This window comes from Hibiscus syriacus, unplaced genomic scaffold (assembly GCF_006381635.1).
Source record: "Hibiscus syriacus cultivar Baekdansim isolate YM2019G1 unplaced genomic scaffold, ASM638163v2 tig00110889_pilon, whole genome shotgun sequence".
In the NCBI taxonomy this organism is placed as follows: domain Eukaryota; kingdom Viridiplantae; phylum Streptophyta; class Magnoliopsida; order Malvales; family Malvaceae; genus Hibiscus; species Hibiscus syriacus.
Window position 1 is genome coordinate 1,115,633 of NW_024062899.1, and position 123,238 is coordinate 1,238,870.

Genomic DNA, 123,238 nt, shown 5'->3' on the forward strand with positions numbered 1-123,238 from the left:
GTCGTTTGAGTTGGACTTTAACCTACTGATTGAGATATAAATAAATTATATTTTAATGATATCTACTAATACTATCATTGTTTTCAAACAATGGCTCAACGACATAATGCTTCAAGCATTGGCTCGATAGCATAATATAAACAGAGAGTCAATCTAAAAAATATAGCTCAAACAATTCAAGGATCAAATTTGATCAAATATCAGTTAATATATTAACGTCTAGTTCAGACAACTGCAGTTCTTTCAACAAAAAAAGAAGAAAATTATAAAATATATGAATAATAAGGTGACTATTTTATAACTTCTAATAATCAGATGACTCAAAAAAGCAAATCCTTATAGTCGAAGGATTATTTTATGCTCCCTCTATCCCACTAAATTTATCGCTTATTTTCTTTTTAAAAGTAAAAAATTTTAAACTTTGACCATAATTATTTTAAATGTTTTAAGCAAATAAATTTTATAAAATATATATTTCGAAACTACTTGATTTAAGATTTTAAAATATATTTTTATATTTTTGTCAATAATAAATTTTAAATAATAAAGAGTCTAAATTGAAAAATTTTGATAAAAAATCAATAAGAGACAATTTTAGAAGGACAGAGAAAATAACTTTCAATGGTTAAAAGACTCACGTTCTATAATCGAATGACTATTTGTGTATATTACCCTTTATGGTTATTACTATTCTCGACTTTACCAATAATAATTGAAACTGAAGGGAACCATCTTGTTGTTTAATAATCGAAGGAGGTATTAAGCATCATAAAAAGCCCAATGTAAAGATTACATTCTCGCAAATTCCAGATTGCAAGGTCCCCCACAATCCACATAAGTTAATTGGTCACCACTTCCTCCAAGTGTTGTGAAGATCAATTACGATGCCAGCTTCAATCAAAGGGAGAAAAAGTCATGGTCAGGAATCGTAGCTAGAAATAATGAAGGCTTTGAGATGGGAGCATGTAGAAGACAAACCGTACGAGCCCCTTTGTAATACCCCAAATTTCGGGTTAATAGTTTTGGGTTTACCTGAGAGGTAAGTGGACCCCGTAAATTTCATGATTTGAGTTGTTGGGTTTAATTGGATTGGTTTTGGGCCCATTAGCCTTAAAAAGTGAATTTTTGAATATAAGATAAAATGTAAAGGACTAAAAATGTAATTAGACCATTGTTGGATTTTGAAGCTAAAATTTGGGGGATTATATGTTTGGACGTGGGTTTCATTTTCCACTTCTCTTCTCTTCATTTCATCTTCCTTCAATTTCTCATGTAGCCATAGCTCCAAGGTAAGGTCTTACACCTTTTTCTTGTTTCATTTTCGTTCTTAATCCCCTTTATAATGTGGTTTTAAAGAATCAATCATTGGTTTAATTCTTAATTAAAGAAAAATGGAGGTTTTCATCCCAATCACCAATGAAAGGATTTTGGCTAAGGAATGAGCTTTATTTCGGGATTCCATCATCAAGATAGTATATTTCTAATCCTTTGGAGCATTAAGTTTTCATAAATCACAAGAAATTACTAAGATTTGTGGAGTTTAGCATTTAGGGTTTTACTTTTGATTTATGCCTTAAATCAAAAATTTGATGTTCAATATGTGTTTTATGATACCTTAAGACCCTAAATAACTGCCCATGACATTGGTGCATGATTTAAAACCAAACTATGGCCTTCATGATGAATTTTGAGTGTTTCCCAAGCCTAAAATATCAATTTCTAAGTTGGAGTATCGATACTGGGATAAATAGTATCGATACTAGTTAAATTAAGGCAAAAATTAGGGTTTTTGGGCTAAAGTATCGATATTATCCCTGTAGTATCGATACTCAGTGTGATAGTACCGATATTGGGACTCCAATTTCGCAACAGAATGCATTTTTGGTATCGATACTTATAGGGGTATTGATACTTGACCCTCGGGTATCGATATTACTCGCTTTGGATGGTCATATTTGACCCGTTTAAGGTCTGTAATAGCTAACGATGATTCGTAATAGTAAGACTTAGTCCATGAGGGACACAAACAACCAAGTATACCTATAAACACTCGCAATAGCATGTTACATCAAGAGTAACCATATTAAGCGTAATACGCCAAAGTATCTTCGAACGAGGACCAATACGAATAGTCAGAACCGAGTATCATTCAAGAGACATCTAATTTGTGGTATGATGATTATGTCAAATTCAATGGTCGCAAAAAGTATGAGCTTCAAGCATATCAGTGAACCCAAGAAAAGTAAGCTGACCGTTTCAGTTCAAGAAGTTCTGAAGGGAATTATGATAAGATCGAATAGAGTATCGCTACTTAGAAATGAACCCAAGTCAGGTATCGGGTTAGCCAGTTCCTTAGATAATAAGTAAGCCTTCTCATAACGTTCTAGGTGAGAGAACGAGATAGTTAACAGCTAGTATGATGTTAAGTTCACCTTAGTAAGTCCAATTATGTCAAGTTGTACCCGGGTTACCTTAATTGCACTAGTGGGCATTACCAGTGCACGAGGCATTTCAAGGGCTAACTAGGGTGCGAGACCCGAACAATCACGAGGAGTGGGTTAACAATGTCAGTATTATGTGGCCTATGGGCCTTAGATCTGCATGGTTAGTTATTTCAATTTTGTTAGGTAAGCTTTTGATGCAAGTAAATTCTAGTTCTTACCTCTAGGCTTTTCTGCATTTAAGGTAGGGTGGGGTGTCGCAGATACACGTAAATTCATCCGACTACACCACCAGACATATCCCATGTTCGTTTATGTCAGTCATGTATGTATAGTATCATCACTTCAATATGTCATATATGTTACAGCTTGGCTTGAAGGCTATGTGAGACCAAGCTAATACTTCAGTTTGTGCGGGAATTGTACCGATGCTATGTGACATCGGGTTCTCCTCAGTGATCTACCTGATGGTCATGTGATGACTAGGAGATCATTCAATATTTTATTGGGAATTACGTCGATGCTATGTGATACTGGGATTCCCTCAATAACTAGTGTCTGAGAGCTATGTGAGACCAAATACTAGTCAGACTGTATGCAGATAATGCATAGTATGTCAGGTTTGCATTCAGATAATGCATAAGGGTATCTGTCATATTTAGATAATGCGTAGCATGTTCAGTCGTTAGGGTTAGAGACATTTTAGAGGCGTACTCATGATGAGGCCCTTAGTAGAGGATTAAGGGAAACGTGAGACCCCTACTTCAGCGATTTAGTAATAAAGCCTAAGTAGGTAGCACTTGATCTAAATCATGCATGTACCTACTGCTTAGTGTCATGTATTCAACATGCTTATGTTTATAAACTTTTTATGATGCTCTAGATTAGCAATTGTACTGCTTGGCTTTGTACAATCAACCTTCAGATGTTTTCCGTTGACAGGTCAGTAGCTTGAGCTATTTGTGGAGCATCATCGCAGCAGGATTTCCAACATCCCCGACAGAATATTGTATTGTAGCTTCAGGAGGAATGTGTATTCATAGAACCTTACTATGTATTTGAGTTATAAACTTGAAATTGTATTATTTTGTTTTAAATTATGTGTCATGGAACACCGATTTTATAAAATGATTTTATATAAATTATTTTTGTTTTATTATGATATCATTCTGTATGTTTAAAAAGGAAAAATCAGATTTTGAAAATCAATGGTTACTTCAGTAGCCCAGTTTGGCACTTTAAGTTCAATCGGATTTAGGAGTTATACCCTTCAGCTTTCGCGACGGAAGCAATGGCTATAAACCATGCCTTATAATTAGCGGTCGAATTAGGGTTTTGAAGGATCATTCTAGAGGGAGATTCTAGATCAGTAATAGAAAAGCTACTATTGATAACACCAGATCAATCGAAAATAAGAACGATCATAACAGAAGTAAAATACCATGTAAGGCAATTTGAAGCATGCACTTTCAGATTCACACCAAAAGGGGGAAACAAAATAGCACACATATTAACCACAGATAGAAGCTTAGGAAACGAAGACACATATTGGGTAGAGGAGTTACTAAATCGAGCGGTAAACTAGGAAGCGGCGGACAAACGAGGGATATAACCACCATAGCCATATTTCAAGGAAGTTAATAGAGCAAACGGAAGGATCTATTCACTATATATTGCTTCGACTTCTCACGGGGGCTCTCACTAAAATATTCAGATAGGGGAGTACGAAGTAAACGTCCAGATTTAGGATTTTAGACCTTTTTTTCCTGATACTCATATACGAAACAAAGAGGAAATGAAGTTAAGTGGGTTTTTTAAAAATTTATTTCACTAAGTTATTAGGAAATAGGCGCATCTTCTTTAATTTCTCTTTATTTTCTTTATTTATTGTACTGCTAGTGGATTGTCTAGACTCCATCTGTTCAAAAGAGGGTAAAGTATAGTAATGGTCAATGAACTTTTCTAAAGCTTTCATTTAGGTCCCTCAACTTTTAAAACGTACAATATAATCCTTCAACATTTAGTCTTTTTGCAATATGGTCCCCAACGTAACCGGCCGTTTGACGCCGTTACACTACCGTTAGTACGTTTGCAATATGGTCACTAAACTTTTCAAGCACTTGTATTTAGGTCCCCCAACTTTTAAAACTTGCAGCACAATCATTAATTTTATTCTAAACCCCAAATTCCTTTTCGATCTTAATTTTTTTTCCGATTCTCTCTTCTCATTTCCAACATAACTTTTCAGTCGAGGATGCATGGGAAATTCTAATCTAACTTTGAATTATATGGACGTGTTGACTTGAATAAGGGTTCATTGAGAGAAAACCCGACCAATAGACTATCGGGACCATTAACGATTCAATATGTAATAATAGAATTGTCTTTCGAATAGATGCTCCAAATATACTACCCTGTTATGATGTCTTTTGAGTTGTGTGCATGCAAAATTGTCTTCTAAAGCTATAATTCAATACAATTCAACTGTAAAATTCCAAAACATATAAAAAATCCAATTCGTTCACTATATATCAGTCCTATAATCAACGTGAACTTATTAAAAAGAATACGAGCTCACATGACATCAAAAACCATAAGTTGGATCAATATAATTCCCAGTAAACTAGTACTAATAGTCTTTCATATTGAGCCTGACAATTTCACTATGTCGATACTCACAACCAATTCCCTGATTTAAAGAAAAATCAAACAAGAAGATAAAAAAATAGCCTAGGACCCTCTTTCTCTTCTATTATGATGGATTGAATATCTTTCATAAGGAGTACTAAAAGTTTTGATTAAGAAGAAAGAAAGAAAATTAGATGGTATTGGTTCAAAACTAACACTGAATATCCAGATCATTGACATGCAGTTCCAGAAACATAAAAATTTCAACAAAAAACACACAATGCGAGCTGAAAATGGGAAAGTGTGAAAGAGGAAAAGCTTACTTCCAGATAGCCCAAAAGAGAAAATAAATATCTTCTTGCAAGTGAGAGGAGAGGCTAAGAAATAAACACAATCGGTGTTGCATTCCAGGAATTTTTCCTCCATTTTTCTTTGTAAATAAAAAGCTGAAAGACATAACACTGCATGGGTTTACAATTTTACATGGCAGAAAATTGAAGAACAAAAACCAAACGAGAGTGCATGTGAGCGAAAGAGACTGAGAGGTGAATACGCTGTTTGGGATTTCATTATATTTGATCATCTATTGGAAAATCTTTAACCACAAGGATTAAATGCATAAATTATTATATGTCATTTATACGAAATGATTTCAGCTTTGTTGGTGACTTTCAACAATGATACTTAGTTCATCTTAGTAGTATTTTTCAACTCTGCATTTCTCACAAGCATTTCATTGAACATCTATGCTTCACCTGAGATGAACTGTATCTAACATTACACCTTGAATCGTTGATGGTCCCAATAGTCCATTGGTCGGGTCTTCTCTTAATGGACCCTTTTTCAAGTCAACTCATCCACATAATTCAAAGTTAGATTAGAATTTCGCATGCATCCCCGACTGAAAAGTATCGCTGGAAATGATAAGAGAGAAGCGAAAAAGGAAATTCGAGATCGAAAATGAATTTGAGGTTTATAATGAAATTGAGGACTATGTTGCAAGTTTTAAAAGTTTGGAGACCTAAATGCAAGCACCTGAAAAGTTCAGTGACCATATTGCAAACGTACTAATGGTAGTGTAACGACGTCAAACGACGTCAAATGTTGAAGGAATGTATTGCAAGTTTTAAAAGTTGGGGGACCTAAATGAAAGCTTTAGAAAAGTTCAATGACAATTATTATACTTTACCCTTCAAAGAATAATATATACATCCGTTTTTGTTAAAAAATACAACTACTTATTTTGTAGTGATGTTGAAGGAAATTTTAGGGATGATAACTTAATTTAACGTTAAAAATATGATTTTAGCGTACAATAAAAAATGTGATAAAAATTATAATATATTTGGTTGGAAACAATAAAAATGTTACATTCTTTATAACATTTTAGATTCAACTAAAAATATTAGAAAAATTATAATATTTTAAGTTGCGTCCAACCTAAAATATAATAATTTTTATCATATTTTCAGTTGCATTCCAAAATCGCTATTTTTCAATTTTATATTAAGTTGCCGCGTAACATAATCATCCAATGCCTTTTTGATGAAATAAATGCCATGATTAGCAAATTTTGGTGGGGAAGAAAAAATAAGAAAAAGATACCCATAACTTTTGAGCTTTTTGACTCTTTATATAAGTATTAAGTATTTTATTAATAAAGTATTAGAATATATTAATTTAGGAAATCGTGAATTTTTTAATTTAATTTTTTTTAAATTGTGTTTAAAGTTTAAACATTAAAACCAATCGGCTTAAATTTAATGAAAAAATTTATCGGTGTAGTAAGACTTATGATGTATAATTATTAAGGGAAAATATATAGTTAACCTCACCTAAACTATTGAGCTAAATAAAACAATGCTTAACCTTTACATAATTTGGCTAAATCTAATATTACCAATAAAAAGGCATCAAATTTAGGTGGCCAACCAAAGTAATTGAAAACAACAATTTGTAGCATGAAATTATGTGTAAGCATGGTCCATTTTTTTAGATGAACATATGTACATTCACAAACCCACAAAAGCCAGACGGGATATATAAATATATAATTGTTTATAAACTTTGGGTGTATCAAAATTCTAATACTATTCATATATATATATATATTATTTTTGTTTGATTAACGACGGTATTAGTATGATGTTGATTGTCGACCGTTTGAATTTTTTATTTTCTTATATTATATATTTGATTTTTTTATTTTAAAAATTATAGTAATTTTACACGATCCAAATTTTCAGTGGTTAAAGGAATGATTGTTATTATTAGAAGTCCCGTGTTCGAGCACCAGCGATTGCAGCAAGAGTGATTGAACGTTCATTATCAAATAGTTGAGAGTATTTTGAACAAATACTACTTTGTAATCACTTTAGCTTAATTAAAATATATATATAGCAATTTTTTCCTTTAAAACATATTTCTCTAACCTTTGGCACATTTTCAATCTTTTTTATTGATTGTTTGTGTTGAATTATGTTTCGATATAACAAATTTAAAGGCAAAATGGTTTTGGACTTGAATTGAATTTATTCAAAGTTTTAAAAAGGTTTCAAAAATAATTCAAAGTCTATTAAATTCGGATTTGAGTAAAAATGCTAAAGGGTGTCAAAGTGTATCCATTCACCCCTGAAGTGCATCCATGCACATGCCACTAGTGCATCGATGCACCATTTAGTGCATCCATGCACTCCATTTCGAATGCAATTAGTGCATCGATGCACCCTATTGTACATCCATGCACCAAGGCTGCAACAGCTAGTAACATCTAGTTTATTTGAATTTAATAAAGGGGTATCGATGCACCTTGATAGTGCACCGATGCACCATGTTATGAGCAGCCTTTTTTAGTAGAAAAATCATCCCCAAACAGCTCCAAAACATCCCCAACGATTATATACGACATCAAACACATTCCAAGCTATAAATACAAGCTAAGGACACTTGAAGAAGTAAGAGAACAACTATTCAAGCAATCAAACACAAGAGATGAGTTTTTCATTCTTATTTCATATTTTTCTTGTAAATATTTTGTTCTTGTGAGCTCAATCTTGTAAACACCTATCTTAGAGAGGTTTTCTTGTTTACGTTTCTTATCCTTTGTAAAGGGGAAAGGTTCTAGCTAAGCTCGTGTAAAAGCTAGGGAAATGTTCTAGTTTAGCCATTGAAAAACTAGGGAGTTGTAAAGGTTATCTCTTTGTCCTTAAAAAGAAAGAACAAATTAATGAATTTGTTGGAAAATCCATGGTGAGGAGCTAAGGTAGTGGATGTAGACATGGTTGAGAAGTCAAACCACTATAAATCGTTGTGCAACTCTCTATATTTCAATCTCCTTATTCCCTAAACACAAAAACTATTCCAACCCCTTTTTTTTAACTGTTTCGGTTGTCAATTTGAGCTTACAAAAGTCCCAACAATTGGCATCAGAGCCTAACTCATTAGAAAGCTTAACCACCTTGAGACGATCCTCGAAGAAGCTCTATCAATTTCTGATGCAACTGACAAAGAAATGACTTTTTCCTCCAGTGCTTATTATCTGGAAGAATATCCTATTATGGATTCACAACCGGTCAACAAGCCACCCTTCTTCAATGGAGCAAATTATGCACATTGGAAGAATAAGATGATGTAGTTTATTCAATCCTACAATCTAGGAGCTTGGAACTCAATCATGGACGGTTACTCCTTTCCACCCGGCAAGTACAACGATTGGAGTAGAGAAGAGCAGAAAAATTTTCAGCTTAATTCTAAGGCTATACATATTCTATTATGTGCTTTAGACCTAAATGAATATAGAAGAATCTCATCTTGTTCCAGTGCCAAAAAGATTTGGGATAAGCTCCAAGTCACTCATTAAGGAACCGACGACGTGAGGGAATCAAAGAAAAGTCTTCTCAACCATAGCTACGAGAACTTCAAGATGAAACCCGATGAAGACATCAAAGCTATGACGGATAGATTTTCCGTGATTGTCTACGGTCTCAAGGGATTTGGAGAAGTAATCTCAAATAAGAAGCTTGTAAGGAAGATGATCTACTATCTTCCAAAGGAGTGGCAATCAAAGAATACAACCATTATCGAAGTAAGAAACCTAAAGTCTCTCACTCTCGATGAGCTAATTGGTTCCCTTCTCACTCATGAGATGATGGTGAATGAAGATGAAGAAAGAGAAGAGAGAAAAACAAGAAGAAAGAGGAGGAAGACATTGCCTTCAAATCCACCAATGAAAACTATCAAGATTAAAGTGATGAGGTGGATGAAGACGATGATGAACAAGAAGAAGAGGTGGTCAAGCTCTTGAAGGAACTCAAGAGATTCATGGTTTCCAAGGAAGTGAAACATGAATCAACCAAGAAGAAGAGTCCCCCAGTATGTTTCAATTGTCAAAGAAAGGGGCATGCCAAGTATGAATGTCCTCTACTAAAGAAAAAGGGGAAGAAGGCATTTATTGCATCTTGGAGTGATGAAGATGATTCCAATGATGAAGATGAAGTAGTCAACCTATGCCTCATGACCACTCAAGAAGAATTCAAGGTATCTTCTAACTCAAATGAATTTAATTCATTTACTTTTGATGAGTTACAAGATGCTTATAATAGGTTGTATTTGGGATTTGAGACCATGAATTCCAAATATACGAAATTAATTTCAAAACTCAAAATTAAAGATAATTTGATTTTGAAAGCAAAAGTTGATTTTGAAAATCAAAATGAAATTTTGAAAAATAATTTAGAGCTTTCAAAAATCAAAATAAATGATTTAGAAAAAGAAAATTTTGAGTTAGGAGTTAAGCTTGAAAGCTTAATAAAAGAAAAAGAATTAATTTCTAAAAAAACCTATTATGTTTAAATATGGAAAAATACTCACATTGCCATTATCATGGTCATATGAAACATACTTGTCCATTGAAGAAAGGAAAACGTTTTAAAATTAGACAAGTATGGGTTCCGAAAGGAACAAGGGGCATTGAAACTAACGTTCAAGGATACAAAGCAATTTGGATACCAAAATCTACTTAAATGTCTCTTGTAGGTGTGTGGGAGAAATGGTGATGAAAATGATGATATTCAAGATGCTCTAGCCACACATGAAAAGGAATGGGTAACCTCTAAGCTTAATGTTTTTAATTTTAGTTATTTGGTTACTCATAGGATTTATGCATGCATTAGTTTTGATTTTAAATGATTATGCATTGTTTTTAATCTCATGTATGATGGTTATGATGAACATTTTAAATTTTTAATGATTTTTTTTATTTTTAGTTCATCATAATAAAATTTTGGTCAAAATTGGTTTTAATGCAAATGATATATATCTAACAATTGATATCATTTTTTCAAAAAACTTTGATTTTACAAATTTTAAATTTTTGACCTAAATTTAAATGTTTATGCATGCGATTTAAATGAAAATGATATCTCTCTAACAATCGATATCAAAATTTTCAAATGCATAACATTTTTGGAAAACTTTATGCATATGCACTTAATTTCAATAATTAATATTGCATAAAGTATTTTAGACTTGGATATATTGAATTTCATGTACTACTAACATGTTTGTAATTCTTTGTTGAAATTCAATTTTGTTTAAGTGTCAAGTTCTTAAAGCTAAATTTTGTTTGGAATGCATTTATTGAGGGGGAGCTTTGATTTTTCAAATAAGTTTTAAAATGTCAAATTTACTACCTACTCTCCAAAGTTATTTTGAACTTCAAAGATTGAATTAGTTTTTATATAACAAAAGGGGGAGAAGTTTGGTTTGAAAAATTCAATTTCTTAATGAAAAGGGGAGCTTACATTTTCATATATTTTCAAACAATTGGTAACAATTGATATCATTTGTTACCAATTGGTATCTTTTTCATTAAACATTTTATTAAGTGGAAGTTTTGCCAAAAACAAATTTTTAAATGTTTTGTTATATCAAAAAGGGGGAGATTGTTGAATTATGTTTCGATATAACAAATTTAAAGGCAAAATGTTTTTGGACTTGAATTGAATTTATTCAAAGTTTTAAAAAGGTTCCAAAAATAATTCAAAGTCCATTAAATTCAGATTTGAGCAAAAATGCTAAAAGGTGTCAAAGTGCATCCATGCACCCCTGCAATGCATCCATGCACCTGCCACTAGTGCATCGATGCACCATGTAGTGCATTCATGCACTCCATTTCGAATGCAATTAGTGCATCGATGCACCCTGCTGTGCATCCATGCACCAAGGTTGCAACGGCTAGTAACAACTAGTTTATTTGAATTTAATGAAGGTGTATCGATGCACCTTGATAGTGCACCGATGCACCATGTTATGAGCAGCCTTTTTGAGTAGAAAAATCATCCCCAAACGGCTCCAAAACATCCTCAACGGTTATATACGACATCAAACACATTCCAAGCTATAAATACAAGCTAAGGACACTTGAAGAAGTAAGAGAACAACTATCCAAGCAATCAAATATAATAGAAGAGTTTTTCATTCTTATTTCATATTTCTCTAGTAAATATTTTGTTCTTGTGAGCTCAATCTTGTAAACACCTATCTTATAGATGTTTTCTTGTTTACGTTTCTTATCCTTTGTAAAGGGGAAAGGTTATAGCTAAGCCCGTGTAAAAGCTAGGGAAAGGTTATAGTTTAGCCATTGAAAAACTAGGGAGTTGTAAAAGTTATCTCTTTGTCCTTAAAAAGAAAGAACAATTTAGTGAATTTGTTGGAAAATCCTTGGTGAGGAGCTAAGGTAGTGGATGTAGACTTGGTTGAGAAGTCGAACCACTATAAATCGCTATGCAACTCTCTATCTTTCAATCTCCTTACTCCCTAAACACAAAAACCGTTCCAACCCCTTTTGCAAACCGTTTCGGTTGTCGATTCGAGCTTCCGAAAGTCCCAACAGTTTGAATATTCTCTTCGTTAAATTTTCTTAGGGTTGTATTTGATATAGTCTCGACTGATCGAATAACACTTATTTGTTATCATGTCGACATTTCTGCTTTGGACACTCTAATTGGATTTGAATACACAGTTTGTGTTCGGATATGGTTTTATCAAGATTCTCGACTCTAATTTATAATTGTCAATAGTCTTTTGGTAGTTTAATATCCTATTGTGATTCATTTGTTGATGCAATCAGATCAATTCATATTTATATTTTATTGGATTTTTTTGAAAATGTTTATAATATTTTCTTTGTGTAGTCATTGTATGATCTCAAGTGACTAATTTATTGTATCAATTAGTTATAGGAAATATTCTAATGATATGTTTAATTCATATACATATTTGTATACGAGTCAAAGATGTCACATCAGTCATACGAAACATTTACTATTTGAAAATCAGTAATTTTTTTTAAAATCTCAAAATGAATTTCTTTATTTTAAAACTAATAATCACACAAAATCATAATTTAATATTTAAGTGTCAAAATTTAAATTCAATTCATATAGTATTTTAGGCAGTTTTGTACTGTAACATATCTTAAAACAAAATTGTCAGAAAGCTGTCTGAATTGAAAATCATTTCTATAATAAATAATTATGATTTAATAATTAATATTCAATTAATAATGTCTTTTGTAAAAGTAAACATTCATAATTTAAACAAAAATATCTTAAACAGACTCGAATCAGAGCAGTTAGAAACTTCTTTAATATATATGCCACTATTAAATAAATTAACAGACAAAATGTCTTTACTTAGTGATTCTGGTGGCAGAATTGGTTCCTCATAAATGATGTTGATGCACTATCTACTTTTCCTTCTATCTTGCACCTATGCGTAAAATACTCACACGCTAAGTTTTCACTTAGTGAGGCAACCAAGTAAAATAAAATAAATAAATATTTAACGTATAAAACATATAATATTGTATAAAACATTAATAAAATAAAACATGTATAAAATTAGTTGTTAACTCGTAATATGAATTTATTATAAAAAATATGTAATTCAGATTGTATTGTGCCATTTTAGACCTGTATTTTTCTATTTCAATTTATATCATTGCAAAACTGTACTTTTCTTTTCAAAATTCGATCATTTCAAATACGTATTTTTCTTATTCATATAATACATTTGCCCACTATATTATCATGAGAATACGCGGTACGAGTGTCAGATAACGAGTGGACGCGCTACATACAAATTTAATGTTAGAATAGATTGCATCGAGTCACTCCACCTCGTGCACCACTAAGGTACATTGAGTCAGACCACGAGTGACCCATCTTGATGCCATATAATGCACTTATAAAGCTAATCAGATGCACGAAATCACTCCACCTCGTGCACCACTAAGGTACATTGAGTCAGACCACGAATGATCCAAACTGGTGCCATATCAGAAACATATTCAGATTCACTCCACCTCATGGCATGCCATTGTACCACTAACCCTCATTTTGATACAATGGGATTTGTTCTAAATTAATTACTAATTTGCATATAAAACCATTCATTCATATAACTGAATATAAAACCATTTATATAAAACTAGATCTGGACAATTCATACAAAAAATATTCACATGCTATGAAATAAAATACCGAATAAAATAATTTGGATTATTCATACCCAAAATGATATAAAAACTATTTGTAAATCAATATAAAGATATTTCATAAAATAATTCAAATTGTTTCAATCGAAAATCTTCGAGGTTAGCTCATTAGATGTTCTTAGTTAGCGTACATGAGTTCATGCAACATATGAGTGCATTATTGGCAGTTTCTAGTTATGATGTTATTCAGCATGGAAATTGCCCTATAATGACCTCTCTTAATATACTAATACTTACGTAACATCTGGGTGCCTTCTTATGGAAAAAGTTGGGTATCATTTTTGTGCTTAAAATAAAGTATTTTTGGGTTTGGATATCAGTACTGGATAAACAACAATGATATTATTTTTCAAATAGCCTAAAACAAGATTTTTGTTACATGTGATATTGATACCCTATTCGTAGCGTATCGATAATATTCGTTGGGTATCAATACCCAAGGGTAAGATATTAATACTATCTTCGGATTATAAATTCTAGTAGTTGTTTTTGATATCGATACTCATGAGAGTATCAATGAAGCTAGGGTATTGATACTCTAAGTAAGGAAAACAAAATTTTGTAACAAATCGATAAAATTAATGATCGAGTTGTTACTTTTAAAACTTTAATGAGGTAAATTTCAAATATTAGTGACTATTTGTGTAGTTTATCCTCTAATTTTTTAACTTTCAGACTTCGTATGCAACATTTTAAAATGACCAAAATTATGAAGTTCTGAAATTGGCCAAGCAATCAGTTTGTAACACCTCGGATGTCAATTTTTTTAACATTTTTGTAACTTAACCAATTCCTTTCTTCCTTTTATGATCAAACCCGGATCGTCTATACTGTTCTTGAATCTTCGATAGGTGGTGAGAATTAAGAAGTGAAAATCATTTTGAGAAGAAAAAAGAAAAGAGAAAAAACAAATATTAAACAAATGCATTACTGGGTTCGAGCTTCTGCTGCTGATTTCTCCGGAACTCTTCCCCAGCCTCGAAGGTAAAGCTAAATCTAAGTGTTTGCAATTTGTTTATGTTATAGAAGATTTATCTGACTATTTTTGCATTGTTTATCAGTGGTCACACCGCTGTTTCCATCGGAAAATCCAAGATCGTCGTGTTTGGTGGCCTTCTCGACAAGAAATTCCTCAATGACATCGCTGTTTACGACATTGGTACTTTGGGTTTTTCCTTCTTTTTATTTTTTTCATTCTTTGTTGTTGTTGTTGTTGTTTTTTTTTAATTTCTTCATGGTCGCTCTGGATTTTCACTGTTTAGTTCATCTGGATTGTAACCCTAATTTTGATTGAGGAATAAGAAAATGCATTGGTTAAGCTCATTTTTAAACTCGTTTGATTTAAGTGATTTCATAGACGAATTTATGTGATTCATGCTTCGTTTTTTTATCCGTATGAAAGGCAATACCTATTTGCATTCAATACAATGCTGAAATGATTGAATGATGTTTTTATTGTTGCTGTACTATGTTGTTTTGGATGATGTAATTAGTAAACCTTGTACATGTGTCAATCCCTTCCATAAATCTCAAAGGGATATCTGCAAGTTTTGACTTGTACTCCCCCCCTTCTTTTTCCCAATTGCTGTAGAGAATAAGCTGTGGTTTCAGCCAGAATGTACTGGAAATGGGTCAGATGGACAAGTTGGTCCCAGCCCACGAGCATTTCATGTTGCCGTTGCAATTGATTGTCATATGTTCATCTTTGGTGGTCGTTCTGGTAACAAAAGGTACATAAGCTTTGAGTGTCCATACAAATCTATTTCTTTTGTTACTCAAATCATTTCTAGACACATGCTATCAATGATGATGTTAATATCCAGGTTAGGCGACTTTTGGGTCCTAGACACTGGTAAGATTCTGTTTCTGTTATCTTGTGGTGTTAGATGTAGAACCTTACTTTTGACCTATTTAACTAATTGAATATATTTATTCCAGATATATGGCAATGGTCAGAGTTAACAAGTTTTGGTGACCTTCCTTCATCACGGGATTTCTCTGCAGCTTCAGCAATTGGAAACCGAAAAATTGTTATGTATGGTATCTTGGATTCTCAACCACTTCAAATGTTTGTTTACGTATAGTATATTTTTTTTCAAGCAATAGTGATTTGAGTGCAGGCATGGTGGTTGGGATGGTAAAAAGTGGTTGTCAGACTTATACATCTTGGACACAAGTAACTTCTTTGCTCTGGGATTTTTTTTTTGCACCCCTTCTTCCTTCATTAAATTACTTATCTATACTTATTAAGATGTCATACTAAGTAACAAGACAATGTACTTGAACAGTATCACTTGAGTGGACGGAGCTGTCAGTTACTGGATCAGTACCACCACCTAGATGCGGCCACACAGCTACTATGGTTGAGAAAAGGTTGCTCGTCTTTGGTGGAAGAGGTGAAGTTCTTATATAGCAGCCCCATTGTTACATTGTTCATAGAGTAATAACTGGAACTTATTGTTTATGTTAGAAGTAAGGTGGCATTTTATATCTTCTTGACTATATATATCTTTTATACTTGTTTACTAGGATCATGCTCAGTTTTGAAAAACGTTCTTTTTTCATTTAATTGAGCTGACATGATGACTTTCTAAACTTTGACAGGTGGAGGTGGGCCAATCATGAGTGATTTATGGGCATTAAAAGGTCTTATTGATGAAGGTTTATATCTGAATTTTCTTTTCCATTTTTAGTTGTGCAAATAAACATGATTTCTTTAATGAAATTATTGAATAGTAATTTCCTCACTGATGCTTATATTATTCTTGAAATTTGTTTTTTAAAATGTAAACAAGTTCCATGCTTAATTCTATCTATATAACTGCTTTGTCTATCCTTTGCTGAGTTACTTAGTTCAATTTGAAAGATATTTGCTTCTTTATGAAATGATTTCTTACTAGTGCTCGTATAGAAGATTAATCTAACTTTGCTAGTGTCTGTCCAAATATTTAAGGGAGCAACAATAACGTATGCTGAAATTGATTCTGTGGATACTTGCAGTTTTCCCTTCCATGTTGATAATAGCATGGATGATAAATTTTTCATATGATTATTTTTTCCTTGGATAATTTTATACAGCAATCTTACTGCATACTTGCTTCATTTTGCATAGACAAAGGCGGGAAATGTATAAATCAAATTATTGCCTTGGACCCAGACTATTGTTAATTATTAATTTTATTTACTAGAGACATCCCACCCTTCTTTTATTTTATATAAACATTTATTTATCTTTAATATATGCAAGCGATGTTTCTTTATTGCATTTAGAATAAACATTATTTCTGATTTTAGATCTCTGTAATGAATCATTCAGTTGACTTATGTTGCCTTTATTGTGGAAGGAAGAGAATGAAACACCTGGATGGACCCAATTGAAACTTCCAGGTCAAGCGCCTTCTCCCCGTTGTGGACATACAGTCACATCCGGAGGGCACTATGTAATGTCATCTCTAAATCCCTCACTGTTTTTCTTATTTAGTTAAATATAAGTTGTGTGTAGGGTTTAAGTCTAGGTCTAGGATTGCAAGTTCTTTTTGTAAACCCTAGTATAAATAAGCTGTAAAATAGATTTACAGCAACCTTATTTTTTCTTTTTAATTAATGGACTTCAGAAACTGGAGGTTTTTATAACCCTACATTTTCAAGAGTTCTAAGTTGCGTTATCCAGAACAAACTCTGAACAACATATTCAAGATGATTTGGTTTATTTGAAGAACATTTACAGATTCTCCCAAGAGAAGTAGTAATTTTTCTGGAGAATTCCTATATCAAGGGGAACTGGAAGACCAAAGAGGACATTAATGAAAACTATGAACTGAACTTTTACTAAGCTTACTGAGGGCCATAATAAGTATCCTTACAGTCCACATATAGTGGGAAAAGATTTAATTTGTTCTTATATACAATTTTGAGATTTTCTTTCCTAATAAGATCACAAACCACTGCTTTGGAATGCTAATCCCCTATCCATGCCATCTTAGTAAATCCCATTTTTAAAAAAGATTTATCTTTAATAATGATAGTATCTGCATGTTTCTTCAAAGTTTTGGGAGAAAAAAATGTAATGATTATTGTTGTCATTGTTATTTGTAGTATCATTATTTGTTACTCTAATTCTATTACCAAAGTTCCCTTTTACACACTGACTAATGTTCTCCCCTTTATTGTAGCTCTTGTTATTTGGAGGACATGGAACTGGCGGTTGGTTGAGTCGCTACGATATTTATTACAATGATTGTATTGTTTTGGACAGATGTAAGTATTTGTTTTTTCGTTTTCTCCTTGCATCATTGTGACTTATGGTGGTGCCATTCTTGCACCTTTGCATGCCTGACCAATTAACAAAACAGAAACAAAATGGAAGTGGGAAAGACAGAAAGATGGAACTCTATAGTTATTAGGTTTAACTACAAAATTGTTGAAGCATGTTGGTCCTTTAGTTTCGACTTTGACCAAATCAAATAATGGGACTTGAATCAGTGATTTGTTAAACTTATAAAATTTTTGGATGTAATATATTGCATGTTGGATGCAAGAATGTTTTTGGTTAATGTCACAGCCTTTTGTGACTTCAGTCTACGAACAAGGTTTGTAGCTTGCATGCTTTATTAGAAGGATGTGTATTTTTTGCTGATACGCTTGACAATTGCCTCTACTGTTTAACTCTGTATTGTTTTACAGATTTTGATCCCTGTCCTTCCTCATGTCTAATGGTTTATGTACTTTATATGGTTCTGACGATTGTTTTAATTGCCCCAAAACTAGTGTCTGCTCAGTGGAAGCGCCTACCTATTGGAAATGAACCCCCTGCTGCTCGAGCATACCATTCTCTGACTAATATAGGTTCTCGCTATCTGTTATTTGGTGGGTTTGATGGCAAATTAACATTTGGGGATATGTGGTGGTTGGTTCCTGAAGGTATTAAATTTACTTTCAGCTATTATAATTTTGTATCGTATGACTGAAGTGACGGGAAGTGCTTGCAACCTGATTCCCGTGAGTGGAAAACTGACTGAGGAAAGAAAATGAGATGGATAGGACATGACTTTCTATGTTACCACATCTGCGGAATGCTCATTTGCATGTTTCTTTAAATTTCATCTAATTTCATTCACAATTTTACCATTTTAAATTTCTTTTGGTTTTGTCTCCTACAGGGGACCCAATTGCAAAGCGGTTTATAGAGTCCCCACAGAAAAATGTTCCTGATAGCAAGGGTATGGCTGTGGAAAATATCCAATCTGCTTTAAAGGTATCTATGCAAATTCATCCAGCAATGCTCCCTTTTTGTATACCTTAAAAAAATGAAATTACCAGTTGGTCTTCTAGTTCATAGCCCTTTCTTAACTTCTTGAAGATTCAATTGGAATAATCTTTTCTTCAAGTTATGCTAAACTCTTTTCCTGTTTAACGTGTATAATAGCTCGAGTTCTGATGAATATTAAGCCATCTTGTGCAGAAAGTAAATATTCACAGATGAATAAAATGATTGTGTAGAATGATGTAGCTGTGTTTAGGAGAAATGAATATAGGAATCACCGTGGGAGTATTGCCAATACATTTCTACTAGGTTTGAAACTTTTTAATTAATTTGTTGGCAATTCAGTTTCTGAAGTCCATGGACTAGTTCAGTGTCCTTTTAAACATGATTTGGTTCAAAGCAGATGTTTTCAGTCGCCCTTGGGGTGATTTCCCGTTGATGTCACTCCCTTAAAGGCTGTTTCAGCCCTATCTGATAATTTTCATTTCTTCCACAGGAAAGCCGGAGAGAAAATGATGCAATCTCAGAATTGCAAAGAACGTTAGGAATTTCAGTTTCACTCTCGGGTCCTGTACTTCAGATACTAGATGAGTCTGAAGACAAAGAATTCATTGAGCTAGGATCGAGGCTAACTGGAGAAAAAGTTTCTAGTGGTGAACAGGGTTTGCTCAATCAGGTATGGCTTAACATGTAAATTTTTTCATTTTGGGTGTTTTCTGATAATAATATTTTTAATAGTGGCATAAACAGACAATTGAGGTACTTCGTGATCATTGGCGGACATCTACACCAAGTTCCATACCACTGAAGGAGCTTGGACCTTTGCTTCGTGATTATCAAAGGCTGATTTCACGTCATCATCTGTAAGACTTTAAGAAATATCTTTTGCTTATTTCTCCAAGTCCTAGTTTAATTTTCAACTCAGCTTGTTTGAAGTTGTAGGCTTTCTTTCTTTCTTTCTTTTTTTCCCTTTTTTTGTGTTGCCTTCTCGAATTTCTTTTATAAAATTATCAGCAGCTCATTATACTGATAATATTCTGCAACTAATCCTGAGGATATCATCAAGTTAACGGTCAGAATATAAGTTCAAATCATAGACAAGAACACCAGCAGAGAACCAAAAAGTTGATGATTATTATGAAAATGTAAAGCATTTGGAAGAGTAGAAGAGCTACATTTCTCTAATGCCATGTCAAACAAAAAATAAGAATAAAAAAATAAGAGTTGGTTGGTTGGTATTGGGGAATACTACGAAATGAAGAGTCTTGGGCTCTTTTTCTGTTCCAGCTGGTTCAGGTCCCCCTGTTTTAGCTGAATTGAAGGCCATCCAAGCTGGTTTAGCTTTGTTTGAGGATTCAGAGTGGTGTGGCAAGGGCAGGCTAATTGTTGAGTCCGATTCAGAGAATGCCGTTAATTGGATTAAGAACCCAGAATTTTTGTGCTTCAGTTTTTTCACAACTAGTTAAGGATATTGTCAATGCTGTTATAGAGCATAGTATCATTTTAAGGTTTGTTAAAAGGTCTGTCAATTGGGAGGCTGACAGCTTGGCTAAGGCGGGTATAGGGTAGTATCTCAGGACATTGAGGATTTACAAAGGTGAGTGCTTGAGTGTGGGGGTGGTGTTTGTAATAGCCGGCTGTCGTATGTAATGTACTCTTTTCTGGAATAGCATTTGAGGCACTCTTTTCCTCATTTCAATGTCTGCTGATGTATTTTTGTACAGCAGTGGTTATGAAGGGGGTTTTTAACGAGGTCTCGCTCTTTATAAAAAAAAAAAGTTGGAGGCTTAGGATGGGTAGACTGAAGAAGATTGGCGTGGAGAAGAAGTTAAACTCGGGTGGCTTGGCGAAATTATTGAATTTTGAAGTCACCAAGAGAATGGTGTATAAAGCCAAGATACTAAGCAGCATCTCGGGCCATCTCTTAGGAAATCTTCCTTGATGTATATATGTATTTTCCTTTTTAGAATGTAAATGTTATAAACATCCAATTTAAATAAACTGGCATTAATCAGTATCTGATCTTAATAATTATTGTGGGAGAAAATGGGATCATGGGGTCAATCATGCGTTCATTTCTCTGATCCCAAAGAAAAACAATCCGAAATTAATTGAAGATTATAGACCTATAAGTCTCGTTGGCAGTCTCTATAAAATCATCTCTAAAGTTTTAGCAAGGAGACTAGTTTCAGTGATTCAAGATATTGTGAGCCCTTCACAGTTTGCATTTATTCCGGGGAGACAGCTTTTAGATTGTGCTTTTCTTGCAAACGAAGGCATAGACTATTGGAGGAAGCAAAGGCTGAAAGGGGCAGTTTTCAAAGCTGATTTTCAGAGGGCGTATGACTCGGTTGAATGGCCAATTATCTTTAGAGTCATGGGCTTTGGGGAGAGATGGGTTTCCTGGATAAAATGTTGCCTCTCCACGGCGTCTATCTCGGTGTTAGTGAATGGCTTTCCTACAGAGGAGTTCTCGATGGCCAAAGGGTTAAGACAAGGTTGTAGTTTGTCTCCTCTCTTGTTTAATTTAGTGGGGGAACTGTTAAATCGAATGTTAATGAAAGCGGCGGATGTGGGACTTTTTCAGGGTTTTGCTTTTGGAAGATCGGTCCCCTTTATTCTAACCCATTTACAGTTTGCTGACGACCTGATTTTGTTTTGCCGAGATTCACCTACCTATATTCTCAATATTAAGAGAGTCTTGAGGATTTTTAGCCTAATGACTGGACTCCGTTTGAATTTGTTGAAGAGTAATCTGTATGGAATTAATGTGGATGACGACGTATTAAATGAATGGGCTAAGGAGGCTGGTTGTGCCGTGGGTGTCTTGCCCACAGTATATTTAGGTTTACCATTAGGTGCAAAAAGAAATTCAGAGGCTCTTTTGGAGCCAGTCATTCAGAGTTTCAACAAAAAATTATCAGGTTGGAAAGCTTCCACACTATCTATGGCGGTCAGGTTGGTGTTGATAAAATCAGTTCTGTCCTCCTTGCCGATTTTCTTCCTCTCTGTTTTCAGAATCCTGAGTAAGGTTTATAGGAAGCTAAATTCTCTTATGGCTAACTTTTTGTGGGGGGAAGGTTCCTCAAAAAGTCGAATTCACTGGGTGAATTGGAAAAGGGTTTGTCAACCCTTCGAGGAGGGAGGTTTGGGAATCTTGGATCTGAATTTCGCTAACAGAGTGCTGCTAGGTAAATGGGTATGGAAGTTCGCAAATGAAAAAGACACTCTTTGGAAGAACATGATTTGTTGTAAACATAATGTGAGTAATCTGTCTTTAGACCTCAAAAAAGTAGTCTCTCCTTCGGATTCTTGGATGTGGAAGGGTATTACAAGAAACTATTTGGCAGATGATGCAATTGGACATGGTTTGCGATCTCACTCGAAGATTCAAGTAGGCAATGGCAAGTCTATTGTATTCTGGCATGATGTTTGGCTAAATGAGGATTCTTTAAAGAATCAATTTCCAAGGATCTATGTTCTTTCTAATAACAAGTGGGGAAAAGTTTCAGAGTTCGGCAGTTTCTTGAGTAATAGATGGATTTGGAGTATTCAAACGAGAAGGAATCTATGTGATTGAGAGCTGGATTACTGGATTCAATTGATGTCATTATTGGAGAATGTTGGTCTGTCTGATTCGGTGGATGATTTTCTGGTGTGGTCGGGGAAGGGAGATGGACTGTTCACCGCTAAAGCATGTAGGTTGACTCTTTCTACCAATTCAGGGGGTAGTTTCAATTGGAAAAGGTTCGTTTGGTCAGGTTTGGCTCCCCCAAGAGTCGAAACTTTTCTGTGGAAGGCCTCTCATCAAAGATTGGCAGTTAGAACGGAGTTGATAAGAAGAGGTGTTACATTGGAGGAGGTCTCTTGTCCGTTTTGTGCTAAGCAGGAAGAAACTGTTCAACACTTGTTCATATCGTGTTTGGTTGCATGGGACCTATGGAGCAGTTTTTGGAGGTTATGGGAAGTCTCGTCAGTCTTACCTAAAGATCCAGTCTCTTTCTGTGTTCTTGGTCGGACATGAGGCCAAATTCTCTAATATGGAGCTTTATACCGGGTGTAGTTCTATGGTCATTATGGAAGGCTAGAAACTCGGTGGTTTTTGATGATTGGAAACTGGACAGCCATACTCTTTTCTTCATTTGTAGATTTAGATTGGCTAAATGGTTCCTGGCTAAGCACCCGGAAGTCATTATTCAGGTAGACTACCTTGTAGGGGACCCTACACTTGCAGACAAGCATCATACTAGGGACCTTAAAAGGATGAAGGTTCAGGGCTGGCTTCCTCCTCCACTTCATTTTTTTAAAGTTAACGTTGATGGGGCAGTCAATGGGGACGGGCTGCTAGGGGGAATTGGGGGCATTTTAAGAGATTCAGAAAGTAAAATTCTTGGGTCTTTCTCGCATGCTGTTGGCCCAGGTCCTCCTCCACTCGCTGAGCTGAAAGCCATTGAGAAAGGCATTGACTTTTTTCTCTCGTCGGACTGGGCGAGGAAGGGAATGTTAATTATAGAGAGTGATTGTAAATCAGTAGTGGATTGGATTTTGCTGCCGACATCTCCTCGTTTTTTTAGTTCGTTGGTTCAAAAAATTGCTTCCCTAATCTTGGAGAGGGAGATCATTATTAGACACATCCCGAGGAGCTGCAATTGTGAGGCTGATACTTTAGCTAAACAGGGGATTGGATGATTAATTAAGGTTGCCTTATAGGTTTTTTAGTAGGGTTGGTGGTCTATTGAGGTTGCTGGGGCTGAGTTAGGTTTGGTGTTGTTTAAGGGTGGTCTGGTCGCATTGGGGGTCTACTTTCTAAGTTCTGTAATTTTTATGGTTTTGGTAGTTTGTCTTCTGGTTGTATTTTATGTACTTTGTCTTTGATTAATAAAATCCTAAGGTACTCTTTTCCTCCTTCCGCTGATTAGGGAGCTTTCCTAAAAGATCCATTAATCAAGAAGGGGGTTTTTAATGAGGCCTGAAATTCTTATCAAAAAAAAAAAAAATAGACTCCTTACCAACCCTATGTAGGATAATGCTAGATTGCTAGTTTATATCTAAGATTTTTGGTAACATCACTTTTCCTTTCTAATCATTATCCATATTGCCCCGACTCTTCATTTCCCCTAAAATACTTGTCTGACACCCGTATCTGATACATGTAGGGACATAAGTATGATGGTATGATTCTTCAAGGCTATGAAAGTACTTGGAAATAAATTTAACATACCTGTATAGGATACATACCCGTATCCTGAATCCGAGCAACATTATAGGTAAAGATTGTTAAATTTAATTGCTATTCTAAGAGACTTATATAGCATGAATAGAGACAACTTATAGAACTCCTTGGATGTATATGTAATAGATTGAACCAAAGCCTATATTGGAGGAAAATCCACGATATATGAAAATTGAATTTGCTCTCTCGCATCTACAACTGTGTATTTCTATAGAGATAATGTCAATATGAAGCAAAATTTTTGACTTTTTTTAGTCCAGAAATTCTCTCCCCATGAGGACATCCTAGCGGTTAAGAACTTGAAACTCCAATCTAAAGTCTCAGATGGGATGGGATTCATGTGATGAGTGTAATTGGAGTACGGGTTATGTGAGGCTATCTCCCATATTGTAAGCGCAATAGCCATGTCTACCTAAAACACTTGATATGAAAATTACAGTTTTATGCTATTAATGAACTTTGTCTATTTGAAATATTGATAGTAACAATTTTCATATTGTGTTCTTATTCCTTGTAGGGTTCAGTTATAAAAATATAATGACTGTCAAAACTGATCCGTTTCAAAAAGGTGACACTGACTGAAACATGAGTTGGAAAGTAGACTACTCAGAACCGAATAACCATGAGAAAATTTGGTCACTTTAGCTGACATCCAACTAAGTCATTGTCCAAGCAAAAAATAAAAAATAAATTAGCATTTCCTTCGGCAAAGGATTGAAAAATAAAGAATGGTTGTAATTGACAAAAAAGATTCAGAAGAAAAGGAAGATTGTAACTCTGGTATTCTTTGAAAGGATACTGAGGCTCGCTCCTTTTTTTTTCTTCTTTTTTTTCATTTTTGAAAGAAAAATTAAAGGAACAATTGAGAAACTAGGACAGGTGAAAATGATGTCGATGACCCATAATGAGAGTTCAGAATGTGTTTGAAGGTAAAAGTCCAGTAATGGAGTAGTGGCAATATAAGGTTTTGTAAAGTAAGTGTAGACCGCATGGAGAAATAGCAAAGAAGAAAGAGTAATGGTGGTAGAGGAATGATTGAGACTGGAGAAAGGGGACTATATGAGAGGTAGCTGCAGTGCAAACATGAGATAGATTGTTCAACATTTGTAAAGGTAGAGAACAGGTTCAAGTCTTAAGCCTTGGGGAAACCAAAAACAAAATTAAAGGAAGAGGAAATTTAGTATCAAAATTTGTGAATGTGATAATGTATTCTTGTTAAAAAAGTAATAACAATATGTTGAATTTTTATCGGTTTCGGTTCCTTAAACCAAACACCGAAAACTGACCAAATAAACTGAAATAACCACCTCTCTAACTGTATTGAACTGAATTTTGTAGTTTCCCCTCCTCCTGCTATCAGCAATTTATGCTAACCCCTAATATCTTATCCTCTGATTTTCTAATCTAAACTTTTTTTATTCGCTCCTCATCCTGTGGGTCAAATGCACCCATGCACATTTCACGTATATGCAATTCAAATTTTGTTTGTTTCCTGGTTTACGAAATTTCAGCTGAGCTGCACAATTATTGTATGAAAGTCTCAAATAGTTGAAGGCTAAACTTAAGAACTGTGTTACATCTTCTGGTTGTTTAATGAATTTGAATGAGAAGTATTACTTTGGAACATCTTCAATGTGAATCAATCTGAGTAATATCTGTAATTAGGAGCCATTACATGGTGGTACAAATGCGATGAAATTTCTGCTTTGGTTTTTCATTTTAATACTTTTTTACTCCTTATAAGTTTGTTTCTTGGTTATTTTCCAATTGTCAAACGGCAGAGCCAATATCGGATCTGATTTTCAGTCTATTGATTTGTGGTTATTGGGAAAAGAAGCCTACCGGTTTTATCACTTAAAAAATGCTTCTCAGGTATGATTAAAATAGATGTTGATCCAGTTTATCATTTCTTGTTTATGTCTGCCTTTCCACTAATTTTTCGGTCTTGTGCATAATAAAGGAAAAGAAAGTGTTTGTTAATAACATAACTTGCTTAGAATTAAACATTTTACCCGCAATGATTACAGTTCGAAATCATCATATGTGGTTTAAAATATGTGAATGGTTGTCAAAAGCATTATATTACTTTTTTTCATTGAAGCATTAATCTATCTCTGAACATGGGTCCTACTGGTTGAGTTGTTTGTAAATATCCAGTTAGCATTCAACTATTCTTCATACAATAATCTATAGAGCGATCTAATGGTGTTCGGTTGCTTGCTTGTGTAATAAATCCTTCGGTACCAGAATTACATTAGACTTAACTGCACTCAGTTCCTGTGTTTTTCGTCTTGCTCTATCTCATAATTATTTACCGCATCACCTGTTATCATTTCTTTCTACCTATTTGTTTTCTTATCTTCAGCTACGGATGGCTGATATTCCGGAACTGCTAGCAGAATACAAAAAGATTCTAGCTGAGCAGAACACATCTGGGCAGGGAGCAGGAATTGAGGAACATTCTGTGTGAATTATATATGAAAAAACAATAAAATAGAAACGGATGGCGTTAGAGTTTCAATCTGTGGGCATTACTTGATAAATTCAGAGTTGGCATTCGTATGTTCTTTATGCAATAATTTGGAGAACTGTATTATGATGTCCGGTTGCATTCAAAGGTAATAACTCCTTTGTTATTGGGATTACTTTGAACTTAACTGCACTTATTTCTCGGACATGCACCCATTTATGTAAATAGTAACTTCCTCTCTCCTTCAAGCTGGACTTGTTACAAAAGTAACTAGTTCAACCTACATTCAAAGAATTACATGCCTTTAACCCAAATTCCTGGACTACCTACTAAATCTACCAAATTTGACTTTGTTTCAGTCTATACAAATATTTTTGAAGTTCATATCATAAACGATTTTCGAAGTTGACATACCTTGCCATATTCCCTTTGAGCAACAAGTCCAAGTGCTTGCTCCATGTTAGAGATGCACAGAAGCCGGATTTCAATCCAATCCGGATCGGATAAAAATCGATCCGGTTTTTTCCCCCAACCCAAAAACCGGATTTTAAAAAAATCGGATCGGATTTTAATCGGTTTGGAGGGCCGGATGGTGTAACCGGTTTCGGTTTGCAAAAAAAACCGGTTTTTTTAAAAAAAAAACCGGTTTTTTAAAAAAAACCAGATTTTTTCGGATAAAAATCCAGTTTTTTTAAAAAACCGGATTTTTTTCGGATAAAATCCGGTTTGAAAAAAAACCGGTTTTTTATCCGGATAAAAAACCGGTTTTTTATCCGGTTTGAAAAAAACCGGTTTTTAATCCGGTAAAAAAACCGGTCGTTCAATTTTTTCCCAAACCGGTTATATTATCCGGTTTTTAAATATCCGATCCGGTTTAAAAAAAACCGGTTTTTTCAAAATCCGGTTTCGGATATTTTTTTTAGACAATCGAATATTCGGATTTTTTGTGCACCTCTACTCCATGTAGACTCTTCTTGGAGATCTCCATGTTGAAACACATTTTTGATATCTAGTTGATGCAGAGGCCACTCACCGTAGAAATGAACATAAGTTCATTTGGTTGACTGAAGGTAATTGGTAGGGGTGAGCAAAACTCGTCTCGATTCAAAAAATTGATTTTTTCTCGACTCGAATTGATTTCGTGTTACAATTTCATAAACTCGACTCAAAAAAATTTTAAATTAAAATTGAGTTATAAAATACAACTCAAATAACTCGAAATTTTTATTAATTAGTAGATTTATTTTCAAGTTTAAGTCAAGTCATTAGACTTTGTATGATATATGCATATTATATATGAAAAAATACGAAGAAACATATTTGTATTGTATATATGTTATAGAAAGTCACTTAAATTGGAACAAAAAATATTATAATATTATAGATATTCACAATTAAATTTAAACAGAAAATCAAAAAATTGACTTGACTCGACTCGAATCGAAAAAATTTCAAGTCAACTTCGAGTTGTAAAATAAGACTCGTCAAATCTTGTAACTTAAATTTTTTTTACTCGACTCGACTTAATCGAATGTTCACCCCTAACCCCTAGTACTTCGTAGTCAACACCATAGGTTTACACATACCCGTTAGCAACTAGAGCTACTGATACATTACAGCTTATTTTAACTGCAAACATCCATTGGTACTTGATAGCACTTTTTCTTGCAAGTACATTTAATAAATCCCAAGTTTCATTAAATATACAGCCACAATCTCTTCTATCAGTGCATCACACCAACCAAGGTTGGCGAGACTTCATGAACAGTTTTAGGGATTGAAACATGATCTTCTGATGCAATAAGAGAGCTGGAAGATGAAGAAAAACAATATTATGGCACAAAAGATGAAATAGGATAAATATACCGACATATAACCTTTCGAAGGGAAACACAAAGATTGAGAATAGAACCAGATTCACTGGAGGCTGGAACTACCAATGTAGAGTTTGGTAGCAGGACATGGGTTTTGAGCTTCTTATCGTCTTCAGTACACATAGATAATAGGTGTCTGAGACTGAGTGTATTTTGATAATCTACCCGTGTTAAAATATCATACATTGAAGATAAAGAAAAGAACAGTATTCTCTAGGAAAGTGGCCCAAGTAGAAACAGAAAAATGTGATGAGAAGAATAACATTCATAACCTTTCTGAAGAAGCGTCATTCATTTTTTTTATTAATACTGAAGATGCTCCATTCATTAAATCCAAGGGCCAAGGGCTTATAATTTGTCAACCTCTGAGAATTTTAAAATGGAAAACCATAACTGCCAAGACATGCTTAACCCTAATTCCAATATACTAGTTGAGCTTCCTTGATGCTAATTCCCAACCTTGAATACATTCTTAAAGGCTAATATTGCCGAATTTGAATGATCATGTTAACTGCTTCTACTAGACATTGCACTTCCAATTCTCTTAATGGATCCATGTGCTCCTGAAATCACCAGTCTCAGTTTTTGAAGGAACATATTTTCACAATCACTAATCGAAGATGAACAGGGCAAGGCCATAGCAGCGATTAAAACAAAATTTTCTCCATTTCCAACATCGATCTCATATAAATAGGGAAAAACCTCCTGAAAATCATGTATCAACGTCTCATAGAACGACTTACTTGGAGGGATTACATTGACAACAAAAATCTCAGATTCACAAAGAATTGATCTAGCAGACAAAAGAACATCCTTCCTAACAAATTACATTGGTGGATCACTAACACCAATTCTCAGATTATCAGAATGCAAATCAACCATAATCACATCAAACTTGGGATCAGTATGACCTACATCTCCATGTGCAAGTTTATCCATAAGTTTCATGCCATCTCCAACACAAACCCGAATTTGATCCCCATCCTCCAACCCAAAGTACTTGTGAGCAACCCTTGACACCTCTTCATCAACCTCAACGCCACTAACCTCATAGTCCAGTTGTGTTTTCACCCAACTAGAGCTCCACCTAACCCAAGACACAAAGCTTTAGGTCTTAACCCAGCTTCAACAAGCTCTTCGATCCGTGATCCAATCAATGCAAGACTAGCTACCATTGGCACCAAAAAAACATGCACTAAAGCCCCCAAATCAGGGCTAAACTCCAAACTATAGCTTCCTATTTCAAGTGAATCCAAGCAAGAAAACCCCTTGGGCACAATTCGAATCTCCGTTTGAACCAAATTAGGCATCCGTTTAAACCTTAATCTCCTCCTAAATTCCCTTCCTTGATCAGCACTCTCTATCTCAACATCTTCAACAAGCATTTCACCAACAAATGACACTGTCCTCATAAAGCAAAAAGGGTAATTCCAAGTTTCCATTTTTTAAGTAAATTTTAGGAGACAAAGCAATTACCAGCGGCTTGAGAGTCATCTCCAGGTTGTTCAGGGATTCAGAATCGATGCAACGGCGGTAAACGGAAGGTGAAGTAGAGCCGTGATGATAGGTAGTTGTTGTCCGATTAATATGAGGCGTTGGATGTTAGGGGAAGCGAGGAGGAGTTGGATGTGACAGGCCTCCGTCGAGAAGAGCCAGTCGGACTCGCGGTGTTTGGGGACGATCGTGGCGACGACACTCGGAATGGGAGGAGATGAGGTGAAGGTGGAGGGGAGAATCGGTGAGTCGAGGTCGGATGGGTGGGGAAGCGAGTGAGGGATTGGGGTTTGGGATGGTGAAGGAGAGGAAGTGGGAGGGATGTATGGTTTCCAAGATAGAAAAGTTTACTGTCATTCGTTAATCTTCTCAGAGCTTTGGGCTTCTGCAATGCCTTCAACAGCTGAGTTGACAAATCCCTCGATTGTACTTGACAAGGCTGGAAGGAGGACATAATATTACCCGTTTCTGGAGCACTAGTTTGTTTGAATAATATTACTCTAAATAATAACAATGATAAATGGAATAAAATTATTTTCTAGAACAAAACAGTGAGAATTAGGAATGATGAAATTATTTAATTCAAAATTTCTTTATTAGATTCAATTATATATAATCAGATTCTTTTAGAAATAGATTTGATTGAAACTAAATTTTGTGGAAAATAAAGTAAACTGAGTTTATCTTTCAAATAAATGTGAGGAAACTTATTTATTTTAAGTTCAACACAAATTTTAATTTTTAAAATTCAAGTCAAATTCGAATATAACTCAACCCATACATATCACTAATTAAGATAACTTCTGTACAGTCTAAAAAAATCTAAGAATTAATGTGAATAAAATCAAATAATTTCATGAACTATGTGAGTTAAAAAATTATTAGTGGTGTAAGAGAAAGACTTACTTGTATATGTATTATATTGGAATTTTAATTTATCAACAATTAATTAATCTAGTGAGGTGGAACATTAATTCATGTAAAGCGGAAATGCATTGGAATTTTAATTTTTGTGGATAGTGCAAGTTATATTGGAAAGATCATCCTCATATTGAGTCTCTACATTATTCTATTTAGATCAGTCAACTAATAGATTGAATATCAGTAATTTTTATAGTATATATACATCTTATGTCAGTTTTAATAATGTTTATCATTTGCCATTAACAATGGCGTCTGTTTACATATATATCATTTGTCTAAATGATTTGATTAAAATGATGTAGAAAGAGTCAAATGAATAGAACAATGGTTAAAAATGACGTTGAAGTTGTAAGACGACAATGGGTTTTAAGGTTTTTTATGTAAAATTCGAGTTCGTTGAATCTGAATGGCTAAGATTAGGTAGTGGTTACTTATAATCCAAGATGCCGTGTCTTGAGGTGTATTCATGTACTATAGTCTTTTAAACTTATTGAAAATACTCTATCTGATTCTAATATAATATGTCAATGTTTATATCTTATATCATGCAGTTATGGTAGCATATGTCTATTTGCTTTAGGTCATAGATTCTGGCATTCTAGTTTTCCGCTTTAACTGGTATGGAAAATAATGATGGACCTAGAAGGCTTCACTTTTGCAGGAAAATAAATGAGAATTATTGTGTTTGATTTCCGCCCTCGGACAAAGCAGGTCAGCTTAGGAATGACAACGGGTCGGGTTTTGTTCCCCCGTCTCCGAATCTGAAATGAATCTCTGTCCCCGATTTCGACCCGATTTTCGACGGATTTTTTATCGGTGCGTCCCGTCGGAGATTTTTTTTATCCCGTCTTCGAACCCGACCCGAAATATTATACCTGAACCCGAACCCAAAAATATTTTATATATAATTAATATAAAATATATAAAATATTATATATATATATAATCGGGGCAGGTCGGGGATACCTTATCCCGAATTCGACCGGAACAAATCCCCGATACCCGACCCAACCCGATATCATTCAACCTGACCCGACCCGAACGTAATCGGATTTTGAGTTTTCCCGTCGAGTTCGGGTCATACTGCCATCCATAGGTCAACTTTAGCAATCTATTCTTTGGTTTCCTCTTATATTGTCAATATATATTTATGTACTTCTATATTCTATTTATTTGCCTAGCAGCTAAGTATTCGCTTAGTTTTGGGTTAGGGATGGTCAAAATAGTCGAACCCGGCGGGTTCTAACCCGACCCTACTTAGGGACGTTTTCTTTTTGAAATTTCATGTTCGGGGTAGGGTGGAACTTGATTTAAGGTGAAAAATCATCGATCCAACCTAACATGCTATAAATTATTAGTCTACCCTTTTATATAATATATTTAAGGTTTTAGGGATTTTTATTTTTATAGTGTTAAAATATATTCTTTAATTGTTAAAAATTTAGTAAATTATTATAAAATATATTATTTTAAACGTATAAAATACAGTAAATGAATATAAATATATTATTATAAAATATATTATTTTAATTATTTGAAAATGTTAATATATTCAGATAGAGTTGAGCCGGGGTCGGGTTTTAATCTAAAAATCGGGCTGGATAAAAGCTAGCAATCATCGGGGGCGGGGTCGGGGAGGCGAAAAACCACCCAGCCTCGTGCCCAACTGCTCATCCCTACTTCTATTTGCATGTATTTCCCTGCTTAAAGAGCTGACTCTACTCCCCAAGTCTAAAATAAGAATAAATAATTATCTGTTTTTTGTTTTCTTTTTTGATAATATATATGTCCATTTTTTATACGAATAAAGACTCGAAAGAGGTTTTATTTTTAGTATTTTCAGAAGAATATAAAAATGAGGTAGGTGCAATTTCTACTACGCGTAGCGCATGGGATTATTTTGGATGCCAGGGGGGAGATGAATCATATAATGATCTCTATGACTACAACACTGCTGATTTTTGTCTCCCTGTGTATTTACCTATTTCAGTCAATTTATAAGGTTTATACTTGGTTGTGTTTTGCTCTTCTTTTCAAGCTGATATAATGCAGTGTCTTGTAATTAACTTTTGATTTTATATTCAATGGAAATAATATGCCAGAATTGCTTAAGTTCATGAAATGTGCAAGTTTCAAGGAAGTTCAAAGTTCCAATTATTATTATTATTTTTACATTGATTTTGAAAAGGATAACACTAAACTATCCTATTCGTTGACCTTACAGATCATATATTTAAGTAATTTATATGAAGGGATTAATGTGGTTGTAATTTTTCTATGTAGAGACGTGTCATATTTGATGCATTACTGAGATGTGGAAAGCCAGCAAGAGTCTGGGATCTTTATGCCTTTACTTGTGTACCATCCGAATTCAGTAATCCAAATTTAAAGGTCCGCTTACTGAATGAATACTTCCGCCTTCTTGAAAAAGGCCATCGTGCATCAGTGGATATGGTTGAAGATGGGTCATTTACATTGCCTAATTATTTATGGAGAATAAGTAATAAAAATTCCAGCTATACAATGTGTCCGAGTTATCCATTTGCATTGATTGTTCCAAAAAGCATCAGGTAAGGCATTGAGATCCCCTTTGAGATAACAAGAGGAAGATGTTAAACAAAACCAGATCCAATCTTTCCTCATTTTCACTTTTGAATCACGTTATAGTGGATGAGGCTGGTTTCATAATTTTTGCTATAGCTAAGGAACTAATTTTTGTTCATGGCTACTAATGCTAGTGACGAAGAAGTGATCCAAGCTTCAACTTTTCGTGCAAGGTGTAGGATACCTGTAGTTTCTTGGTGTCACCCTGGTATGCAACAATTTGTGTCTATGTTGTGTGTGTGCGCGTGAGTTTGTTTCTAAATATATGTCCAAAATTTGTGATGCATTTTTCTATAATAAAATTTGTGATACATGCGTTTAATAACAGGAACTGGAGCAGTTCTTGCCCGTTCATCACAACCTTTCGTTGGTCTTATGATGAATATGAGGAGGTATGCCTAAGTACTTGAGTAACCCTAAAGCCCTTCTGAAGTTTCTTTATAAAATGACACCCCGGATAAAATGACATCTATAACAAAAATATGATTTGGTTTTTATCTAATTTTTTATTTAGTTGGTCTTATGATGAATATGAGGAGGTATTCCTAAGTTCTTGATTAACCCCAAAGCCCTTCAGTGAGAAATAAGCTTGGTATATATTGCAATGCTTGTTTTCCTACTTTAAAATACTCCTGGAATAAGAGGTGCATATCATCCGTCAAATTAAAATGTGTTAATTTATTTTATATTTCACCAAATTTTACAATGACATCATTTTCACGATAATGTGGGAGCTTGCTCATAGAGAAAGATCTTCATGTTTTTAAGGAACCAATTTTTTTAGAATATGCCCTGATAATATTCGTGGTTTTTGAGCTGCAAATGGTTTGATTATGAAAGTAATGTTTGTATAGGAACTGCTGTTGTTACCTTTATTTAGTATGATTTCTTCTGCCAATTTAGGAAGCTATATATTGCTGATGCAAGACCAAGAAAAAATGCATTGGCAAATGGAGCAATGGGAGGGGACTCAGAATCTTCTTCAAATTATTTTCAATCTGAGGTCTGTCTTAAGTTTGAGCTTGGAAGATATGCATCTCCGTGTCAAAAGTTAGTGACCTGAGTTTCTTCTATTCTCCTTATCAGGTAGTTTTTTTTGGGATAGACAACATACATGCAATGAGAGAAAGTTTTGCTCGGCTTAGAGACTATTTAGATACTCACGGTGCTGCTTCATCAGATGGAATGTCATCATTTTTGGTTAGTCCTTCAGTCTTATCTGTATTAAGATCTTGATCTGTTATATTATTGAAGTACATCAACTCACCCTTTTCGGACTGGTGCATTTAGACAGAATCAAGAGGATATTTTGTGCATTAAATTGGTAAAAATTCATGAAGAACTAAGGTGCATAAACCTTCTCGCTAAAGAAATTATAATCTACTTCACTTTTGGTGGACAAAAGGCTAGCTGATAATGCAAAGGGTATACTTATTATGATTTCCCCTTATTGGTAATGGATTGTTTTCAATGATTTGTATGAATTACTTGGTATTGTAGTGACAGTGGTCAGTCAGATTTTTCAGAGCATCTGAGATTGGTATTATCAAGAACATAAGTTGACAAGAATTTCACATGAAGTTGTATATGGTCCTGTCAATTATGTTCATGCATGATAGTATTATAGTGAACATCTAATCTATGGCCATTGTAACTTACAGAGACACGGTGGTTGGACCTGGGGTGGAGGAAATCTGAGCAGTATGTCTGCTTCAGTATCAACCCTTGGTGACAGTGGTTGGTTAGTGCATGTTCAAAGTGTCTTGGCTGGTTCAGCTTGGATTGCTGGACGCATTGCTTTGGAATCAGCATCCGTGCTTGTGCATTGCAGGTCAGTATTATTTTTAGTTCATGCCTTCATCTATTGATATCTTCATCTTCGTTGCATTCAATTACTCTTATCTATTTATTTTGAAGTTGATTTCTGGATAGGAAATCCTCTCTGTTCTCTTTCAGGCATTGTTTCAATGCCATTTACCATAATCTTTGTAACTTAGTGATCAGCATTATTGTTTTCTTTCTGATCTCATAAGTTCAAATTATTCTTGCTTATGTATCATTGTTTAATTGGGAACCTATGTCACTTTGTGAAATGGACTTCACGACTTCGATTGGTGCAATAAGTCATTTTAACTTTTTAATTTGGTTTGACCGAGTTGATTAGGTGGACCAAATCTAAAATTGTTAAAAATGAGAAAAGAAAAGAGAACATATGAAAAACTATGTAATAATTCAACCCTGAGCCCTCTGGAAACCTCAAGGCATAATTCATTGTGATATAAAATGCGAGTCAGATGTCAGGCTTAAACCCAATTTACCTTAGAAAATAGATAAAGGGAAAAAGATTAAAAAAAAATCTACCTTTCTATCCTCATCAGTACACTCTACACCATGAGGTCACTGCCATAAAAATAAAGAAAAATATAAATTCTCTTCTAATCTCCTCAGTCATTCCGTATTCTTGCTTATGTGTCATTGTTTAACGGGGAACCTAGGTCACTTAGTGAAATGGACTTCATGACTTCGATTTGGTGCAATAAATCATTGAACTTTTTAATTTGGTTTGACCAAGCTGGTTAGGTGGCTTAAAATTAAAATTGTTAACAATGAGAAACGAAAAGAGAACATGTTACAATCTAATCAACACTAAGCCCTGTAGAAATCTCAAGGCAAAATTCATTTGTTATATAAAATACAAGTCAGATGTCAGGCCCAAATCCAATTTACCTTCGAAAGTAGATAACAAAAGATAAAAAAAAATTCTACCCCCTCATTAGTACACCCTATGCCCTATGGCATGAGGCCACTGCCAAGCTCATTTTCCCTCCCCCACCCCTTTAATAAATAAATAAATAAAAACACCCTTCTAGTCTCCATAGTCAGCCAACAACTGCATCTACCAGTAAATTATGTGAATAACCTTACATGCATTGTTGTTTACCTTTACTTTTTTTTCATGACATCTAGCTTGTCAGTTTAATTTTCTTTTCTGACTACTATTTAGTGATGGATGGGATAGAACAAGTCAACTGGTTTCACTTGCAAACCTGATGCTAGATCCATATTACCGGACATTCGCAGGTTTTCAGGTATTTTTCTGAGCAATGACATTATCAGCAATTCCCTCCATCCTTTGCATTTCCAATTTTTTTGAATCTGTCTCTCATTTGCAGCACTACAGCTTAAGCCGCATATTATGTACTAAATTTTGCTTGTACCCCTTCCTGTTTACTTCCACTTTGTGAGACTTCATTACATTTTTGGTATTACTTTTGAGAGAAATAATTGTTATGTACCCCCAACAAAAAAATGTTTTGCAGTTTCAATTCCCTTCAGTCACATCCACATGGGATTCTGATAGTTTTTCAGTGTCCCTGAGAACTTGGGACTTGGAATGACAACTTAAATAAATGTCTTGTTCTGGACTATTTTATCTTAATACAGGCACTTGTTGAAAAAGATTGGCTAGCATTTGGTCACCCTTTCGCAGATCGCATCGGATTGCCAAGCATGTCTGGAACTTCTTTTGATTTAACCAGGCAATCTTCTACTGGAAGTATTTCATCATCTCCAGCGCGCCAATCTTCAGGATCATTCACACCTCAAGCTTCTAATTCATCTCATGCGCAGAACAATTATTCCCCCATATTCTTGCAGCTGCACATGCTGAGATTTTTTTTGTTATTCTCTCACTGAAGTTGATTTCTTTGTAGATAATGTTCACATCTAATGGAATTGTGATTTTATAAGGGAAAATTATTATAATTATTTGGTAGAAGATTCCTTCTTTTAACTTTAAACACATTTTATTCTCCCTTAACAAGAAAGTAGAAACAACATGAAAGAACCGTTAAAAGGTTGATGAAATATGCTGAAAATTAGATGTAAAATGGATCTTTTAATTCCATGTTTTTTGTTTAAAGGAGTTTCCCAAACTAGTAGGCCACGCTTGTATTTTCACTAAAATCTTTGGAGGCTTCAATTTCTCATGAATCATGTAAATAATAAATATCATAATTTTTTCTGATTGTTAATTAATCAGTATAATTTTGGTTTAATTTGAGATCTGATTGTGTTGGTTGTTTTGCAGTGGGTTGATTGTTCCCAGTTGTGTTTGCTTTCGAGTTCTCCTCAGTATGCATCTTTCTTTTATGCATGACATTAATTTCTTGTCATATCAAATATAATACATTTTTTGTAACGTTGTCCACTTGTCCTCTGTTTTTTCCCATAGTTATTTTCTTGCTTTGTGGTGGTTTAGGCTTTCCTAGTGGAACTCTTGGACAGTGTTCTTTCCTGTCGTTTTGGAAATTTCTTGTGTAACAGGTAATTTCTCTATCAGTAGCTTTAGCCTGCTGTGTCAGCTTTAGTTGTGCTTTCAGAAGAATAAAATTTGTTTTTTTTTGGGTGGGGTGGGAGGTTCTGGGGAACAATGGTTCAACAAACATATAAGGCATTTAGAGGCGCACAGGTGATAATTGCCCATTCTATATATTTGGTTGTGTTATGAAACACAAATCAATTCCTTTGAACTAACTTCCGTCTTTGTTTCCCATCCTCAGTGATCAATACCTTATATAGCTAAAATTTGTAGGATACTTTTATGTCACATCAAACATATTCTGAACCATTGGCTTTACTTGAGACAGATGCAATTTGCTTCTGTGATTGCATTGGGTTTATTCCATTTGATTGTTTCCATTCAAAATCATACTGACTTTTTGATTTTCATAATTTGGCACTTGTATGAAAAAATAGTGTGTATTTGTCAGTAACACCTATGGGCATCTTGATTCTGGAATTATTATGTTTATTGTTGCAATCTTCTGCATTTCTAAAAGATCAGATGATTTGTAAGCTTGCAGAACGTGGAACAAAGTGTTCTTTCTACCTTCAAGTATGAGTTATACAATTTTTTTCATAAACTTTTGAGGAACCTAAAATTATTTTCTTCACTTGTTAGTTTCCTCCAAACCCCCATCTGATATCTCAAGTAACTTGTTTTTATTTTCAGTGAGGAGTGACAACAATGTGGTTGTGTTATGAAACACAAATCAATTCCTTCGAACTAACTCCCATCTTTTCCCATCCTCAATGATCAATACCTTATAGAACTAAAATTTATAAGATACTTTTATGTCACAGCAAACATAGTCTGAACAATAGCTTTACTTGAGACAGATGCAAACCAGTCATCTATTACCTCTTCATTCAAAATCATACTGCCTTTTTAATTTTCATAATTTGGCACTTGTATGGAAAAATTGTGTATATTTGTAACACCTATGGGCATCTTGATTCTGGAATTATTATTTTTATTGTTGCAAACTTCTGCATTTCAAAAAGATCAGATGATTTGTAAGCTTGCAGAATGTGGAACAAAGTGTATTGTTCTTTCTACCTTCAAGTATGAGTTATACAATTTTTTTCATAAACTTTTGAAGAACCTAAAATTATTTTCTTCACTTGTTATTATTTTCCTCCAAACCCCGTCTGATTTCTCAGGTAACTTTTTTTTTCAGTGAGAAGGAGAGGCAACAATGTGGTGTCTATGAAGCTTGTGGATGCTTGAAGGCCTATTTGGCTGATCTTTGTTTTCAGAGGGGAGTTCACATGCCCATTATAACCTATTCTATGAGCCATTGAAACATGATGGTCCACTTTTCCCCCCAGCTGCTGCTTTGGCCCCAATTCCATCTTCGCTGGTCTTGTCCTTGTGAATCCCAAGCTGATGAGCTCGAGGCTAAATGCAGGAACGTGGCTGTAAAGTTTTCTGAACTGAGAAACGTATTTGAAAACTGGGAATTGAAAGAATTTTTGTAAAAGAGAATAGAAATAAATTCACTTTTATGTTTCTTTGAAAAATTCTAGGCCTACTATATACAAGAAACTAATCTATTCTAATGCTTACAATCTGCGAAGTACTAGAGATTAGATAGCAACAAATCAGGTATTGATATTGAGAAAAATAAAAGTAAAATAATATTCCTAAACTAGCTCCTAGAAATATGGAAATTAATAAATTGATGAACTGAGAAAGGTATTTGAAAAACTGGGAATTGAAAGAATTTCTGTAAAAGAGAACAGAAATAAATTTACTTTTATGTTTCTTTGAAAAATTCTAGGCCTACAATATACAAGAAACTATCCTATTCTAATACTTAGAATCTGTGAAGTACTAGAGATTAGATAGTAACAAGTCAGGTATTGATACTGAGAAAAATAAAAGTAAATAATATTCCTAAACTAACTCCTAGAAATATGGAAATTAATAAATTGATGAACGGTCAATGCTCCCCTTCAAGCTGATGAATAGATGTTCACCATTTCCAGCACTTTAGAAATTGGTCTAGGAAGTCCTTTTCTAAGGACATATGCTATCTATTGTTGTCTAGGAAAAGAAAAGCAATATAATTTTTAATTTTTAGACTTAAAACCATGGGAGAGAGAGTTAGAGAGAGATAAGAAAAGTCAAGTTTCTTAGTCAGAGTTCGAGAGGTTCCCTTTGGAATAACCTGGCCCGTATTCGTTGATAATCTCAGTAGGAGAGTTCACAGGGGAGCTTTATGGGAACGGTTTAAACACCATGGGAAGGTCACCAGGGTATTCATTCCTATTATTAATAAGAGATTGAATTAGAAGGATGTTACGTTTGCTTTTGTTCATTTCGAGTGTAAGGTGGATATGCTTAACGTTGTTGAGAAGATGAACAATGCCATGTTGGATGGGAGGAGAATCAAATTAGGTGTTGAAAAATATGAGAAACCTCGGTTCCAGAGGAGGTCGGGTGGTGCGAATACTGAGGGGTCAAAAAGTGTAGAAGTTGGGGGGTCGAGGACGAGAGGATTGAAATCCCCTATGTAATCTGAGAAAAAGACGACCTTGCTTAACAAGTTTCACGATGGTAGGTCATACAAAGATACAGTGGTTGGGGATAGTAGTCCATCAGTAGGTTCGTAGGATAGAATCATTGGAGGTCTAGAGGCGACGAAAAGACCTTTGAATGTATTTATTTCGGTTGAGGATAGGGAGTAGTTAAATTCATCCTTAACCGACATCTGTAAGTCGGTCTTCGATGTTGAGTTTGTCCAGAAGGCTATTTGGAATGAGGGCTTCAACGCGAAGGTGGTCAAGTGGGGATACACAAGGAATGCGTTCATCATCGTCTTCCCGTCGGAGAAAGAGAAGAAGAAAGCGCTGGAGGAGAAGTTGGAGGAACTGAGCTTCTGGTTCGAGAGGTTGGAGCCAGTCTCGGTGGATGGGAGTGCTCCTTTAGCGTTTTGTGCGGTTTCCATGATCGAAGTTCCCTTAAACTGCTTGAATGAATCATTTCTTTCTAATCTGGCATCTAGATGGGGGTAGTTGGTGAAGATTCAAGAAGAAACTCTCCAAATGGTGGATTGCAGAGTAGATCAATTGCTTCTGAGGATCGAAAACCCCTTTGATGTCCTAACCCATATCACTATCAATACGAACGAGATATCGTATGTGATAAAAATCAAGGTTAAGTTGACTGAGGATTTTTTCCTAAATTATATGTTTTAGATGAAGAGGATGTGTCCATACAAGCCTTGGAGGACTCATCAAAATGTAGTAGGAGGGTTGATCAGGGTGGCCGGATGGGTCAGAAAGTTCAACAGACAGTGTCGACTTCTCAAGAAAGGGTGGAGGCTTGTATACGGGGAGATCGGACAGGTGGCAACATAGGGAACTCTTTCAGGATTAATGATATGGGAGGCTCAAGGTAGATTTCTTCAACAGGTTTGTTGAGGGACGAGTCAATTAAAGGTGTGGACCCCACTCAGTAGGCTATGTTGGGAGAAATTAATGGGGGTAGTGAAAACGGTAAGCGTTTAGATGGAATTTCGAACGGACTTGACTCTCATTTACAGGTTAATGGGTCCAATAGGAGACTGAATATTTTTATTGAGAGTGGGCTAGATAAAGATAAACTTAGTAGGCAGTTAGGAGTTGATGCTAATAGATTTGTTGAGTCGAGTGTCTCACAAGCTGGATCAGCTTCCCCTAATGGGGCCCCTTATTCGGTTCGACGTCCGTAGTCAGGTAGAAGTGCTTCTGTCGGTAGAGCTGAGAGTGGATTCTTCGATTGAGTTTATTCGAGATCAAGAAGGAGGGGAGCTAAGAGCTGCAGTGGTCAAGGAGTATCAATTTTATCTTCGAAAAGACTGGAGCTAGAGATGAAGGCGTTAGAATGCCAGCGAATTGTTGGGCGTCACGTTTAGAGGTGGGAATAAAGCTTTTATGAACAAAGTTGTAACTTTGGCAAATGAGATAGGGAAGCAGGAGGGAAAGTTAATTAGAATGGGTATTTAAGGTATTGGAGTTATCAGTATGGGTAAGTTGTCCTTAGTGTCATGGAATGTCAGAGGTTTGGGTATGAGGGTTAAAGCTAGAGTTGTAAGGCGGTTAACTGACGAGAAGAAACCCACTTTTCTATTTATTAAAGAATCAAAAGTTGAAGTAGTGTGCCCAGTGTTATTACGGAAAATTAGGGGGAAGTTGCTATGTGCTTTGGCGGTGTCTTCTGCAGTTGGCTCTGCTAGTGGTTTTTTTTTATATGGAATGAGAATGAGTTTGTGGCCTAGTCAGAGTACATCCATAGAAGGTTTGTTGCAATCACTGGCAAATTGGAAGGTATATCCAGTATTTGTTGTTTCATAAATGTGTATGGTCCGAGTATTGATTCAGAGAAAGAAGAGTTCTTTGGAGATTTTTAGTCCTTCATAAAGCAACTTGATTGTCCAATGTGTTTGGGCGAAGATTTTAATGCGGTCTTATCGCATGAGGAGAAATTAGGTGGACATGCGAATTCATTTTCCCTGGGTTTATTTAATGATTTTGTTTGCAAGGAGAATATGGTGGATATTCATTTTCTATGTTTTTTTAGCAAAGTCGTGTATTAGGAAATTTTTTGAGATGTCGAGTACTGATGTTATTTGGGACAGGCACGTGTGGTTAGGGATAGCCCTGCCTCGAGTAGAAACATTTGTCTGGCAGGTCGTTCATCAAAGATTGGCGGTGAAAGAGGATTTGCTGATGCGTGGAGTCGCAGTGATCAAGGATACACTTTGTCCGCTGTGTGGCAAGTTCTTGGAGTTTGTTCCTCACTTATTTGTGCATTGTGAGGTGGTTTGGGGCTTATGGTATAGATTCCTACATCTTTGGAATGTTTCCTTTGTTGTTCCAAAGAGTCTGTTTACTCTGATCTTTGGTTGGGCAGATTTAGTTCCGCGATCCATTATTTGGACTTTCATTCCTGGGGCGGTAATGTGGTCGGTTTGGAAGTGTAGGAATGAAATCATTTTTGGAAAAGGTAAGTTGGACTTAACGCTGCTGTTTGTTCTGGTAAGGTATAGGATTACAGCCTGGTTTATAGCTAGATTTTCGGATATGGTTATTCCTTTTGATTCTCTCGTGGGTGATCTAAAAGTAGCAAATTTTGTCGTGAGTACTAAGAAGGATAATTCTTTCTTGGAGCGTTGGGTTCCTCCTCCTTTGGGGTTTTTCAAACTAAATGTGGATGATGCTATGGTAAATGGGTGGTCAAGAGGAGGTATTGGTGGCTTGCTAAGGGATAGTGATGGTGTGATGTTTGGTTCATTCTCAGAGAGCGTTGGTTCTGTGCCTCCTAACCTAGCTAAATTATTGGCAATTAAAAGGGGTCTGCTATTATTTGTGGAGTCCGGTTGTGATTCAAGGGGGCTTATTCTAGAATCGAATTGTTCTACTACTTTGGAGTGGATTAAAAATACGGGTTGCTGCACTCTGTTGTTCGAGTCATTGGTGAAAGACATTGCTACTTTAGTGGTTGACCATGAAGTTATAGTTAGGCATACTTTGAGATCAGCCAATTGGGAGGTGGATGGTTGGCTAAGGCTGGAATAGGATGATATTGTGTTGTAGGTCAGGGTATTTATGTTTAGCTCTAGGTTTTATGGTAGTTGTTGTAGTGTGTGTTTTATGTTTTTGGTTGGGTTATGCATTATGGTGGGTATTGTTTGTATTGTACGAGTTTTGTTATAAGTATTTCATTAATAAATTTTTTAGACACTCTTTTTCTCCTTTCAATGTCCGCCAAGCTACATATGTAGTTTAAAGGTTATGAAGGGGTTTTTTTAACAAGGCCTCCCATATTTTTATCAAAAAAATTGTTGTCTAGGCACATTGGTCAAGCAATTACCCCATCTAATATTTCTTCTTTGATAAGATATCAATCTCTCCTAACATGTTTTGTTTAGTCATGATGAACTGGAATATGTGCACTACTTATGGCTGCTTTAATGTCACTAGATAGCTTCATAGACACTGTATTGGGAACATTCTGTTCTTCCATTAGCCTCAACCAAATCAGCTCACAAGTTCCCCGTGAAGGGTTATAATTCAGACTATGTGCTGCTGCAAGCTACCAATCACTGGCTTCTTATCCAATACGAATTTAATCGCCATCACTATGAACAAGAATGATTTACATAATCTATAGGCAGATCTTACAAATATGTATGATATTGATTAATGTATTGGAAAGTAATGGGCAAAATAATAATGGACTGGATCTCAAACCCTTCTTGTTTCTTCAGGTAACCTGTCATATTCGGAAACTCTTAAATCCATAATCCACTAGCCATTAATTCTGAATTTTCAAACAAGTCAGAGGAACCTTTGGGTTATAGAATAGTTTGATGTTGGAACATGAGTAACAGCATGGCATTCAGCGATTAAAGAACAGAGAAATTGGCTGTTACGTTTCATTAAGGAATTCTGGGTACATTATACAAAGAAGTATCCCTTTTCTAATGCTTAGAATCTGTTAATTATTAGGAATTAAGAAGCATGAAGTTAGAAATGATACGGAGTGATCAATGAAAAACAAACCCTAAACTAACACCTAGAAATCTGGAAATTAATAAATTGATGAGCTGTCAACAGTGTTCTGTTTTGCTGTTTTCGGCCTAATTGTCACCTCTGATTTTTCAGAAACACATGATGTACTGGATAAATTGGGAACATGTAACTGTTCTTGCTAAGCAAAAGTTTTTTTTTTAATATTAATTGGTTGCTGCGATGCTAGCAGGCTAAAGAAGCTGCTGAAATGAAAGCTAAAGAATACGCGTTGGCCATGGAAACATTGAAAGCAGAGTTACTGAATGAGAAACGGCGCAGTAGCTCAGCAATGAACTTGGCCAAAAGAGCCAGCAAGGAAGGTGCTGCCATTAAGCGAGCCATACAGTCACTGGGGTGCAGGGTTAACTTCACAAGTAATGGCAACTGTACTCTTGATGTTGAAATCAATCCAACAGAAACTCAGGAAAAATCTATGCAGTTTTCTCCTCTGAGAGAATCTGACGGTACAGTGCATGATGACAAATCAGATTTATCTGTTTCAATTACAGTTGTGTCAGATGATGTTGTTTCCAGCAGTCCACTTGGTGGAGTATGTGAAACTTTATGTCCTTTGCGTACACAGGATGGCAGCTGCCAGTGGCCAAATGCTGGTTGTGCTCGGCTTGGTAGTCAGTTTGTTGGACTGAAGGCAAATTTGATGCATTTGATCACCTTTCTATTTATGATAGTAATTTTGAGTCTGAATGAAAATTTGAAGTTGTAGTTTCTATATATAATCCAATGTCACAGATCCAATACACGAAACAGGAGATTTTCACTCTTGTCCGAAACTGGCTTGTAGGTAGGCAGCATAAAGGTACTGTCTCTGCTTTTCAGACTAATCTGGCGATACCTTGTTTGGAGAATGTAGAATCATTCGTTATCTATCTAGTTTAGATACGATAGAGGGCAGATACTTGAACTCGTGCATTCAAGAAGCAATGCATTTGATGCTGGTTCAGTTCTCGGTACCCTCTTCAGTATAAGCTTCTATTACATGGCCGTTCTTTTCTTGAATAAGATTAGTTAGGTAAAGATTCCAAAACCTACTCATTTCCCTCACTATCACCCCATAATTAATGTATACTGATTGACTGGCTTCATACAGGTCCACTTGTAAAAGTTCCTTGGCTTGATCTTCATACAGGTTAATGAAGAAGATGACTTCTTGCCTGCTTGAATGAAATTGGAAGCAGATATTAACCTGTAACTAGATTGACTGGCATGAAGCCCAATTCACTTGCTCATAGAATGTCTTTTAGTACATTTAGTATTCCCCTGATTCTAGGAGTCAAATCCTTGTTTGCATGAATATTTGTCCCAGAAGATGAGGATTTTGAAGGCTTTTGGTGTTGTTTGGAAGCTGTCCTTGTTTCCGTGCTTCGAGCAACCGCTCAGTAAACTGGCTCGGCACTTGGAAGCCACCAAGGTAACTAAACAAACCTAACACAATCAATTCTTTTGCTGATGGTTGTTGGTGAAGAAAGGCAAACATTTCAGTTTTCACTCCAGTAATATAGAAGAAGAAAAATAAACCTTACATATACATGAACTCTTAAGTTGATGTATAGTCTGGACAATGTGTATTTTCATTTCAGTTTTCAAAGTTTTTTAATATTTATATAGATTTTGATACTTTTGTGTATTAGTGCGAGTCATATGATCATAGACTGGCGGTGTTTCGTCTTTGTTACCTTATCTTCTAGGGTTAGATCATTAAACTGTTCTAATGATGATAATTTTACAATGTAGAAAATAAGATGAATACGATGTTATTTTTTTATATAAATTTTTGTGTTGAATTATATAAATATATAGTGTTTTGAACATTATTGTGAATAAATATTCAAACATGATATGGAAACATGAATTATCCAAGTGTCAGGTATATGACCTTGCCATCTATGTCAAGTATAATTTTTTTTGATAGGAAGGTAGGCCTTGTTAAAAACTCCCTTCATACTAGAATAGCCCTGATAGCTGATAGCGGGAGGAGGAAAAAAGTGACTCAATGTTTTATTAATCTGATAAGGAGCTTACATAATATTAAAGAAACCAGAATCATCCCTGGCCCTTAGCTATTCCCCATTAACCTAGTGACCTTGCAAAAACAAACATTAACCCTCACCCTGATTCAATTTTAACTCCTAGGTTGAGTCTAGGGGATTACAGTATCCAAAGAGAAAATTAAGGACAATAGTCACTAAAACACTCATACATAAATAAAAATACTAAACTCATATATGCGAAAAAAATGAAACATTCTATTGAGAATGACGTCCATCATCAAAATAACCTAGTAACATTTATAAAATTCATTGTCTCTGTTGGACGATAAGCTTTATAAAGTGATAAAAGAGCGGTAAACGAATCAAACAATTTGGCAGACTGCTTCGCTATACAAATTCTGATTATATCGACAAACAATCTTTTACTAAATAGGATATCTGATAATACATGACCATCGACAAAACCAATCAGAAAGAAAAATGTCGTGGGGATCTTTGTGTGAGTACCAACACGATCACTTATGTATGCAAAAAAGTACCAAAAGCCACAAAGAAAGTGCCACAAGAGTAGAGAAAAACGGGTCACAAGGATAAATATTCTTTTTTAAAATTAAAAAATTCAAGAAAAAAAAGGAAACCAAAAGATAGATATTCTTATAATATGAAAAAGAAACAGAAAAATAATAATCACCGGTGATTAGTAATTAATATTAAAATTTATGTCGTAGTCGGCTAAACAAAAATCAAGGGGAAATAGAAAGACGACACAAAAAAATGTAAGAAACCCTAAAGTATTTTGGTTTTCATTATTGAAGTTTGAAAAATCATATTATGAAAGTGACATTAAGATTGGCATGACATACTAAACTAGGGGTGAGCAAAATTTGACTAAAAAAATTTGATTTTTTCGACTTGATTCGAAAAAATTTCGAGTTCAAATATATTTGTAAAATACAACTCGAATAGTAACTTGAATAATTCAAAATTTTTTGTAATTAGTAGATTGGTTTTCAAGTTTGAGTTGAGTTCCTGGACTCTATCATAAATGTCTATCACATATGAAAAAAAATATGAAGAAATACACTTATATATGGTTATAAAAATTCATTTAAATTGGAATCAAATAATATCATAATATTATAAACATTTATAATTAAATTTAAACAGAAACTCGAAAATTTGACTCGACTCGACTAGAAAAAATTTCCAGTCAACTTGGAGTTGTAAAATTAGACTCGTCAACTCTAATAACTTAAAAATTATTGACTCGACTCGATCGAACACTCACCCTTATAATAAAGCACTTGAAATTTTGTTTTCTTTAATAAATTAACATTTTTCAATAAATGGACATCATGTTGATGTAAAGGAGAATGTAGATTATTAAATTATTGTTAAATTTAATTTCAAAGTTAAATTGTAATAAAAAATAATTATATTTATTTTATAAAATTATATTAGTTATAATATAACTTATAGATTATTATAAAATTATATTTATAACATAAATTAAATATATTAATTGTATAATAAACATTTATAATTTATATTATAAAACTGAAGAATAAGAATAAAATAAACTTAAGAGAGAAATTATTGGCATGTGGGGAGTAAGCCGTATGCCGCTGGTGCTTTAGGAAGTTGTTGAAATTGTGAGAAGGTTTCTAGACTCTTTCGAAATGTCGAAGATCTGAAGAGTATCAAAACTCGTTGGATTTGGATCAAAGTGTGTGGTTCTCTTCTTAAAACTTCTTGGTATAAGATAGTTTGCTTCTCCTTCACATACCTAAGCATGCTTCAATTGTTTGGATGGTTATTTTGGATAGAATTCATACTAAGGATAGACTTTTACGTATGGGAATGAATGTTAATAGTAACTGTGTTCTTTGTCATAATGTTGTTGAGTGTAGAAATCATGTGTTTTTTGAGTGCTCTTATTTGAGGAGAATCTGGGCATCTACGTTACGGTTGGTTGATTGTTTCAGTAGTAAATCTCTCATTGTCCTTATTCTTAAGTTAGCTTGGAATGTTGTTGTTTGCTTTATTTGAGAGGAACACAATTTCAAGTAATTCAAGAATTGTAAGTGTGAATCTCTCGAACGAGGAAACTTGTTTGGATTAGAATTGCAGAGAGGTCCATTGATATAATGGATCCTATTAATGTGAAGTTATGTTTCCAATGAGAGATCCCTGCTTAGTTTATTCTTAAACGTTTGGTTTGTTTATTCTCTGTAGCATATCAGTCTGCTTTCTTGGGTAATAAATTTATTATCCAGAAAAAAAAACGTATAGTTGATAATGTTAATGATCGTAACATAATATTTAAAACTTCAGTGATGAAAACATAAACATGCCAAATTTTAGTGACATTTGGTGTAGTTTATCATAAAAACTCATCTAGGTTTAAGATGCCACCCACTTAGCCGCCTATTTGCAACATTATAGCCCGCAGGTGTACACTGAAAACGAAACGAAGTTTCTGCAAAACAATTTAACCATGTTTCTGTCAAGATTTGTAGGGAGGACAGCTCTATTGGCAGCTGCTAAATCGGAAAGCTCATCCGCCTTCTCCGCCGCCGCCGCATCTAACCCTCTTGAGCAGTTTTTTGAGGCTGATAGAAACCCCGATGATCAAAAGCCTGTCTACGGTACTTTCTATAATTTTTCCGTTTTTCTGAACACGGGTTTCCATTCGTTATTTCTCATTTGCTATAGTAAAGTAAAAGCCACCGGAAATCTTTCAGCTTCTTTGACTTTTCGAATCTGTCGATTACTGGTACCATTTACATGCTAGTTTATGTCATTCACTGCATGCAAATGTTTTGTTTCATTAATGAGACTGTTTCCCAATGTTGGAGTAATATTTCAACTTAAAGAGTCCAAGATATGATACAAATTGCAATTTTAAAGGCTTAATCGAATTTTAGGTGCCATTTATTTGAATAAACAAGTATGACTATTGAGAAATTTGTAATCTGTTGAAAAGATGCAAATAATTCTAGCTAAAAATCAACTCTCTTACATCATCTTATAAGGTACGGTTAATTTCTATGTTAATCAACTTTCAGTCACCTGAAATTTAATCCTGATGCTAGTGATGTCGTAATTAAGAAATATTCAATACACCACAGACATCATTCTTCCTGCCACCTTAGGTGAAAAATCTATTTTATCACTCTGTATTTATAAAGTTATTTACTGCATGTTTAAACTGAGTCATCCATCGTTTCAATAAATTTGGATTTAGAGGTTATCTGTTAGTAGGTGTTGTGGGATAGATTACAACTTTGGAAAGCTGAAGTTCTTTTCATAACTACATCAAATAAGGTTTTCAATCCCTGCCCCTAAAGTGCCGGCTCTAATTCAAGACCCAAACCGACCCATGTTATCTGCATTTTTTAACAGATTACAAGTTTCTCAATCCTTGCTAGTTCAAGTTCAAGGGCTTTTCTGGTTTGTGCAGTTTCTTCTTAAAATCTCGTTTTTGTCAGGTCGAAGTTGGAAAGCTTCTGAACTGCGTCTGAGGTCCTGGGATGATCTCCATAAGCTATGGTATGTTCTGTTGAAAGAGAAAAACATGCTGATGACACAACGACAGATGCTTCAAGCCCAGAATCTACGCTTTTCCAATCCAGAACGCATCCCCAAGGTATAATAACCTTGCTGCTACTGCTTGTCATTTGATCTAATTTGTGATTATTGTTGCTGGAATATCCTCAAGGGTCTGTGTGGATGAGGTATTTTAGAAAGTAAATTAATTTGTTAGGATATGACTTTACATGCTTTAAATCCAATTGCCTACTGGGATTTCTTTTGCTGCTGATGAAATTTAGGTGAGGAAGTCGATGTGCCGTATCAAGCAAGTACTTACAGAAAGAGCAATTGAAGATCCTGATCCGAGGAGGACTGCAGAGATGAAGAGGATGATAAATGCTCTATGATATTGTACTAAACTGCCTATCACTTTTCTTGAAGCCTTCGAATTGTTTTCTTGTGAGATTTGATGTTGCCTTACTGTTCTATGTGTAGGATTGCATCCTTCCATTATTGAATCAAACACAGTAGGTTTTTAGGGACATTACTTGTCTGTCTTTGTCTGTTTTGGATACGAACCACATAATCAAAAGGAATGACCCATTGGTGTGTATTCAATCAATAATTGCAGCTGATCATGAAGAAACACTTTTTAGTCTTTGCCTTCTGCACTACGTTACTTTCTTGAAATGGGGTTGATGTAAGTCTTCAAGGAATCATGAAAAACAGAGTTCTTTAGTTATGCCACATGCAATGGCTTATTAAATTTTATTTTATTTTGTGGTTCTTTTAGATACCATCTGTGCCTAATTAACATTTTTTCCCTTCTTTCTCATTTGCAAGAGAAAAAATGGCATCCTCCCTCTTAAATGCCTTTGTCACTGCTGTTAAAACAAAGGAAATAGATTAATTGGTGGAACAGACTTTGATAGTTCAGAAGCAAGCGAAAATGTATACTTGCAATCCATTTTTCTATTATTTAAGTAGATTAATTAATTGTTGGAATAAACATGTGTTGTGTTAACCAGCATTGAATATGCCTGTGGCGATTTGAGAGTAAAGATGGCAGCTGAAGTTTTCACAAGTAACTATGATGAACCAAGAAGTTCATGTATGTATGTAGGAGGAATTTAACTCCTAGGTGTGCCATAAAGGTCGATTTGCAGAAGGTCTTTGACTCTGTAAGCTGGGAGTTTTTGAAGAATGTTTTGGCTACTTTGGGGCTTCTTGGGGTTTTTAGAAGGTGGATAGAGGCTTGTATTACTGCCTCTAAGTTTTCAGTGATCTTTAATGGCAGTTTGGTGGGGGTATTTTGGTGGGAAAAAGGGTGCGAGACAAGGTGATCCTTTGTCACCTTACTTATTTGTCATGGTGATGAAATGTGCTTTCTTATTTGTTGGATGTTGCAGTTAAAGAGGGAATTTTTAAGTATCATCCTAAGTGTAAGAGGATTTTTCTGACTCACTTATGCTTTGTTAATGATCTGCTCATCTTCTGTAAGGGCTATGTGGATTTTGTGATGGGAATGAAGAGTGTTATTGAGGTGTTCTATAAGATTTTTGCTTGAAGTTGAATGTTGATAAGACTGAAACTTTTGTGTGTGGCTTAGATGAGGGGGTTTTGGATAGTATTAAGGGTGCTATGGGATTCAGTGAGGGCAAACTCCCTGTTAAGTATCTTGGTGTGCCTTTAGTGACTAGAAAGCTTACTGAAAAAGATTGTTTGCCATTGTTGGAGAAAGTTCAGGGTAAGCTTGCAATCTGGTCGCATAGGAAGTTGAGTTATGAGGGGAGGATGTAGCTTATCAAGGTCGTGCTATTTAGTATTTCCAATTTTTGGTGCAAGCAGCTGGCCCTTCCTAAGACTGTGATTAGAAGGATTGAGCAATTATGCATGAGAATCGTGATACTTCGGCTAAGGGAGTGAGAGTGAGTTGGGGGCAGATTTGGTCTTGTAGTTGCTCATTAAAAACATTCTTGCTGATGAGGGCTCTTTGTGGGTGGCTTGGATCAAGACTTATGCTCTAAAAGGTCATGATTATTGGTCGACAGAGTGTAAACTGTTTCATAGTTGGGTTTTGAAGAAATTGATTAAGTCGAGAGAAGAGGTTGCAGGTCTGTTTACTAGAGTGGTGGACTGAAAAAAGGTGAAGTGTAGGTGGATTTGGGAGAGTATTAGAGACAAGAAGTAGAAAGTTAAATGGCATAAGTTAATTTGGTTTTCTTGGCATGTTCCTAAACTTTCTATTGTGTCCCTGATGGCCATTATTGATAGACTTCCTACGAGAGATAGGCTAGCTCGTATGAGCATTGGGATGGACAGAGGATGTGTATTGTGTGGCTTGGATGAGAAATCTCGAAATCATATCTTTGGTGATTGTCCTTATGCTTGTCGAGTGTGGGATGTTGTGTTGCAGGCTTGCAGGCTCCCTTGTAGGCTGCGGGGTTGGGAGGATAACCTCACTTGGTTGATCTGTAACTTAAGAGGTAACTTTCTAATTGTTTGCATCTTGAAGATTGCTTGGACCAACTTCCTGTACTTTATTTGGGAGGAACGTAATTTCATAATTTTTAGGGGAGTTGAGAGATCTTTGGAGGTGGTGTATGGGAAGATCAAGGATATCGTGTGCTCAAGATTGTTTGGCTACTTCTTTAAGCAGGATGGGGTGAATTTACAGCTTTGTGAAGATTGGGGGTTAGTGTAGGGACCTAGGGAGTTGCTTTATTTGGTTGTTTTTCTTAGTTGTGTGTCTTTGTTTGTTTGCCATTGGTTGGCTTGTTCTAATTCTTGGTTTTGTATGAGGTGTTATTGACTGGTTTGTTGTTGCAGTTGTTAATGCATTCTTTAGAATTTGGAACGAAATTTACTTGTAAAAAAAAGAAGAAAAAGTTCATGTATCAACCAAGATTTGTTTATGCTTGAGAAGAAAAATCCAACACCTTACAATTGTATCAGATTATAAAATCACGATATTATTGAAAAAATAATATTTAAACTAAATTGTAATAAAAAATTAATTATATTTATTTTATGAAAACATATTAATTATAATACAAGTTATAAATTATTATAAAATATATTTATAATATAGATTAAGGTTTCTCAAAAAAATAATATAAATTAAAATATATAATAAGTATTTATAGTTTATATTATAAAAATAAAAAATTAATGAAGAATAAGAGTAAAATAATAAAAAATATATATATAATTGATAATGTTCTGTGACCGTTACATAAAATTTAAAACTTGAGTGATGAAAACATAAACATTCCGAACTTAGTGACATTTAATATAGTTTTCCGTAAAAACTCGTATAGGTTTAGGATTCCACCCAGTTGGCCGCCCCGACTAGTTGAAGCATTAGAACCCGTAGGTATACACTGAAAAGTGAAAACGAAGAAAATGATTCAAATGAGCGGCAGCCGAGCCGGCCAAGATGATTACGAGTTAAGTTGAATATTACATTATTTTCTTATCACTCTGGTTTTCAATTTCACTCTGTGTATTTGTTCGAAATTAAAAATTCTGGGTTTTGATAATTGAACCATGTTTTATTATTTCTGCAAAACACTAATCTCTATTAGAGGTGGAATCACAAGGATTTCACCAGCACCCCTCTATCTCAGTTTTATTCAAAACTGTGCAGTAAGTTCGTTATCTGTTAGATTCATTTCAAAGATTCCAAGCAATGAACGCCCATTTACAGTTTCTTACCTTATAAATTCTTGTGGGTTCTCTCCAGAATCCGCGTTATCAGTTTCCAAAAGAATACACTTTGAATCCTCCGAAAGGCCTGACTCGGTTATCTGCTTCTTCAAGAACCATGGCTTTTCACAATCCCAAATCAGAAACCTCATTAGGAGAAGACCCAGATTGCTTTTGGCAAATCCTGATAAAACCTTTGTTCCTAAATTCCAATTCTTTCGCTCTAAAACTATTTCAAGTTCTGAGCTTAACATGATCTTATCTTCAAACCCCCATGCTTTAGAATGTGATTTGGATAACAGAATTGTCCCCGGTTTCAATTTCTTCAAGGATTTAACTCAATGTAGTGATTATAAGGTTTTCCTAGCTTACAAGAACTGTTCAAGCATTCTTACACGCAATTTGTTCATCATGGCTCGGAACATTTCCTTTTTGCGAGAGAAAGGGGTGCCTGAATCGATGCTTGTGAATAAACTTATTGTTCACCCAAGAATCTTTGCTGTGAATCCTGAAAAATTCAGAACAACAGCTGAAGGAGTTGAGAAATTGGGTTTTGATCCTTTAAAGCAATATTTCCTTATAGCACTTCAAGCTTTGATTCAGATTAGCAAATCGACATGGGAAAGGAAATTTAATGTTTTTAAGCAATGGGGATGGTCTGATGAAGATGTTATTTCTGCTTTTGAGAAGTATCCGAGGTGTATGATCTTTTCCGAGCACAAGATCACTGCGAATATGGATTTCTTTGTCAACACAATGGGCTGGAAATCTTCTCGTATTGCAGACCATCCAGTTGTTCTTTCCTATAGCTTGGAGAAGAGAATTATCCCTAGGTGTTTGGTTCTTAAGGCTCTGTTATCCAGAGGTCTGATCGAGGAATACTCTTTTTGTACTTTGTTGGTGAATACTGAAAAACAGTTCCTCCGGAGATTTGTGACCCCTTTTCAGGATCCTTTTCTTTTGAAGTTATATGTGGAGAAACAAGCAATTTCAGATTAGATACCAAGATTGTAGATGCTAAAACCGAACAAATGTGACTGCCCATCGTAAAAACACCGAACAAATGCGACTGTCCATCATGTTTTTATGTAAGTTTTGGTCTTCTTTGTTTAGAATTGTTGTATGATTGGTTAAACTTTTTTCGGCTATTAATCATTCAGTGAATTGATTAACCATCACACGTGCTTTGTAGTTTGTATGCCTTCAAATTTTGATGAACTGAAGTTTTGCATAATGATATGCATCAATGTTCTCTAATCTCTTCATAGTATTAATCTTCTTGCCTTGAATGAGATGTGTTGCTTTTGCTTACTATATTGTTTGGATTTGCATGTCAATATCAGTTATGTGTTTCACTCTTTGAAGACCTTTCAAATACATGAAAAAAAATAAACCTGGATATATATATATATAGGGATAGAATCCAATTACATAGTGTACTAAAAAGTTTTACTACTTCTTAGGATCGTTGGATGAGAAGAAATTAAAGGATGAAATTAACAGTAAGAAATGAGAAGGAAATATGAAGATATTCACTAGAAAAAAACAATGAGTTAATCTCAGCATTTGATTTTTCTTAATCTAATGATCTTAAAAATGTGTAAAACTTTTAGTTTTACAATATATATGGGTTAGGATCCATTTACATCGTATAAAACTCTTTTAGTTTTACACCTTTTTAGGATCGTTAGATTGAGAGAAATTAAATGTTGAGATTAACTCATTTTTTTTCCAATGAATATCTTCTCATTTTTTATTATTAATGTCACTTTTTAATTTCTCTTATCCAATTGTCTTGAAAAAAATGTAAAATTAAAATAGTTTTATACAGTGTAATTGGATTATGTCATTATTCATATCAGACAGTCAATATTGGATTTTAGTAGTATAAAATATTTTTATTTTATTATTATTATTGTTTGGTAAAACAAAATTTTAGGTCAAGGCTGACTCCCTCAGTCAAGGGCCAGGACATACATAAGACTCAATTGGAATTTACATAATAATTTATAAATTGCCCACTAAGAGTGAGGTGATAGGATTCGAACTTGGCCTTACAAGCTTAAATTTCTGAATCTCAACCACTTAAACCACTTGTATCAATACTCATTAGCATAAAACATTTTTAATACACAAATCTATCTATCCCACAATTTATATCTATATGTGCAGGACTAACGAAACTTAGTTTCCTCGTCGCATAGCGTCACCGACGTTCTTTCGATCATCAAAAGCTTTCCTACGGGGCATTCTTCTCCCCGATCGAATTTCCCTATGGATTGGCGTAAACTCTTTGGATGTCAAGCGGGGTAAAATTTATCGTATTTCCCCCCAAAATCAACTGAGAAAGTCCCTATTGTTCAACCCCCTCATGAAGTTTTGGAGGCTGGCTCAGCCGAATGGAAATCTTCCCTCGTTGGTCAGATACTAGGTGCTGCTCCAAATTTCAACCGTCTGCAAGGTATCATCGAGAACCTTTGGAACCAGCCTTCAAAAGGGGTTAGGGTTCAGGTAAGTCTCGTCGGAAATAACATGTACGTTTTCAATTTGAACTCTGTTAATGCTCGTGACTGGGTTCTGGAAAATGGCCCATGGCATGTTCTTAATAAGCCTTTAATTCTTAGAAAATGGGAACCAAACTTGAAGAAACTTGCGTTTGATTTATCTCGTCTACCTATTTGGGTCAACTTGTTTAATGTTCCTTTAGAACTTTTCTCTAAAGAAGGTTTGAGCTACATTGCTAGTGCCTTAGGAATACCATTGACTATGGACTCTTTTACAGCTAATAAAACTAGACTAAATTTTGCTAAAGTCTGTATAGAGGTTGGTCCAAAGGAAGAAATTCCAGAAACAGTAGAAGTTTGCTAATGGCCTTTTCACTACTATTTACGTTGAAGTACCTTGGTACCCTCCTAGATGTGCTAAATGTAAAACCTTTGGACATTCAGAAAAAGGATGTAAAGCCAATCCTTCACTTGATCCTCAAACCTAAAAAATATAGAGAAAAAAAGATTATCTCAAATGAAATCTCTGTTTCTAAAACTACTATAGCAATAGAAGAACCACAGAACACAACGTTTGAACCTTCTTCTTCTAGTGCTAATAATATTACTAATAAACTGGAAACAGTAAAAGATTTAAACCCAATCCCTTCTTCCAATCTGGATCTGTCAAATAACGGTGAGTTTTCTGAGTTTCAAACATCTGTTGGAAATACCAATGATCAAAATTCACCTCCCAGTGATGTTCCTGTTAAAGGTGAAAAATCAACCCTATCTCACATAGCAAATAACGAAGAAAATGGAACTCTTGCTCCTCTTAAACGAGGCAGAGGTAGACCGATTAAAATTAATGCTAAAACTGTGTCGAGAGGCACATCAAACAGATTTGATATCCTAAACACTGTTGATGAGAGCTCTTCCTTAAACGAGGTTCAAATAAAAAACAAAGACTTGCTGCTACTGGAGTTGCAAAACTGATCAAAGAATTAAAATAAAAAAAGAGCAAATCTCCAAGTTTTCTAGTGCCTCAAATTTAGTTTTAGAGAACCAAACTGTTCCCATTCCACAATGATTATCTGCTTTTGGAATATCAGAGGATTTAACAATCCTCAAAAACAAAACAAAAAAAGTCCTCAACAGAGCTAATCTTTTCAATGTTGATGTCTTATGCTTGTTAGAAACCCGTGTTAAAGCTGAAAACTCTAATAAAATTCTAAAATCTACTTTTGCGAGCTGGAATGCCTTTACTAACTACGGGTTCGCTCCAAACGGAAGAATTTGGTTCCTTTGGAAGAAAGAAATTGATATTTCTTTCGTCACTCTTCTGCCCAAAGTATCATTGTTAATTGCTCTTATAATGACTCTCATTTCATCATCACTGCTATCTATGGCAGCAACTATGGTCCTACTCGTAGAATTTTTTGGCAAACCCTTAAAGACATTGATCATAAGTTTAGCTCACTTCCTTAGATCCTAGGAGGGAATTTCAATACTTTTCTTGATTCCAAAGAAAGTTCATACTTTGATCTCCTAGGTCATTACTTTTCTCCTGATATGATTGATTTTTAAACTATTACTCAAGATCTTTCCTTACAAGATCATCCGTTTTTTGGTCCAACTTTCACTTGGAGCAACAAATAAAGAGAATCTTACCTAACAAGGAAACTTGATAGAGTTCTCATCAATTCTCTTTGGGCTACCACTTTTCAGAACTCTTTTGTTGAATTCACTGCCCCTGGGCCTTCAAAGCATTGTATGGGTCTTGTATGGGTCAACAAACAGATTTATATTAACAAACCCAAACCTTTTAAAATTTTCAACTTCTGATCTACCCACTCAAGCTTCCTTGAAGTTGTTCAACAGTCTTCGCTTCAGCCTTCCCATGGTAACCCTATGCAGAAATTATTTACTAAGCTCAAACGTCTTAAACCTTGTTTACAGAATCTAAACCATGATCATTTCAGTAACATTTTCGCTAGGGTTAAACAAAAAAAGGCTGAACTGGATCATATTCAAATTGAAACTCTTAAAGGCACCTCCTCTATTGATAAAGAACTGATTTCTCAAAAGGAGCTGAAGGATTTAGAGGACTATGAGCATATGTTCCTTAAGCAGAAATTCAAAATACAGTGGATTAAAGATGGTGATAAATGCACTAAACTTTTCCACTATGCCATTACTTCAAAAAACAAGAGAGATACCATCAGAGTTCTTGTTAACAATGATGGTAAAAGGCTTGATTCTTATGATGCTATAACCTCTGAAATCATTGATTTTTTCAAACACCATTTAGGTACTACAGATCCTAAAGTTCAAAAAAATGATCATTTCTATTTGAAAAATATGCTCCATGTTAACTTACCCAGTGACACTGCATCTGATCTTATAAAAAATGTCACTACAGATGAGATTAAAGAGGCTTTATTCAGTCAAGGAAACGACAAAGCTTCTGGCCCTGACGGTTATTGTAACATCCGCAATATCGGGTTAGTGACTAAATTGAAAAGTTTCAAAATTTGGTGACTAAAGTAGAAGAATGAAATAATTCAATGATTATTGGAAATATATGATGAAGGTTATTTAGTAATTATTAAAGGAAATTAAGGGTATTATGGTCTTTTTCCTTTAAAAGATATTTTTTTTCTTTTATAAGAGTGAAAAAAACGTGAGAAGAGAGCTATCTGGAAGCTTTCTTCTTCTTGCTTTCTCTTCTTCACATGGGGCTTAGCTACAATGGGTAAATTGGGTTTTTATAGTTAATTACTGTAAATATTAAGTGGATTTTGATTCTTTGGGTATTAAATAAGCTTAAGGAAAGCTTATATGGGATTTAAACAATAAGATAAAGGAATTAAGAAGGAATTTGTAATATGAGTTTTAAGATGGAATTTTGATATGGTATGGTTGTTGAAGTTTTATGGATGAATTTGACTTGTCATCAATCTAATTAAGAAGTATGAAGTGTTAGAATTGGAATTAGAACACATTGAAAATTTAGTGTGATTCTTGAATGCCATGTAAATGATGGAATTTTGGGTTTAATGAAGTGATTATGGAATAGAAATGAGTTTAAATATGTGTATGGAAGTTAGGAATATTAAAGGAAGTAAAATATGAAGGTTTAAGTTGAAATGAAGTGAATTTTGAGCTCAAAATAGGATTTCTGGGCTAGGGGAATCGATACCATTCAAGGGGAATCGATACCCCCTCAAACGAACATGGAATTCCAGAATGCCAGAGGGGAACCGATACCCCCACAGGAGGGAACCGATTTCCCCTAAAGGAAAATTGTAAATATTGGTTTAATAAGTTCGTTTAAGTTGCTAGTATCAAATTACAATGTGTAGGTATCTAATAATTGTCTTAAAATGTATAATTATGTAGATTCAGAGCCTAAACGAGTTCCGGAATCATTGACAAGTAAGATCGATAAAAAGGGAAGATAAGAGATTGGAATGGACTAGTGAGGCCAGGTGAGTGCATATTAGTATTATATGATGTTAAATGGAAATAAGACTTGCGACAAGTTTATTTTCCATAGTAAAATGCATGAATTCATAAATAGAAGTATATGTGTACGATTTATACGTGTTGATATGTATTGTATATATGTATTATATGGTTGATGTGAATGTGAATGTGTGATATGTTATGATGATATAAACCATATGATATGATAATAAATTATATGAATATAAAAGATAAGTTATGTGATAAGATCTTTGATATAAAAATGAAATATTACTACGTGAATACATGTTATGAGATAATTTAAGTAATAATATGAGAATATGGTAAAAGTGAGTTTATGAGAAAAGATATGAATTAAGTAAGCAAAGGTTACATAAATAATATATTAACTAGGAGACTTGAACTTCAGTGATACTATGAGCATATAAGATAAGATAAAGGAGAAAGATTCATATGCTTAAATAAAATTATGATACATTAGTTGTATAATAGAAGCTATGGAGTGATATGAAATGATTATAGAAGTTGTACGTAATTGAATTAAGTAAATAGATTAAATTGTATATAAAAGAAATAATAGAAGTAATATATTCAGGTTTATAAGTATAATGTAGGTTAGGTAATGTAAGTGCATACTAAGAAATACAGAATAAGGTAGATGATATGATGTAAATTATATTATGAATTAGTGATGTAGGAATGAGATATAAATATGCAATAAAACTTATGTGTTATATGATAAATATGAACATATGAGAATAAGAGATTAGATAAGTGAATTGGTGATAGAAGCTATATGACCATGGATTAGGTAAATATGAATAATTTAAGTGATATGTAACTATGAGTATTTGAGTATGTATCCATGTGAGTTGATTCATGAGGTTATATGAAATATTATACTATATGACTATGTGAGTATATGAAAAGAATATAGGTACATGCAAGTTATATCGAAAGGAGTTGTGTAACCATGCCTGATATGTATTACATGTATGGAATATAACAGAATAAAATATAAACTATATGAAAATATATGATTCATGTGATGTGAACCATGTGAACATATGAGGAAGTGTATAAGTTATATGGATTACATGATATATGTGATTTTACAAGAAATGACATGAGCTATGTGATTACATGATTATAAGAGATCAGACATGTGATAAAAGATAATTAATATGCATGTGTGAATATGAAATGATATAAATGACAATGCCCATGTTATGTGTCATGAGAGCTAGGGGTATAGTTGGCATGCCAAGAGTCGAGGGTCTATGTGGTCCTTCGGGACATATATGTATTCTTTGGAACATGTGTGAAGTCTGGTGAGACACATACTTGATCCTTGGCATATGTATATGATTCTTAAGGAATGATATGTGGTTTTTCGGGACATATATGTATTCTTTGGAACATGTGTGAAGTCTGGTGAGACACATACTTGATCCTTGGCATATGTATATGATTCTTAAGGAATGATATGTGGTCCTTCGGGACATATATGTATTCTTTGGAACATGTGTGAAGTCTGGTGAGACACATACTTGATCCTTGGCATATGTATATGATTCTTAAGGAATGATATGTGGTCCTTCGGGACATATATGTATTCTTTGGAACATGTGTGAAGTCTGGTGAGACACATACTTGATCCCTAGTATATGTATATAATTCTTAAGGAATGATATGTGGTCCTTATGGACATTATTACATGGCACTACGGTGCAATTCTATGTGGCACTTCAGTGCAGTTATATGAGCTGTGATGACAACATTAGTGCACAACCTCCATAAACTCACATATCTATAGTTCTCACATATGTACATGGGCTAATCAAGAGATATAAACAAATATATGTTAGTGATATGATAAATGTTATAGAAATAATAGGATGTTGTGTGTGTAGAGTGTTTGATTGAAAATGTTAAGCATAAAAGTATGTGATTACATGATAAACTGTTAATGATGAGTTATGTGTATGTATTTATTTATTGTAATTAATCTGATATGATTTTTCATGATATGAGGGAATCATGTAATTTGGTATAGCATGATAGAACATAACATGCATGTATTGATATATGTTATAAAGTGCATTATAAGTTTTTATGCCTCACTAAGTCATAGACTTAGCGTGTGATTGTTTCACACGTAGGTTACAGAAGCTAGAAGAGAAACGAAGAAGAGTAAGACAGGTCAGCACCTCTCTTACAAAAATTTCAGACCAGAAAATAGAGAATTTAAATGTTTTGGTTATTTTGAGTATAGTTGGCATGTACTAATTGGTTGAATTAGTTATGCTCTGATTGATTTTGGGTATTGTGGTCAATTTATGTAACTAAACCGCTTTTACTTTAATGAAATGTTTAAATTTTCTTTGAATTTTGTCAAGAGTCAAAGTTTGAAAAGTCAATGTGACCCTTTTGTTTTTTTAAAAAATCCTGGAATGTGGTAGGAGATGATGTTATCAATGCTATTAAATATTTCTTTAAAGAGGCTCACATAAGCCCTACTTTCAACTCCACAATAATAGCTTTGATTCCAAAAATTCCAAACCCTAGTAAAATCAAAGACTATAGACCTATTTACTGTTGTTCTGTGGTGTATAAAACTATCACTAAAATTCTTGTCAAAAGACTGAATCTTCCGCTACCTGATCTTATATCACTAAATCAAACAACTTTTGTGAAAGATAGATCTATAATTGACAACATTCTCCTCGCTCAAGAATTGGTGAAAGGTTATGGTAGAAATAATATTTCCCCTAGACATGCCCTAAAAATTGACCTCCAAAAAGCCTTTGATTCCCTTCACTGGGACTTTCTTTCTTCTGTTCTTCATGCAATAGGGATGCCCCTCATATTTATTAAGTGGATTGAAGCTTGTTTCAAGGAAGCTTATTTCAGGGAAGCTAGGTATTCCATCTCCTTTAATGGGAGTCTGATAGGCTATTTTAAGGGTCAAAGAGGCATAAGACAAGGTGACCCTTTATCACCAATCCTATTTGTACTTGCAATGAATATTCTTTCAAATTTACTTAACATTGCTGCTACCAGAGGAATATTCGGATACCACCCTAAGTGCAATTACTCACCTATCCGTTGCAGATGATCTCTTAATTTTTTACAAAGAAAATCTTGAGTCAATTGTTGGTGTCATGACTTTCCTTAATCACTTCTATGATATGTCTGGTTTAAAGCTAAACATTTGCAAGACATAATTGTTTTCTGCTGTTATCTCATCTCGAAATCTGGAAAACATCAAATCTGCTACAGGATTCGAACCATGTTTCCTTCCTGTTAGATACCTTGGTGTTCCTCTTGTTACTAGAAAGTTAACTGCTAAAGATTGTCTGCCTCTTATTGAAAATATCAAACAAAGGCTTCATCATTGGTCTGGGAAATTATTGAGTTATGCAGGTAGACTTGAGCTTATTAAAACTGTCATACACAGTGTCGTTAACTACCGGAGTAGGCAGCTTTTACTTCCGCAGAAAATCCTTAATCGACTGGACCAACTCTGTTCTAGATTCCTTTGGAAAGGATCAGATACGGCTGCTACAGGAGCTATAATCAGTTGGGAGAATTTATGCTGCCCCAAATCCGAATGTGGTCTTGGCTTAAAATTCTCAAAACTTGGAATAAAACCTGCATGGTTCATCTTATTCGAAAAATTCTTGCAGGAACGGGATCTTTGTGGGTTGCCTGGATTCATTCCTATGTGATTAAATGCAATAATTTCAATGATATAAATCAAAGCTCTTCTTATAGCCGGTGCTTCAGGAAACTTATTAAACTTCGAAGCGAAGCACTTCCTATTCTAAGCAATGGAATTTCGAAGACAAAAGATCTATGGGAGGAAATCAGAGTCCATAAAGCAAAGGTACCGTGGCACAAAGTTATATGGTTTCCACTTCACATTCTGAAATTGAGTATTATTTCTTGGATGACTATTATGGATCGTCTTCCTACTAGGGACAAACTATCTAGAATTGGTATTGTTTTAAATGATTCATGTATAATATGTCATGAATCGACTGAAACAATAAACCACTTGTTTGTTGATTGCTCTTTTGCTACTTCTCTATGGAACTCTATCATGAGCCTCACTAATATGTACAACACCCATAACACTTGGGATTCAAGAATTCGTTGGGCTTCTCAGCAATGGAAAGGTAAATCTCTTCTATCCACCATTCTGAAACTTTCTTGGACAGCTTACATATACTCGATCTGGGATGAAAGGAATCGTCGAATCTTCAAAAGAGAAACAAGATCAACTGATCAAGTTCTCAAGACCATCAAGGACTATGTTTGAATCAAACTCAGTGATAGAAGCATCAATAGAACTGACTTTGCTAATGTAAATTTATGTAATCATTAGGGTATAGAATGATCTTTTGTTGTAAGTAGATTTTTAAACCCAATTGGGACGTTTTGATGTATCTTTCTACTTTGGATATTAATAAAATTTGCTTATCCAAAAAAAATATCACATTTAAATTTTTCATGTGTTTGTAACTTATTTTATATATTTTTAAATTATGTATTAAATTAAAATTGAACTAATTTATTAATAACGAGATTAACCAAAAAAATCATTTGATACAAGCCCTAATATAAACGAGTGCTCAAATTATATTTTTTTAGATGTCTAAACTATAATTCTATCAATTCATATGTCCAATATTACAAAAATTATCATTTTAAATATCTCAGTCGTAACGTCTTTAAAAAAATTCAGTAAATAACACGTTATATATTTATATAATATTGAGCAGCCTCTTCTTGCAAACTAATCTTCTGTAAGTACTGAAGTGGTTTCGTAAATCCCAATCTGGATCAGCATCTAGGGTTGAGTCAAATTTAGTTTTATAGTAAAATATATTTTCTGTATTGAAAGATCTCTTGCAATGGGAATACAAAGTATTGATTTCTCTGATGTCGATTTACTCTGAAATTAATCTAAGATTTTATGTTAGATGTATGAATTTTTTAAAAATTATATTTTAAAAATTATATGAAATATATGTAATCACATAAATTAAAATTACATATATTTTTAATTGAATTCATTTATTTTAATAATTTTTTCTTTAAAAAGTAAATATCTTATTCCATGATTAACGATATGTCCATCTTCAAAATCTTAAAAATATTTTCAAAAAGAATTGATCTAGTATCATCCCTATTCCATGACATCAACAACCATAATAATGAGCATCAATCAAGAAATCTTAATGGTTAAGGGATTTATTGTTATCCCTTGAAATTTTAGGTTCGAGTATCACGTATACAAAGGTATAAACGTTTATTGTGAGGTCTTTGAACTTATAATACCAAATATTCACTCTATATTTATATATAAAAAAGCCATAATGAAATAAGAGAAAATGAATTTAATCAAATTTAATTATTTTAATTTTTAGGCAAAAGGGTATGTGAGACCCTCGTACTTTAAAAAAAATCAATGTGGCCTTCGTTTTTTTATACCTAATGTGACCCTAAAATTTAGAAAACATATCTAATGTGACCCTTTGACCAACGATTTCCATTGTTGACCGTTATAGTACTGACGTGTCACTTCACAATGCTAATATGACAGGCAATACACAGTAGCTTGTAATGTGGTTGATGACATGATAGATGGACTAAATTTATATATAAATTACCATAAAATATAGGGTTGACTACATGGATGGTAAATTAGCTTTGTGTTTTGTCAACTTTTGGTCACTGGTTTAAAAAAAAACATAAGATATGATCACTTTTGTTTTTATTTAATTAAGAATGGTCATCCCGAGCTAATTGCCGTTGACAACAATTAAATATTTTGATATATTCACATATTTGGTCCATGTTATTTATATATTCTCTCAATTTAGTCATAATTTTAATAAATTATATATTTTTAAATGAAAATGAAAATAAAATATTTTTAAATTAAATTAATAATAAAATATATTTAATAAGTTGATATAAAAATATTTTAAGTTAATATATAAAAATTATTATATATAATTCGGGTCACTGGTACCCGATTCATAATTTTTTTATTTTCCTTTAAATTATATTATTTTTAAAAAAAATTATATAAAAAATTATAAAATTTTAAATTTAAAAGTTTATAATATATATAATCCACACATAAATTTTAAAAATTCAAATTACATAATTGAAATAAAATTTATTAAAATTTAAAATAAAGAAATGTAATTAAATTTCAAATGTTTTGAAGTTAAAATAATTATTTAAAAAAATAATTTAGAACGTTAATGTGAAAAATTGTAAGAAATTAAGTATTTAGCGTTATGGTGTCAAATTTTAAGAAATTAAGATTTTCAAATGTTAGAGTGAAATAATTTGAGGATTATGAATAAAAATTTAATATAAAATAAAAATGAAACATAAAAAGTATATAATAAATCAGGTATCGGGTTGGAGGGTACCTGATTAACCAATATTTTATGACCCATGCTCGACCCAGAAACCCGACCGGGTACCCGACGTGAAAAATTAGTATTTTTATTATAAATACCCAATATCTTTTAAATGGGTCAGCGAGTCGACGTGTCAGCTCAATCAAGTCGGGTATTTTTGAACAACCTTACTGCATTACTTGTGGCATCATTTGATTAGAGGATTAAATTTATTTTAATTTATTAAAAGTATGACTAAATTGAGAGAATATGTAAATAACATGGACCAAATATGTGATTATATCAAAAATATTTAATTGTTGTTAACGGCAGTTAACTCGGGGTGAACACATCTTAATTAAATAAAATCAAAAGTGACCATATCTTAATTAAATAAAAACAAAAATGACCATATCTTATGTTTTTTTGAAATCAGTGACCAAAACACAAAGATAAGTTACCATCCATGTAGTTAACCCTAAAATATATAATTAAAAAATATTAAAAATAATTATACAATTAAAAAGAAGAACATTTTAGTGAATATAACATGATAGAGGAAAATAAAATTCACTAAATATGGATCCATGCGTTTGAGATTTTTTTTATTATCCCTAATATTTATTTATTTTTTATTTTTCATGCAATAGAAAAATGTCTCTATAAAATAAAATAAAATAAAACTCACATTAAAATTGACTGTATAAACATAACAATATAATAATACTGCTAAATAAAATAAAATTCACATTATAATTCGTCTCTAAATTGAATGAATCATTTAACAATAACAATTTCCAATCACTTTCGTTAGTATATATATTTTTATTTTTTAGTAATTTAATTTTTTAATTTTTTAATTTTTTAATATTTATTTTTTACTATTTTTGTATAGTTTAAATTAAAATTTAAAAATTCAAATATTTTTTAAAAATATTAAATAAGCCCTTGATATTTAAAAAAAAATCAATTTTACTCTCGAACCCGAATAAAAAACAATTTAACTCATTTGTTGCATCATCATCCACGATACCAACTACCATAGATTATTATATTAATACCGTGAATACATTAATATTATAATGATGAACGAAGAAACAATCAATCACGTTAAGTTTTAGGATACAAAAGTACGTACCTTTTTGCTTAATTTTTATTGCATTTTCTAATTTTAAGTTTTTATTTTCTATCATATTGCAATAGAACGATAATCATATTAAATTGACGCTGATTTAGCCGTTCATTAATGTATTACTAAATTGATTTATCAAAAATAAAAATTTAATCGTTAAAAAAGATACAATAAAAATTTTAAATAATAATAATTTAACACCCTTGGCCAAAAGATAGCCACAATAAAACAAATTTATGATTAATGAGATGTTAAATTTGCAACACGATATATTATTGGGTAAAAGTACAATTTTTTTTAATGTGAAATAATTCAAATAACAGACCGGGTTAGATGAAGAAATCGAATCGCCTTGTTTAATCAGCAGCTCATTCTTTCATCATGGGAGTCCAACAAGATTTAGTTTTAGGGTTCCAAATGGCCGGAACCAGGAATCTCTTCCCTTCGTTTCCAATGGCATTGTAGTTCCCGCCCTCTTTGGAATCGGTAAGGACCTTCCCGGGGTGTCCCGGGGCGGCGTCTTCACCGAAAATGCCTCTGCAAACCGTAGCGGGTCCGAACGGTTCGAACTCATTTCCGCCGAAAAAGCCAGAATTTTTGGGACTGAGAACCGTATCAACCAATGCTCCGGCGAAGGCAGCTACCATTGCATCGCCTGCCATGTTTTGATTTGGTGGTTTTAGTACCGGTCCTTTTGGGCCACTGTCAGCCTCGAAGAAAGGCCATCCGCATGCTCCGGGACACTCCGTTTCAGGATTTCCAACCACGATGTATGATTGGTTGTTCTCTACTCGATCGAATCGAATAGAAAATACTAAATGAGTTATGGATCATATTTTATCATTTAAATTTTATTTTTTAAAATTAATTTGAATTTAAATTTAATTATAGAATTTTAAAATGGCATGGTATTAATTAATTTTAATTTAAATAATTTTTTTTATAATTACATACAATATGCATGTATATTTTTTGTATTTTCATAAAAGATATAAAATTGATTGTTCATTTTAATTAGATGAAATTTTTTAAAATAAATACTGGATTGTAATCAATTTAATTTAATAAAAATATTAATTTTTTAGAATTGAATTAAATTGTGTTCCCTCTCACGTGATATCATCAAAAGATTCGACGAGATTGTAAGTTGTAACATATAAATCAAAATGTAGTTTACGACCGTGTACGATACTTTGACCGAGAACTTACCGAGAACGCCCTTATCGGCACATTTTCCGGCGCAAAGTCCTTGGACGGTGACATCCCTGGCGGCAATGATGACGGGGAGGAGGCCAGTATCTCCATGAGTGACAGCTTCGATGAGATTTGGAATAATTATTTGCTGGGTCAAGACTTTCCCATATTTGGGATTAGTACTCTTCTGTTTCTCCGCCACCACCTTGATATCCGGCGGTTCTCCGGACTTCGCTCCCGGGAGTAAGGATTGGTAGCTTTCAACCACTTTCCACCATGTCTTAACTTGAGGCTGACCCTTTTTTGTGGCGGATTTCCTTTCTTTGTTCAACGATTTGACGAAATTCCTTATCAGATTCTTGTGGACATTGTCATTTTCATCGCCGTACCAAATAAGCATTAAATTCACCTTTCCGGTGAGGATTGGGCCGCCGTGATAGGTGATTTCTGTTTTATCTGTGAAGGGGTCGAAGCTGATTCCATTGCTGATACATGGAATCAACGAAAGAAGCAAAAAGAGGTAAATTATCATTGTTGCAAATTTGTTATTGGAATTGGGACGAGCCCAGAAATTAGTTGCTAACGGACGAGATTATGTCAAATTTAAAGGTAAAGATTATGCTAATTTAGGAAGTCAAATCAAATCTATTTTAAGAATGGTTAAAGTTTAATTTTGAGTTTTTATAGATATGGGAAAAATCTTTCTTAAAAACTAATTTCATTTCAATAAAAAATAGAGATAAATTTAAAATTTCGTATTTAAATACTAATTTAATTGACATCGATATTATACACTTTTGAAATTTATAAATTTGAATTAATCATATTAACATCCTTCCTAATTTTAACCGGTTGATTTGTTAAAATTAAATTAATCAATCGAATAATCTATTTTTTAAATCATGAAACTTAATTTTAACTTCCATTTAGATCACAAATCTTTAATTAATTAATTAAATAAATTAACTTTATATTTATATTAATATCGTTAAATAACTTTAATAATTTTACCAAAATTTTCTCACTCTTTGTCTAAGTAATATACAACTATTTTTTTTTATAAATTCTATAAAAAATTAATTAAATTATTAATTAAATATTATTTAAAGATGATATGCAAAAAAAATTTAAAAGTGTCAATTTTAATTATTTATTATAATTATTTAACAGTTTTAGTAACCGTGACTTAATTTATTATTTATAATTTTTTATTAATATAGAATGTTACATGTGATAGTATTTATTTTAAAGATTCTTAACTATTTGACAATAAACGTTTAAATACCCTAAAATTATTAATACTCAAATTTTTAATATCTAAGAGTAATTCAATTTATTTAATATTTGCGATCCAAATGAAAATTGAAGTTGGGTTTTGTAGTCTGAAATATAAAATATTCAAATTATTCAAAGAATCATAATAAAAAAATGAAATATAATATATATTTCTTCAATAGATTACATCACAAGTTGTTATATCATGATTAATTTCAAAATTGGATCATCATATTAAAAACAATTAAGTCACTTTATTGTTAAATGTGTAAGCGTTAATTTTTTATTTACCTTTTAATCATTAATTATTAATAAATTTTATATTTGGGTCATTAAACTTTTTATTGTGAGTAAATATTTTTATATTTTTTTTATAATTTATTAGGATTAATTCCTCATTCTCTTGGTGTTATTGGACACAAACTCTTCAGTGCTTTTGTATTTCAGTAAAATAAAGGAATATTTTCTGCTTAAATTGTTGCATTCTCATTTATCATTGTTGCAAAGAGGCTTTTGTCCAAGAAAAATACCCAACCAATAAGGAATTTATATAACACCAACATGTACAATAGAAAGAAAGAAAAAACTTAAAAAGATGACTCGTACCAAAAATTGAGTTACTAAAGTATAAATTTACTCAAAATGTCAAGGCTTAAAGTAAAAATAAGTACTAAAACTATGCTGTTTTTTATTTTAGGCACCAAGATTTTTTTTTGGTCAAACTAGGTAGTTAAACTATTATATTTAATTATTTTAAGTCTTTATATTTTTTCAGTTAGAAAATTATTTTCAACCAATAAGATATTGACATGTCACACAAAATTAGGTACTTATTTTTACCAAAAAATATTTTAGGGGTTTGAAGCAAAAATAAGTATAGTTTAGGGACTTATTTTGACCAAAACATAGTTGAGGTACCTAAAGTGGTTACATATAATAGTTTAAGAACTTATTTTGTCCAAAATATAGTTTAAGTACTTAAAGCAAAAGAAAGTATAGTTTAAGTAATTTTTTAGTTTAAGCCAAAAAATTAATGACTGTTCTACTCTCACAAAAGTGGAAACGGTAGGCGCCACTATATGAATGGCAACGTAACAGGATCAATACCTTGCTTCAACGTCCAGTGAATGACACTCAGTTGTGTTCCTTTGCTCAGAGTAAGCAAGAACTTTATACGCGATTGCCGCGATATGAACAGTACTGGCGACAACGATCTTGCTTCCGATGGCTTGCTAATGGAGATAAAAACACTACTTATTTTCACTCACGGACTACAAGCAGATGAAAGAAAATTTGAATTGATGGATTGTTTACTGTGAGTGGTATTTGGGTAAACGACATTGCGGATATTCACAGAAAGTCAGTTAGCTATTTTTATATAAGACTACAACCCCTGCTACTTCGGAAGGTATTTTGCTCCCAGTTGCACCCGTTGTCACAGATGTTACGAATGCTGCTCTTATTGCTGACTATACTGGAGAACAGGACTCCGAGAATTGATGGACTACCAGGGTGCTTTTACAGTAAGTTTTGGCCTATTATCAGGGATGATGTCATCTCTATCTACCTGGACTTACTGCATGGTCGAGTGCCTATGTCCGAGGTTAATCGTATGGTGCTCGTGCCCATCCCAAAATGCTCGGAACCGAAGTGAATACATCAATTCCGGTCGGTTGCTCTTTACACTGTTATTTACAAGATAGTTGTTAAGGTCTTGGTTAATCGACCTACTTGCATTGATGATAAACAGGGCGCTTTTATTATGGGTCGATTGATTTCAGATAATGTTATTCTTGCCCATGAACTATTCACTATTTAAAAGCAAGTTCATCTGGTACACCTAGAGGAACAACTTTGAAATTGGATATGGAGAAAGCATATGATAGAGTTGAGTGGTCGTACCTACATGGTATCTTTACTTCGGCTTGGTTTTGTTGAGACCTAGGTGAATCTCATCATGTCTTGTGTTATGTCAGTTTCGTATCAAATACGGGTTAATGGCAATCTAACGGTTGTTTTTCAGCCGCAACGGGGTCTTCGCCAGGGGCGATCCATTATCCACATTCTTGTTTATTCTTTGCGCTCAGGGATTGTACTCTTCACTACATTCTGAATATCAAGCTGGGCGTATTTGGAGAATTCGAGTTTGTTGGAATAGTCCACCAGTGAGTCATCTATTTTATACCGATGATTGTCAACTATTCCTTTGCATTTCGCCTGGCGAGTTCAAGCGATTACGTGATGTTTTAGACCTATACGAAACCAACTCTGGATAAAAGGTCAATTATACAAAATCCAATCTTTATTGTTGTCTTTCAACACCCACTGCTACTCGTAATTTGTTGAGTTCACTTCTTGGGGTAGCATTATCGGATGAGCTGAGGTTCTATCTAGGGATGCCATTGGTGATTGGGCGTAATCACACTGATACGTTCAGGTTTCTCCGTGAAAAAAGTCGCCTCTTGTGTACGAGGGTAGACAAAAAGCACATTGTCTTATGGGGGTCGAGCAGTGTATATAAAATCAGTTGGGCAGACGCTACGTGCATATGTTATGGGCTGTTTTTTTTTATTTCGGATGGTATCACACGTGATATTTTGAAAACAATTCGCTCTTATTGGAGGTCTGAGGACCCTGTTGGTCGGGGATGACCGGGACTGGGGTTTCAATTTGTTCAACCTTACTATGCTTGCTAAGTATATATGACGTTACTTACGGCAGCCATAAAGTCTTCTTTCACGGTTCCTTACTGCCAGGTATTTCTCTTCTGGTGAGTGGTGACACTTTTCTTGTGAATCTAGCTAACTGTCCCTCCTTTGCATGGCGGAGTATTTGGATTGCAATACAGAAGTTCAAGTCGGGCTTTTTCATGCTAGTGGGTATTAATAGTTCTGCTCGCTTGCATCACGATCCATGGGGGTACCTCTCCCATACACTTCACAATTGCATAAATTGATAACTCAGTGAATCCGATAAGAGAGGGATTTCATGATTCTTTGGGAAGCACATTGGAACAATAGTTTAGTCCGCAATGCCTTCTCCGATGTAGATTCAAGCTTCATCCTTAACTGTCTAATTGCTCTCATCAATTCTGATACTTTGATTCGGGATGGGCATTCCTCAGGTACTTATTCGATTAAATCAGGTTATCTCTGGCTTTCCAAACAAAGCTGGTCGCCACTTCCACCATCTCGGTTATGGCTCACCTTATCGCGACTGAGTACGTTACCTAGGGTTAAGTTATTTGGATAGAGAGCTACACACGGGGCGTTGCTGGTAGGTCGTCGATTATTCCTTAATCCTTACTGGTGTTTTGGATGGCACTAGTAATCTCTATGGGCATTTGTAGGAAACTATTTTACATGTTGTTAGCAGTATGAAGCATGCGTTCCTCGTTGAATGTGCCATGCTGGCAGTAGCCGTTCAGAGGAAGTTAGGCTGTTAGGAAGCTGTTGAGAAGTTAGTCTGTTAGAAAACGGTTGAGCTTCTGTTAAGCTGGATCACTTGTACTGTATAAAAACAGAACTCGTGCTTTGTAATCTGTGGATTTATCAATATACATTTTCTGAATTCTTTTCTTTCTTTACTCATTCTAATATGGTATCAATCGCCATAGATCTTGGGATCTCAAGACCGGTTTTCGTTTCCGTTGCCTGAGTAGTTTCTGATGGAGATCGCTATGGGTTCTAAAACATTTACCAATGAGAAGGTAAATGTGGTGTTAGATGAAATGAATTTCCTCCTTTGGAAGCAACAGATCCTGCTCACCATTCGAAGTCACCGCTTGGAACGACTGCTTACCGGAGCTGCTGTGACTTCGCCGGAAACGGTGGTTGATGAAGATGGCACCGTTCATATCAACGAGTAATATGAAGATTTTGTGGTTCAAGACAGTGCCTTAGCATCCTGGTTGTTGTCTACAATTAGCCCACACCTTCTTCCCCAATTCGTTGGCGCTGAAACGACAACGGCCGTTTGGAACACAGTCCTTCACTTCTTTGTAAATTGCTCGACAACAGCAGTTATGAGCATTCACTACAAGCTTCAGTCTTTAAAGAAAGGATGATGAGGATGTTCCCAATACAATTGATGATGCTCTTCAGTCCCCTCACTGGGCTGCAGCAGTACATGAAGAGTATAAAGCTCTAATTAATAATGATGCATGGACTCTAGTCAGACTTCCCAAAGACAGAATGGTAGTAGGATGCAAATGGCTCTTTCGTGTTAAACACAACCTCGATGGCTCAGTAAATAGGTATAAAGCACGCTTGGTGGCGAAAGGCTTCTCACAAGTTCCAGGCCAGGACTTCAAGGACACCTTCAGTCCTGTAGTACGGTTTTCAATGTTTAATATAGTTTTAGCTGTAGCAGTCTCGAATGGATGGGAACTTCGGCATATTGACATCAATAATGCCTTCCTCAACGGAGATCTTTCCGAGGAGGTGTACATGCAACAACCTCCTGGGTTCGAGCAAGAAGACGAGTGCAATCGACCTCTAGTGTGTAAACTCAAAAAGGCTCTTTATGGGCTTCGACAGGCACCCCGCAACTGTCATACCAAACTTAAGGAAAACCTGCTACAAATGGGGTTTATCGTATCCCGAACAGACTCATCATTGTTTATTCAATAAAACAATGGCAACTATACATATGCTCTAGTTTACGTGGAAGATATAGTCATTACAGGACAAAATTCCAGTGCTATAGAGCACGTTGTTTCAATGCTGCAAAGCCGGTTCTCACTAAAGGATCTAGGAGTGCTAAGCTTCTTTCTAGGTATTGAAGTCAAACATCGCAGCAACTCAGTTGTTTTGAGTCAAAGAAAATACATCCTTGAACTACTGGAGAAAACAGGAATACTAAATGCAGCAAGCTGTGCTACACCCATGGTCGTATCTCCTAAACTCTCTCATGAAGAGGGTGAATTGATTCAGAATGCCAGCGAATACAAAAGCATAGTGGGCTCTCTATTATAAATTTGCCACACAAGACCTGATATCTCGTTCAGTGTAGGATAAGTTGCCCAACATATGCATGCACCGAGAGAAACTCACTTTGTGGCAGTGAAAAGAATATTGCGATATCTATCAGCAACACTTAACTGTGGACTCTCATTCTCACGTGCTGGAAATGGCTTAGATATAACTGCCTTTGCTGATGCAGATTGGGGTGCCAGCATCGATGATAGGCGATCTATTACTGGATATGGGGTATTCCTTGGCAAGTGCCTCATTACTCGGTGTTCAAAAAAACAAAGAACTGTCTCTCGGTCTACGATGGAGGCTGAATACAAGAGTGTAGCAGGCACAGCTGCTGACGTAACATGGGTTCAAGCTTTACTGTCTGATCTTGGCATTCATCAGAGTCACAAGCCAGTAATTTGGTGTGACAACACCATCGTTGTGGCCATGAGCGCGAACCCGGTATACCATGCTCAGTCCAAACATGTCAATCTTGATGTTCACTTTGTGTGTGAGAAAGTAGCAGCATATCAGCTGAGTGTCAACTGCGTCCCAGCCATGCATCAAATAGCAGATGGCTTCACCAAGCCACTAGCCAGAAATGCATTTGAAGAATTTCGATCCAAAATATGTGTTCAACAAGTCTAACTCTGAAGACGAGAAGGAGCAGATGCTGACAGTGTACCAGCTAATGATACTCAAGGTAACATTACTGAGTCTGGTGACAATACTCCCATCGTGTCTGAATCTACTAGTACTCCTCAGACTCGAGTCCATCATATGATTACTCGTAGTCGATGTGGATTTTTCAAGCCCAAGGTGTTTTCGAGTATAATGGATGATGAGGATGTTCCCAATACAATTGATGCTGCTCTTCAGTCCCCTCACTGGGCTGCAGCAGTACATGAAGAGTATAAAGCTCTAATTAATAATGATGCATGGACTCTAGTCAGACTTCCCAAAGACAGAATGGTAGTAGGATGCAAATGGATCTTTCGTGTTAAGCACAACCCCGATGGCTCAGTAAATAGGTATAAAGCACGCTTGGTGGCGAAAGGCTTCTCACAAGTTCCAGGCCAGGACTTCAAGGACACCTTCAGTCCTGTAGTACGGTTTTCAATGTTTAATATAGTTTTAGCTGTAGCAGTCTCGAATGGATGGGAACTTCGGCATATTGACATCAATAATGCCTTCCTCAACGGAGATCTTTCCGAGGAGGTGTACATGCAACAACCTCCTGGGTTCGAGCAAGAAGACGAGTGCAATCGACCTCTAGTGTGTAAACTCAAAAAGGCTCTTTATGGGCTTCGACAGGCACCCCGCAACTGTCATACCAAACTTAAGGAAAACCTGCTACAAATGGGGTTTATCGTATCCCGAACAGACTCATCATTGTTTATTCAATAAAACAATGGCAACTATACATATGCTCTAGTTTACGTGGAAGATATAGTCATTACAGGACAAAATTCCAGTGCTATAGAGCACGTTGTTTCAATGCTGCAAAGTCGGTTCTCACTAAAGGATCTAGGAGTGCTAAGCTTCTTTCTAAGTATTGAAGTCAAATATCGCAGCAACTCAGTTGTTCTGAGTCAAAGAAAATACATCCTTGAACTATTGGAGAAAACATGAATGCTAAATGCAGAAAAACTGTGCTACATCCATGGTTGTATCTCCTAAACTCTCTCATTAAGAGGGTGAATTGATTCAGAATGCCAGCGAATACAGAAGCATAGTGGGCTCTCTATTATACATTTGCCACACAAGACCTGATATCTCGTTCAGTGTAGGACAAGTTACCCAACATATGCATGCACCAAGAGAAACTCACTTTGTGGCAGTGAAAAGAATATTGTGATATCTATCAGCAACACTTAACTGTGGACTCTCATTCTCACGTGCTGGAAATGGCTTAGATATAACTGTCTTTGCTGATGCAGATTGGGGTGCCAGCATCGATGATAGGCGATCTATTACTGGATATGGGGTATTCATTGGCAAGTATCTCATTACTTGGTGTTCAAAAAAACAAAGAACTGTCTCTCGGTCCACGATGGAGGCTGAATACAAGAGTGTAGCAGACACAGCTGTTGACATAACATGGGTTCAAGCTTTACTGTCTGATCTTGGCATTCATCAGAGTCACAAGCCAGTAATTTGGTGTGACAACACCATCGTTGTGGCCATGAGCGCGAACCCGGTATACCATGCTCAGTCCAAACATGTCAATCTTGATGTTCACTTTGTGTGTGAGAAAGTAGCAGCATATCAGCTGAGTGTCAACTGCGTCCCAGCCATGCATCAAATAGCAGATGGCTTCACCAAGCCACTAGCCAGAAATGCATTTGAAGAATTTCGATCCAAAATATGTGTTCAACAAGTCTAACTCTGAAGACGAGAAGGAGCAGATGCTGACAGTGTACCAGCTAATGATACTCAAGGTAACATTACTGAGTCTGGTGACAATACTCCCATCGTGTCTGAATCTACTAGTACTCCTCAGACTCGAGTCCATCATATGATTACTCGTAGTCGATGTGGATTTTTCAAGCCCAAGGTGTTTTCGAGTATAATGGATGATGAGGATGTTCCCAATACAATTGATGCTGCTCTACAGTCCCCTTACTGGGCTGCAGCAGTATATGAAGAGTATAAAGCTCTAATTAATAATGATACATGGACTCTAGTCAGACTTCCCAAAGACAGAATGGTAGTAGGATGCAAATGGATCTTTCGTGTTAAGCACAACCCCGATGGCTCAGTAAATAGGTATAAAGCACGCTTGGTGGCGAAAGGCTTCTCACAAGTTCTAGGCCAGGACTTCAAGGACACCTTCAGTCATGTAGTACGGTTTTCAACGTTTAATACAGTTTTAGTTGTAGTAGTCTCGAATGGATGGGAACTTCGGCATATTGACATCAATAATGTCTTCCTCAACGGAGATCTGTCCGAGGAGGTATACATGCAACAACCTCCTGGGTTCGAGCAAGAAGACGAGTGCAATTGACCTCTAGTGTGTAAACTCAAGAAGGCTCTTTATGGGCTTCGACAGGCACCCCGCAACTGGCATACCAAACTTAAGGAAAACCTGCTATAAATGGGGTTTGTCGTATCCCGAGTAGACTCATCATTGTTTATTCAACAAAACAATGGCAACTATACATATGCTCTAGTTTACGTGGACGATATAGTCATTACATGACAAAATTCCAGTACTATAGAGCACGTTGTTTCAATGCTGCAAAGTCGGTTCTCACTAAAGGATCTAGGAGTTCTAAGCTTCTTTCTAGGTATTGAAGTCAAACATCGCAACAACTCAGTTGTTCTGAGTCAAAGAAAATACATCCTTGAACTACTGGAAAAAACAAGAATGCTAAATGCAGCAAGTTGTGCTACACCCATGGTCGTATCTCCTAAACTCTCACATGAAGAGGGTGAATTGATTCAGAATGCCAGCGAATACAGAAGCATAGTGGGCTCTCTATTATACATTTGCCACACAAGACCTGATATCTCGTTCAGTGTAGGACAAGTTGCCCAACATATGCATGCACCAAGAGAAACTCACTTTGTGGCAGTGAAAAGAATATTACGATATCTATCAGCAACACTTAACTGTGGACTCTTATTCTCATATGCTAGAAATGGCTTAGATATAATTACCTTTGCTGATGCAGATTGGGGTGCCAGCATCGATGATAGGCTATCTATTATTGGATATGAGGTATTCCTTGGCAAGTGCCTCATTACTTGGTGTTAAAAAAAACAAAGAACTGTCTCTCGGTCCACGATGGAGGTTGAATACAAGAGTGTAGCAGACACAACTGCTGACATAACATGGGTTCAAGCTTTACTGTCTGATCTTGGCATTCATCAGAGTCACAAGCCAGTAATCTGGTGTGACAACACCAGCGCTGTGACCATGAGCGCGAACCTGGTATATCATGCTTAGTCCAAACACGTCAATCTTGATGTTCACTTTGTGCATGAGAAAGTAGCAGCAGATCAACTGAGTGTCAGCTACGTCCCAGTCATGCATCAAATAGCAGATGTCTTCACCAAGCCACTGGCCAGAAATGCATTTGAAGAATTTTGATCCAAAATATGTTCAACAAGTCTAACTCTGAAGACGAGAAGGAGCATGGAGAATGTTAGTAGTATAAAGCCTGCATTCCATGTTGAATGTGCCATGCTAGCAGTAGCCGTTCAGAGGAAGTTAGGCTGTTAGGAAGATGTTGAGAAGTTAGGCTGTTAGAAAGCGGTTGAGCTTCTGTTAAGCTGGATCACTTGTACTGTATAAAACCAGAACTCGTGCTTTGTAATCTGTGGATTTATCAATATACATTTTCTGAATTCTTTGCTTTCTTTACTCATTCTAATACATATGTTACGAGACTGTTCGGAGGTTCATCCAATGTTTCGGGCTGCTGGACTGTCTGCCTGCCTTTTTTTAGCATTGGTACGTTCACTTCCTGTAGTGAATGGTTAGAATCTCTACTCTCCTTGATCGACTATCATATCTTTACATCCCTGCTAAAGCTCCTGTACAAAATAAGGTATCGTCGAAATATCCACATGCATGAGGATCGTATATTGCCAGGATGACACATAGTGGCAGCAAGCCAAGCCAAGCCATGCAGGCCGCCTACGATAGAAAGATTGCTCCCAATGGGGATACCATGTCGATTTCTGCATCCAGTGATCTATTTGTACATTGGTGCAAGCCACCTTCCGATTATGTCAAAATAAATATTAACGGAGCATGTCCTTTACGGAATGGTTCACCGACGGTGTAGTTATACAGGATTCATAGGGATTTGTGTTGTTTAGTCGGGCTGTTTGTCTAGATTGTTCTTGTGATGCGTAATATGTTGAATCCCAAGCCATTTATTTTGGTCTACACCTGGTTGTTGAAATGGGATATTCACAAGTCTTGCTCGAAAATGACGAAGCTGCAATCGTCAAGCAGGTTCAGCAACACTAGTTGGACTCCTTGGTGTTGCGACTTGCTCTGGCTGAATTATATCACATTATGGAATCCAACTTAGCTCTGCAAATGAGGTTGCCCACATGTTAGCTCATTTAACCATTACGTCCTCTTCCCCGTGTCTTTTACTTGTGACTATCCATTGTGTTTAAATAGTTTTGTTGTAAAAGATCCTATTCATGGTTAATGAAGGTTGGGTACTCTTTTCCCCTTTTTAGGTTAGAAGGGGGTTTAAATGATGCCCTTTTTATTCTAAAAAAGCTACTCTAGTATTAGTAAGTTTACAATTGCATCATTATATTTTAAAAAGTCAAAACTGAGCCACTTAGTTAATCGATTTCAACAATTAGGTCAATTCTGACCTTAAATCTCAAATAAAAACTAACTTTTTATTTTTATATTTTGGTCATCCAATTATGAGTAAGCTTATATTTTGATCACTCAAATTTTGGTTAAGTAAACTTTTTGTGTGTCATTTTTTAATATAGGTTCATGTAAAATCAATTTCCCATTATCTTGGCCTCACATAAAAATCATTTGATGCTTTAATTAAATATTTCACTGAAACACTAAAAGAATTTAAAGAATTCATTTTTTCTATAAATCCCTGATTCATGGATTATTAATTTTGGGCTAACCCGAGAGAGAGTTAAATAAACGTAATAGACATGTAAAAAAGTCCTCGTCCAAAAATGAAGTGATTTGGGCTTGGATTGAACCCATCTTGAATTAAAAATTGTATCTTTGAATTGATGATAGATGAGGAGAGAGACTGAAGCAATAATTAACCCCTAAACTATTTTGAATTGAGGAAGGCCTTCTCTTTTTCTCCATTCCTCTAAAGTGAAAGTTAGCAAATGAGACATTTTTATTGTCCATTCTCCCTAGTTCGAAGTTGTGAAGGTAGATTTTGAAATCATCTTCCCTGGAGCTTCAATTTATGCTCTTAATCTTAGAGCTTGGCCATGGTGGCCATAGTTGGGTTTTAGGAGGGTTTTGGTATTTTAGAGCTTGTGGGTAGCTCTAAAACATTCCTAAACCTTAAGAATCATGTTTTTACCTTTCTTGAATCCTTAAATGAGCTAATAACTCATTTCATTGATTTGTTTTAGTAAGGGAATAAGAGAAAGCTCTAAGGTGAATGACAAAGAGAAAGAGGTCCTTAGGTGATCTTTGGGTTGTTCCTCCTGCAACTACTAGTAAGGTAACATATTTCTAACCTTTCCTTGCTATTTGTACATCAGCATGTATAATATTGATGCATGTATGGGTGCATGAGCCATTTGGGTGCATTTGCATTCTTTGCATGAAAATGGGAATTTGATGTTGTTCAAACATAAAGTAATGACTTTTCATGACCCTTTTAACTCTACATAAGCCTTAAACACCATTTAGGGGTCTTGAGAATATCTTAAGAGGGATTTAGGAAATGTTACACGAGAGAAACAAAGTGTTTTAGGTTAAGGGTATAATACTAATATTGATCGCTAAAAAAGGCTAAAATTAGAAGGTTTAGTGTAGGAGTACTAATACCTATTCTTGAGGTATCGATACTATTTAAGAAGTATTGATACTCTGGGGTCTAGTATCGATACTCGAGGGTTTATTCAAATTATAGTGAGCTATTTTGGTATCGGTACCCAGGTAAGTAATGATACCCATGAGAAGAGTATCGATACTCAAGATGGGAGTATCGATACTCGTGTAATTTTTTCCCAAACATCAAATAGGATTTTGGTACATGTACTCAGGATAGTACCGATACCATAAAGAGGACTATCGATACCCTATCTAGGGGTATTGATACTAAGGGATATGTCAAATTACAGTGGGCTATTTTGGTATCGATACTCGAGAAAGTATCAATACTCTAAAAGGGAAAATATCGATACTTAAGGCTGAGTATCGGTACCATAGTGAAACTTTAGGCTATAAGCCTTGCTTACTTTAGAGAGTAGGAAAAAGAGATTTCATGAGTTGGGACTTTTCTATAAGCTTACAAGCTTACAAGTGAGAACCTTAATGATTGTGTGATAACATAAGATCTTAAAGAGGTAATATTCCATAAGACTTATGTCTTGTTTGCATGCTCGGGAAACGACGAGAACACCTAAGTCACTTTGTATGATGATTGTTTAGTGTAGTAAGGTTATCCAGATATATCCAAATTATTTCTTAGGCACTTAAACCATTAGTTGAACGTCATGCTAATGCTAGGTGACTCAAACACGTCCCGAGTACTTAAAGGGAGTAGACTAGCTAGGCAAGGTACCGACGCTTTGTTACCCGAACCTAGCATATGGTACCATAAGATGCTGATGCTATGTGACCCATATCTTACTTGAGGTGTCTTTGGTAAGAAAATAGGGGTTTGAGTTCCGTGATGCTATAGTGATACCAAGCTACACCATGATGCTTGCCTTGTTGTGTCATAGATGTACTCATGTTTTCATAACCATACTTGTAGATGTTCTTTTGTTGAATGCATGTAGTATAATTGAGTTATTTGTGTGGCACTAAGCTTGTGAGCTCATCGTATGGAATATTTTTCTATGCACAAATTCTTAGGTGTCCGTTCTAGGAGCTCATCGCCGAATTTTAGGATTTTCCAAACTTGATCTTTATCAGAGTACGTCTCGAATATTGTAGTGAGCATGTACTATCATAAAACCCTCGTGTAATTATTGAGTCATAAACTCTATTCAAACTTGTTTATTTTGAAAACTATTGTCAGGAGCTCCCCTAATATTTTATAAAACAATAGACATGTTATTTTATTTTCTTTGAATTTATGAATACGTTTAAATGTTTTTTTATATATAAAAAAGAAATGGTTAATCACTTGAGTGGTTCAGTGTAATATTCTAATATTTTAAATTTCAGATCGGATCAGATTAATGTGTTACATTCTCTCACTAAATTTAGGAGACATTCATCAATACAAACTTGAAAACTCAAATGGAGATAAATAATTAAACTTTCTCTCATTTGAATTCGTTGGAAGCCAAAAAATAATAATCAAAATTTTATTTTAACTTTTACCACTTATTTACTAATATCATATAATAAACATTATTGATTTGTCTTATGTGAAAATATTTAAAATTCATTTTAATAAACTAGGTAAATAATATAGGGTAAACGATATGATTTTTCACTTTCATTTAAATTCCGTACATTTTCCTCACTAAATTTAAAAAACATAATATTTTGTCACTTTTATTTTTATTTAAATAAGATTTGATTATTTTACTTATCGACTCTTAAATGTTTAGTCATTGAAATTTTGACTGTCGTTAGTGAGGGAAAAATAAATAAAAGTGATTATATATTAATTAACTGAAAATGAATGTGACCAAATATTATATTTTTGAATTTAGTGAGAAAATGTATAAAATTAAAACAAAAGTGATGGTTCATGCAATTTCTCCAATAATATATGAGACAAGTTAATACCATTTGTTGATTTTTAAATAAATCCGAAACAACAAAATCAAGTGTGTGTATATGTATATTGGTTTAAATATAAAATAAGGTGGTGTTTGTTTTTACTGTGTAAGGTCTGCAAAGCTCTTATGTTTGCGCCGCGCAGACACTGGGCTTCGCAGACCGTTTGTTTTTTAGAAGACAAAAACTCTTCTAACGTCTGCGCGTGGTCTGCGCGGCGCAGACCTGATCTTATGTCTACAGGCGTCTTCTAACCTCTTCAAAGAAATTTTATATTTAATTTTATATTATATTTGATTTTAATTTTAATATTAATTTTTTAAATAAATTAAATATTAATTTTTTTAATATTATATTATAGATATTAATTTTAATATTATTTTTTAAATAAATTAAATATTAATTTTTTAATATTATATTATAGATATTTAATTTTTATCATATAAATTATTTTATATATTATTAAAATTTTATATTTATTTTAATTATTTTGATTTAAGTTTAAATATAATATTTTTTTAGATTTGTTATTTTTAAATTATATTTAAATTTTTTATAAAAATATAAGTATTTAAACCACATTGCTTAATAAAAAATGATTTCATTGTTTGATAATTAAGATTTTAAAATATAAAAAATTATAAATTATGTTTTTAAAATTTTAAATATAATCACAATTAAATAAAAAATAATCATAAAATAATTTGATAAATTAAAAAATATTTTCTAAAAATATCATATAATTATAAAAATAAATTATGAATATATATTTTAAAAAATAAAAGTATTACATAATTGTATATTTAAAAAAATCATATAATTTAATAATCATTTATAAATTTTATTTTATAAAACTTATAAAACTAATAATACATGTGATTATGTGAGACTTATTATAGAATTAATAAGGTGGTGTTTGTTTTTCTAAAAAAGTTATTATTGTAGTTGTATGAATTATTTAAATTTCAGTATTGTAAAACTAAAATTATTTAAATCTTAGTATTGCAAAACTTTTTTAAGTTTAAAAAATCAGTTTATTTATATTTCAGTTTATTTTAGCAGTATGCAAACGTTAAAAAACAAACAGTCTTCTTCTTGCAGACTGTAGACTTTTGGTCCACCTCTTCTGCTGTAGATGTCTGCAGATGTGGTCCGCAGACTGCAGATGTCTGCAGATGTGGTCCGCAGACTGCAGATATTTTACATCTGCAAAAACAAACACCACCTAAGTGATTAAACTATAACACTTTTCACGAATATGTGTTTAAATTATTTTTTGAAAGATCTTGATGCCTAAAGTTATAAATGTTACTACTTTAGTTGCTCGGGCCGTCAACTGTGTTAATTTCTCCTTTAAGTGATACATGCTAAAATATAATAATTTTGAATTTTTTTAAAAAATATTAAAAATATTATTATATTTATAAAAAACCTAATTTCTCTTAAATTACAAAAAAGACCCAAAATTTATGAAATCCACAAATCCACAAATCCTAACCCTAACCCGTCGATGCCGCCCTTTTCGACCACTACCTCAACTACCAAGGTAGTCCCTATCATTCTCCTAGTCTTATGTTGTCGTAGTTGTTGCCGACAGGTTGTTGGAATCGCGTGAGATCATGATTTTTATCATAGGATTCGCATGTATAAAACGTCAATTCGTTGTCGATTGGCCGTCGATCGATCATGATTTCATAGGGGTTTTGGTCGCGGGAGAGGTCAGGTGGAGTTTCTTCGACGGCAAAGGGTGGCGACCGACGTGAGTTTAGAAATTGAAATGAAAGTTTTCAAAGTTTTTGCAGTTATTTTGAAATTTCTATGTATTTTCAAATATAAATTTTAAAAAAATTAATAACATTTTTAAAATATCAAATTGTAGCACATGTCACTTAACGGAGGAAATTAACATCGTTGACTACCCGAGCATCTAAAATGATAATGTTTGTAACATTAGACACTATGATCATTTAAAAAATAATTTTAGCATCTATTCGTGAAAAACGCTATAGTTTGGACGCTTATTTTATATTAAAGCCATTTTTTTTATTAATATAGGGTGCTTATAAGTAGTAATATATGTTCTAAAGACTCTCAATTATTTATAATGAACGTTCAAATATCATGCAGTTTCTGAACTCAAACATAAAATCTCTAAAAATAACAACTATTTTTTCGGTCAATGAGTAATTTAGTTTGTGTCATTTTTTGTTTGTTTAATATACACGAATAACATAAAATGTATGGATATTTTAAGCATTGTTTTGTTCATCATACTCTAGTTATATCGCCAACCACGTTGTTAATTCCACCCTCTCTCTTTGGAGCGGTGCCCCCGATACTAAATTAATTAAATCCCATATAAATATAATATTAAAAATTAATTAAAGATAATTATTATATATATTTGATAAAAAAATTTATTATTTTGTTGAAAATTTTATGATTATCAGGTATCTTTTAATTATTTTGATAAAATAAAATATATTATAATTATATAACTTTATTTATATTTTTTCCACAATTAATATGATAGTTTACTTGTTAAATCTACAAAATTATAATTAAAAAAATAATAAGCTTTATCCGAGTGTAGGTGTCCGACGACAAGGCACGCTTTATTACATTGTACCCAGGCATGGATAGAGAAATACGATTGCATGCCCTAAAATTTTCAAATTTCCTTTTATTTTATATGTTTTTTGTATTTTAGATTTTTTTTTATATTTTTATTGATTATTTAATTTTATGCTTCTTGAATTTTTAATTTCTCATTATTTACAAATTTTAGGGTAAATTATACTGCTTCTCACTGTATTATATTTAGGGCTGTAAACGAGACAAGACAGATCGCAAGTTACTCGAGATCGACTCGATCAAGGTCGATAAATACTCGGATCAAATGGACTCGACTCGAGCTCGACTCGAGTTCTTAATGAGCCGAAACGAGCTACTCGATATTCAATTCGAAAAGCTCGTGAGCAGCTCGAAAATATAATATATTAAGATTTTATTTTTTTAAAAAATAAATTATTAATAATATTAATATTTATGTATTGATTTAAAAAAAATACAGTAAGATTTCATATATTTAAGGTCCATGTTTGAGTTTGAGGCGCAAATCGAGTTAAGTTTAAGAATTTTTTTTTCTATTTCTAGTCTTTTCGAGCTGCTCACGAGCTTCAGTTCAAGATTTCGAGTTCGAGTCGAGCTTGAAAATTTTAAGCTCGTGAGTTTTCGAATCGATTCGAGCTCCATTTCAGAGTTTTCGAGTCGAGTCGAGTCGAGCTCAGCAATACTCAAGCTCGACTCGACTCGTTTACACCCCTAACTATACTCTATTTCCTATTTTCCTCACCCAACCTTTAATTTTTTTATTTTGCTCACTGAACTTTACAGGAATCAAAACGGCGATATGACATGGCACAGTCGACCCGACTCGTTTACACCCCTAACTATACTCGACTCGACTTTTTAACAGCGTTATGACGTGGCACAGGAATCAAAACGGTGCCGGTTTGAAAAACTCAAATATACTCTAAAACAACATTATTTTGGTGAGTAAAATATGAGATAGAGTAAAGTTTAATGATTCATGGTGTAATTTACCCTTTTTCCTTCTCTTCTCCATTTTCTCTCCGTCGGCTACCACATCATTTTCATTCCAGTCACTGTCGACCGCCGTAGATGATGGTCATTCAGTCCCAAAATGGGATGGGTTGATTCGTCTCAATCCCCTGAGTCTGGATTTGGTGGTTGTTTCACCGAAAAATGTCCCAAAACCCGTGAATTTGAATTGAAATGTTTTGGTTTCTCATTTTCAATCTCAAATTCATAGATTTCGTAGCAGCTTCCGACAAAATGGATGTCAGATTCAAACTCATGACGTCGAGACGAAGCGACCCATCCCATTTTGAGACCGAATGACTACCATCTACGGCGGTCGACAGTGGCCGACGGCCACCTTTTTTATCTGTAAAGTTCAGTGAGCAAAATAGAATAATTAAAAGTTAGATGAGAAAAATAAGAGAGAGAATATAGTACAGTACGGTACGATATAATTTACCCTAAAATTTTAATATAATAAGAATTCATACCTCAGTAAATTTAAATTCGTATGATTTTACCTTTTTTTTCTCCAGATATTTTTCCCCCTTATATTATATTCATATATTTGCCTATAAAGATCTCCTTCAAACGGCGAAAGTGAAGGCTTCTAAAATACAGGAACGAAAAAAGCAGGGGAAGAAACATCTGTCATTGACTTATGTCGAGCTTTCGATTCTCTTCACCAATGGAAGAAGGAGCAGGTAGGTCCGTCAAGTGTGGTTCATGGATCCGTCGACCCGAAAATGTCAATTTGGTCGTGTTGGGACTGACCATGACCCGACCCAGTTCTTATTCTTCGGTTGCTGCTATCGAGATTTTCTCTTTTGATCCCAAGTCCAGTTCTCTGTCTTCCTCTCCATTGGTAAGCTCCTTTTTCCCCCTTAACTTGGGTGTTCGGGTGTTCGAGAAACATTATGTTAATGTTACATTTATTTATTGCTTTTTGTATCCACTCTTGGTTTTGGGAAAGTTGATTTCTGTTTTTAGGAATTTATGTTTTATATACTTAAATTTTTTATATTAGGTTAGGCATGAATTTGAAGAGAGTGATGGTGATCCAATAACCATTGCAGTGCACCCAAGTGGAGATGACTTCATTTGCTCTACCTCTAATGGCGGTTGCAAGTGAGTTCTTTCTATTTTCTTTTTAATTTTACTTTCCCCGAGTTTGTTAATTGTTGATTGTCATCGCTTGGAGATGAAAGAATATTCAATTTTCTTTTGAAACGCTTCGTGATGTTTATTAGGCTGTCATTTTATTCAATAATAATAAGCTTAATCTGTTCAAAAAGAAACCATTTCCAAACTATATGGTTACTCCCCTAAACCAAGCTTGAACGAATAAAACTCTATCTATGTTCATTTGTTTTTTTTTTTGAGCTTGTTCATATTCGTTGAGAAGTTCAAGCTTGGTTCATTGAACATTATGTGTGTATTCATTTGTTTAAATTAAATGACCATGTTCGCAAAAATTAAATAAACATGTTCACTACTAATTAAAATATATTCATGAAGGATACGCCAACAAATCTGAGTAATTTCAAACAAACAAACGAACAACAAATAAATGACTTTTAGATCTGATAATTATATTATAAAGCAATAAAGGAAAACAAAAAAAAAGGTATGTTCTAAATTATATCATAATCAAAGAATAAATGTGTTTTTGAAATGAGCGTTAAATTATTTATTAAAATAGTATCAAATGATTCGTAAAGAAGTTTGTTCTTTAGTATAAACAAAGTGAAGTCGTCTGAGTTCTGTTTCTTTAACAAACGAGTAGCAAAATCTTGGTTATATTTGTTTATTTAGCTTGATAAGCATATATAAGTGAACATAAATTGAACTTTTTCGTGATCTGTTCACCAAATTTTCTGTTTTGTTATTGTTCTACTTCTTTTAATATCTTGCTACGGTCGTGGAGAAATGCGAGGGCTCAAGGTATTTTGATCTTGAGGGTAATAATCATATAGTTTGGAAATGGTTTCTTTTTGCTTCCATTTGGCTTTGGAACTATTGGAGGGAGAAGTGGGGTATTGTCTCTTCTTAAGGGGGCTTTGTGCAACAAAAAAAAATATACTAGAAATCTCTTCTCTTTGCTCGGTTATCTGCATGTAGGGCTCTCTGCATTATTTCGTATGTGGTTGTGGACTCATTCTTGCCTGCTTTGGATTTGAGGAATGATTTCGTAATCAACAGTGTTCAGTTCTCTGTTCTGGATTTTTCATTCATATTCTTGAACCTTGCCCTTGTTTGAGTTGTTCACAAACTAACTTTTTGCTATGCTCATTGTTGATTCGATTATATGATATCCAGAAGCATAGTAAGTTCTTGGTGCTAATTTGAATCAGATTGCTTTGAGATGTCTTATGAGCTCTTCTAAATCCTTTATGTATTCATTACATAATGCATCAACTTTAATTTAATAAGTCTAGTTTTGAAGCAAATGTGGAAGACCTCAAATTATATTGGTTGTTTTAACATTCCCTCTTCCCTCCCCCTCCAAAAGAAAGAAAAAAAATATTGTGTTGGTAATATTGGTATCTGGAAATGGACTACTAAATCCTTTATGGCCTGAGATAGAAGGAGAAATTTCTACATTTTTAGATTGATGTTTATCATGACAAACAATTACTTTTGGAATGATGTTTGGTTAGGGGATTTACCTTTGAAACTCCTTTTTCCTAGGATTTATGCCTTATCATCAAACAAAATGGGAAATGTTGTAGATTTTGGTAGTTTTGATTCGATGGATGGGAGTGGAATATTAAGACTAGGAGGAATCTATGCGATTGGGAGGTGGATCAGTTGGTAGAGCTACTGGAATTACTTAAAGACATTAAATTGATTGATTCAGTGGAGGATTGTTTGCTATGGGACGATGCAGGTGAGGCGTGCAGGAAGTCTCTATCATCTTATAATGATGATTCTTTTCAGTGGAATAAATGTGTGTGGATGGGCTTAGTCCCTCCTAGGGTCAAGGCATTCCTTTGGCAAGTCTCACATAAAAAAGTTGTCGTGAGAGTGAAATTGAAGAAAAGGGGGGTTCCTATTGGGGATGATATTCTTTGCCCTCTATGTAATCGATGTGAAGAAACTGTTCAACATCTTTTTATTGCTTGCCAGGTTTCGTGGGATTTATGGAATAGAGTAATAGGCTTTTGGGGTATTCTGTCAGCTATACCCGGTGATCCACAGTCCCTTCTAAGCTCTTGGTCTGATTTAAAGCCATATTCAGCTGTGGAAGTTTATTCCAGGGGCAGTCTTATGGTCAATTTGGAAAATCAGAAATGAAATAATTTTTGGTAAAGGAAAACTGGATAGACTCATTTTGTTCTTCACTGTTCGGTTCAAACTAGCAAAATGGTTCCTAGCAAAGTATTCGAATATCTCTACTCAGGTGGATTCTTTGATTGGTGATCCTTCACTGGCAGATAATCTTTCGGCATTCATGGATTTGAATAGGCCTATGGTATGTTGGACTCCTCCTCCTATTGATTTTTATAAGATGAATATGGATGGAGCTGTTAGTAGAACAGGGATGATTGCTGGAATTGGGGGTATTCTGCGTGATTGGAATCGATCTGAGCTTATTTCCTTTTCACAAAAGGTTGGTCCTAATCCTATCATTCTAGCAGAATTGAAAGCTATCAAAAGAGGCATTGAAATCTTTGTCGCCTCAGATTGGGTGTCGAAGGGAAGACTCATTGTGGAAAGTGACAGTAAGCAAGCAGTGGATTGGATTCATGATCAAGCCACAGTTCCTACTTTCCTTTTTAATTTTGTTCAGGACTTGGTGTCTATTGTTTCTAGGCATGCTATTATTGTGAGGTGGATTCCTAGGAGCTGTAATTGCGAGGTTAATAAATTAGCTAAGGAGGGGATTGGTTGATGGTTATATGTGTTTCAGTGGGTTTGGGTGTTTAGCAGTAACGTTTAAATGGTGTATGTTTAAGTTTTATGTAACTCTCAGGAGTTCTATTTAGGCTTATGTACTTCGTTTGAATTCAATATATTGAGACACTCTTTTCCTCTTTCCGCTAGTTGGTTCTTACCATAGGGTAAAGAACCACTAAGAGGGAGGTTTTTAATGAAGTCTCCAATTCCTATAAAAAAAAATTACTTCATTTTAGCCTTGCTGACAATTCTTGGGCATGGTGTTTTAATAGAATGAGATATTTTCTTGTATGGGCAGGTTGTTTGAGGTGTATGGTCTGGAAACAAAATTGAAGCTGCTTGTCAAACAAGTACCTCCTCTCCAAGATGCTGGTCCACAGAAATGCCTCGCATTCAGTGTTGATGGTTCTAAATTTGCCACTGGTGGAGTGGTAAGCAGTCATCTTGAATTTGATTAATGCTTGTTTTCGTTTCTCATGTTGGTAACTTCTATCGTGATCAACAATAGGATGGGCATCTTAGAATCTTGGAATGGCCAAGCCTGCGCATTATTGTCGATGAAGGAAGAGCACATGAATCCTTTCGGGATATGGATTTTAGGTAAAAATGAACCTATTTGCATGCAATCTTAATGTAATTACTGTCTGGAAATGTTATTTACCATATGAGGTGCCGTTATGAGACTTCTTGCTCAACAAAAATATTCTAATGACCAATAAAAGGGGTTGAAAAATCATCTTGCATGTCATCTTTTTTGTAAAAAAAGTAAATCACGTGTATATTTTATGAAGTTAAATTTGTTTTGATGATTTTTCATTTCCAACATGACTTGATTTTTTCTTGGTTTGTTTTTCATACTCTAGCCTTGATTCAGAATTTTTAGCATCAACATCTACTGATGGTTCAGCAAGAATCTGGCAGGCAGATGATGGTATTCCTTTAATGACTTTAGCTCGAAACTCGGTATCATTCCTTTAACCAATGATTTTCTTTGATATATGCTAAAATTTGTCTCTGACTAATATTTGGTCTGTTTTTGTCTGTAGGATGAAAAGATAGAATTATGTCGGTTTTCCCAGGATGGGACAAAACCATTTTTGTTTTGTGCTGTTCAAAAGGGTAACCATGCTTTAGTTTGAAGCAAACGATTTATTTTCAGTTATTAAATGACTTTTAAAAAACTGCATGCTGAAATTTGTCAGGTAATAAAGCAGTTACTGCAGTTTACGACATAAGCACATGGAATAAAATCGGGCATAAGAGGTTACTCATAAAGCCTGCTTCTATTATGTCTGTAAGCCTCGATGGAAAATATTTAGCACTGTAAGCCTTCAGCATTGCCTTTTGGATTTCTTTGTAGTATCAGGGTTCATGTTGCAAATTAGAAAAACGAAGCAATTGGGTTGGTTTGGTTTGGTTGTTTAAAAAAAAACCCTATAGTATTATTAACTTTCAAATCTATATTCCCTAGTTATGTTTTTCCACTGTAGAATTTTGTACTTGCCTTCTATGTTACTTGGATCTGGGGATATATTGCGCACAAATATGTTTGTTGCATACAAATATGTGTCATATGGATATTTTGTAACTTTTTTCCATGTATTTGAAGAGTTCTTGGAAGGTCATATCCTTGTAACCATGCCCAAAAATTTAAATATGTTGAACATGAATATAGCTCGGTTTGATACAGCTTTACATTTAAGATCTCTATTTCCATGGTTATAATGCAGCTGAAAGTGTTTGGGTGTGCATGTGTGAATGTGTGAATGCGTTAATATCTATGTTATTCGGACTCAGATGCGAGTGTTGGATGCAAGTATGAGTCCGACATGGGCATGGTCCGATTTTTTCAAGTTTTTCCATGTATATGGAGGATCCTTAGAAGTCATAACTTCATAACCATGTGTCAGACGCGAGTTCCGGACATGGGTATTTTAAGAAATATGAAGAGTTTGAGCAACATTAACTCAAGATACAAGTCATCTATGTATATGTAAATGTTTAACTTGCTTGGCTTCTCGTGAAGATAATTGAGTAGGGTCTGATGAAAAATAAACGAGTTTCGGTCATGGGTATTTTAAGAAAAATGAAGAGTTTGAGCTTCGTGGTTCAATATACATGCCATCTATGTAAATGTTTAACTTGCCTGGCTTCTCATGAAGAGAATGGAGTAGGGTCTGTTGAAAAATGAAGTGATAGATACAGAGAGTTAAGAATGTAGTAATCAAGATTCATAAATATCAATCACTGTTTTAATGATGCTATGGAAAATATTGTAGAACAGATTACATTTATGATGAACTCCAGCAATATGCTCATTTGAAAAATATGCTTGATTGTTTTCGTCACAGGGGAAGCACAGATGGAGACATTTGTGTGGTTGAAGTAAACAAAATGGAGATCAGCCATTGGATCAAGGAGCTACACCCGGGTGAACCAATTGCATCGCTTGAGTTCTGTCCTAGTCAAAGGTATGGTTTGGTGAAACGAGTGGTATTTTTGCTAATCATTTTCAAGAAAATACTTGTATTTAGCTTTCAGTAATAATGTCTCTAGATTGGGCCTGTCTGTAGTCAAGTCTTAAAAGATCATGAATCTCTGGATCATTCAAGAGCTTTCTCTTTGAGATTATCATGGTGTTCTTTTGTCTTTTGATAAACACCTTTATCTTTGCTGTAATTCCCTGTTCTCCTCGTCAGATTACAATTTTTACCTTAATGAATTTAAGGCAATCTGTCACTGTAATGATTTTTTTCACATTAATGAATTTGTTAGAAATAGTATATTTTATTAAATGATGGCTTTGGATCGTGAATTATTTTTGGTGGCTTTGGATCGTGATGGTTCTTTTAGTGGAGTTCCCTTTAGAGGCTGTTGATTTCGTTTTAATGGTTGCAGGTGTTGTTTTTCTGTTCTGTTATGTCCTTAGGTGTTGGGTTGTTTTTTCTTTTGCTGGAGGTGTAACTTAGGTATAGGGTGATTGTCTATGGGGCTTTGTGGTTGAGGAGGTGAGAGTTTTAGGTGATTCTGATTTTTTGTAATGGTATCCCGTACGAGGGTATTCCGTGTTTTCATATGTATTGGGTGTTTTATTTAATGAAATATGAGGTACTCTTTTCTTCCTTCCAATATTCGTTAACATACTTGCTAGTAATGTGGATGAATACGAAGGGAGTTTTTAATGAGACCTCCAATTTTTATCAAAAAAAATAAATAATAAATGATGTTTTTGATCATTTTTCAGTTTCTCTTTTTGTAGTTATATTTTATTTATTCGAATAGCAGCTTTAGTTTTTCTTTTCAAGGTAGCATTTAGTATTTCTTTATTTCTTTAAAACCCTAGTTCAGATCTTTGTTCCAACTTCTCATTTTTCTTGAAGTACCCATGTCAGGCCCTTTTTCGAACATGGCTTTGGGGATAATGACCCTCCATATACATTAACAAATTTGGAAAAAGTTGAACATACCCGTGTTGGACACGTCCATCTTCAGAACTCGTATTTGAGTTCGAGTAACATGAGACACATATAATACCGGGTCCAGCTCCTTGATTTCCCATGTCATTGCTTTGTTGCAGGGTTGTGCTGACAACTTCCAGTCAATCGGGAGCCATGGTAACAAAATTAAACGTTCCTGCAGATTGGAAAGGTAGCTTCCCCTCTCTCTCCTCTCTCCGTGGGATGCGTATGAGCAATGTTATCAGATACAAGAACGATTATATCTTTGTGTGCAGAGTGGCAGATTTACTTGATGCTTCTGGGACTGTTTTTGGCATCGGCAATTGTTTTTTATGTGTTCTTCCAGAAATCGGATTCGTTTTGGAACTTCCCTCTCGCGAGAGAACAGCAAGCAAGACCGAAGCTCGATTCATTTTTAGGGGATGCTCAGTCAGAAGATGTGTTCGGACCTTTAGATATGTGAGTATTTTATCCGATCTAATCGATACCGGAAGTTGTATCAAAACTATAGATAATTGGGTTCGCAGTTTTTCTGCGCATTAGCGGTTCAATATGTTGTATTAGTGAGTCCAGATACTTAAATTCCATGGAAAAGAAACTACAAATACTAAATAAAACGTCTTTACGAAATTACGTTGAAGATATATCAGATTTCAAGTCTGTTGATCTTTAAGGTGAAGTTTTTGAACTTGAAAGATTATTCAGTTACTCGGGTATGAGTGTCGTAATGGCCTCTCCAACATGTATATTTATATACGTTTATCATAATTCATGCATTAATATAATGTATTTTGATATATTATAATCTTGTCTTATTTTGTTCTATTTCTTTTCATGTATCGTATTTTATCGTGTATTTTAATTATATATATTGTGTTAAGTTGTGCGTGAAACTGCAGGAATAACCACTCCATCAGAGCAGTACGTTTGAATTAAAAAAATACATTAATTACATTATGATTTGATTAGTTATATTTTTATTAAATAATTAGATAAAAATTGATAATCTAATAAAAAAGTTGAGAATGCTTCGAATTTAAAGCTGAGCAAAATTCGATTCAACTTTAAAAATTAATTTTTTCAATTCGACTCGAAAAAATAGATTTGAATTGCAATTTTATAAATTTGACTCGATTAGAAAAATTTTAAGTTTGAATCGTATTGTAAAATACAACTCGAATAACTTAGATAATAATTCGAATAACCTAATTTTTTTAATAATTAGTAGTTTGATTTTTAAGTTTGAGTAGAGTATATCCCTTATGATATATGTATATCATATATAAAGAAAAATGAAGAAATATATATATATATATATATATATATATATATATATATATATATAGAAAACATTTAAATTGAAATTAAATAATATTATAATATTAAATATTTACAATTAAATTTAAATAAAAACTTAAAAATTTAACTTAATTCAACTCAAAAAAAGTAACTCAATTTCGAGCTATAAAATAGGAATCATTAACTCGAAAAAACTCAAAATTTTTTAAATCAACTCAATCTAATGCTCACCCTATTTGAGGCAATTAAGAATCAAAATTTTGTCATATAAGCCAATTAAGTAATAGGGCATGTTTGATAATTTATTAAAACAAATAATTCATTAAAAATTAAAAATGTAGTATTTGAGTTGATAAATTAAAATTAAAATTATTTATTTGGACTTTTTTTAAGATAGGAAAGTAAAAATATTTTTTATAAATTTTAAATATAATATTTATCTTACCTAAATGAGAGATAAAAAGAGGGGAAATTCTAGAATACTCACCACTAATTTTATAGGTAAAATTTACAAATGGTCATTAAACAATATCAAAATTATCCTTTTGAACAAATAGCTTTTAAAGTTAGATAATGAAAATGGTAACAAAACCGTTAAGAAATAGAGAAAATAACCTCAGTGACAAAAAATTCCAGATAATATACGATTTTGACCAACTTTTTTTGAATTTGCGAAAATGACCAACAAAATCGCAATGCAATCTCTAATTCGCATTGCGATCTCCACTATCGCAAATTCGCGTTGCATTTCGCGTTGCGATAATTGAAAATCGCGTTGCGATTTTTCATTTCGCGTTGCGATAGTCTACAGTTGTCGTTGCGATTTTCCAAATTCGTTGCGATTTTCCAAATTTGTTGCGATAGTCTACAGTTGTCGTTGCGATAGTCTACAGTTGTCGTTGCGATTTTCCAAATTCGTTGCGAAAATTCGTTGTGATAGTAAAAAAAAGATTTTGTTTCTTAAGAATTTTCTCTAAAAAGATAGTATCCGCGCGGACGTGTCGAAGATACGTATTACCACGACCACGACCACGACCACGACCCGAGACGAGACGAGACGAGACGAACGGCGGCGGCGGCGCGCGAGAGTCCCCTTGTTCTCTATCACTCAACAAGAAAGTGGGAAAGCCAAGCCTTAAATACCATTCCCAATAGTGTTTCCAATACTATGTGGGATTTGAGCATTACCAACACTTGTTCCCAATACTATGTGGGATTGAGCCTTAAATAGTGATATTATTTTTGAATGTTTTGCTTAAAATTGCAATAATCGCGATTGATTGTAGATTGACTTTTAATTATGACATATTTAATTGTATAATACTAATGCAATTAGTTGTTGATTCAGTTGTTTTAAGATGCATGATTGTTAATTGTTTTCTGAATAATCACATTGTATTGGAAACAAGTGTTGGTAATGCTTAATCCCACATAGTATTGGAAGCACTATTGGGAATGGTATTTAAGGTTTGGCTTTCCCACTTCCTTGTTGAGTGATAGAGAACAAGGGGGACTTTCGCACGCCGCCGCCGCCACCGTCCGTCTCGTCTCGGGTCGTGGTCGTGGTCGTGGTAATACGTGTCTTCAACACGTCCGCGCGGATACTATCTTTTTAGAGAAAATTCTTAAGAAAAAAAAATCTTTTTTTTAACTATCACAACGAATTTGGAAAATCGCAACGACAACTGTAGACTATCGCAACGCGAAATAGAAAATCGCAACGCGAAATGGAAAATCGCAACGCGATTTTCAACTTTCGCAACGTGAAATGCAACGCGAATTTGCGATAGTGGAGAAATGCAACGAATTTTATATTATAAATATTAAATTTGTACCATATAAATAAAAATTATTTGATACTATAATATTATAAAATTATGGATGTATGATTTTTAAATTACATTTAAATTTATTAAATAATAGTTAAATGCTTAAATTACATCATTAATAAAAAAACTAATTTTATTATTTGATAATATAAATATTTTAACTTCAAAAATTATAATTTTTTTATTTTAAAAACATAACAACAATTAAATAAATAATTAGTTATAAAATAATTGTTCTTAATAAAAAAATTAATTTCATTGTTTGATAACTGATTTTTTTGAAAATATTTTTTAATTTTAAAAATAATTTATTTTTATATATTTAAAAAAAATCTATTTTTTATAATTACTACTGAGAAATGTTGAAATGTATTAAAGTGAAATTTTAGTTATGATTGAGGGGCTAAATATTATATTTTTCATTAATTTAGTATGTTATTCACCCCTTGATAACATTTAAAGATTGTTATTTATTTTTTAACACAGTTCAAAGTTAAATGTCTATTTTGTAACTTTTAAAAATTCAATGATATCTATTTTTGTCAACCAAACCATGGTGCGCTCATGTCCCTCAACCATGACTCCATCATCTCCACTGTGTTTCATCGATGAAGCGGTACAAGAACGGTTTTAAGGGCTCAAGAATCGTCGAGTTTTCTTTGAGTTAGGCTTCATCTTCTCTGACGCTGAAAATGCCGACCTCGGCAGTGATGTCATGAACATTGTTCACCAGCACCAGTGGCAAAAATTTGCCAAGCATCCGGGGAACGTGAATGTCTCTCTTGTGAAGGAGTTTTATGCCAACTTAACTGACCCAAACCAACATGTCGTGGTGGTTCATGGTATTTCTATTCGCTTTACCTATTCAACTATTAATCATTATTTTAACTTGTAGGATATTGTTTATAACCACACCACATTCATAAAAGAGGCAAATAATGAGACTTAACATGGAATATTGGAAGACCTTTGTTTCTCAAACACAAAGTGGAATAGGTAACAAGCCAGCCGACGATCGGTGAATCGTGAAAGCCTACAACCGATAGCTAAGTTGTGGAATCATTTTATAAAGCACAAGTTTCTCCCTACTGCCCACAACACCACGATCTCACTGCAGAGGATGCTTCTGTTACACTCTATTTTGGTGGGGTGTTCGATTGAAATAGGGAAGATAATTGTGGAACAAGTTCATTCTTGTTTGAAGTGGCCCGCTAGTGCCTTAGTATTTCCAAACCTCATTATGGCTCTCTGTCGTAAGAAGAAGGTGCCAGATGAGCATTTTGATGAAATATTGCCTAGGCTGTCTGGTATTACAAAGGCCAAATTGTCTATATTACTTGGATTCAAGAAAAACAAGGGCAAAGAAAAAGAATAGAGCACTTCCCGCGCTAATGCAACCCAAGATGCCAGGGCAAAACGAGATGCTCTAGAGGAGGCCACTAAGCAAACCCAAGATCACTTAAAACAACTGACCAACAATATGATGACCTTCTTTGCTTATGTAAAGCGTCGGGATGAGTTTGTGGCGAATGTTTTCACGGAGATTCTCCCGCACTTTAATCTTGATATCTCAGTCTTTCCTGATACGCTCTTGTGCCCATCTGAGAGTGTCAAGGCATTAAAAGAAGCTCGCCAGCCCGGTAATAATGAGGAGCCAACCGATCCTGATCCATTCTACTCAGTGCCAACAACTGAATGTTAAGAAACTGAGCTCCATCTCTCAACCTTATCAGTACCCCCATAACCCACAGATCCACTAGAGGTAGCACAATCAGAAATGCCGCAGCAAATCCCTCTGCAAAAAGAATAGACGCCGGTTGAAGAATGTGTCTTGATGAGAGGAGCCTCAACTCTCCTAATCCCTAAAGGCCTTAGGACCCCTACTACACCAGCATCAGATTCTGAACACTCTAACCCCACAAAATTGCGCAAGCGGCCAAGTCGCACAACTGTCGCACCACCACCAGCATAAGTAGTCAAGGTACCTTGCATTGCATTACATTGCATAACATGTAGTCTAGTTTTACTTAGTTTTTATTTAACATTGAGGTAAATGATTCTCTTAAGTTTGGGGAAGATAGGGTTCTCAATTCATTGCATGATAGTATTAGTAGAATGAATATATCATGGCATTAGTAAGTGTTCAAATTAGTTTTCTGGAATAAATAAATGATGCCCGATGATGATGAACTCTTTATGGCTATAATTGAATGTACATGACTGTTGAGGATGATAGATCAAACTCTAGGACTTTCTTCTTTGTAATTTTTGATACACGATTGTATGTTTTCTATGCTTAAGGAACTTAGAAATTTTTTATAAGAGAATTCTTGCATGTATTGGCATAAAACTTTTATATGAATGATGAAAACCTTGCATAAAAAATTTGCAAATAAATGCTTCTGCATATCTGTAGAGGGACACTTCACTATGCCATGACATTGCTTGGAAACTGCATTTAAATAAATTGTAGCCACGACATATGAGTGAATGAAAGTAGTCATAGAATTACTCTACCTGACTAACTCGGGGGTAGAAGGTATGCTCCCTTTCACTTAAAGTGTGGGATGATAGGTGTGATGAGTTGACTCCCCTCGTAGTAGTGTTAAAGAAGAAGAAGAAAACAATATGGGAGTAAACTTGTAAATGTTGTGGCAAAACAAGAGAGCTTGCTTAGAAATTTTCTAGATTTGTTAAGCATGAACTTGATACAATCACACGCACACACTCACACAAAGGATCTTGCCCTAGGGGATAGTGCTTGATTTCTTAAACTAGTATAGCATGTTGAACTCAATTGTTCTGATGGCTAAAATTCTATCTCATATGACTAGTTTGAACCTGAACTTGCCATGGTATTTTTATTTTGCTTAATATTATCCATATTTATGGCCTTTTCACTTAAGTTATTGACTGTTTAAAGCTCATATAGGAGCATATAGTTGCATGTGGTAAAAATATATTTTACCGTGGCATTTTATTTTGTAAATGATGTTGCGTTATGGGAAATGTGTTTTGTTTGATGATGTATAAGTTTTGGGAGTAAGGATAAGCAAAGGGAATTGTCGTGATATGCTGAGACTGCTAAGCAGAATGCAAATGCCAAATTGGACGACATTTTAGAAGCCGAAAAAATGAAAGATGATATTTTCAAGAGCCATATGTCCTTGTCTTCATGTTCCCTAACCGCTAGTCACCTAGGAGGGAACATCTGCCACCTGGGTCGCCTGATTCTGTCGGGACCACACCCAACTACAAGCTGCCCAGGAGGGGACCATGCCCAACTGTTTAGGAGGGGACCACTGTCACATATGCTCACCCCCTCACGTGAAGGGAACCTGATCGGTGTATCCTAGGAATTTTAACACAAATTCTTAGGTTTATTCCCCCTATAAATAGTATATGAAGCCACCAGAAAAAGGAGAGACTTTACACGCCGTTTTGAGCTTAATTTTAGAGAGAAAAATGTCTCTTCTTTTTCCATTAATCATTTTTGCCGTGGCATTCCTCCATTAACAAGCTAGAGGGAGTGGCGAGCTAGCCATTCGAGAGGAGATAATGAGTTGGGCCAGTTCGTGGTGGCCGAGGAGAGCTCCGCCAGTGCACGTAGAAGGATTTTCCTCCATCATTTTGTTGTTTGCTTCCATTTATCTTATTTGGGTTGTATGGAACGGATTAATTTCATGCCTTGTTGCTTGGAATATTCAAACCCCACCATGAACTAATCTTATTTGGTGGGAATTCCTTATGGATACTTAAGTTTATTTTAAGGGATGGTTATTTTGTATGTTGTTATTTGTTTTGCTTATGATGTTTAATACTTTAAGGTTGTAGGAGCTATGAGAGTAGTCATTCTTTATGATAATGCTTAGTGTTCGAGAGAATGACTAAGTAGCATATCCTTAGTGTTCGAGAGAAACTAGGGAGGATCCACATAAGCAAGGAGTTCTAGATAGTAACTATACCTAATCCAACCTTAGACATAAGGCTAGGATTTCAATCGACTAAAAGGAGTAGTGATTGGTCGAGAGGTTAGATGCTAGTGTTAATGCTAAATGGTATTGTCGTGACATATTCTGTTATCTGAACCAATAGGATCCTTGTACTTGCTAACGCCAAGAGGTATTGTCATGGCATCCTCAACCTGTCGAGTCTCTTGACTAGAGATAGAATAGGGCACCTTTCGTAAACTCTGTCAGGCAAGTAAGGCATAGAAGTAAGACCATCCTAAAAATATAGACTTAAGTTTCCTAAGTGACTCATATCATTCATTCCCTTAGTAGCTTGTTGTGTGAGGAGTCTAAAGTCATTTTAATTAAATCCAATGTTTACATTTTGTTTTGCCTTTGCATTTTCAATTGATTCCACTACACTCAATTTAATTTTTCCAAGACATTTCCATCCACTTTGCCATGACATCTCTATTTTCTACCATATTACATTACACCATCATTCCATTCCCACCAACATCCATTTCATTTTTCCACAACATTCTCATTTGTACATACCGTCACTAACTATACTTAGGTAAAATAGATAATTGCTTTGATTGAACTTATAAATTTCCTCCAATCCCAGTGGATACGATACTCACCCATCGTTGTATTACTTGCTCGATTGTGTATACTTGCACATATTTTCGCGACCATATTTAGTAGTCACAATTAGCAGACAGTAACATTTTAAGAGCCTTTCTCTTGCTTTTTTCCTGCTCGTTTGTGTGGGTTTTGTATTATGAGCTGAAACTAAGGGTTATGATTTTCATATCCTTCTGTGGGCTTAGGAAGAAAGAAATCGAGAGCGTCTCCATGGCCGTGTTGCCCAAGTTCTATCTCAAGAATCTTAATCTCCAAGCTTATGAAGTTTGGTCTAAAACAAGTTCGAGACTTGTTTTCACAAGTATACCTAGAGTAATGGTGGAAGGATTCCTCAAGGAATACATGAAAGTCAACGATGTTGTCGGCACAGAATTGCACACCATCGGGAATCGATTCACCGGCTTGTTGTCCGATTTACTCGTAAAGCATAAAGCTTTAAAAGGATACTTTGGAGATAAACAACCAGATGTTGGCCTTGGAAGCTCAAGTCACCATGACCATCAGTTTATCTCCTTATGCAAGGTATTTTCATTACTTCCAATTGTATAATTTTGTGTTGATTTTGGGTAAACCTTGCATTTAACACTGGACCTACCAAGTACATTTCTTGTGAACATGGACATGAAGTTATTTATGGAGGAAATTGTGGTACATTAATTCAAGTTCTTGTTGGTGAATGCGACAGGAAGCCTATGTGGTGGATGGCAGAAACATTCAAAGCAGTGTCATGCCGAGGGACAAGTACCCGAAACCACTTATATTTCACGAGGGAAGGCTAGCTTTCTTGCCCACTCCATTGGAAACACTTTGTATGTTCTTATGGCTTCCATTTGTGATAGTTCTCGTCATTTTCAGGATCCTCTTCGGCATCTGCTTGCCTTACTTGTTAGCTATACTTTACGGTTTACTAAGTGGAGTTCAACTACGATTCCAAAACTGTTTCCCTTGGCCAAAACCACAACATAAAAATGGAGTTCTATACGTTTGTATGCATATAACACTTTTGGACCCATTTTTCCTCAGCACCGCATTGTGCAAACCATTGACGGCAGTGACCTACAACTTGAGCAAAATGTTTGAAATCATAGCTCCATTCAGGACAATCGGGCTGACCAGAGACAGGAAACAAGACGGTGAAACCATGTAGAAGTTGCTAAGCAAAGGTGATTTGGTGGTCTGTCCCGAAGGAACCATATGCAGAGGGCTTTATTTGTTAAGGTTCATGATATGATCCCGATTATGTGTTTCGAGTCATATACGATATTGCCCGATCATGATTCTAGTAAGAACTTCGCAGTGCTTTGATTGAAGACTGAAAATATAAAAACAACGTTATAAGAAGAGAAATGTGTATATATAAAAATGTTTATGAAAGTAATGGAAATGATAGAATGAAGTTGAAGTGGATTGTAAATGAAAGAAGTGTGGTGGTGATAGTGGTTGAATGGATGTAACAAAAATGGCGAAGAATGTTTGTGGTTAGCGTGGAGAATGATAGTAATTCAAAGGATGGATTGTGACCCTCTAACTATTTATGAATTAGGAACCAACAATTTAATAAAGATGGAATCGAAGTGATAGAGGGTGGAACGTGACCCACTAGCTATAGTAGAGCTAGGAACCAACACTATAACAAGATGAAATGGATGAAGGCTTCAAGACCGACAAGAAACCGATAGAGTTCTAATCGAAGAACTAAAATGAAAGCAATCTTTCAAAGTATTTTCATAAATCAAATTGTGTGTCTACAAATGATCCCAAAGGTGTCTATTTATATTATTTCCAAGCAGCATATGAAAAGACTCAAAAGATGAAAACATTCTCATCAATTTAGCAATAAAATGCACTTGAATGCTTTGTCTTCTTATCTTCAAAGTTGGATGAATATTCTAGATCATTTTGGGGATGAATCTAGACAATTTGAAGTTGAATTTGGCCATAATTTCGTCCAAGGGGTGGAAGACTCTTGGGCTACCTTGCTTTGCTTGCAAATGGAAGAAAATAGGTTAAATGAAGTCATAGGATGAATGTGGACATCCTACATGTCCAAATCAGCTTGTCTCTTCAAATTCCTTGCTTGTTTCATCACTTAATTTTGTGGTTAAATGAAATAATATCAGCCTTCATTGCTTGTTCCCTTGAAGAATATGATCAACCTTCAAAAGATGATAAAGGTCTTGAAAACTAAGTTTTAAATGATGGTTATTACATGTCCCCTTGCTTGAACATAAATGGCCTTCAATGGCTGATAACATCAACCTTGAATGCCTTGAATTGGTGAATTAAGATGGTCATCAATTGATTGTCTCTTGTTAGAAGATGAAAGGACTCTTCCTTGGCTCAAAATCATCAAAATCATCCATGCATAAAATTCTCGTAACAAAATTCCAGCCTGTACTGCTTCAATAAATCGATCATATCTCAAGCTCCCGATATCGGATTGAGGTGATTCAAAAGGCATTGGAAAGATAAGAGATAGAAGAATAATTTCCAATAGGTTTCTGGATCCAAAAATGTCTGTATCGATTCCAAAATTAGAAGACATTCTGACTGATATTTGTTGAGACTGTTCAGCTTCCCTTTTGCACCCAGACACAAAAGTAAGAAATGTTTAAGCTTGAATAAAATAAAAACATGTTATGAAAACATATAAAGAGCTAGTTTAATTAATGAACCAGTTTAAATGGATGAACTAGTTTAATTAGTGAACTAGCTTTATTGAATGAAAGATGATACTTAAATGAAGTAGCTTCATAAAAACCTACATGCTTTGATGAACTCATGCTTAAATGAAGTAGCATGCTTATTTATTTATGCAACTTAATATCCTGCAAATTTATTAACACTCATGCAAATTCATGAAGAAGTAAAAGATAAAATCCTCCCTTAAACTTGATTGTTCCTTCTTCATGTTCCAGCCTTGAGTATGATGGTGGAGGTTCTTCTTTTGGATTGAAAAAGGCTTCTGAAAATCTAAACTTGGTTTGAAATTCCCATATTAAGCTCGAATAAACTTCTAGAAGCTTCTCGAATGTAAACAACTTGCCTCGATCAAACGGTCTCAAGGAGATTACAGAAAATGATGTAAGGCGTATAGTCGGGATCACATCATTGCCTTCCTCTTTAAGGTGATTCGTCCTCGAATAAAAAATATCGATAAAAGAACGAACTTAATTGGAAAACAAGAAATAATCTTTACCATAGGTAGAATAATTCAATTTCTTTCCTCGCCCTTGAGAAAGATTCATTTCCAAATTACAAACATCATTGTAGAAATTGTCTTCATTATTAAGCAAAAAAAATCTTCTCCATAGATGGAGAAGTCCTTTTGAATTCCTCGTAGTGGCTTGCCAACTTCTAAAGTCTTATGTGTGATGCATACAATTTTGGATTGATAGGAATTTGAAAAGTCTCCTTTAGTGAAAAATGTTATCTTGTGTATCTCTTTGTCTTCTATGACCTCCTTTATCGAATCATTCTTGGTGTCGACTATTTGTGTTCGAATCATCCCACATGGAGGATGCTTGATGGTCTTGATTGGTGGTTGCTGCTTGATGTCTTTGATGATGAAAAACTTCATTGGATCTTCTCTTGAAATATAATCTAGGCATGGTTGATGTTTTATTATCTCCATGACTGGTGGTGAGTTTGGATCTTCTACTATAATTGGGTGTAGAACTAGAAAAGGATCAAGTGTCATCTATCCTTTTTAGTTGTGTTTTGATCTTCGTTGGATGTGTTTGTGAACAAGAAGGTCGTTCTATTATTCGCTCCAATTTCTTTGACATTGGGTCGAGATTATTTTTAAACAAACTCATTATCTCTCGTGTCATGGCTTGTATTTTCAAGTTTGGTGCACCACCATCATTTTGGGCGTCACCTCCTAAAATATGAGAATTGTCTCTCGAAGTGCAAGACATGATTAGTAATAAAAAATGAAAAATAGACCTTGCCAACACAAAACCTCACCAATACACTCCAAGGAAAAGTCTCTGATCTCGTGTTTCACTCGGGATGGCTTTTACCCTTAATGTACACTCTTGCCTTTTACCTCTCTTGCTTTCCTTTAAAGTTCTTGTGGAACTGCCTCGAGGTTTACAAGGTGTCTTGTAGACATTGGCTGAAACAATTTGGGGCATGGTTGGAAGAATGATGTGAGTAAAGAAAGAATTAGCTACAATAAAGAACGAATATGAGAATATGCAATGAAATCGTAAAGATAATGAAAGAAACGAATACGACACCTTCTTAATTATTTTTTTGAAAGATGAAAAGAATTGCTCTCGCCCTCTTTAATTTTTTTTTCTATTTTTACTTTTTTTGATATTTTTTTGTTTTTCTTTTCTTTTTTTCGATTTTTTATTTTTTATTTTTTTGATTTTTTTCACTAACCCAAGGAGAGAAAATGATATGATATGCTTACTGAACCGGCTAGCTCTGATACCAAATGATATGATCCCGATTATGTGTTTCGAGTCATATACGATATTGCCCGATCGTGATCTAGTAAGAACTTCGCAGTGCTTTGATTGAAGACCGAAAATATAGAAACAACGTTATAAGAAGGGAAATATGTATATATAAAAATATTTATGAAAGTAATGGAAATGATAGAATGAAGTTGAAGTGGATTGTAAATGAAAGAAGTGTGGTGGTGATAGTGGTTGAATGGATGTAACAAAAATGGTGAAGGATGTTTGTGGTTGGTGTGGAGAATGATAGTAATTTAAATAATGAAGTAGCATGCTTATTTATTTATGCAACTTAATGTCCTTCAAATTTATTAACACTCATGCAAATTCATGAAGAAGTAAAAGATAAAATCCTCCCTTAAACTTGGTTGTTCCTTCATCACGTTCCAGCCTTAAATATGATGGTGGAGGTTCTTCTTTTGGATTGAAAAAGGCTTCCGAAAATCTAAACTTGGTTTGATGTTACCATATTAAGCTCGAATAAACTTCTAGAAGCTTCTCGAATCCAAACAACTTGCCTCGATCAAACGGTCTCAAGGAGATTGCAGAAAATGATGTAAGGCGCATAGTCGGGATCACATCAGTTTAGCTGGTTGTTCGCCAAGCTAGTCGACGACATAGTTCTGGTAGCAATGAACGCTCACGTAACCATGTTTTACGGCAAAACGGTAAGCGGGTTGAAATGGTTGGACCCCATTTTCTTTTTGATGAACCCCAGATCGAGCTACCATGTTCAAATACTGGGAAAGATGCCACCAGAGTTCACATGTGCAGGAGGCAGGTCTAGCTTCGAAGTGGCAAATTATATACAGAGGAAACTGGTTGATACTCTGGGATTTGACTGTACTACCTTAACTAGGAGAGACAAGTACCTGATGCTAGCAGGTAATGAAGGAGTTATCCATGAAAATAAGAGAAATTAACAATATTAATTAATTAATTTGCACACTTGCAACCTCTGATGTCAGTTCTTTTGAGCTATTTTTCGAACCTTTTTTTTACAACGGCCTCTCCCATTCAGCAATATACAGTTTTTGTAACGGATATGGTCCTTTTTTTCCAGATATTATGAAAATCTTACAGCATTGTGTGTGAAATTTTACCTGTATCTGATTTATTGTAGTTGCTGAAGTGAAGGTGTAATGGGGAATTACCATATTATAATATCACCCCCTTCAATCCTTTGTTATAACGTAACATGCAAAATGGGGAATTACCATATTATAATATCACCCCCTTCAATCCTTTGTTATAACGTAACATGCAACCAAAATTTAACATTCGGAGAAATATACTAGACATTTGAGTGCAGAAGACAATATTTTCGAAGTTTTATCTCCCCGGGGAACGGATGATCGAAACTCCACCCAATAATAAATATTTTATGTTAGAAAAGACAAACATGTGAAATTTTAAAAGATTAATTTATAAAATTTTAAAAGGAAAAATAGATTATCAATAAAAAATATAAAGAAAAAAATCTAAACTATATTTGAAATTTTAAGAAGGGATGATAATCCCATCAACCACCTTGGTCAATCCTTGGCTCCACTCCACACATTTGACATACATGTTGATAGTAGGGAATGGACTGGAAATATCAACCTATGGTGGTAGACACACATTATGATTCTGAAGGAACACAATGCAACTCTAATTCGTCCAAGTTAAGCGAAAGAAGACCAACCCAAGGGAAAGACTGGCAGTGAGTGAACTACTTCCTACTCTTGGTAATTTTTACAAGCTACAAGCACAACTACAGTTACAATAATAATTTTATAATAATAACACATATTTGAGTAACTATCTTATTGCATGAACTATTCTAAAGCTGAATGAATTTAATAAGGTAATTACTCTTTTATTATTTATTTAAACTGTCAATTTTAATCCATTTTAATACTTAATTTTTTATTTTTTAAAATTATATCTAATATTTTAGTACATAAATTTTCATTTTTTTTAAATATCCATTCCTTTTTGGCTATGGCCTATGGGTTCAACAATTTAGAGGATGGGGGCTATTATTTGATTGAGATTATACAGTAGTTTAAATATCATTATCCTGCACAAACTTTGGAATGTGTGCACATGCAATATTAACCCTAACCCTAATCCTATGTGCTTGCAATGAATGATGCCATAAATGCTTCAAAACTAATTGGTTGCTTTATGATAGAAATCCAATACCATCCTTCCTCTCGCCGCAGTTCAAGTGATGAAAAAACCGGTTTGGACCAAGGCCATTAATGAACCCGGTTCAAATATGTTTATTTATTTAAAATTTATTAAATGGATATAATTATAAACATGTTTATGCCATATAATGGAACATATTCACAAATAATTTAAATAATTGTTTTTGAATATCTTTAATAGGAAGATATCAAATATAAATAAACAAACAATTCTAGTTTTATTATCATGGATTAAGGTCAGAAATAATTAATGATATATCCGAGTTGTCTATTTATCTAACCGCCGTGTTCCATGTTTCCTTATTAATAGTTATGTGACGTCGATAATCACAAGAATATGAGACATAAAAAAGAAAGGATTCTCTCGTCAGAGGATATCTTATTTCCTTCCATTTCACCACTTGTACCCTCTGGATCACAATTTAAAACCGAAATCAGCATCTCTTCACTCATATAAGAAGGAATAAAACGTAATCAGATATCACACCTCGTCCTTCGTTTAACACCTTCGAATATAAGATTGAGCTAAACCAATCATCTGCAAAGGAGGAGACAATCACTACGAGAATTAAGATTTCTTTTCGATTCGGTCGACAATAGGTCTCTTTATTCCTCTATGCAGTTCTTCTTGAGAACATCACATGGAATAATGGTATAAACTATGTTATCCAGACTAAGGATTGGAAAAACTGCAGCAAAGAGTTCAACAAATCGAAAACGTTTAGAAAAGAGATCATATGATCTTGGTTGGTTTTCATAAATGCTTGTTTCTCTATCAGTATTGACACGAACATCATCGTCTTCTCTTACGAAATATGATGTCCAATTCACAAAAGAGACAATTGTGTTACCTATCTGATCAACATCCAATTGCATAAAAGGATATCATCAACATCAAAAGCAATTGTTTTAGCAGTAAATCACACAAGCTTCCGATTCAAGGTTGCTACACGTCACTCATGACGATCTGCTTGTGCTCCGGATGATAAAAATCCGAAAACCAAGAGCAGAGATGCTAGAGAACCATGTAAATTACCTGTGATTACTTTAGACACTAGCTTCTGTGAGGCTAAGTCTTTCGGGATAAATATGCTTCAGCAAAATCCAATTGAGTCCGATATCGTTCCTAATCCATGAACCTCTCTGCAATTACATGTATCACCCCAGTTTGATGTAATAAAAATTTTAATGCCAAGTAAGAAAAGAGCATCTTTACGAGCAAATATAAGTTTTAATACAAGGACTTACAGGTCATTGCAACAAACATCAGAAGGACAAGCAAGCTTTAACCACAGAGTCAACCAGAAAAGAAGAATTTACACAAATATGATGTCCAAATACAATTTGGAAAATGTCAACGTAGCTACTTTGCACTTGACTCACCTAAGAAAACCTATATAACCTATTGTGCCCAATATCCGTCCTTGTTTTCACAAATCCATAGGAATCCTACAATAAACAAATACAGGAGGCAAGCCAACAAGGTACCAGCCAATCAATTAGGTTCTACAAGCCAGCTGTAATTATGGACACTCTATTTCACTCAAACCTCTTTTCTATTTACAAAATTGAGTTGAAGAATTTTACAAAAACCTAAGCGATCAGTCCCTCGCTGTCAGCATTCGAGCATTACACAACCAACTTTTGACATCTTATTGTCTTGAATAGTAGAATCTACTGTTACCAAAGCTATGTTGCTAAATGATCCAGCCTCAAAACAAGCTACAGATGCAGCAGTTGCTTCATTTATAATAGAAGAAGATACTAAGACTTCAAAGAAGAGCAAGAAAATAAATAATTGCAAGTGTGCTGAAGTGCATGCGCATGTCAAGTCTCCTGACTATTCAGTTTTCATATTATCATTCCCTTTCTGCTTAGACCAAGAGTAGAGAAAGAAGAAACAAAAATAAGTGAAGAATTATGAAACCAATGTTAAATACGTAGTTAGCCATCTGGAAAGTAAAGTCTAAAGTCAATCATTTTTCCATGCTCTACTAATTAGGCAAAAAGATCATCCGACAGTGCGAGAGGAAAATTGCCTAAACAGCCTTCAAATTAAATACAATTGTGTAACCTAACAAATACAAGACCTCTCCCTCCAGCCCACTTTCAAATACACACACACGTACAATATATGTAAAGCCCTTTTCTCCAGGCCATCATGTTGAAGGTTTAAAATTTAATTTTATCATAGGGTTGGATTAATAAAATTAAGACGCGTTTGAGATATAGCTGGAGATGCCGACTGCCAAGTTTATCTACACACCTCCTAAAACAGTCTAGCTAATTTCTTTGTTATATCAAAACAAAAAACAATTCATTTCTGAAAGGAAGTAAGCCCTTGCATGATTCCACAAGGGAAATTTGAATTTTGGTACAGAGCAAAGGAAGTCAAATAATCCAGAAAAAAACCCAAAACAGAAGTAACCACATGACAGGAAGCCAATCACGTAACGAGCTTCATAGATGCGTCTCTTGTGAATATGCTTCTCAGTTTTTGAAGCCAGATTAGAGTTTTCAAGCGGCAGACATCACTCCATCTAGTTGTTTATGCGGAAAACACATATACAGAGCACACATTACGCAGAAGCTGCAGCTTGATTCAGAGTTCCAAATCTCTGTCTTGGCCTAGAGTTTTTTACCCCAAGAAAGCCACTAACCTTACAACAAAAGAATCATATTATTCCAATCAGGACCTTGGTCCAAAATGAATGACCCTCACTGATAAATCAGCTGAACTATATAATATTCCAGCTTCTAGCACTGAAATTGAAATAATGGTTAAATTATCAGTGACTCGATATTTGAGTGATGTGAATCTTAGACTGAAGCTTTTTTGCCTTTACAGGAAATCCAAAATGGAAAAGACCAAGCAGGACAGCTCATTGAGCAGACTTCAATGTTTTCATGCCACTTCACAAACAAGATAGCAGGAACTTGGCCGCAGAATGGTACCTCCTGTCCCTGTAAAGGTTGTGCACCAAAGAGTAGGTCAATATAAACTCTTACCTCCATTGATTTATAGATCTTCATTGCATCATCAGTCTGACCGACTTTACACAACCCATTGACCAAACAATTAAATGCAACCAAGTTTGAATCAGCTGAACTAAATAATCTTCTAGCTTCTAGCACTGAAATCAAAAGTAATGGTCAAATTATCGGTGACTCAATATTCGAGCAATGCGAATCTTAGACTTAAGCTTTTTTTGCCTCTCCAGGAAAACCAGAACGGCGAAGACCAAGCAGGACAGCCCGTTGAGCAGACTTCAGTATTTTCATGCTACTTCGTAAACAAGATAGCAAGAGCTTGGCCGCAGAATGGTACTTCCTTTCCCTGCAAAGGTTGTGCACCAAAAAGTAGGTAAAATAATCTCTTACCTCCATTGATTTATAGACTTTCATGGCATCCTTAGTCTGGCCGACTTTACACAATCCATCAACTAAACAATTTAATGGAACCAAATTTCAATCAAAGCCCATCATATTCATGTACTTCAAATGTTGTGCAGCTATATTACTTGCCTTGCACAATGTTATGATTTAGGATAAGAATGTAGAAGAATTTTAGGGATTTCAGAAATAGAGAGATTTAGGTACAGAAAACGTTCTTCATTCATAAGATACCCTTAAAGGATTGGTACAAATTATATATATACAATACCAGCTGTCATAACAACAAATCTAGCAAAATAACCGTCCCAAGCTGATTCACCCTCCAAACTTTCTCATAAAATTATGATAACAACTCAAGCCCAACATAAGCCCATCTGAATTTATATTGGTTTAGGTAATAATAAGCCCACTGTACCTCCACCCGCTTAAGCCTTCCCGTGACTCTTTCTCTTCATTATGTCTTCACTTCAATTCCCAAATCTCAGATAGGATCGCAATCCCTAGCCTCCATGTCAATCCTTAAATTCATTCGATCCTCCCCCCAATTTTGCTGTTGCTTCCCAATTCTTCCCTTCGCCATTTCCCCAAATCAACACGATCAAACCCTAACCTTCCTGTCATCATAACAATACCCCTTCTCCAGACGATTCTTGTCCCCAAGGATCGAACTGAGGAAATTGTTGTCTCAATACGATATAATCCTCCCAAGTTGCTTCTGTTGCTCCCATATTTGTCCACTGAATGAGCAGTTGAATGACTGCTCGATTCTGTCTTGTAACCACTCGTTGATCCAAAACAAGGGCTGGGTAAATCTTCAGTTGACCATCCGACGCGACCATTAGAGGATCGATTGATAAGTCCTTTTTTCCCTCCTTTATTCTTAAGTAAACTGACATGGAAAACTGGATGTATCTTCGAATTTGCTGGCAAATCAAGTTTATAAGAAACTTGACCAATTTTGTTTTGTATCTTGTAGGGTCCAAAATAACGAACAGTAAGCTTTAAATTCCTTCTTAGGGCCAGTGATGTTTGTGTATATGGTTGGAGCTTCAGGTAAACTTCATCCCCAATTTGAAACTCCTGTCTGTTCGATGTTTGTCACTCATCTGCTTCATTCTGTTGGTAGCTTTAAGTAATTGCTCTCGTAGTAATGAATTTAATTGTTCCTTTTTTGTATTACATTATGCACTGCCTCCACCCTAGAGTCTGTTTCCAAGTCACATTAGGAGCTTTATAACCATATAAAGATTCAAATGGTGTCATTTGTAGAGCAGAGTGGTAATTAGTGTTGAACCACCATTCAGCCTGAGCTAGCCATTTAGACCAAGTCTTTGGTTTCAAGAAACACATACACCTCAACTATTGTTCTAAACACTGATTCAACCTCTCTGTCTGGCCATCTGTCTCAGGATGATAGGTAGTACTAAATAATGTAGTTGAACCCAATTGCTTCATTAATTCATGTCAAAATAGACTAGTAAAAGACTTGTACCTATCCGAAATAGCCACCTTAGAAGGACCATGTAACTTGTAAACATGGTCAAGATAAACTCTAGCAACTTCCACTACTGTATAGGGATGAGATAATGACATAAAGCGAGCATATTTAGTGAATTTATCAATCACCACCAAAATGCAATTATATTTTGTTGAAGATGGCAAATCTTCAATAAAGTCCATTGTAATCACTTCCCAAGCATTGTTTGGGATTGCAATAGGCTGTAACAACCCTGGCTTAGAGATATGTTCTATTTTAGTTCTTTGACACACATCACACTGCTGGATATGCTCCTGAATTTGCATTTTCATCCTTGGCCAGAAAAAATAAGACTTACTTTTGTGATAAGTAGCTTGAATACCTGAGTGACCTCCTTGTGGTGAATCATGCAAAGCCACAATTATATTCTGTCTTAAATCCCCATTCCTGCCCACATAAATTTTATTTTTGAAATACAAGACTTCTTTCAATAATTTCCAGTCCTGTAGCTCATCTGGCTTAATAACCAGAATAAGAATTTTTCTTGGCCTAAAACATCTTCTGCATAGCTCTTTTCAATATCTTGTACCCAAGTAGGAGTTATAACAGTAACTCCCATTTGAACAAATTCCCCATAATCCAGTTGATGTCTAGAGAGTACATCTGCAACTTTGTTAGACTTACCATTCCTGTACTGAATGATATAATCCAACCCCAATAACTTTGTAAGTCCCTTCTTCTGGATAGTTGTATTTAACTTCTGATCAAGTAAATGTTTTAAGGACTCATGGTCTATTTTAATGACAAAAAAACCACTCTCCAAATAATGCCTCCAATGAGAAACTGCCATCAAAATGGCCAAATACTCCTTCTCATAAATTGAAAGATTTGCATGCTTAGGCCCCAAAGCTTTACTCAAATAGGCTATAGGTCTCCTGCTCGAGAAAGAATAGCTCCAATCCCTTTAGAACTAGCATCAGTTTCCAAAAAAATTTCTGGTCAAAATTAGGCAAAGCCAACACTGGAGCATTACACATAACTTCCTTGAACTTTTCAAAAGTTGTTATGGCTTCTTCAGACCAACAAAACCCATCCTTTTTCAATATATTAGTTAAGGGCTTACTCAGTTCCCCATATCCTCTTATGAATTTCCTGTAGTATCCAGTTAATCCCAAAAATCCTCTTAAAGCTTTCAGATTCTTAGGCAAAGGCCACTGTTGCATAGCTTAAACTTTGTTAGGATCTGTTGCCACTCCATCAGCTGATATTAAGTGCCCTAAATATTCCACTTGCTACTGTCCAAAGAAGCACTTACTCCTTTTAGCATATAACCTGTTTTTCAACAGAACCTCCAACAGTTCTTAGGTGTGTTTATGCTCTGCCAAGCTAGGACTGTAAATCAACATATCATCAAAAAATACAAGAACAAACTTCCTTAAATATGTTCCAAACAAATCATTCATCAAAGCTTGAAAAGTAGCTGGAGCATTAGTAAGACCAAAAGGCATTACTTTAAACTCATAGTGTCCTTGATGAGTCATAAAAGCAGTTTTATGAATATCTTCCTCCTAATTCTAATTTACCAATATCCAGACCTCAAATTAATTTTTGAAAAAAGACAACCCCATTCAACTCATCTAGCAAATCCTCTACTATAGGAATAGGAAACTTATTTTTAACTGTAGCAGAATTAAGTGCCCTATAGTCCACACAAAATCTCCAAGTTCCATATTTCTTTTCAATAAGTAAACATGGAGAAGCAAAATGAATTTTACTAACCTGAATAATAGATGAGGACATCATTTCAGTAATTGTTTCTCTACTTCAGTCTTATGATGATGAACAAATCTATAAGGTCTAAGGTTTACTGGTTGTGTTCCCTGCTTAAGGACAATTGCATGATCATGTTTCCTACTAGGAGGCATTCCCCTTGGTTCTTCAAAAACCTCTTTAAACTCTTCCAGTAGTTCTTGTAATGATAAAGGAACTATTGTCTTCCACTTCAGCACATAGCAAATAAATCTCCCCACTTAATTCAGTGTCTTTTTCTGCTAACTTTTGTAATTTCTCACCCGAGATTGATCTGATTAATGACAGCTTTTGAGACCCCTTTATAACTACAATTTCCCCATCTTTCTCAAAACTGATGGTTTTAGTTTTAAAATCCATCATTATAGGGCTAAATACTTCCATCCAATCTACCCCCAATACCATATCACTACCTCCCATAGATAACACTTTGAAATCATGCTGGAAATCATAACCCTGCATCTTCCAACTCACCTTGTTGCTTCTAGCCGTACTGAATAGCTTCTCCCCATTAACTATTGTAATAACTAATGGCTGGGTATGAACCAATTCAACCCCTTCCTTGGCCCATTGAGGAGTTACAAAACTATGAGTGCTGCCACTGCCAATTAGCACATTAATAGGTTTTCCCTTGATAAAACCTTGAATCCTCAAAGTAGTATATCCCATATTCCCTGTAATAGCATTGATAGAAATTTCCAGGGCTTCTTTAGCTTGATCTTCCACCTCTCTATTATCTCCTTCTATTAAATCCTGTTCAGCAGAATCTGTAGGTTCCTCTTCCTCCATACAATTCAGCTGTCTGACTTTGCACTGATGCCCTGGAACAAATATTTCTCACATTTAAAGCACAAATTGTTGGCTCTTCTATAATCCAACAGATTCTGTTTTGGGTTGGTATTAGGAGGAACTGACTTAGGTAATAAACTCCTATTACCACTGTTCTGTTGACTGTTTGAAGGAGTATAAGAAAAAAAATTACTAGGAGATTTGTACTTCTTTCCTTCAATCTCATTAGCTAACTCATATAGTTTAGATTGCCTATAAGCTTCAGATAGGTTCTTAGGCTCCAACACTTTCACCTTATGTTTTAATTCCTCTTTAAGACCACTAATGAAGCTGGAAACAAAATAATCCTCCCCTAAATGCATATGTTGTATAGCAAATAGGGTCTTAACTCCTCAAACTTTTCTTGATACTCTTCTACATTACCCTTCTGCATTAATTTATTAAATTCTTCAATGATATCTGAATAGTTTCTTCACAAAATATATGACACAAATCAGTCTCAAATTCATGCAAGTCACTCTATGCTTTTGCATAATATAACCATCAAACCAAGTCTCAGCCTTTCCCATCAAATACATTGCAGCCACATCCAGTTTCTACTCCTCAAGAACTCCTAAAAGATTAAAATATTTTTGACATTTTCGAACCCACCCTCTGGGATTATTGCCATCAAACATCTGTAACTCCAATTTAGGTTGAGGTAACATAGGCCTAGAACTCCCAAACAAACCCGTACTGTCTTCTTTAATCTCACTAGCACTGCCCATAATATTTTCTTCTTGCACTTTTGAATTAAAAGGTAGAGGACTAGAAAACTCCACAGGTTTAGCAGCTAACATCCCTAGTTCATTCGATTTAAAAGTATACTTCTCATGCTCACTCAAAATTATAACTAAACATGGTTGCTTACCTTCACCTTTGTTTTGCTTTTCAGCTGCTGATGGTTGAATCCTTGCTGACTGAGGTGAGTCTTTTTCCTCAGCTGCTGATTAGCCAGCTGTAGGATTCTCTGCAAATAGCCCTTGTTCTCAATCATCTCATCCTCCAAGGTTTGTATCTTCCCTCCAGCTCTGCTTTCTGCTCAACCCACCAAGATGGTAAGGTCTCTTCCTTCACTTTGCTGCTTGTTCCGTTACCTCAATAGTTCCCTTCTTTTGCATCTTTTTTCTTCCCCAGCGTGAAAAAATGGATTTTTGGATCTCCAAACTTAGCTTGATTACCAATTTGTTATGATTTAGGATAAGAATGTAGAAGAATTTTAGGGATTTCAAAATAGAGAGATTTAAGTACAGAAAATGTTCTTCATTCATAAGATAACCCTTAAAGGATTGGTACAATTTATATATATATACAGTACCAGCTGTCATAACATCAAATCTAGCAAAATAACCGTCCCAAGCTGACTCACCCTCCAAACTTCTCTCATAAAATTATGATAACAACTCAAGCCCAACATAAGCCCACCTGAATTTATATTGGTTTAGGTAATAATAAGCCCACTGTACCTCCACCCACTTAAGCCTTCCCCCGTGACTCTTTATCTTCATTATTCTTCACTTCAATTCCCAAATCCTCAGATAGGATCGCAATCCCTATCTATGTCAATCCCTAAATTCATTCGATCCTCCCCCCAATTTCTGCTATTGCTTCCCAATTCTTCCCTTTGCCATTTCCCCCAAATCAACACGATCAAACCCTAACCTTCATGTCATCATAACACACAATCCATCAATCATTATCGTTTGTGTATACTTGTCACACTCCAACCCTTTTTTTTCAATCTCATCCAAAAATTTATAGGCTTCTTCAAACTCACCAGTTTTACAATACATATTAATCAGTGTGTTATAAGTCACCATATCAAGTTCAATACCAGTCTTCAACATGTCCATCATGTATTCAGCCGCCTCTTTTATCTTACCTATCTTAACCAGAGCAGCAATAATCGTACAATGAGCAAAACCATCATATGTATACCCTCTACTCTTCATCTCTGACAATATCTTAAGCCCCTCTAAGAACTTCTTCTTCCGAAAGAAGCTTTTCAATATGGTAGTGTATGCTATGGCATTCGGAACATGGCCGATTCCCCTATTTCCTTAAGAATCCTTCTTGCTGACCCTAATCTACCAATCTTACATAATCCACTAACAAGAATATTGTAAGTCACTAACCCTGGCACAAATCCATGATGCTGTAAATTCCTAAACAACATAAGAGCATTATCGGTATACCCATTCTTGCAAAAACCATTCATCATAATGTTAAAAGTAGCTGTAGAAGGCGAATGCTTGCCAAATATAATATCCTTAAAAACCCTGTAGGCCACATCTGGTTTTCTAAGCTTGAAAAAACAGTGCATCAAAGTATTGTAACTCCAAACGTCAGGGGCTATGCCTCTTTGAATCATTTCATCGAACAATCAAGAGACCGATCTATTTGACAATTCCTAGTGGCACCAGCTAGCAAAGAATTATAAGAAATAATATCTGGGGTAAGCCCAGCTTCTGTCATTCTGTGAAGAATAGAGTAACCAGCATCGAGTCCAATGAAACGATAGTATGAATCAATCAGTATATTGTAAGTTACAACATCAGCGAGCACTCCTAATCTTATACCATCAAAATAACTGATTCAACTTTCTCCAATTTATGGGCTTTACATAATGAAGCTACGCAAACATTGAACAATCTAGTTGATAATCTACAAACCATATTTTTCTTCTTTCCAAGCACATTTAAACCCAGCAAAAGTTGAAGAATCCCATGAGGATTAATAATTTTATAGTTTATACCTATATTCTATACGATAGATATACATTAATATATATAACCTATATATTATAACAAATTTGGAGGGGAAAAAAGAAAGGAACCCACTTTATGAAACTCGACTTGTCTAGGTATTCGCTGTCAAACTTGTCTAGGTCTTTGATCATCATCATCACTGTCATTGATGATCAGTGATCATATAATTTCTATTCCACTCATTTTAGCCTCTTGAACATGAATATGATGTTTGTTTCATAAAAAAAATACCTCAAAATTAATAAATCTATCATAGAACTTTCGACTTTCTTTAAATTTAAGCTATAATAATAAAATATCATTAATATTATTTTGAAAATAAGAACACCGAAAATCTAAATCTATATCATAATCAAAGCCTTACCTTTTTTGTTTATAATATTTTTATGTTATAATCTTTTATTTTGTTTATAATATTAATTACAAATTTTTGTTATAATAAATATTTGTTGCGGTACAACATAGTCTTTATTGTTAACGTATCAAATGATCTTAGTTAGGGGTGTTCATTCGGTTAAAATGTGGTCGACCGAACCGAAATACCCTTAACCAAATTAATCGAACTTTTTTTGAAAGTATTAACCGAACCGAATAAATTTAGGTTAATTCGGTTAATTTTGAATTAGCGATTTTTTTAGAATTTTAGAATTTATTATTTTTAAATTAAAAACAATTTACAATTAATTTTTTTGATAGGAAAACAGGGAATATGAGTTAAAAGCCTATAGATTTTTACAAAATGCAGCAGATAAAGTTGCAGAGCAAACGGTGAAGAAACAAAAGACTAACATCATGCTTCCTAACCCCTCAAATATGAGAACCAAATATGAGATGGCAAAATGCATGCCTGCAAAACTGGGAAAGAAGAAAATGTAAAGAGGGAAAGGAACAATGATAAAAAGGAAGATAAATAGGAATCACCCTCTTCATTAAATTGTTTCTTGAGCTCATCGTCAGGTAGAAGTGTTTGTGAAGCATCTAACATCTGCAAGGAAATAATAATTGAGGAATTAATAATCTATTCCGGAAACAAAAAGTCTAGAACTTGCATCAAACTGTCAAAAGTGTTAATTTTTCATTGTTAATCGGCTCAACAATGTTGTAGGGTATAACTTACAATAGATGTCCAACTTACAACAGAGTAACACATCAATTAAAGTTTGGCACAAATGGAATATATGAATGAAGACTCCACTGTTGATGGATCAATAGCTCCTAACGCTAGAATGTATTCTGTGAGGTGACAGAGACAAAGACATGTTGATGAGTCGGTTTGGGAAGAAAAATTAATTATCGTAACTTTCTGTTGTAAGTTTGAATGTATAATATTACAATTATTATCTACCCCATGCTGCTGCCTTACCCATGCTCCGCTAATTCAAAAAAATTCATTTAATGAGATTCAATGCTCCATGCTGCTGGCTCATGCTCCACCTAGACCACCACCCCATCTCGAATGTAAAGTTTGATTTTTTTAAGATACCACTATACATTTTTGTCCATCTCGAATGTAAAGTTTGCCCATGCTCACCTTGCCCATACCTTGCCCATAACCGAGGAGCACATAAAATAAAGGAAGTAGGGGCAGGATATCATGGGGTAAAAAAATATTAAGAAATATTTAAGGGTTAATTCGGTTAATTAACCGATTTCGAACCGAATTAATCGTTAACCAAATTTCAAAAAAAATCTTAACCGTTAACCGATCAAACTAATTGGGTGGCCGACCGAATTAACCGAACTAATTCGGTTCGGTCGATTAACCGAATTAGTTCGAAAATTTGAACATCCCTAATCTCTTAGTGATGATGTTATATTATGTAATTTCAATGATATTATCATAAAGAGTTCTTATTATTGATATTATATATGCGATCTTAGTGATGATATTATATTATATAATCATAGAGGTATGAATTAGTAATCAAACTCTTAATATACGGTCTCACTGGTGATATTATACTATCCAAATACACAATATTTGATCAATATTAATGTGAAAATTTGAGCTACAATGCGCTCAAAATTTGTTTACTTCTTATATGTATCCACTTCATGTATTATACTAGCGTAGTTTGCACTGCTAAATTTTTATAAATCACAATATTATAAAGAGAAAATAATTTTAGTGACCGAAACTACTTTATAATATACGATTTTATCAACTTTTTTGGATTTGTAAAAATAATCAACAAAATCGCAACGCGATTTCAAATTCGCAACACAGTTTCCAAATTCGCAACGCGAACATAGAAATTTTCGCAACGCTAATTACTGATATAGGTAAACACAACTATCGCAACGCGAATTTCGTTTTCGTAACATGAATTTCGCAAATTGAGTTCGCCAATTTCGCAACTCAATTACCGACATAGGTAAACACGGTAGAAAAAATCCGGTAAAAAAATCCGAATTCGATAATTTGAAAACTGAGTTGCGAATTTGACAAATTCGTGTTGCGAAATGTAAAATCTCACCTCTTAAAGAAAGAATTAAAGGACATAAAATGCACTGGAGTGGTTTTCAACATGGGACATCCCAGTTGCTAACTCCATGTATGAATCACTCAGCTAAACTTACGCTGTAAATGAATTGAACAAACACGAACGAGGTATGTTCATGTTCGTTCGTTCTTTCGTTTAACTTTAACCAAACAAACGAACTGTCGAAATTATTTTTTCGCGAGATTTTACATTTCGCAACACAAATTTATCAAATTCGTAACTCAGTTTTCAAATTGGCGAATTCGGATTTTTGACTGTGTTTACCTATATCGATAATTAAATTGCGAAATTGGCGAATTCAATTTGTGAAATTCGCGTTGCGATAGTTGTGTTTACCTATATCGGTAATTAACGTTGCGAAAACGCGTTGCGATAGTTGTGTTTACCTATATCGGTAATTAATGTTGCAAAATTCGTGTTGCGAAAATTTCATGTTCGCGTTGCGAATTTGGAAACCATGTTGCGAAATAGGAGTTCGCGTTGCGATTTTGTTGGTTATTTTTGTAAATCCAAAAAAATTAGTTAAAATCGTATATTATAAAACATTTTCGGTTACTAAAATTATTTTCTCCATTATAAATTGTTTTCGCGTGCGGAAGTTGTTAAATTTGTGCTCGATTAGGGAAAACAACATTCTTAATGGAGTTTCCAACGTCAATATTCAAAATACAATATCTTTTATATATTAGTGTGAAATTGTTTATATTATCATGACGGATGCAAAAATTTAAATTAGGAAGCACAAATTAAAAATTTAAGAAGTGTAAAATTAGAAAATTTCAGGGGTCCAAATTAAATAATATGCATAAAATACAAAAAATATAAGATTTTAAAATTTTTAAGAAACATCGTAATCTCAGTCTATTACGTTTATCGATATTTTGACATATAAGTTGTCTCTCTCTCTTTGAAGCTTTCGTTTTGTGGGCAGTTTTACGATGTGGCGCTTTAGTATACGACTAAAATAAGGTATCGGTTTTGTTATTAAAATAATAACAAAACCGGTAAAAAATGACCGAAAACATCATTACTTTCACCGGTTATAATTACATATATAGGTAAACACGGTATAAAAAATCCGATCAAAAAATAATGTTTACGGTAAACGCTACCTAAAACATTATTTTTTGACCGGATTTTTTTCTACCGTGTTTACCAAAATAGGTAATTAGAACCGGTCAAAATAATGATGTTTTCGATCATTTTTTTACCGATTTTGTTATTTAAAATAATAACAAAACCGGTAACATTTTATTTTAACCGTGTACTAAGACGCCGCACGTGAGCGTTTCCCCGTTTTTTTAGTAGCTCCTCTAAAACTTGTTTTATTTTATTATCATTTTACATTGATTTGAAACAATTATGAAACGACGGTAGATTAAAAATGCAAACTATTATATATTTTTTTTTTAAAATTTTTAATTAAATTAAAGATAAAATTAAATTGTTTAATGTATTTGATTAAAAAATTTATTAAATGATAAATTAATTAATTCAGTGTTTTATTTTTATTTTTTTATGCTTGACTCTAAGCTCGTTTTCTGTAGATTGAACTTAATTTTAAGGTCAAGTTCAAATCAGAAGTTTATTATAACAATTAAATTATATATATATATTTATTTATAAAAGTAATAGAAACTATTAAATTTACAAACCATTTGAGTAGTATCAAAATATTAAACATGAATTTTAGGTTATTATAAGCATACTTAATATTAGTGTTTTATATAAATTTAAAAATTGTTTAAGTATATAATGAATTTATATATTATTTAAAACTCAAATTTAATCTTCATATTTCAAATTTATAATACTAAATTTAAGTACTATTTTAATTTTTATTTAATATTGTCATTAGCTGTTAACTTAACAATTATAAAAAAATAAAATATTTTTAATTTTATATACCTTTAATTTTTGTATTAATTTTGTATAGAATTTTTTATTAATTCAATCATTAATCATTAAAAAGTAAATACAAACTATTACTAACCAAACAAATAAGATCCAATAAATTTAAATAATAATATTAAATTTAATTTTTTTTAGTTATTAGACCAAAAAT

At 34.5% G+C, this 123,238-nt stretch overlaps 8 protein-coding genes and 2 pseudogenes across 9 annotated transcripts; 7 read left to right on the plus strand and 3 right to left on the minus strand.

Moving 5' to 3' along the window:
- Positions 1–14,435: 14,435 nt before the first annotated feature.
- On the plus strand, positions 14,436–26,682 carry LOC120144427 (protein GLUTELIN PRECURSOR ACCUMULATION 3). 2 transcript variants are annotated; one of them, XM_039158479.1, is made up of 16 exons: positions 14,436–14,610; positions 14,688–14,785; positions 15,218–15,356; positions 15,450–15,478; positions 15,565–15,661; positions 15,747–15,802; positions 15,915–16,022; positions 16,231–16,287; positions 16,975–17,066; positions 17,799–17,883; positions 18,394–18,546; positions 18,786–18,880; positions 19,386–19,565; positions 19,640–19,752; positions 25,904–25,994; positions 26,488–26,682. In XM_039158479.1, exons 1-16 carry the CDS (start codon positions 14,549–14,551, stop codon positions 26,590–26,592), a joined length of 1,560 nt encoding a protein of 519 aa, XP_039014410.1. In that variant the 5' UTR covers positions 14,436–14,548; the 3' UTR covers positions 26,593–26,682. The 2 variants fall into 2 exon arrangements, with proteins under 2 accessions (XP_039014410.1, XP_039014411.1); XM_039158480.1 differs by lacking the exon at positions 25,904–25,994 and having other exon boundaries at positions 26,488–26,678.
- A 2,291-nt stretch (positions 26,683–28,973) lies between these two features.
- Positions 28,974–29,908, minus strand: LOC120144377. The gene is made up of 3 exons (XM_039158448.1): positions 29,586–29,908; positions 29,313–29,553; positions 28,974–29,171 (listed from the first exon to the last, which is right to left on the minus strand). The coding sequence occupies exons 1-3, from the start codon at positions 29,906–29,908 to the stop codon at positions 28,974–28,976; spliced, it is 762 nt and encodes a 253-aa protein (XP_039014379.1).
- A 1,609-nt stretch (positions 29,909–31,517) lies between these two features.
- LOC120144378 lies at positions 31,518–45,098 on the plus strand (annotated as a pseudogene).
- A 3,768-nt stretch (positions 45,099–48,866) lies between these two features.
- Positions 48,867–50,551, plus strand: LOC120144354 (39S ribosomal protein L47, mitochondrial-like). The gene is made up of 3 exons (XM_039158438.1): positions 48,867–49,047; positions 49,891–50,048; positions 50,233–50,551. The coding sequence occupies exons 1-3, from the start codon at positions 48,897–48,899 to the stop codon at positions 50,338–50,340; spliced, it is 417 nt and encodes a 138-aa protein (XP_039014369.1). The 5' UTR covers positions 48,867–48,896; the 3' UTR covers positions 50,341–50,551.
- A 1,639-nt stretch (positions 50,552–52,190) lies between these two features.
- On the plus strand, positions 52,191–52,769 carry LOC120144379. Its single transcript, XM_039158449.1, has 2 exons — positions 52,191–52,627; positions 52,763–52,769. Exons 1-2 carry the CDS (start codon positions 52,191–52,193, stop codon positions 52,767–52,769), a joined length of 444 nt encoding a protein of 147 aa, XP_039014380.1.
- Positions 52,770–53,301: 532 nt separating this feature from the next.
- Positions 53,302–54,815, plus strand: LOC120144391. Its single transcript, XM_039158456.1, has one exon. The coding sequence runs from the start codon at positions 53,483–53,485 to the stop codon at positions 54,638–54,640; it is 1,158 nt and encodes a 385-aa protein (XP_039014387.1). The 5' UTR covers positions 53,302–53,482; the 3' UTR covers positions 54,641–54,815.
- A 12,627-nt stretch (positions 54,816–67,442) lies between these two features.
- On the minus strand, positions 67,443–68,920 carry LOC120144352 (protein EXORDIUM-like 4). Its single transcript, XM_039158435.1, has 2 exons — positions 68,380–68,920; positions 67,443–67,957 (listed from the first exon to the last, which is right to left on the minus strand). The coding sequence occupies exons 1-2, from the start codon at positions 68,894–68,896 to the stop codon at positions 67,539–67,541; spliced, it is 936 nt and encodes a 311-aa protein (XP_039014366.1). The 5' UTR covers positions 68,897–68,920; the 3' UTR covers positions 67,443–67,538.
- An 18,329-nt stretch (positions 68,921–87,249) lies between these two features.
- Positions 87,250–94,581, plus strand: LOC120144390 (SEC12-like protein 1). Its single transcript, XM_039158455.1, has 10 exons — positions 87,250–87,502; positions 87,665–87,765; positions 90,836–90,968; positions 91,046–91,137; positions 91,401–91,500; positions 91,584–91,656; positions 91,740–91,860; positions 92,889–93,008; positions 94,115–94,185; positions 94,271–94,581. Exons 1-10 carry the CDS (start codon positions 87,299–87,301, stop codon positions 94,456–94,458), a joined length of 1,203 nt encoding a protein of 400 aa, XP_039014386.1. The 5' UTR covers positions 87,250–87,298; the 3' UTR covers positions 94,459–94,581.
- Positions 94,582–102,036: 7,455 nt separating this feature from the next.
- On the plus strand, positions 102,037–102,868 carry LOC120144380 (glycerol-3-phosphate acyltransferase 1-like). Its single transcript, XM_039158450.1, has 2 exons — positions 102,037–102,243; positions 102,407–102,868. The coding sequence occupies exons 1-2, from the start codon at positions 102,037–102,039 to the stop codon at positions 102,866–102,868; spliced, it is 669 nt and encodes a 222-aa protein (XP_039014381.1).
- An 8,533-nt stretch (positions 102,869–111,401) lies between these two features.
- Positions 111,402–118,596, minus strand: LOC120144351 (annotated as a pseudogene).
- Positions 118,597–123,238: the final 4,642 nt, after the last annotated feature.

Coding starts and splice junctions, on each gene's coding strand:
- LOC120144391 (XM_039158456.1), top strand. CDS start 53,483: ATGTTTTATTATTTCTGCAAAACACTAATCTCTATTAGAGGTGGAATC.
- LOC120144380 (XM_039158450.1), top strand. CDS start 102,037: ATGGTGGAAGGATTCCTCAAGGAATACATGAAAGTCAACGATGTTGTC. Junction 102,244..102,406: donor AGTTTATCTCCTTATGCAAG/GTATTTTCATTA, acceptor TGAATGCGACAG/GAAGCCTATGTGGTGGATGG.
- LOC120144352 (XM_039158435.1), bottom strand. CDS start 68,896: ATGATAATTTACCTCTTTTTGCTTCTTTCGTTGATTCCATGTATCAGC. Junction 67,958..68,379: donor TGCCGATAAGGGCGTTCTCG/GTAAGTTCTCGG, acceptor TCGATCGAGTAG/AGAACAACCAATCATACATC.
- LOC120144379 (XM_039158449.1), top strand. CDS start 52,191: ATGGCCATTATTGATAGACTTCCTACGAGAGATAGGCTAGCTCGTATG.
- LOC120144354 (XM_039158438.1), top strand. CDS start 48,897: ATGTTTCTGTCAAGATTTGTAGGGAGGACAGCTCTATTGGCAGCTGCT. Junction 49,048..49,890: donor TGATCAAAAGCCTGTCTACG/GTACTTTCTATA, acceptor CGTTTTTGTCAG/GTCGAAGTTGGAAAGCTTCT. Junction 50,049..50,232: donor ATCCAGAACGCATCCCCAAG/GTATAATAACCT, acceptor GATGAAATTTAG/GTGAGGAAGTCGATGTGCCG.
- LOC120144390 (XM_039158455.1), top strand. CDS start 87,299: ATGTCGAGCTTTCGATTCTCTTCACCAATGGAAGAAGGAGCAGGTAGG. Junction 87,766..90,835: donor ACCTCTAATGGCGGTTGCAA/GTGAGTTCTTTC, acceptor TTGTATGGGCAG/GTTGTTTGAGGTGTATGGTC. Junction 90,969..91,045: donor AATTTGCCACTGGTGGAGTG/GTAAGCAGTCAT, acceptor GATCAACAATAG/GATGGGCATCTTAGAATCTT.
- LOC120144427 (XM_039158479.1), top strand. CDS start 14,549: ATGCATTACTGGGTTCGAGCTTCTGCTGCTGATTTCTCCGGAACTCTT. Junction 15,479..15,564: donor CTTTTGGGTCCTAGACACTG/GTAAGATTCTGT, acceptor TATTTATTCCAG/ATATATGGCAATGGTCAGAG. Junction 16,023..16,230: donor GCTCGTCTTTGGTGGAAGAG/GTGAAGTTCTTA, acceptor AAACTTTGACAG/GTGGAGGTGGGCCAATCATG.
- LOC120144377 (XM_039158448.1), bottom strand. CDS start 29,908: ATGGAAACTTGGAATTACCCTTTTTGCTTTATGAGGACAGTGTCATTT. Junction 29,554..29,585: donor GAAGAGCTTGTTGAAGCTGG/GTTAAGACCTAA, acceptor GTCTTGGGTTAG/GTGGAGCTCTAGTTGGGTGA. Junction 29,172..29,312: donor CTGATAATCTGAGAATTGGT/GTTAGTGATCCA, acceptor CATGATTTTCAG/GAGGTTTTTCCCTATTTATA.